The sequence below is a fragment of the Cyanistes caeruleus genome, chromosome 1 (genome assembly GCF_971803275.1).
Source record: "Cyanistes caeruleus chromosome 1, bCyaCae1.hap1.1, whole genome shotgun sequence".
NCBI classification, from domain to species: Eukaryota; Metazoa; Chordata; class Aves; order Passeriformes; family Paridae; genus Cyanistes; species Cyanistes caeruleus.
In genome coordinates, this window is record NC_141701.1 from 148,729,426 (window position 1) to 148,873,604 (window position 144,179).

At 44.0% G+C, this 144,179-nt stretch overlaps 1 protein-coding gene and 3 long non-coding RNA genes across 17 annotated transcripts; 2 read left to right on the plus strand and 2 right to left on the minus strand.

The window, feature by feature from the left end:
• Positions 1-859: 859 nt before the first annotated feature.
• CTDSPL (CTD small phosphatase like) lies at positions 860-78,388 on the minus strand. 10 transcript variants are annotated; one of them, XM_023921999.2, is made up of 9 exons: positions 77,863-78,388; positions 32,543-32,697; positions 25,974-26,006; positions 22,392-22,445; positions 19,216-19,317; positions 14,078-14,134; positions 6,875-6,967; positions 5,066-5,251; positions 860-3,150 (listed from the first exon to the last, which is right to left on the minus strand). In XM_023921999.2, the coding sequence occupies exons 1-9, from the start codon at positions 77,936-77,938 to the stop codon at positions 3,025-3,027; spliced, it is 882 nt and encodes a 293-aa protein (XP_023777767.1). In that variant the 5' UTR covers positions 77,939-78,388; the 3' UTR covers positions 860-3,024. The 10 variants fall into 10 exon arrangements, with proteins under 10 accessions (XP_023777767.1, XP_023777768.1, XP_023777770.1 ...); XM_023922000.2 differs by lacking the exon at positions 77,863-78,388 and adding an exon at positions 77,109-77,233; XM_023922002.2 differs by lacking the exon at positions 77,863-78,388 and adding an exon at positions 49,766-53,926.
• A 2,617-nt stretch (positions 78,389-81,005) lies between these two features.
• Positions 81,006-83,998, plus strand: LOC111925538 (uncharacterized). The gene is made up of 2 exons (XR_002862281.2): positions 81,006-83,033; positions 83,690-83,998. It is a non-coding gene; the product is annotated as an uncharacterized LOC111925538 (long non-coding RNA).
• Positions 83,999-92,090: 8,092 nt separating this feature from the next.
• Positions 92,091-97,979, minus strand: LOC111925539 (uncharacterized). Of its 2 annotated transcripts, XR_002862282.2 has the most exons (3): positions 97,785-97,979; positions 93,417-93,590; positions 92,091-92,270 (listed from the first exon to the last, which is right to left on the minus strand). It is a non-coding gene; the product is annotated as an uncharacterized LOC111925539 (long non-coding RNA). The 2 variants fall into 2 exon arrangements; XR_015280016.1 differs by having other exon boundaries at positions 92,091-93,590.
• An 86-nt stretch (positions 97,980-98,065) lies between these two features.
• On the plus strand, positions 98,066-113,100 carry LOC111925540 (uncharacterized). Of its 4 annotated transcripts, XR_015280014.1 has the most exons (5): positions 98,066-98,315; positions 98,404-98,554; positions 98,890-99,083; positions 102,180-102,409; positions 112,845-113,100. It is a non-coding gene; the product is annotated as an uncharacterized LOC111925540 (long non-coding RNA). The 4 variants fall into 4 exon arrangements; XR_002862285.2 differs by lacking the exon at positions 102,180-102,409 and having other exon boundaries at positions 98,401-98,554; positions 112,845-113,094; XR_002862283.2 differs by lacking the exon at positions 102,180-102,409 and having other exon boundaries at positions 112,845-113,093.
• The last annotated feature ends 31,079 nt before the right edge of the window (positions 113,101-144,179 follow it).

Here is a 144,179-nt window from a genome sequence, read left to right on the forward strand (position 1 = left end):
AGTGTCAAAATAAACAACTGTGACAGTTTGATCCCTTTGGCCAAATCTGAATACCCAGGGGAGTCCAAACCTGATTCGCAGAGCACTCTTGAGTTTTACTTCCATACAAGTTGGGTGGGTTAAAAAAATAGAACTGATCAGAACTTATAGAAAATACTCTTAATACTAACAGAGATCAAAGCTGTGCTAAGTTTTTTTTTGTCTTTGTATTGTCATTTTAATGCTGTACTAAGTTACAGTAAGTTGGGCTTTTTAAAATTTGGGGGGTTTAAGAGCCAAAATAATACAGTACAAGTGTGTTTGTACAGAACAATCAGAAAGCAAACATCAGAACCGTTCCTCCAGAGGCTGGTGCAGAAGTTCAGTTGCCCATTCTATGTGGATTTGAAAACAATACAAGACACTTTAATAATATAATCAACATTCATTCACAGACTTAAGGCAACTGGTTCATGAAATCGCTGCTTCCAGAGATGCAAACGGGTGACATGGTTTGTCTCACGTCCAACAGGTCACAACTGTCACATGGCCCTGTCTCGTGGGTAATTTACTCATTGTCTGATTGTTTGGTCTAATGCTAACGAGAAAAAGTCTTTGAATTTCTTCAGCCATTCCTCTCATACCTGCAAGACTAACTACAACCTGAATACTTCCCTGCAAACTGCACTGGGGCCCAGGGGCCACAGGCACAGTTGAAAATACTGCTCAGAGAACAACTTTTTTTATTTTTTTTTTTTTTTTTTTTTGGCAGCTTACAGTTTCGTTACTCTGGAGTCAAATACAAAATTAAACCATCTTAAACTGAAAGTAAACGTTAATGGACTAACCAGAATCCATACGTCCTTTTTTTTTTGTTTGGTTTGTTTTTTTGTTATATTTTTAAACAAAGTAGGCTTTGTTTATGTTGTTTTTTTTTTTAAAATTTTTAAACTCGACAGTTTTATCTTTTTGTTGTGGCACAGATTTATACAGTACTAAGGTGATGCCAGCTGGTTAAGAAACAAAAGGGTGCTGCCCTACAGACTCACGGGTGTGACGGGACTGCCTCCAGCACCCCCTGGGCCCAGCCACAGCTGGAGCACAGCTGGAGCACAGCTGGAGCACAGCTGCACTGCAGGGGGGGCTCAGGTTGACCCTGCACCCACCACCACCCACTCGCTGCCTGTGCAGACTGGCCTGCCCCTCTGGGATGGATTTGTTAAGCTGCTTCACCAACGCTCTTGAGACAAGGATCACAAGCCCCAAGTCCATCGCTAAGGAATTTTGGTTCTTTCCCCAAGTCATCGGGACTTTTCGAGGAAAAGAGAAAAGGCAAAGGGGGTCTACAATTCAGAATTTAGCACGAGGCTAATTAGAAGCACCAAATAGTCCATTTAGTCTTCTCTGATGACAGCCAAATGCAGCTGCACTTTTTATGTTTGCAGATTTCTGCTGTGGACTGAAATAACTGAAAGGTGACACTGGAAAGCAGGGGGGGAAAAAAATGTGTGCCTTGTTCTCTAAAGGCATAAAGTATTTAAAAATCATCTGAAAAGGTACCTATGGCACTGCAGAAGATGTTAAGCAGGCTCTCAGATTCAGAGATGAGTCTAACTCAACTCCAAAGCCAGAGGACCAATTTTAGTCTAGGCTAGTAACTTCTGCCCTTCCAGCAAGACTTGATACAGCTCCTAATCTGCACCTTGCACCTTGGGGAAAAAGAAACACAAATCAAAGGTGTGGGCAAAATACTTCCTGCATTTTCACGTATCAAAGAAAGGAGAGGGCTTCATCTTAATTAAAAAAAAAAAATAAAATTCCTTTACAGGTCACCTTTAACTGGGTTCTCTGGTATATCAGATACCAGTGGATTAATCCAGGGGGGTGGGTTATGAAGCCTGCATTTTATTTATTGCCCAAGTTTGCAGCTTACAGAAAATGTCTCATAGCACAGGCACAGTGGCAAAAACAGTATAACAGCCGATGGTCAACTCCATTTGGTGAGTATACAGTAGCAGCAATTTAAAGAAAAAAGTACTCCAAACAGCTCAATATAGATCCAGCTTACCCAGTTGGGTTGTTTTGAGAAAAGAATGTTAAACTAATAAATAGATCTCCTCGCCGTTCTCCCAAGATAAAGGTTTTCCAAAAAAGAAGAGGCATGGCAGTTGTGCGTAAGCAGAGACAGCAGAACTTCATCTGTCTGGAATTAAAGGTGTTTTAGGTCTATCAGCCACCTCGTTTCCTCAACTCCATCACTCCCCTAAATACTCAAACAACTGCAGATATGTTTTAAAACTGTGCCCAAAATCCTCATCATCAGTGAAACACGTTAGTGACCCCAATTCACCTCTCCCACGAACGCCTGAACCTTCTGAGCATGACAAAGTGTAACACAACTCAATGTCATCGTGGAGACAGGAACCCAGCATCTTGGTTTCAACTTTTTCCTTTGTTATATATTACAGTGCTCTATAAATTTTTTTTTTCCTTTTTCCTTTTAAAGCATTTAGACAATACAAGACTAAAAGATGTCTGGAAATACGTCTTATACAAAAATGAATTTTTATCTTAAAATAACATTCAAAAAGGCACTTCATTCTGTAAGAAAAAATTCAGAGTCAGGTCAACTGCTCTAAGCAGGGGGGTAAAATTGTCTGCATAGTGGGAGGGGAAGAAAGGGAGAGAAATTCAACTGCTGAAATACAAGCTTCTTTTTTTGGCATGTTTTAAGAAAAGCTGATCCAGTAAAAGATGTCCATTTATGAAATTAATTAAAAGAGTCCCATTTAAAATAGCTTCTTTTTTTTTTTTTTTTTTTTCCTTTAAAAAAGTAGTCTGAACACATGACCTTAGGAGTCAGGCTTCTGAAGGCTTAATAGCATCACTCATGATTGTCCTTCGTGTCCAATGTAACAGGAAGATCAAGAGTAGCACTTCTGACAGGGGTGACCTCCCCAAAGCTTACACTTGAAAGAGCTGAAAGAGATGGAGACAGCCTCTAGCAACTGCAATCTAGGAGCAGGAGTCAGTCAGAGTTAAGGGCTACCTGTTGCAGAGTTTATGAAGCATACTGTAAACTTCTTCCTCTTTGCTTAGTCCTTCAAAGAAAGGAATAAGATCTAGCAGCTCTGTGTCTGTCATGTCATCAAACCAGGACTGCACAGGCACCTGAAACAAAGCAACCAACAAACACTGAGAGGCCTTCACGATGGAAAAGACACTTGAGTTTTGTCTGGGTAGGTGTTCTGTAGCCATCATCACCATGCTGTAATCATCATGGCAATTAGCTGCTCATCACCATTCAGGTGGAGCAGCAGGTCCAAGCCCAAGCAGGACAGCTGACCTTCACCTGCATGTCCAGGAGACCCACACAACCCCACACTGGGCAGCTCTCCTTGCTTTGCCTGCTTGGTATCCAGAACAGACTGGAAGGCAGACACAGGTTATGAAGCTGCACTGACACTTTATTTACAGGCAATTTTTTTTTTTTCCTTAAATTTTTTTTTCTCTAAGAATTACCAGGGTGAGTCACAAGGCACAGGCAGGCAGCAACAACCCCTTCCAGCACGGGGTTTGGAGTTTGGTTGTTAAGTGCAAGAGCAGAACATTGTTCAGGTTCAAATGTTAGATCTAGTGAGTGGGTTCAGCAAACAACACATATAATAACCCTTGTGAAATATGTAGGCTGGATTTGGGGAAGGTGCTCTGTGTATCTTCACTATGGGAGCACACTGAGGTCTTTTCAAGACTATCCTGGATCTTGTTACAAGCTCTGGTTTCTGCAGAGACTCGAGTATCAGCCAGCCAGCAGCACTTTTCTATACATGATTAAACTACTCTGACAAGGCCCTTCATTTCATCTCCCAAATTTCTACAGCTCATTATTTTCTTGGCACTGATTTCCGAGATACCAAATGATGATCTTGGATTGGGTTTTTAATTTTAACCATGAACATAAATTAGAGCTACAGGTCCTGATTATTATAAATGGCAGCTTTAAGCCATGTGTGGCACCAACCAGAAAAATGTTTTCACCACATCACTTAGGGCATCACAATATTAGGATCTGAACTTGAAAGCTGACTGCTGGAAGATAAATAGCTCATGTTACAAAAAAAAACCCAAAAAACCCCAAAAAACCCAAAAACAAACAAAAAAAAACAAAATAAAAAGAAAAAGCTATTCTGGAGAGGCAGGACTATGCAAAGCAGTGCTCTTAATAAAAGATTTTAGCAGTTCACAAAGAAGGCAGCCTAAAAACATCAAAGCAAACAGTTCACAGCCTGGTTGTCTAAAAGTCAGCAGATCTGAGAGTTCCAGCTCCTCGTCTGGCAGCTAAAGCAGATGTGAGCAGCTGCAGTGGCTGCAGCCATGGATGGAGCACCCCAGAGCTCCTGGAGCCGACACAAACACACAGGGAAATGCACACTGCTCCTCATTGCCCTCCCCCACAGAACTGCTGCCTGCCCTTTATCCTTACTCCTAAACCTTGATGAACTTGTTGACTAACAGTTCTAAATATGGAATTATGACAAAAACAATTGAGAGAGGAACCTTAACAACACAACAGGATTCAGATTTTTTTTTCTTTCCCTTACCCACAAATGCAGATCTCAGTAGCAACCAGTAAAGCATTAATTACCTTGCCTAATAAAATATTATTCACACAATAAAAAAAGATGGGAGCACCTAAAGAAGCTCAGGCAAGCCATTCTTTCTGTAATCACTACTCCCAATAACTGAATCTGTGCTGCAGGGCAGCTTTGTTTCTCAGAGCTAGGTTGGTTTTTCAGGCTCCACACCACTTGGTGGTTCTCAGAACTGCTGGACCTGGAGCCCGCAGCCACAGCTCCGCGCACACGAGCGCTCACGGCTGTGACACACTGTCAGGATCAGTTTGTCCTTTTGGCAGTGAACCCCAGAACCCACCTGCAGCCTTAGAAAACACCGAATCTGACACAAACCAGCGCTCTGAAAAGTCTATTTTCTGAAAAAAAAAGTCTATTTTTGTGATTTTCTTAATCACAAAAGCTGGGCAAGGGCCAGGGAGATGCAGTCACGCCCGAGTGCTCTGGATACTTACTGCATTTTCAGGATGGAAGATGTAAGATGCAGGAGAATTATCTACTATAATAACTTTACTCAGCTCACGGCCCAGTCGACTCAGATCCTTCACGTAATTCCCTCGGTGGAAAACACAGGATTCTCTAAAGAGCCTTGCCCTGAACACACCCCAGCGATCCAGTAAGTCAGCTACTGGGTCTGCATACTTAAAAACAGAAGTCAGAAACATCGAGTTAGCAACGTGCAGGTGAGGCTGATTCACAGAGCCAAAGAAGAGACATGAAATAATTTCAGATAAAATGCCCTTTTTCTCCATTTTCTTTCCTGCTCCTTGTTAATTAACTCACTTGCCTGCAAACCTGAAGTGATTAATAAAGAGATAAAGCAGAAGTAGGACAATTACCTTTCTAGAGAAGGACAACTTGCACTCTAAATGTTTTCTGTGATTTATTGATTAGATTTTATTCTCGGGGCCAACAGAGTTACCCTGAGAGTTCTCCAGAAGTTGATGGATCCAGAGATCTCACCTACCATTACCATAAAACCAGCCAATGCTAATAGAAAATCAATATGAAGCTTTTCCCCAGCTGATTTGTTTCCATGTGCCTCTGAAGATAAACTGCACTGAACAAATCTGAGCCTGACGTGGCTCTGCCAAATGATGCCCTTGGAGCAACTGGGTCAGCAAGACTCTTAAGTTTACCAAAATGCATAATTAGGGCCAAAAAATATCAGCTAAAGATGTTATTAATAAAAATACTCATGTACAATACCAGGGAAATTCTTATTTTTTACATAAGATGATACTTTAAGTGAGGCACAGCTTAGAATCCAACAATTTACATAAACTGACCAAGAAGAAGTATCCAAATGAACTCAAACATGAATAACCACATACTTGAAAATGGTAGTTATATCTTATTATTGCACAACAGGAGTTACCATTTTCCTGTATTTTAAACCGAGAAAAAAACTGATGTTGAAATCAATCATCTTTCGATTATGAAATAAAGCACATAATTTCAGTATGAAATTGGGGCAGTATCTAGGATTTTTTCAACATGACTGAACAGTAAAGTGGTAAAGAGAATGCAGGGAAAAAGGCTTTATAGAAATCAGGGTCCTGTCCCCTTCCACCATCTCTACACTTTTGCTGGAGCAAAAGCTTGCCATTCTAGAGCATTATTTAGAAATCACCAATATCATTTTACAAACAAGACACCACAAATACAATACACTGAAGGAACTGAAGAATTCCAGATCAGTCTACTACTGTAACATCTACCACAAAATCTACCTACGAGCCACTACTGCTACTGCAGAACCAGAGGGCACAAAATATTCCTGGGGACGTTTCAAGCTTTGCAAAAAGGCCTCATTTTCTAACTCCAGGTTGCAATTGCACCTCGACAGAACAAGAACCCAATGGTTCCCAATTTCCAGTGAGTTTCTGAGTCACTGGTTGATGGTGTGGACAGGGTTTAATTCGGTGCTTTATTTCATGCCCAGCTTTAATGTGCTGCTTCACTCGCACGCTATTTGTTCTAATTTCTCACTATAACCATGGTAACTTGTGAGCCTTTCATATTGGCATCATGAGCAATGCATGGAGGCTACATTATGAGACAAGCCCATATGTGATGGTGTTACCATGGAAACACTTACCCACACACTAGCAGACAAAGTACACACTGTCAGACAAAGAAGCAGAAAAGAAGGGGAAAAATTAAGATAGTACCAACTGTGGAAATAATTATCCATAGAAAACCCAACCAAAAGTCCACTGACCAGCACCAGAAGGGTTAAAGAGATGAAGGCAGGAACAAACCTTGGCTAGACTGGCTGTGAAGAGTACACATTCAAAGAGCTCTCCCATCCTCTGAAGAAACTCATCCACATGTGGTCGTTTCAATACATAAACCTGGAATGATAACAGCATTTAGGTCAGATGGTGCTCAAGGAAAGAAAAGAAAAAAACCCAAAACCACTCCTGCAATCCCAGCACTTGAAACAAAAGTTAACAGGGAAGCAGCTCAAATGAAATGCTGGGGAAAAAGAAAAGTATGCAAGATAAAAGTAGAGATCCCATAATGAGAGATTGGCAGGCACGGGCTGCCAAGCCCCTGCTGATTCTGCATCTGCAAACACCGAGCATCAGCAGGAGCGGTGCGCCTCGAAAAATCTCACTGGAGCCACAGGGAGACAGGAGGGCTTCTCAAGAAGTGAGGATTCAGATCTCTCCACCAAACCCATTCTGCTGCTGGAAAGCTGCAGAACTCCACAGAAGGAATAAATCTGATGAAGCCTCTTATGACAGCAGGAATTGCACAACAGGGACCTGTTTTCCTTCTGTGGCTGACTTTTTCACTCCTGAAATCCCAGGTGCCAAGAGCCATAACTCATTATGGAGAGTGATCAAGCCCTCCAGCTCTACACAGAACTTTCCTCACCAAAAATCTTCACAGCACCATGCACAATGTCCAAAAACGCTGGGTTTGAAATTTGCTGACCAAGTTCTACAGCATCTTCTAAAGAGGGACCTTGCCAAAAGATGGCAAATTCCCAGGATTTCTCTGCTCTTCAGCATCCTGCCTTCAGCAGCACTCTGCTGCCCTTTAGCACAGGCTTGGCTGACTGCTGTCAACAACCTGATTAGCAGATATTAAAACATCCCTGCCTTCTCCTTCCAGAGCACACAAGGTGATTTTGTGCTCACAGAAGATACCAAAACAAGCAAACTGCTGCTCAGAAAGCTTGGAAACAGCTCACAAGATACTGGGAAGCTGAAGAGGGGAGTCTGCTTGAAAAATATTTATCTGTCTTATTTGCAGTTAGATTAAAAGTTTGAGAGAAAACATTGGCAGCATTTTATCTTCTTTTGTTTGGCAAATAATCCCTAATACTGGAAATTTCAAGTGGAGAAGTCTGGCATAGAGCTGAATTCAGGAGGAACTGCAAGACTGATGCTATTTCAGGAATTTCATTCTTTGATATGTAAAACTAGATTAATTGTATGTATTTTACTAGATTCCTATTAATAAGAGGTAAAAAAAAAAAAAATTAAAAAATCAAGGTACCCAAAGAAAAAGCCTGAAGGAGAAAAATATGGAAAGAGCAGCTTGAACTCAAGTGTAACAATTAAAGCCTTCAGCAAGAGAAGAAAAAAAGAAACTGTGTAATTGAAATTGAAAACCTAATTTTGAAAGCAAAGGGTTTTTTAAAACACATATGATGGAGCTGTACCTTAATGACTAAAGCAGAAATGTTAATTTTCCCCTTTATGCAGCATACAGATCATACCATGAAGTCTTTATCTCTTTTAAGTTATTTCTATGAAATTTATCTAAACTATTTCTGGCCACAGAAATATTACATTCGAACTTTGATACAGATAACAATTTATAACCCAGATTTTTTTTTTTAAACAACTATAGCAGCACCTAACCCATCAAACAATTGTGACATTTTATGGATTAAAGACAGTTAACAGATGTACTTCAACAGCAATCTCTTTCCAGATAATTACAGCAATGTTTCCTGTATTTCACCAGGCATAAACCAAGTAATTTCCTCTCCTATAACAATGCAATTAATTTTTCATTTAATTCTTTCTACATGAAGTTGTGCTGTAGTATTTCCTCTCCAAATTCTACCTCTGAAATTTTTTTTTAAGACAGAAAGACAGCTGCAGTCCCTCTGCATCTGGGTATCCAGAGAGTATCCAACTTCCCAGATGTGAGAGGAAAGACAGCAGGATCCAAGTTAATAATTAAGTTCTCAATTCTTTAGCCTGAAGTTTTATTCCTACACTTTTTTTGAGGGCACAAAAGGGGAACCTCAGAGTCTTAACGTCATTCTTGGAGAGCAAGTCCTGGAATTTAATATAAATTTCCCATTTAAAGCCCAGTGCTTCCAGCCTCAGCAGAAGAAGTCTCCTCTTTGCTTCCCATCCCTATCTCTGCCCCTGTCAGTGAAGTATTTCCACTTGGAATGTAATTACAAACTCCCTGCCAAGGATCTGAACTTTGCTGCTTGCAACACAACCCACCTCCTGCATCAGGAGCACGCAGTAAATCAACCCAGAGCTGCAGCCCCAGAGCTCTGAGCCACAGCCTGGCCTGCATCTGCCAGTCCTTGCAATAAACACTCTTTTGGCTGTTTTTAGGGCTCCTAATGCTGCACCTAATTCAGGATTAGCTGTGAATACACAGCATTTTCAGTTGGATGGTCTCCCTTCTGCAGTTTAGGGCTCCTGATCCACCACAGAGCACTCACAGCCTCCTCTACTTGGGTTTCTCCTGCTGCTTTGCCTTAAATCTTTCCCTACTGGGATCTGGCCAAAAGATTTGCTTCTTGTGTTAAATGCCTAATTAATAATAAACGTCATCTCTTAAGATGAAGTCTCACCAAATTTTCCCCTTAATTATTTCCCTCTGTTAAAAGCCCCAGTTCCTTGGTCTTGTTTATTTTTTTGTTGGTTTTTTTTTTACACTAATTTTTTTTTTTTTTTTATTTTGGCAGAACAACATATCTTAATACTCTGGATAGTTATTCTCCTTGAAGTTTTCTTTGAGAAGTCCTACTTAGAGTCTGGAAGCAACTCCAAAATGTACTGGTATCCTGGGCTACAAAATCTCTTTGGTTTACTTCACATAAAAAGCTTTCTTCAGCTGACAGTGCAGCTCTTTTCTCCTCTTCCTTCTCATTTGGAAATTTTTCCCCTTTACTTTGTTAGTGGCTGGACTTGAATCTCAATGCTGCATGGTTATTTGTGGCTTGGCTTTTTCCTCCACTGCCTGATGTCTTCAGTTGAAATCTCTAGACTAACTGGCTCCTGGCATTTTTCTGGGATTTATATACTGTCTTCAGGGCATTAAAAAAAAAAATCCATCATTTTTTGTATTGTATGCTCACTAATTTTTTTCCTTATCACAGCAAGAATTTAGAGGAATATAGTCTTTTTTATTATTATTATTTAAAATGAACCCTACTCAACATTTTAAGTACAAATCAGGCACTAGGCATGCTTCCACAGGATTCTTACAGCTGCTAATGGCAGAACACAAGCAATTATCTTTAATTGTTTTCAAGCATTTCATACTTCCACATGAATTTTCTATACCTCAAAGCAGCCTCAGCCTACAGAGACTCAGTATTTGTGAAACCCAAAGGCAAACCCAGCTCATTTTCAATCAATTTAACAGGACACATGGAACTGCCTTTCAAAACTAGCTTCACAATGAGGAAATCTGCAAGTAATGACCAAAACATCTGCCCATGACAACTCCAACTCCTGTGATCTCCTGTTTCATGTCTCTTCTGAGCAGCGAGCAGAAAATCCCACGTGTCCCTCGTGGGTCACACAGTTGTGGCCGTGTCCCAGTGCAAGTAACCAAGAATAGGCCAGTTAGAATGGATACAGCCTATCCTGGATTACTTGAACCAGGCCACAGCCTTCTGCAAGAAAATTCGTGAATTCTGTGCTTTACAGGAAGGAAATTTATTATTCAAACAGCCTTCCCCCCCACCACCATTAAAAAAAAAAACCACAACAAATTTTGCATATTGTCTTCAAAGTATACATGCCAAATGTTCCTTCAGCTTTCAACAATTAAAAATAAGCAATTAATTGAATTAACTCCCCCCTCGCCCCAGGCAGTCACTTAAAAATTAGTTTTACTCAATAAACAAATTATATTTAAAAATTCAATTCAAAGGTACACCAAATCAAACTCTTCCTGGCTGCCCTCATTATTCTTGGGGCAACAATAAAAAAGGCACAAAGCCACTGGAATTCAATTTGGATGGAAGATGAAGGACAGGCATTCCCTAAAAAAACCTTCCCCCACTGGGGATTAAAAGTGTATTTGATGCAGTTTCTGGTTTGGGGGCTGTGGTCACTCTGCTCTTGGTCAGTGGGTAGCAGTGTCCAGAGGAGAGGATTGTTCCTGCAGTTAAATCGAGGTGCCAAAGGGGTTGGACATCTCCCTCCAGCCACCACTCCCACCCTCACCGAGCCTCCTCGCAGCTCCAGCACATTCCACTGGATTTCCCACAGCTTCTCCCCTGGAATTTGGAAGAGGAGGAGATCAGCTCTGATTTCCTTTCACCCAGAGTGGAAGGAGAGAAGTGGCCAGAAGGGTCAGCAGAACCCCTCTCCTGTAGCTGGGCTTCACCCCCAGCACAAGGCGTGGTGTTCTCCCCCAAAACTCTGCTGGCATCCAGAGACCCACAGCAGAAAGAGAGGGAGGTTCCTTCACACCTGATTTATTTCCTCCTTAAAATAAAATGACAAATCCTTTCAAAACATAAGGTAATTCAGGCAGGAGAAAGATGGGAAAGGGAGAAGGGATGTTAAGAAAAGCTGTTTTTTAATCTAGTGAAGCTGGTTTACCCAAGCACCCTTTAAAGATGATGAATTGTCCTCCCTATAAAAAAACCCCAAGAGTCTTTCTGACCTTTGGATTATAAATTATATAAGGGAAAACAAATTCCCCAAACTGAAGACATTATTTAATATCTCTGTTGAACTGCAAAAAAACCCAAAACCCAACTAGCATTTACCATGAAAAAACTTGTTAGATAAGTCAATCTCAAAACTCTTTCAAGGAGTACAGCAATTCAATTTGCCCACAACTTGTATTTTTTTGGTATATGAGATCTGAACAATCTCATACAATTTCAAGTTTCTCTATGAATGGGCACCTCTGAAATGGTATTTCTCAGTTTGTTTCCACTGGGGTTCTGCCTAAGGCAGAGTTCAAGGACAATAAAAATCTGTCAACCTCCTGCCTGAGAAGGTACCAGGCTCCCTGGTAAAACAGGGATATGCACTATGGACAGTGTGGTTCCCTACACTTCTAACATTTCCCATATCCTGTTTTGCTCAGGTGGAAATGTTTCTCAATGTCAGTGAAATCCTGGAGTTTATAAACTGCTTAAGAAAATGGACATGCATTACACAGATGACAAATCCTGATAAATGACAGAAACTGTTCAGACCAGTTCATTCATGCTCTAAGTGACTACAGAATTACAGGTTTGAAGTGGGAACAGGTTGTCAGAACTCTATAGCCTGTGTTCATGCACATCAGACTCATACAGAATATCCATTTCTGCCCTTTATCACAGTGTAAAACAAAAAAGAAAAGATTCCTGAATGTCAGCAATATTACAAGAGGTATTACACACACAGGCTTTGTCTATTCTGTGTGCCACACAAATCACCTTTATTTCAAGGATCACAAATTCCTTACAATTACCTTCATTTTCACCATCCAAACATGCCTGAGGTATTTACCTATTTTAGAGGTTAACAACTTGAAATACAAAGAGTAAAGCAATTTCCTTGAAAATTATGCAGGGAGTTTCCAGAAAAGCACGAAAACCAATTTCACTTGACCACCTCTGTCAAAGGAGAAGATGCACAAATCCACTCCCTTTGGACCCAGTTGTGGGGTTTTTGTTTGTTTGGAGGGTTTTTTTGTTGTTGTTTTCTCTTTTCCCCCACATGGAGCCATCTCCAAGTGCCAAACTGCATCATTTTTGGTGAACAATCTGAGAGTTTGCAGCAGGGAATGGAAAAGCAACAGGTTTTTGAAATGTTTGACTATGAGGCCCAAGCCTTTTACTGGGATTTGTTTCCAAATGTAAACATGTCATCCTGACAAGCTAAGTGATCACAACTCTAAGTCATTAAAAAATTCACTTTCAAAAGCATTCTGCAAAGTTTTAGGAGAAAGAATTTGTCTGTTCCACAGCACCAAACGCAACTACAGCCCACATCAAATCAGGGCTGAAAATCACAAATCCCCCAAAACATCACTTAAATGTTGTAAACATCAGCTCTGGTGAACATTACAGGTGGAAGTACCCTAGATATTGATTTTTTTCTACATAAAACAGGCACAGTGTAAAAACTGTCAAAACAACTATTACTTTAAAGCACATTTCAATCTACTGACTGATATTCAGTAGTCATTTAAAGAGTGACAAATACATGGAGAGATTCCATCACAGGGAATCAGACAAAATTGTGAACTAACTTTATGATCCACCAATTAGTACAGGATTAAAATACACAAACTTCTTTGTCTATGTAGAAATAATCCATGAAGAGAACATATAAACAACATTTCAGAATTTAAAGTACTTAAAATTTCTGTTAAACCACACCTAGGAAAGGTTTGCTCCTCACTAACTGTAATATCCAACACCCAACAGAAGATGCTTCACACAATTTACAGAGTTCATGTATCAGAAAGGCTCAACTTCACATTAACCTGTTTAATTCATCTCCAGCAAGAACTTCAATGTCTGCCTGAAGAGGGAAAGTAACAGCACTATAATTTATTTTATTCAACCCTTCAGAAATGATTACTGATTAAAGACACCAATCCAAGATACATGGAGGGGAGTGATTTTCAAATTATGGGCATTTTGCTTTTACTCAACACCATTCCCTGGAGCCTTATGTGAAGTTCTTAAAGAATAAGACATAGAAATCAGTCTCTTCATGGTTTTGTCCACACCTTCCAAATATGCTGAAGTATATAATAAACTCCTATCAGAGGAACTTGAATTACTTACAGGAATAAAAGGGGAAAGAAATTGAACATACACTGCCAGAAAAATTGAATAAATGTCTATTCTTCCTTTATATTTCCATAAAATATAAAGGACCTTTAGCATATGAGCTACCAACAGATATTAAAGCCAACTTATGCCCTATTTATGTTGGATTGAATGAAAAATTCAGGGTTCAAGCAGCTTTTTCTGGGCCCAGCAATGTTTGAAACCCCATCCATACATCATTTCCTGTTTGAAAATGTTTTAAAATTGACAAAGAGTCAAGTATTGAAGTCCTGAGAGAGAGAATCCACCCGACCACACAGGGATGCCTGTCTGCATTCCAGAATACACAGCTTCCATGTTTACCAAAAGGAGAAATTATTGAATATAAAGCAGCAAATGGAGGAAGAGAACGTTCTGGGACACAGGACACAATGCTGAAGGGAAAAACAGCACTTACCTGATGTATGGTTCCATCAATTTCAACAGGAACGATGAAATCAGCATTGCTAATTGGCTAGAAAGAATGACAAGGAAATAATCAGCATTAAAAGTAAGATGGTTAGAGGGAAAATTTCAGAGGCATAAAAGGGAAGAGTACCTAATTGTGAGGAATAAGTTAATAATCATTATTGACTACACATATCCACTCTGTGTGTGCTCTTACACAAGTCAGAAGCTCACAGTTGTAATTCCAAATGCTGCACTTCCCTCTTCTCTCCTATTTTTAAGATTCATAAAATCTAGCATGCTTCACTGCTTGAATAACCCCACTACCACTGAGTGTGTTCATCAGGAAAACATCTCTTTGGATGAACTCTTCCATCCAGTCTTTGTGGATAAATGACCATCAAGAAAATCAACTGTGTACTGCACACATTCTGCTCGAGGTCATCAACTGGTGACTAAATTAGAAATAAAGACAGTGGTAAAAGTAACACCTAATGAATGAATCAGCAGCTGCAACAAGACTGAAGTTGTATAGCTAAAGGATTCTAAACATGCCAATACCAATCAACCTAATCATGTAAAATTGCATTTTAATTCCAAAGGGAAGAGCAGGCTCACTCTGCCCAAATCCTTGAATCTGTTTTTCCAGACTGTCGAACACAACTTAATTCTCAAGACTTACTGTGAAAAGCTGCTGGTCAAGTAAAATTGCCTTGGAAAGCAGGAAAGCAGCCTTGTAGTCAGCTCAGGAGTACAAAATCTAATCTTGGCTAGACAGCAGGGGTAGCTGGGAACAGGCTGCTGCCAATGTTTACTGGTTCAAGGGGACACACACTTAGGCAGAGCTCATGCACTATGTCCATTCTGAAAAAACAGTCATGAAAACACGCCTGGCTGAAGCCTGGAGCTCATTCCATCACCTGCAGCCTGGAAATGGCTGAGACAGAGCTGCCAAGCACAGCTTTAACATGACTGGTGATCAGCCAGCATCTTTCATGGATGCTGCCCAGTCTGTAACTGGTATTAGCAAGCTGAGGCTGGAAAACATCTTCACTCAGCCCTGGGAGATTTGTACAGATGTTCCCACCTGGTTTTCTGGATCAGTCAACAGGCTGATCTCGGGAAACACCAAGAAGATGGCCCTGAAGTATCTGTGGGACTGGAAACAGATTTTAAACTCATGTAGAGGGGCAAATGTGTGCCAAGAAAGCAGAGAAGCAGCTGAGGTAAAGTGACTCAAGAAGCAGATCACAAACTGGGGAGTCTGAACAGGTGCTCTGTGAAAAAATGGTGGGAAAAGAGGATCCTGCAGTATTAACCTGCCAGCAGCACTTTGATCCCACTCCCTGGATAAACCAGATCCTAATTCCACTGTCAAACAACCTTCCTGCCAGGAGAGCAAAATGACCACAAGAATTTGTGTGAGGGAAACACCCTTTCTCAGGAGCAAAGAAATAAAGAAGAAGGTTTGATCTGACACCTGCAAGTGCTGGGTCTGAGGGTACAGGAGAGGCTACACATGGAATCCTCTCATCCTGACCAGCCAGGATTGGCAACCAGACCTCCAGAGCAGCTGCTGATGGAGAATTCCATCCTCTTGCTGACCCCTGTGCTGGTGTGATCTGAAAAATTCCTCCAATACACACAGATCAATCTAGATTTTTCTCATCTGACACTGAGCAATTTCCCCTTTCTGCTCTGGAAAAAGACAGAGGGGAGGTCCCCATCTGTTCCTTGCATGAAGCCCCTCAGATATGGAAGAGATCTAACAGCCACAGAACAGCTACACAGAAGTTCTGATGCTTCACCTTAAAAAGAAACCCAAATTATTGTCAAGAAGCCCCAGCCACCAGTTTTCTAGTGGGTGCCAGCTCCCTGCAGACTTTGAAGAGGCTTGCACGCACTTGAAGGATTTATATATGCATGACTCCCTTCAGCAAGAGAAATACTCTGCAGCAGCAGCAGAAAAAGAATAGGTCAAGCTGCTGAGGTTTTGAAATCCACTGATAAAACTACAGCTTTTACAGAATTTAATCCCAACAGGAGCAACATCAACCAGATCCAGAGAAAACCACACTCAGTGCGAGCAAATTTGTTTTTTTCTAACAAATAAAACTCGCCCTCAGACTTTGTAACCAAACTATTCCCAGCTACACATTTGTTTCCCCCACCTGTACTTCAGGTATGGTGTTGCTCTCTTGTTGGCACTGGTGGTAAGGAAAGGAGCATGGACTGGAGCTCTGTGCTCCTCAGGGAGGGAAAAGAGGAGAAAAGTCTGCAGCACTTTGCTGGGTAAAGCTTTGTGGTGCTGTGCACATGAAGCACATCCGTGCCTCCAGTGGGAACCACCTGGAAAAAGGCAATGCTTTTCCACTGAAAATCTTCACCTCAGTTAGAACCTTTTTTAAAAAAAATACAACTAAACTTTCAGCACTTTTAATGTTCTAAAGGTGTTTCACTGCCAGTTTTGAATAGGACTACATTCCAGGCTTGCATGTGGTTTGATGCATTTTATACAAAACCATGTTTACATCTCCTTGATTTAAGAATTTATTATTTTTTTCTATTATTGTTTTATGATGGGAATGATAACTATCCTGTCTATCTCTTCCTTTTTTACTCTTGCCAAAGAACTCCAAACTTTATTCCTTTAATATGCACCTAACATGAAAGACTAGTACCTCCTTAAAGCTTCACAAATATGCAAGGGCATAAAAAGATGAGAATTACCCTCCCTCAGATGTTGCTGCTTTCATAAAGAGCACTTTAAATATTCTGCCTCTCTGGTTGTGTCAAAAAAACATGTAATCTGCATTTGAAATATGAAGCCTATTTCATAACAGAATTACGAATTCTGAAGTATCAGGTGTTTTAAATAAAGCCTTTTGTACTAAAACTCTCAAATTTATATATACTTTTCCAGCTTTTAAGTGGGGACCTACATGGTTAGAGCAGGTTTTAATGGAAGAAAAATCCCCAAAATACCCCCAAAACCCTTACAAACTAAAAATTTACAGAAGTAATTTGACTATCCAGGCAGAGCAGGGTGCACAGAGGTGTTCAAAGCCCTGCTCTGCTGCACTGTATTGTTATTTCTGATGACAATTAATAGTCTTAATTCAGCTGAAGAATTTCCCTTCATGAAACAAAACCCAAAGAGCACCACTGGGCAGTGCCAGCCACTAAACAACCAAATTCATTTCCTCCAGCACTTGGTTTTGTCTTACACACCCCCAAAATCACAGGGTTTCATGTTGAAATAACATCCATTGTAACCCCTAAGACTCAAACACTGCACGAACTCCAACATCTGCTCAACTCTATGACCTCAAACAGAAAGAACCAGTTTTCTTTCCCTCACACAAAACGTTATTCAGTGCTCATCATCAAGCAGAAAAATATTTTGTTTTTTTCTTAAACATCTACTGAACATCATTTAAATACCCATTAAATATTATTTGAATGAATGGGAGGACTAAAAGGAATCTGCTAAGAAACACTCTGCAAACCTCAGTCCTACCAGAGAGATTTGCAACTGTGTCAACCATTAAACATGCATTTCTTTAAAATGGTTAAAAAGGTAATAACCACCTAAACTGAATCTCATTTTGTTTCAAAACCAGAAAAAAACTACCCACAGCACTCAGAAAGCAAGCCTGTATTTTCACCTTTCAGGTAACAATAAGCCTAATGCTTCATTTTTATTGTACATAATTAGACTTTAAAATTCAGCTTTCCCTTCTTATTTTTGACTCTTGTTTAAATAAGAAGGCATGGCTCCTCCTTTTCCAATCCAGATGTGGTTTTTATCTCCCTGTAAAGCTCTCTAGAGCAAGCTCAGTCTGGGTACAGAAGACAAATCTGGCACTGAGGCTGGGAGGTTCCTGCACACCACCATGAATTGTTCTGCACCATCAGGCACAGTAAAGACAGAGAAAAAAAAAAAAAATCTTCATTTTGGTTTGAGGCACAGGAATATTTGTTCTAATATTTCCATATAAGGTTTTCTTTAAGTCAGTAAAGAGAGGCTGCTGCCAAATTCTAACCACAACATGAATTACAAATTTGCATTTTAAATACTGGCAACTAACACGTGAAGGATTAAAAAGTGGAGTTGATGGTTCCAGTGAAAAATGGGGTGCAAGCACCTAGAAGACTGTAAGGGTGGTTAATCTGGTTTGGTAGTAGTAAGGTAACATTTTTAATTCTTACAAATTCTCCACTGTATAAAACCAGCAGATACTTTATCTGTATTAGGTGTACTAATCAGAAATGCTACCCTAAGGCAATTTAGACTCGTTGTATTTCTGAAGTGTCCTAATTTCATCCCTAGTTAAACAACAGAAAAAATACCAGTACTGTCACCACATACTGAACTCTGAAGGGTTACAGGAGTTGCTTCTTGAAGATGACTGACTCACCAGCAACACCCAAATGGTATTTGCTTTTCTGCTCTGAAAACTAAATGTCTAAAAACAATTACTGTGATCAGGACAGAAAACAACATCCTCCAGCAAGAGAGAAGAGCCACCACTGGTGCCCAAAATCTCCTGGTTTAAGGTTACACCTAACCCAGCATAAAGCTGTGCTGAGTCTCCTACACTAACTATGGCATCATTTAAACAGCAAAAACAAAACCCTATCTTCAAAGCAACAAATCTTGGACCTGTCCAAAACACAGGTCTTTGCTGGAATACTTAAAGCCATGGAGTCAATACCTATTCCAGGCCTTGTTGTAGTCAGTGTGATTGTCTCAAAAAAATAAGAGATAAAAATAAATAAAAAATAAAAATTAAAAAGAAAATAAAATAATTTAAAAAAATTTAAAAATGAAATAAAAAATGGAATAAAAATAAAAAATAAAAATTAAAAAATAATTTAAAAAATATATAAAAGTAAAATAATATAGCAATCTCACTTGTTACTACCCTGAGAGCTAATTAGGATTATTAATGATCCTTAGGATCATTAATCATATGATTATTGATGAATAATCAATTATTAATTAGGATGAATAATCACAGGAGAGGCAATGAGGACTCCCAGGCAGAGGATGTAAGAAGAGTTCAAGTGTTAAAAGGTTTAACAGTTCCTGCAGCATTCACTGACAGATTCAAGCTGCAAGAGATCCCTTTTGAATTTACTTACCTTAAATGAACTGTGCACTAAAGTTTCATCTAAATCAATGACCACACACTTCTTCCCATAGTCTGATGCTGTCAGTTCTGGCAGGAGGTATTTAGCTGGTGGCTATAAATAAAAAGAAAAGAGGAAGACAACAAAAAAAAGTAAAACCTCTATGGAAGGGGCACCCTTTTGTCAACATTGCTATTCAAATAATTACTGGGAGTTGGAATACATGACTTGAAATCAAATGCTTTTCTGGGCTCATCCCAAGTACATGTATGGATATTAATGGCTCATGCAATTGCAATATCCATACAGACTTTTCTTTTTTAAATTAGAGACTTATTTCGAATGACCTCTAAAGCACTGGAAATTAAAATGGTAAAACACTACCACTATCTAAAAAAAAATAAAATAAAATCATAGAAACAGGATATCTGATACAACATCTTTTTCCAGTGGCTCCTTTCCCAATGCCTGGTTTTGGTTGCTGCTGTTATCCTATTTGCAGTCAATGCCATTTGCAGCCAGATCAGGCTGATGGACATTTACACAAATCATTACTTCTGTTTGCCATGAAAAATGCTGAAATTGAGGAATCCATCCTGATGGAAGACAGCACTACTTATTTAATCTTCCAGTACATGTCTTCACTCTTGTTTTTACCACTTATGAGGGTGGTGATCAACTTCCATGTGAATTATGCTCCCAGTCAAGGCATTAAAACTGCAGTGAAGAACCTAAACTGGGCTCTTCCAACAGCACACTGCCCTTACTAAAAACAGCACCAATCCCATGAATTGACAATTTTTTCTGAAAGCACTGCAGACAGCCTCATATTCTTTGGGTCATTTCCCACTTCAACACCCCAGTTTGCTATAAAAATATGTTGCTTTAGATTTTGGTACTGGATACTTTCTGAAATCACAGAAATGGGACAGAACGCTTCCATTTGGAGCTGAAACACTGCTGCCACTCAGATTCTTTTTTTTATGAAGGAAAAGGATTAGCTGTTTAGAAAAGCATCTATAGGGAGAAATTCAAGACTGAGAGGAAATTAAATTAATTTAGACTTGGATACACAACTCTAACTCCATTCTTTTCCTATTTTTTTATCTGTTCACTGTCACTCTGGTAAGGATTCATCATTTATCTTTCCTGTGGCCCTTTGCAGAGGTGCTGGCAGAGATCTGAGGCCATCCCTGTGCAGGCAGGGGTGACAAGGTGAGGCAGACACCTCTGGACACCCTCCAGCAGCCAGGACAGATTATCAACCACTGCCTGAATTCAAATGTCACCCTGACAGATATGGCCAGATCTTGATAGATACTGGCCAATGAGGCCTAATGAGCTCTTTAAATAAAGCACCTAACAGATCAGATTCTGGATTTAAATTAGGTGTTAAGAAAGGAGGTTTTTTGGGATTTTTAGGAGTGTTCACTGAAGTTGATGTAGTTCCTTACAATTAACATTGACAAGAGTTCCCACCCAGCTGGAAGCTGCCCTGCCTACCACCCCCTTGTCTCAGTGCATTTCCTCTCAGCACACATCTGACAGTTAATTAATTAAAACAGCTCCTGCCCAAAGCCTAATCCACCCACCACAGACACCTGACCAGGCTGAAATTTATACAGCACCCTGGCTAGGGTATGGACAGCCCCACAGCTGCTTCAGCTCCACCTCTGCTTGTTGGCAGCTAGAAACAGAGGTAAAGAATTTCTGTTTCTCCCTCCTATTCAAAGCCTAAAAGGTATTTAGCACCCCACCTCAGTCCTTCAGCTTAAGAAGGATCCAAACTTACAACCTAAATAAATGAAAAGCTTGTTGAAATAAAAATCCAACCCATTTAAAAACAATGATCTTCAGAACCCATGTTCTAATACTTCTTGTCTTCGAAGATGAAAAAAAGGCAGGAACATCCCAAGAAATCTTAAATATTCTGTTTTAAAAAAATTAATAGTTCAGTTTATTGTTGTACTCAAACCTTATCTCCTCTGAATTTTTGACCACATTAATCTGCACAAGCAGTTCAAAGCCAGAAATTCCTTCTGTAATGTGAATTCCTTATCAAACTGAAAATACCTATATCTATGGAAATATATATTCTTCCATATAAAAATACACATATGAAAAATATCAGCACTGTCTTACCACAGGTATCTTAATTTTTTAGCTGGAAACTGTTGCAAGGAAAGAATGGACTCACAAAATGCAGGATCTTTCATCTCTGAGAGCCCAAATTCCCTGAATGCACAGTAAGGAGACCCATGACTGTTCTTTTCACCTCTTCTGTCTCAAAAGCAGTGGCTGGGAAAGGCACAGTTTACCTGTGGTACCTGCACAGGGATTCTGGTTACTGCTGGAGCTCCTCTCCCTTCTCAGCACTTTAGGAGATCGTGTGCAATTACTGACCTAACTTCATCTAGCAAGGGCACAACCAACTCTCCCACAAGCTTTGGCATCCCGAGTTCAATCTGATCCTCTTTCCTTCAATTCACACCTTCTGAAGGTCAGAAGAAACAAATTTTCCATTTCACAAATTGCAATGCTGTCGCCCTCAACTGTGAGAGAATTCACCCTCTGATAATGGGGATAAGGAAATTATTCTGAAGCTGAAGTCACTACAAGTTGTGAGGCTGCTAAATAGCTGGTGAAGGACTTGGGAGCAAGGGTGGCGTTTTTGAGGCTTTTAGGAACTTGAAAGGATTTGTATGCAAAGTACCAGCCCATTTGTTTTGTTGTTCCAGCTTTCTGATCTAAAGCAATTTCCACCTGTCAAGGGTAGCAAAGCTTTTAGGCAGAAACAAGCATTACTCAACATTGTGTTTTAATTTTCTCACTAATGGAGACATCCCCACAAAGAGTTCTAAATACCAGATTTCCATCACAGTTAACAGTGAATAGCTGTGGAAGTTTAATAATGTGGAAGTTTGATAATGCCTTCTATATTTTTTTAACACACACCAGTTTAAAGACACCTGAGATGATTAAGAATATTTAATTGTGGCTAACAGCAACTCATATTTACTATGCAACACTCCCCCAAAAAGGCTGGAGACTTCCACAGAACTCAGCAGAAAAATTACACGTGGTATCTCACTGGTTTGCTCTTCAATTCCAACAAGACACAAACTGCACACAAGTTAAACTAGTCACTGTTTGGGATTTATGCATTTCTGCTGATCAGCTCAACAGACCTTGTAGTGAAACGACTGCTGCACTGCTTCAGTCCCGTGGAAATAGTATATTCCCTAAGAAAACAAAACAAAAAAAAAGGGGATGGTGGCGGCAAGAGAACAGGACTTCTGGTTGAAGCATAAACAGCTGGTCAACACAAATCTTGCAGAAATTCACTGTATAGAACAATCATCAGCTTTCCTCCCTGTAGGCCTGTACTTCCCACAGAGATAGGTATCAGAATTAATAAGCCTTTTTTTTTTTTTTTTTTTTGCCTCTCTGTCCTGGCAGTGCTGTCAAGCCCAAGTGCAGCACATTAATTCAGTGTTTGTGTCCTCCTCACGCTCTGGGCTGCACTCTGCAGGGCTAACAGCTTCTCCCAGCAGTTATGTGCAGAAATATACTCTTACAGAAGGTAAATTATTCCTACTTAAAACACAGCTGCCAGAAGATGCCAGCTCCTCCTGTGGAACAGGCAGTTCCCAAAATTTCTTCTAGAAAAAAGTTATAATAAGGATTTAGCTAATGTAGGTGAGGACAAGTGGAAAAAAACCCCAATATCCCTGTGCTGAGATTTAACTTCTGCAGGGATTCTGAGGGATAATTTTGATACCACTGGTTAACAGTGGAATTTTAAGCTGAACAAAGGAAGTGGACACTCCAACTCATTTAAGAGTGGTTTAGGAGAAGTTTGACAACATCTCATTTAAGATGTTGCATGAGCGTAGCTTTGTACTTCCATCAACTTCTTAATTCAAAATAATATAAAATAGTGAAGCTGCTATGGGTCTGCTTTGATTTGGGGGTTGGGATGAGATAATATTTTAAAGTTCCTTCCAACCCAAACCATTGTATGATTTTATGATTTCTCTACCATACTCCTTTTCCAAACAAATCTGAATAAAATCCATGAAAACTTGGGCATCCTGAGCTACATTTAACAGATTTTTAATGAGGTCTATCAATATACATCAGCTGGGAATGTTTTGGGTTTGGCTTTTTAAAATTTTGTGGTTATTTCAGCCCTCAAAATAATAAATTTTGCAGTATTAAGAAAATAATCAGTTTTGCTGCTGTTTAACCTATGCCTTATCTGGAAACAGTTTCAAAATATGAACTACAAACATGGTAAAGTTCATATTTAAAAAAACTCAAAGTAATGCTGTTTCTATTTTCTGAAAAACCTAACTAGAAGCTGGAATATTTCTTGTTTAGCTGTCGTCTTTATCAATAACCAAGAGAAAATTCATATTAAGTCAAGCTTTTAAATTCAGTGCAATTAATACAGGACAAATCTGATCGAGCAGAAGATCCATTTCACTGAACTGCACACACAAATGCAAATAAAAGCAATGCAAAATGCACATAAAGCAATGGAAGCTTTCAAACAGGTGACCTCAGCACACTGCCAGGTTTCACACACGATAAAAAAAGCACAATAAAGCTCCAGAAATCCTTGTATTTTGACTGGAGGCTTCAATTTGAAAGTGGGGAGTGGGCAGAGCTCTTTTTAGAGTCACTCAGGAAATCTCTAAACACTTGAACTGATGGCATTTGCAACAAGTCCACTTAATTGTGTCCAAGCTCTGTCTCTTTGGAAGATTTTTCTCCTGGTCTGTACAGGACACTGCAGTTCACACAGCCCAGTTCTCATCCCTAGGTAGCAGAGAATCAAGAATTTCTGCCTTAATGGGTCTGAAACACAAAATCAGAGTTGTCTTGGAGCAAACCAATGCTCAGGACCAACACCCCTCCTAAGACCAGCAGAGCAACACTTTAATTTCAGGTGTTTTTCCTAACATTTCCTGCATTTTTCCTTCCCAGCACTTCCTGCATGTGCAGCTCCCTCGTGTCTTTATTTAGATGATGATTCTGGTTCCAGAGAGCCAGCAGCACTTTGATACTGGGGAGGAAATGTCACACCAGTGCCCAAGGGCCACAGCTGCCCAGCCACTCTCCCCTGTCCTGCTGCCAGGAGAAGCATCAGATGGCACTGGACAAGGGGATGGAGTGTTTAAAGTCACCTGCTCCCTCAGAACTCTACATCATGACTGCAGGGATATGTTAATTTTACTGCCTTGTTAATGCTGGGAATGGATGTTTGCAAAATTACAGCTGAGCTTAAAAAAAAAAAAGGAGGAAAAAAAAATAGATATCCCTTCTTGAATCATTAATTTTTCCTACCACTGCCCAAATCTAACAGAGCACTGCTTTAACATTGCAAAGACAGTGCTCTAACAAAGCACCTGATTTAATTTCTGTACCTGTCAAAGTTCTAGTCATTTATCCTTCCAAAATTTTGTTCTGTTTGAATTCTTACTCTGTTGGTAGCTACAGTCACTCATGGGAAAGGTTTTCATTCCAGGCCAGAGCACAGCCAGAACATGTTTCATGTTCCAACAATTCCTAGTGGAGCAACTACAGTCACCTAACAGAATTTGGCAGGTATGTAAAAAAGAAAAGTAGTTTGAAAAATCAGTATTTTCTGATTTACATTTGAGGTTTTCTATTCCTAGACTCGCAGGAATACAAATCCCATGCATGTCCATGCCTGTCTGCATACACACCATGCAGGAGCCATGTCAGAAACAACAGGGAAGCAATGAAGAGGAATTTCCAACAGGTCTCAAATCCAAGAAAAACTGCTGGGAGAGGGAAGATGTGCAGTCACAGGGATCTCCTGGCACTGCTGCACAGACAGGGGGGCTTCTTACAGCAGGTTTTGGAATGCTGGGCTACATGAGAAGGAAGGGAAAGAAGAAAAAGAATGGCATCTTGGGGAATATCCAGGTCTTTAAAGGCTACCAAATATCTCAGACAAGAGGGCTGGGTCATTATCTCCACACATCAGCACTGCTATTTTCTGGGAAACTCTGCAATGATGAAGTATTGTAAACAGCAAAGGAGCTCAAAAAAAAAAAAAAAAATCCTTTCAGCTTTACAAAGCCTTCATCCTTGTAAAAAACAAGAGCAGCTTTTTGACCAAAAAAGGTTAAAACTAATTAAATTAAAAGCTTCACTTTGAAGGACTTGGGTTTTTTTCTTCCTTTTATTTAGCTTTGAAAAATAATTCAGATGCCAAACAGCATTCCAGGTTTAATCCAGGGAAGATAAACAGAAATATTAAGGCCCATAAAGCAGCAGCTGATACCAAGAGCATCATCTCAAACAAGTGCAGTAATGAGCAATAGTCAGTGTGCTCTGTTTTCTTAACGTGACTTATTTCAAATAAATTATGCAGTTTCCAACTCTTCTTTTCAACTGGAATATAGGGGAAAATGAAAGGAAAAGGTCTTTGTGTCTCACATAGTGATGATGAGTCACCTTTTGCCTCTATTAAAATAAATAACTTTCAGACTACTTCATGTGTTTTCAAAATGCTAAAAACTCAGATGAAACCCAGCTAAAACCCAAACTCTTCTTTCAGTCCCTGTAGAAGACATGCAGCTCAGTTCACCTCTGGGGATACAACAATACAGACAGAACACAAAATCCTTTTTGTTAACATGCAACACAAAACAGACCTGTTAGACTGCAACATAAAATGAATCAAAGCAAAAGTCATGAAAATTATTAAAAGAAAAAGGGATAAAAATACATACACTTGGTATAGGCATGACCTGCATCTGGTCACCCTGGGGAAAAAGAAAAAAAAAAATCACTGTAAAGGTAATGGCTTTTAAAGGGTAGAACAAAGGTCTGGAGCAGTAAATGTAGCACTCAAAACATTTTTAAACCAAAAGTTCAAAGTATTCAAGAAACCAGGGTAAAAAAAAAAAAAAAATAAAAACAGGATTTTGCATTTTAGTTGCTGAAATGATCTGTTAGTATACTGGCATTTATGATTTTTAGGAGACTGGACTGATAAAACCCATGCTATGATTAAGAAGAGATGGCAAAAAGAAAGTACCTGTATTTACTGGAACTTTTTCAGCTTTAAGATCTGCTGATGGGTATATTTGTCAATTTTCACTGCAGCAGCAAGAGACTGAGCCAGAGCCTGGCAGCAGGGCAGAACTCCACTCCTTGAACTCAACTTCATTTGAAAAAACAGCATTTTCACTTAGGAAACAGCAAAATGTCTGAGAAGGACACGATGGTGTCCTGAGCCGAGGAATCCCACTTTCCTCATCCAGCAGTACCTGTGCTGTTCCTGTGGCCTCACTTTTGCACTACACTTGGGAGAAGGCAGGAAATTCTTGGCCAACCTGACCTTTCCTTCTCATCCTCGGACATCCAGAAACAAGGACAGCTCCAAAATGCACAAAGTCTGGCTGGAATGTGTAACTCTCACTCAAACTCTCACTCAAATGTGTAATTTTTGAAGCTGGAGCTCTATTTTCAAATCTCTCTAATCCTTCAAAACCAACTTTGTTTTCTGGTGGGCACAGCACATAAAAAAAAAAAAAAAAAAAAGGGAAGCTGATCCTTCTAGCATAGATGTTGCTTGGGTAGATGATTTTATTCTTTGCTATTTGGACAACACAGGCTCTGATCTCCAGCAGAGGAACTATTGAAAGGGCTGTTTTCAACACTGGAACAGCCTCTTCCAGCTGAAGGAGCCTCCTGCTTGTTTGTTTTCAAGTCTACCAGTGTTGACACATCACTGACAAACAGAAATAATTCTGTATTATTTTTAAAGTGCTGCTCAGCAGAAATTTTTACTGAAGTTTGCCCCAAATCCTGAGAAGCTGAAAGAGCAACTAGAAAGCAGCAACTGCCATGAACTATCAAAAACTTGGCACTAGTAAAAAGTACCTGATTTCTAGAAAAACAAAAGTTGGTAAGAATCCAAGTTTTCCTCAGGGTAATAGCAATAAGAATAGAAAAAAAATGTAATTCAGTATGTTAATGTCGCTTGGACATTAGTGGAACTGACTTTCATGGGAACTTAAAACCAAAGTTGCTAAAGGACTTGCATTATTGTTTGCCTAATTTTTCTCACAGAATTTCTTAAATTAAATTTAAAAAAAAAAGGGGAAACAAGCTAATTTCTTACAAGGAACCCTAGAAATACCTATGCAAAGATCAAAACAGCAGTAAGAGTGATGAGAACAGGAAAAACAAGCAGAAAGAAGTGCAAGAGTCTGCTGGGAAAGCAAAAGTGTTCAGGAACAGGCAAATGCTTCTTAAAAACAAGCCTGCTCTGGGAAACTTCTTACAAGTGTCCTGCCTCATTTCCTAAAGCCTTGGAACAGGAAGGGAAATGGGTCAAACAGCATCATTTGAAAGAGATGACGGATGACCGCATTTGTTGAAGGCTTTCCACGAGCTCCTGATGTTGGTAACAGAACAAAGCTGTTCCTAGAATGCCAAAATTTCCCTATTGTATCCCTAAGACAACCCAGGAACTGATTTGTCCCCAGCTATTGAAATCAGGTTTTTTTTTTTTTCCCCCACAGGTTTTATTTTTTCCATGCTATATACAGATGGAATGATAAATCCTAGCTTTTCCTTTAGCTGCATAATTGTTAGTTTGAAACAACAATTTCCAGCACTGTGTTCCTCACTAACACTGTCTATGGTCATGTGTGGCCTCAATGAACACCAAGTGACAGGCCACACTATTTTGCTTTTGTTCACAACAGTCTGTACTCAAAGATAAAAATAAAGAGCTGTTTCACTTTAGAGAAGAAGCTGACCAAAATAACAGATTTATCCTATTAGTTTCTTTAGTACCAAGCTTGCTCTAGACCATGACAGGTTCTTTAAAAGCAGTAGTACAGTTATTATTTGACACTTGAGTGATTTGACAAACTCTCAAGCTGTCTCTTAATAAAGAAGACTTTTTGGGAGGCAGAGAGGGTCAGAAGGAGTGGGCAAAGAGAGGAACCAAGCACAGGTGTGGAGAGGAGATCTTGTTTTCTAAGCACACCTTCCACACCACACCTTGATGGTGACCAACAAAGCCAAACCCGTGGAATTTTCCTGCTCCAATCAGCAAAGGTTAAGCAGGAGAAAAAGCACAATGTTTTACATCAATCTCAACTGTCTTCCTCCACACTGGAGAGTGATTTCCATGTCTGCTCAGAAAGCCTGTCATTAATGATGTCCTCATCCCAGAGCCCACACTCCTGCTGCACCTCCAGGTCTCCAGCATGAAGCAGACTCCTCTTTGTCCTCAAGAACTGCTCCCTACAAGCTGTTCTCCTCATTTTGCTGGGCCATATTCATGTGGGACAGAGAGAAGATCCCTTTCCCTGTGCTGTGGTATAAACAGAGATCCCTGAAGCAGAGAAGAGCGCTGGAGACACAGCCACAGGGCATCTGCACAGCTTGCCAGCATCACCTGGGACATGATGGCATCATGCACAGGGAGGAGGAACCCCAGCTTCTGGAGTGAGGTGGAAATTCAGTGACAGGAAAAGCAGAGGGAGCAGCTGCTGCCCCCAGAAAAACCCTCCTCCTAATTCTGTCTTCTTGTCTGTTAACTGGGGATCAAGAGCTTCTCCTCTAACCCAACAAGTATGAGAATCCTTTTCCTCATTCATGCTTCATCTCATCATCTGGAGCCATCTGCCTGGTCTGGATCTCGCTGTGAAACAAAAGCCAGGATGACTCCAGTGGAAGTGGGTTAGGAGTGAAATGGCAAAGTGCCCACAGACTTGTCAGGGCTCCCTCACCCAGCACAACTGAAAGCAAAGGGAAAAAAGAGTTTGTACCTTGCTTTTCTCACCTTTATCTGGATGCCCCTTCATGCCTGAATGAATCAAATCTGTATCCACAAACACCTCAAAAGTCAGGTAACAAACTTACCCAGAAGAAAAAACTTACATCCAGAAAATACAAAAATTGGGTCAAGTTGCTAACTGAAGAATGAAAATTGAGATCTGAATTTATCTTGAAGAAAACAAAATACAATTCTCTCTCCCAACACTCTAAAGAAAAGAAAAAAAAGTGGCTGGAAGGTGTTGGGGAGCTGCCTGCTGCTGAGAAGGCAGGAAAAAATTATGAAGGAGTTCATGAGGCTGAATATTTTGTGCTCCCAGTGGCACATCTGGCTCAGCATCCGAGCTGCAGGCAGGCTGATATACCCATTGTCACAGATATCACATCTTACAATGCATCTTCTGCTGTGCTGAATAGCTGCTGCATTTGAAGGAAAACAAATATGCCACAGTTTCAGTAAATACAAGTTATTATTGAAAAAAATGTTGTATTGGAACTTTAAGAGACAGAATGGACCATTCATTACCAGTATTAGAGTCACACTTGGACAAGCAGCTGCTCTGTGAGTAGAAGGTTTAAAAGTGAACTCAATACTTCAAAGAAGTTTTTGGGCTTTTTTTCTCCCCCCCACTTACAGAATAGAATTCAGCACTGAAAATAACTGTTTAATCAAAACCACGCTCAGTTTGGTGTTTCTTCCAATCCCATGAAGAAGTGACAGAGCACTTGATGTGTCAAGCACCATCAAGTCACATCATGAAGCACTGATTAATCTGAAGCACTGATTTCATTTTTTTTCTACTAAAGCCAAACAGTGGTAACAATAAGAATTGTCTCACACATCACAATTACTCTGAATTTCAGTGCTGTGTTTTCAACTACTTCATAAAATACCCTCCCCCGCTTTCCCTCCTTTTGAACAGGTCAGCATTTACAAAAATCAAGATTCCTAATTAGAAGGAAGTTGGCTTATCACATCAGCTTCAGAATGTGCCAGAAGCAACACAAAACACTGAATTCCAGTGAAGCCAGCAGAAGCTTCCCTCATTCCTTTCCTTCCTCTGAAGTCTTTATCACCAGTTTTCATGTACTGACTCCACTGAACAGCAAAGACATAAGGGAAGTACATCCAAGCCATTTTATACTCATTTCTAGTGGTAACTGCTTGACATTATTGTGCAATTTTCCCTGTCCATTTTTAAGGAAAGGGTCACAACACATGAACTGACTGGGCCCAGCCAGAAGTGAACTGTGCTGTGAAAAATAATTAGTAAAGCATAAAAGAGAGAGCAGATTTAACTAAGTGACAATCTGAGCAGCAGCTTAACAGAATTGAAGCAATTCCTACCTGGCAGTGAAACTAATGCAAAAAAAGAGCTTTAATGAAACAGCAGAGGAATTTAAGCAGTGGGTTGTCAGGTTTTATTTTCTTTCCTGGGAGGCAATTTTGTCATTCCTGGACATTTTATTTCACCAATTTAGAATCCAAGGCCCACTGTTGTTTCCCCCACCTTACTTATTTCTGAATCTAGACAAGATGCTCAATGTAAACTCCACCAAATTCAAGCAGCCTCCACAGCTCTGAAACAGCTCTCCTGATAAAAACCACCAGTCTGACAGTGTAACAATATTCAAACATATTCAACTCTTCAATGCTGGTTTTATTTCCTTAGAAGATTTTTCTACTTATACTGTGTTAGCACTCAAAATAAAAACAGTATAAACACATATAGAGCTTATTAATCTTTAACACTGCATTTAAAATAGCAATGTCACAGACCTTTTTAACCTCAAGAACCACCTAAAAGTTTAGATATATTGAATTCTTCTAAAAATATATGAATAACTGAGTGCTTTTCATTCAGTTGAAGAGCACACTCTTTAATTAGATTCTCTTCAATGTATTTTTGAATTTTTTTAAATCTTGCAAGTTTTGATCTGGTAGTTTTAGGAATGCTGTGATTAATGTCCTGGTCTTGTGTACAAGTACTGCACAACCCCAGAACTGCTCACTGAGGCAGCACAGAGTGAGGATGAGAACTTGTGTGGACACACATGCAATCTCTCAAGGCATAAGATATATTTAGAAAGAAATTGCTTTGTAAAATGCAATCTGGACATTACTGACTCCAGACCATTGTAACTCACGTTTTTCTACAGAAAAAACAAACCTGGTTTTATGTTTCAGTTTGTACTGAAGTCCCATTTTCTGTCAGCTGTAATTTTGCCAGTAGCCTCACTTCTGCCTCCTTTCCATTCCCCAGCATAATGGAAAGGAAATTTTAGTAGCTTCCCATCCCGTTTTTTCCTTAGATGAATGTGTGCATACATGCTACACACTCCTCAGCTTTCCCTTCAGCACATCCAGGCTAGATTTCCCTCCTTTCACTCCAAATGTACCTTGGCTAGCAGAAGAAGCCTAAAAATACATGTACAATCCCTCCTCTTGGCAGGATTTTCAGTGCATTTTACCTCTGTGAGAGCAGTTTCAGCAGGAACTGTTACAGCTCAGACTTCACCTCCACACCTACTCGAAATCTCCCATCACTTTCATCTGCTCTCCTTCCCTCTCTCCCATCAAACAGTTCCTTGCTCTTTCTCCTGAGCTTTTCAGAATTCAAACACAGCCAGCAAAATTCAAACCAGAATAAAATGGACTGGAGGAGGGAAGAAAGGAATCAGCTGCATCAGACATGAAAAATTGTGTGGAAAGCAGAAGGATAAAAAAACCCATGGAGACATTTCCATTTCTGCCATTATTCTCCACCTTGGGTTAACCTGTATTTGCAATCTCAGAGTCCTGGAAACTGTGTGGAAAATTTGGCATTCCTATGTTTGCCATATTGAACTGAAATTCTTCAGTTCATAACACAAATGCTCTCAGTGTTATCTTTATAAAGAACATACAAATTTGTTGCACTGATTGTATTCTATCTGTATTTGCATCTAACATCTACATCCATTTGATTCATTAAGCCAAACTTAATAATCTGGAAAAATGGCCAAAAGCTGTTATCCCTGGACTCAGCATGTATTAAATGTAAGTGAACTGCTTAAAAAAAAAAAAGTCTAAATAATATTTTTTTTTTAATTTGTTTTTATATCACTGAAAACCCTTTGAAGTCATGCTCAGAAGGTTCCACCATGCTCCAGTGGGACACATTTTAACCTTCCTGGAACCAGGAAAGGGAACCAAAGCTGTGGACAACTCAGCAGCTGAAATTTTATGAGAAGTCTCCATTTTTTTTTAGTGTCTTAGTCAGGTTTTAAATGTTGGTTGCTTATGAAATGTAGAGTGCCAACACCCATAACAGAAATATTAATTTTATATTACAGATGAATAGTCAGTATTAGCAATCCACCATCAAACCAGTAAATTTTTTTTCCTGTAACTCACAGCTGTTCCCCACGCGGAAAATTTGTAAGGACAAACCTTTGGAAGCAGAATTAAGCCTTGCTTACAAAACACCCACATGACAGCAAAATAAGACAAAATCCTGACCTTCTGAAGTCCTCCATTCTCCTCCACCAAAGGAGGCAGAGCACTGGTGCTGTTGGTAGATGGTGGCTCGACATTGTAGTCACGAAAGCAGCAGAATAAGGTGCTAAAGATACTTCGACTCCTCTGCTTCTTCAAGCTGATATTACATTGGGACACTGGGGAAAAAAAACAACAAACACAGCAAAAAAATAAATTCATGTGCTACAGATCTGGGTTTCCAGATTACAACAACTGAATTGAAGGTGTAGGGTTTTTATATCCAGAAATCTTTATCAAGTCTTAAGATTACTGAGATTTTCCAGCATACTGAGACCCCTTTTCTTCTTTTTTAACACATTTTTTCCCTTGCCAGACTCATGCAGTGACATCCTGGAACTGCATAATCACACTGAGACAACACACAGAGCTTTCCCAGTATCATCCAAGGTGGATACTGTAATTACACAAAATAACTGGCTGCTAAAATTTGTGTCTGGACCGAGGAAGCTGAAGAGATTTAAAAACCAGAGACACACTAAATGCCTACTGTAGTGTTTCTGCACATCTACACAACCCTGTGTGGAACATTCAGAAGTCCTGTAAGGGTCAAGGAAAGCTGTGAGATGTTTCTGAGTTTCCTCAATTGCTGTTTGTTCTATTTGCTGGAGCACAGAAGACACAACACAGAGGCTGCAGGAATATACTATTTATGCTACTAAAGAAACAGGAGCCCTGGCCTTGACTTTCTTACTGGTCTACCAGGATAAAAAAAACCCCCAAAACCTAAAGTGGTAAAAAAAATTACATACAGCTGAATGAAAGCAAGTGTAGCATTTTTAAAGAATGGAAACTGTAATTACAAGCAACAGTTTAGAGAAAAGAAATGCATGTAAAACATCTAGGGGCTCCCCTAAGGAAAAAACTCCTGAACACACATTAAAGTAAAAAAGAATAAAATAAAAGAGCTGGAGAAAAGTTTTAGAATGTTTTAAGTAATGCTTCATTTGTTCACCAAATACTTTAATCATCTATTATCATACTTGTAGATAATATTTATTTAGAAGTATTTCTTTCCTACTTGGGATAGGAAATTATACCCCAATCATTTCAAAGTCAGAGGGTAAGTGAAATTCTTAGGAAGTCCCATCATTTCCATATTTACCAAAATACTTTTTCACTTTAAGGCAGTAAGCACTGCCCAGGTTCAGTTACTAATTGCTATTAAGAGCAAAGTGTACCAATATCAAAAACTAAACGGGTTTTATAGACTTTCACCGATTTAAAAAGCGCTCCAATAACAGGATAAAGTCAGAAGTGTGCAGAGATTTGTGTGCTTAAGGAAGTGTTTCATTACTTTAAAAGACATCTGCAAACTGAAACCGATCCAGCACCACTTATCAATACTCCAGTTAAACAGAAAACACATGAGGAACTCTGGCCACCACTGCTACAAGTTACAGTAAAAGACCTAATTCTCAAAATGTCATATTCTGTTTGCAACAACACAGCTTTAGAAATCCCCAAAGCATTCCTGGGCAGTTGGGAAGGACATTTTCAAAGCACTCAGAAGAAATGATATTGCAACCACAAGCAAGTTAGTTGCAATATAATCCTGGCAAGGAGAACGCCTTTCCGACATTAAAAATTGAAATATGCTGAAATTAGAACGGGAAGAACAATGCTGCGTGTCCTGCTGCCTACAGCCACTGCCAAAGAAACCTTGCTAATCATTTCTGGTTTGTTTTCAGCCTCTACTTAAAAATATGAGGGCAAATGATCTCATTTGAATGCAGGTTTCAATTACAGCAGGGTGCTTAAATTCCTAACTCACAGCCTCAGCTGCACAACAGATCAATGGGAACACCAAAACCACTCCAGAACTAATACTTGTATGGTTTCTACTTACTACAGAAAGAGAGAGTAAGTTGTCTAAATAAACATTCAAAAATCTCTAGACAAAAGATACCAATTAGTCCAAACCTTCTAAGAATACTTGGATCCAACCATACATTTGAAATCTGGCCACTCCCTTTCACTTATTGAAACATTTTACTCAGAAAAATAATCCTTCATGTTGGTTTTTAGTCTTGACAATTCTGCCATTCATAACACACTGCTCTTTTAAACAGGTCTTTCCACTAATTTAGATGTCATTTTAACAGGATTTTCTGTAATAAACTATTACAGAGGCTTTACAGTGACTTAATAAACGATAATTTTGGATGCAGTACAGAACAAATTCTCAGGTGGCTTTATGTGCAGTACTACGTTAAAATACAAGTACTGCACACACAGAAAATGTTTGCAGCCATATCTCATTTTTTAGCAACTCTGACAGTGCTGTGCATCATGGAAAATAGTTCCTCCTTCCTTTAGTTACCCTGAGCCACCTGCAGTCCATGTGCTGTCTGCTGGATTTGCTCTCCTTGGAGCAGTGACAGCACAAATATAACAACTACAGAGGTGCAAAGGAGCATTGATGTTGAATTACCAACACAAATTTAGGCATTCTGGATGGCAGCAAATTTTTAAGGGAAAAAAAAACTACTGAGGACAAAACCTGGCATTCCTTCAAAGCTCATAGGTGAGACTAGGTACTAACAATAATGGAAGGGGAAACGGAGTTATCCAAACTGCAAGTCTGAGCAGCACCCAGCATATGGAATTAAAAAAAAATTTTAAAAAAAATTAAGATTTTCTTTTCTCCTCCCTCCATCTGTTAGAAGTTACAACCTCAGTTTCTGGAGCTGATTTCCTACACCCTCCCCAGACACACTCAGTGCCGAGGACACTTCAGTGACGTTTCACATCTCAAACCCTGCACATGGAACACGTCGACACTGTGTCCCAAAAAAGCCCAGGCAGAACAACCCCACAACGTGAAAATATGTTATCTGTGAGAGCAGAGAAGCCTGAGAGCAGCAGGTGTCTGCAGGAGGGTTGAGGAAAGGATCAGGGTGAGGCTGGAGAGATGCTTTCCCCTCCCACCACTCCAGGTTCATTCCAAGTGCAGTTTAAGGACCTCCTCACCTGAACACACCAAATGTGTTTGTGCAATAATCCTCAAATTCCTCCTCCATGGCTTTGCCCCATCACTTTTTGATCCTAGAGCAACTCTTAGAGCCCAAAGTATCATATGGCAGGAAGACCCACAGCTCAGCCAAGAGTTCAGCTGCTTCAGATCTCTGAGCATCCTTGTTTCATACCTTTCTGCAGTCCCTGATTTGTATTTTTGAAGCAGGAAGAGAGGGACTGGAAGCACACACAATATCCAGGATAAAAGGAAGAAATTCCACCATGACTTTATACAGCCACGCAATGCTCTGTTCTCTTGCTTTTCTAATAATTCCTAATATCTTACTTGAGGTTTACAACAAGTGAGCATTGGGCTAGTGTGATTTTTCAGATCTGATTATAACACCAAGATCTCTTCATTAGTAGGGATTTCAGGCATCACTGCAAATATAAATCAAGAATTCTTATATCTTCCCATGCAGAAAATGTCACATGTATCTACATTTAATTCCATCTGCTATTTTAAAGGCCAGTCATTCAAAGTCATGCTGCCTTCCTACAACTTTTCACAGTTAAGTTTTAAATCTATATACAGATGCACATACATCTATTTACATGCACCAACAAATACATCACCTCTTCCCTCACTAATTTTGATCACTTTATTTTCTTTTCCAGAGGTTTACTTCCTTTTCCACATGGTTTAGGGCCACACTGAAGAGCAGAGTTCACCAGGGGTCTCCTGGTGGGCTGCAGGAGCCTTCAGTGAAGCACTTTTTCAAATTACCTGAATTTATAAAACACTGTTTGCAGCTCAGGGTCAGAAACAGGAGCACAGCTCTTGCTATCTAGAAGGGAAGTAACTCTGGTGCAGACTGCCCCCAGTTTAGGGTCTCACCTGTAATTTCCAGCTGCCATCTCTAAGGACAAGCCTCAGTGCCCATGACCCCTGTGCCACCCACTGTCTGAGGGTGTGTTAATCCCTGAATTGTCTGGAATCCAAAGTCCCAGAGCTGTGCTTAAGGAAGTCTTCTGGCAAGTCTTAACAAACCCACAGAACTGCTGAGGCTGGGGAGGGGCTCAAGGAAAGATAAAGGCAAGTTTTAAAATAAATTACTGCAATCACATAAGCTTAAATGGGAGGTATGGAGCTATACTGGGTGGTTTACAAGAGAACAGGGGAAAAAAGGCCATAACAAGCAACAAGTATTAACACACACAGATATAATAACTCAAATGTTATAACAGAAATTAATACAAGAGGTGCTAATAGAAGTAATTTACAGCATCTTCTCCAGGGTCCTTTCACACCAAGGAAAGAGGAGGCAGAAGGGGCTGTGGAGAGAGGGTTCTGGAGGCAGAAGGGTTGTGCTGCTCTCCCCCCAGGACACTTCCAGCAGCAGCACAAGTCACACAGCCAAGAAAAAGATTTTCCTCCTGTGCACTGTACTCTACAAAAGTTTAGTTGAGGGCTTCCCCCATCAGATTTTGCTGTAGTGGTGAGAAATTACAAAAGCAGATTCTTGTGCAGCCACCTCGGGTGACTGGAAGGCTCCAATCCCACCCCTCTGCAGCCAGGAGTGAGCTAATTAACGCTGAACTTTTCCTAATTAAATGAAAGCAATATCCAGCTCTCCCAAATAACATCAGCTGGGGAATGAGGAGACTTCCCTGCTAACAGATGAACTCGGTTAAATGCAATAAAATGAACATGTGGGTATGGTGAGCTCTCAGCATAAGTTTGTTTATAACACAGGATGGGAAGAGGAGAGTCAGAATTAAGTGATATTAAACAAAGCCTTTCTTCAAAGGAAGCAGTTTTATAATCCATACACGATCAGAAATGTCTCATTTCTCCAACTTCTTAAGACGTTGTATCTGATCTTCTCAGAAAAATGAAATATTATATCCCACACACCTCAAGACAGAAACAGTTAAGTAGAATATCATCAACTTGCTGACACAGCTCCTCTTTTTGTGATGTGACCAGGACAGAAATTGTTTTACAACACTTGGTGCCAAATCTGCATGTGATGATCTTGTAACTTTTGGTTTTAAAATGCCATTTGCAGTTTATCATTAAAAGGTTTCAACTCCTGTGTAAACTTTGCAGCAAATCCAGCAATAAAAGCACTGTCACATACCTGGAACAACCACCCACAACTGGTTTAACCTTCAAGCATGTATAGCCCAAGCTAAATCAGCTAAATGCTTAAATTCAATGTTATACCCCAGAATTACCTTAATTTCAACTGAAACTGGCAATCTTTCTCCCCCCAGCAGCACAGTTAAGTAAAAGTAAGGTTTTGGGTTTTCCACTGAAATGATTACTTTGAAGGGAGGGAACCCAGACTAGTTTAGTGAAATAAAAATCTCTCCAAAACATTTGACTCTTCCTCTCCACCAACCTATTTCCCAAGCATTCCATTAGTAGTTTGCTTTGGATGGAGCTGATTAATTATGGACAAGAAAAAATGCTTGAATACATAAGGCAGGTGGGGACATGAGGGAAAAATAACTCATTTTTATTTTTGAAATAATTTCTTTAGGTCAGTGCACTTGGATCTGAAAAAAAAGTCAACACGATTTAGGAGCTTTTAGGGAATTTTAGGAAAAAACTGAGCATTACTCTTAGTAAATTATTCCATGATGCTCTGGAGAACAAATTTTCGAGTTGCACCTGTATGCTAGGATGAAATAGCTACACAAGAACTGCTTTTCCTGTAATTTATCCTTCTACCTACTTATTCTAACAGAAGCTATCCAGTGGGTATCAGAGCACTACAGTTTCACTTCCATAGCTCCCAAAGTCCTCTAGAAATACTACTTCACATAGTACCTAGGACAAAAATCATCAGGATGGATGTTAATTCATCCACCAATTCATCTAAAGCTGTATGAAGGAAAAAGAACTCTACCAAAGCAAACAAAGCTTTGGAAATGTTTCTGTTGCAGCAGCTTAAAGCTAAAACCACCACCCCCCTCTTATTTCACCCTGTATAAATTATTTATCAGTCCTCAAATCTGGGTAGATTAAATATCTGCTGTTGGCTATTGGATGCTCATATTTTAAGGATCAAAGGTAGTGAAATTCCAAAGTCACTTTTAAAAGACACGACTGAGAACTCCACTTCTGTCTCTGTAAGGGCTGTGATGCTTCATGAAACGTAGCCAGCAAATGTTAAAAACACCAACTGCACACAGAATCCTCTTAAATGACAAGGAGGGATTAGAAACCATGAAAAAGCTCAAAACAGCACAAGAACCTGATGGATCTCAAGGCAAATTCCAAAACCTTAAAGCTGTTGCTGTACTTCAGCCTTCACACTGTGGTTGGCTGGACACATATATATATGATGGTATAACCTTCATATATGTGTCAGCTTCTCATTTAAGCCATGATTTAAACATCTTCTGCAGTATTCCACAAGTGAGGAGAGCTGCTAGTAGGCAAGATCATGTAAAAATAAATTCATCTGTCAGAGCAACTCTGGCATTTATTCAGCCCTAAGACTGAAGGCAGATCCACAGCTTCAGGGGCATCCACATTTCAGAGCGAAGCTGAAAAGTTAAATACTGCTTTAAGAACCCAATTAACCTGCTGAACCATGTTCTGAGCAAAATACCTTCAAGCTCAAATTAAACAGAGCAGACTTTGGCCGCCTCCTCCCCTGCTCCAGTGCCTGACAAGCTGACAGGGCTACACCAAGACCACTTCCAATTCCAAGAAGCAGCACGTGTAGATCTGTATCTCCAAAGGACTGAAAAGTAGGGCTCCTGTAATCCAGGAAGGAACTAATTAACAAGCAGCACTTTCATTCTTGTGCCTGCATTGCTTGCCACTGAAAGAGTTGCTGGGACAGAGGATGGATGAGAACACAAAGGAGAAGTTAGGAGATGCTCACCTCCAGGAGCTCCCCCAGCTGAGGAGCCAGGGAGCTGTCAAACCTTTGCCTTTGACATAAATACCTGGACTTAGCTCTTAAAGAAGAGCTGAATGTGCCCATCCAGCCGTGCCTGTGCTCTCCTTGGAGCAACCAGGATGGATGTGCCCCAATCTTCAAGGTTTACCTGTGCACACCTCCTTTTCACACAGGGCTGAAAAATTACTGAACACACTAAAAGAGGCACTACAAGGATAGACAGCAATTTTTAATGCACAGCTCACAGTAAAATCTTTTCCTAGTATTTGCTTTTTTTTTTGTAGCACTTCGTAGGTTCCAGAGCAGCCTGTGAACACACATGCTCAAAATATACATCTGCTTAAAAAAAAAAGAAAAAGTAAATGATTAAATGAAATAAGTAAGTAGCCACACCCCACAATCACCCTTCCATCAGCTGATAGTCTGAAACATGTACAAAGGACCAGAATCACTTCAGGGGATTAAAAAAAAAAAAGATGAAAAATTAAAAGAAATAACACACTCATCTGACACTACACTACGCTCGTTTCACACTACACTCAAGGCCAGGTTTGCAGCACTGGCAAAAGTGATTCAGCTCCAAGCTTTTTGCCTTGAAATCTTTCACTCCTCGAGTGAAATTCATGCAGTGCAAAAGCGATGCTTCAAACCAGTTTAAGGGCAAAGTAAAATCCAGCAAATAATGAGAAAGTAGATGCAGTGCCATGGGATTGCCATGGTTTGTAGCTGGGTGGTAAAACCAAGCTAACTGAAGTATGCAAGCAATGCTATGGGGCTGTATTGTGACACAAAATAAACAGAACTTTCTGCAGTGGCATTATGGAGCCATCTCCTGTAGCAATTCAAGGGTTTTGTCTTAGCTCAATAACTGATAAATATTACAGAGGAACAGCCCCAGACTGATACATTTACAGCACCGGCGCACCATGATGGTTCACTTTAGAAATGGTTATTTTTTTTTTGGTGAAAAACAAAGCATTTTGGACTCTGCAGTGTTTCTTTGCTGTTTGAGCAAGGTTGGAGCTGCTGGATCTGGATATTTTCCCAGCGCCGAGGTTTGGAGCGGCAGTTGAACAGGAAATACTGCGCAGTCTGTGCATGCATTACATTCCTGTCCCGCCCCGAGCAGCCGCCAACAAACAAACCTTTCTTCTAGTAAAAGAGAGAGAGAGAGAAAAAAAACACACTGCACAAAGTTCACCAGCAGATGTGGCCTGTGAATGCAACCCAGCCTTTTCTGCTGATAAAAAGAATTTGATGTATTTGCAGTGTTGGTGTAACGTCACGGTTTGGTGAAGCTGGATCAGCAAAGATCCAGCAGTTTAAAGCTGCAAAATCTGCAGTGCTGAGGCTCTGTGAGCTGCTGCACCCATGGCAGAGGGTTTCTCTTGAGGAGGGTTTGCCAAATATTAGCAGCAGCTTACAACAAAAAAGATTGTTTTATTTCCATTTTCCTCAGCTTGTTTCCCACTATCAGTAACACACAGCAACCGGATCAGATGTCTGTGGATCTCAATTTCCAATCGCTCCAAGGTCGGCCTCTTTGAAAAAAAAAAAATCAAAAAAAAAATATCTGGAAAATATTTAATAATGATTTGTTAAACACTTGGGAAGGAAGACCAAGGAGAAACAAACAAATGGGAGCAGGAGCAGCACACGGGGTCAAAGTGGCCGGATCTCGGCGTTTGTCAGTCGGGGCATCGGGAGAGGATCCGAGTCGGAGCGGCAGGGAAGCGAATGTAAACAAGCACGTGTTTGTAGAGCAGAAATATGTCCAGCATCCGCTCTGCTCCGGCCTCTGCTGACGTGGGACATGGTGGGAAAGGCAGGGAAGAACAACTTGCTCCATCCCCAGCAGCTCAAACTCGGGGAAAAAGCAGGAACAGGCGAGCAATGGGCAGCACCTGGAGCTGTCACACAGCCCAGGCAGTAACTGCTACCCCCACACACTAATTAACTCACAGCTGGCATAACAGCAATAATAATAATAGTAATAATAATGATTAAAGTCTTGGAACTAATGCTGATTTTACAAGAAGGAGGAATAAACAAGCTAAAGAAAAGCCCTTTGGGAGAATGTTTTCTTATTGCACAGGGTATGAGCAGACAGAAGGACGGACACTCGCATGTGGCATGGACACACACAGCCTCTGCAGCCCCAGGCCACATTTTCCTGAAGAATTTATGTCATGAAATTAGTATGAAGTTACTGAAGAGCTGTAAAAACCTCTTTTTCTGTGCTCCACAGGCATCACACAGTGTCTAAAACACCAAGCTACCCACCCTGACACACAGCTTTTACCCAATCATTGACTTTTCAAGACAGATCCAAACCTAAAGAATATTGCTGGACATGGTACCCCTAATCAGCTCCTTATCTCATCAAATCTGTTCAATTTAATACACTGATCTTTACAAGGATTTTATTAGGGTTTTCTTTTCCCCCAGTGACCAAATTCAGAGCTTGAGCTTGTGAAATTAAGCAGAGCTTCTTCCTGCCTCCTGCCACAGACAGGTTGACTCAAATTTAAGTGACAATTTTAGTTCTTTTTTTTGACTTGAAAAGTGGAAGACAAGTGGTTCACCAAACACAAAGGTCAAAGAAATTCCTCTACTTTCACCCCTCAAAAATACCACTACACCTCCAACCAAAGCCTTATCAAAACCTTGCTCATCTGAGGAGAATAAGCTCGATTTAATTTTCCTAAATATAGCCCAAAAATGTTCCCATAGAGACAGCAACATTCTCTATGGTACTTTCTGCAGCAAATACTTCAGCAAGACATCAAATCCAAAGCATTAGTCTATTTTTGCAAGCTTTCTTCTCTTTTTCCTAGGAACAGCTCCTCTCTAACAAATTCATCTTGCAAAAATATGTTAAAGGGTGCTCCTCTGCAAAGAAAAGTTTTGTTTCTCCATTTTGCCTTATGAATTTTTCATTCCCTCCCTGGGGATATTTTTGGGACAGGCTACAAGTCTAATTCCTGCCAGGGAAATTCACTCATCCAAAGTTTGCTCCCCAAAAGATACATCTCTAATAGCAAAAAATAAAACTGGGACATCTTTTCTGCAGTTCCTTTGATTTCTCTTTCTAAACCCCATTTATTTCTCCCAGCCCACTGGTATTTTGTGGATATTGAGTGCAGATCTCATAAAACATTCACCCTGTGAGAAAATACACATCTAAAAAGATGCTGCTTCTGGTGTCATGTTCTACAGAACCAAAGCCATTTACATCATGTAAGTTCTGGGAAAGATTCTTAATGGAGCAGGGAACAATGTGTGACCATGTATGAAATATTTACCTTGTTTCTTTGGAAGAAAAATAGAGGTGGCTTAGCTTCAAAAAGACACTGACTTAAAGAGAGATGTGGATTTATTTGGTGTGCTGACTGTTTCCCCCATCCCTCCATGCCCTCTTTAAATTTCTCTATATTATTAAACCCAGATATAAAGGAATAAAGAAGAATCCCACTCATTTGGAAGAGGAGACTTTCTCTGAACCACTGTATTATCTGTGCTTCAGTCATTAGTAACAGCTGTTTCTAACAACAAAAAATGCTCTTAAAATCAATTTCAGGCATCATACAGCAAGTATCACTTAGCAGGTTATTCAAATCCAGCCCTTCTGGGAGCAAAATAATAACATCAGGTTTTGATTATAAACTTATTTGTTGCAGGGATTTCTCAGGAAAAGGTCTGGGTTTCACTGGAGTGTATCTGCTGGGACAGAATCTCACTTGGAGAAACTGTTGCCAAGGTAATTTCTTCTCCAGCTTCAGCTTTCATGAAGCAGATTTTACCTTATCTTGCATTACTCTTCATAAATTCTTTTTTAAAGATAATTACAATATTTATAGACATGCAATACAAATGCCTATTACAGAGAGAAAAATGGAATTTTATTTGCTGTCTTCTTCTTCAAGCTGTTGAATCCACCCTCACCAGTTAAGCTGGAAAGAATTTTGATCAATTTACGTTTTCAGTAAGACCTACACATCTTCTGTAACTATTTTAGATCTAAAGTAATTGCAATATCAACTACTGTGGGTTTTCAGTTCAATTGAAGTGTCACCTGCAGAACAGCAGCTCTGCCAGGTATCTCTGACAAAAAATTGAAGCTGTAACAGAGCATCTATTGTTACACACTTAGTAAAGAAGTAAGGAAAAATCCCCCACAGAAGCACATTGCAAAGTCTCATTAATAATTTGCTAAAATATCTCACATTGCGCTGGTGCTGCATCTCTCCTTCCCTTTTCAAACTCCTTTTTTTTTTTCTTATCAACTGTGTTTTCAACTGATCCCAAGAAATAAGCTGGAAAATATTCAATCCTAGCTCTTCTGACCTTGTACTTTGGAGTCATGAGTATTTTATCCATTCAGCATTCCCAGACCATTAAAAGCAGCACATTCCCACCTGGAAATATGATATTTAGAAAGCTAAAACTAGATTAGGAATGAAACAAAAGATACAGGAAACTGCAAGCTTTGTATGATAAAGTGACTACAGTTTTGACAAAAAATAAAAGCAGTGAAACTTGATGAACTTCCAGCAATTCCTTCCTAGAACAAAGCCACAGTTTACTGCCTGTTGAGAAATTCAGCTAATAAGAAAAAATATTTTTAAAAAAGATTTTTAAGAGGAGGGGATTTTTTTAAAAAGCATTTTGGTGTCTTAAACAAGCTCCCAGATGCCTCCACCACACTGACAATTCAGCTGCAGGTTGGAACAGCTGCAGACACATTTAATTGCCTCTCCAAATACTCACAACGTGGAGTACTTTTGACCTATCTGAAATATCCTAAACTTTGTACTAAAGGAATGCACAAGATTTAATGCCCTTGCTTCCACTCCTGACAATCCTGTGGCACGGAGAGCAGCCCACTTGCTATTTCACAGAGGAGGCATGAGAAAGCATGAATAACTGAGTGCTGTGTAACGGGATATTAAATAACCAGTGTCTTCAGAACTACAAGTTTAGAAACATTAAAAATAAACTGTTTCCTTAATTATATTAGGGGGAAAAAAGCCCAACAAAACCAGTACAGTAATTTTTTGCTGCTTACTGGAGCAAAAATGATGGTAATTGTAACTATGTGGATTTATCCTCCAAACCCCACTCCTGTTATCCCCAAACAAAAGCCACACACAGTGGCAGACTAAAAGGAGTAGAAGAATTGCACCTGACCCCATTAAGAAGGCTGAAACTCTTCCATAGCTTACTTCTTCAGCATGTGCCTTTGTGCTAATTTTAAGAGAGAATCCAGGCGTGAGGCAAGAGAAATTATTCTAATTCTGCATCTTGCCCAAGCCCCAGCCTCTCTTAGCCTACATTCCTGCCCAAGCTGTTTATGCAGAACACTTCAGATCAGCTGGTCTCTGCCCAATCTGGCAAAAAAACCCTGCTGTTTTCCTCCAGCACTGATGCAGAGGCAAGGGTGAGCTGTGTATTTAGTACATAATCATGCAGTGCTATCCCCACTGCTCTGCATCCTTTTCTCTCTTGGCGTGGAAGAGCCAGATTTTCACCATTTACATTAAACAGATCACTGAAGCCTAGAATGGTGTGGGTTGGAAGGGGCCTTAAGGATCAGCTGACTCCATCCCTTTCACTATCCCAATGCACCAAGACACTCCCAGGGATGGGGTGAGAGACCTTACAGCCCTGCTGGTAAAGGAAGCCAAGTCTTTCAGAGCACATTTAATCCCCCAGGGAGGCAGGAGCCTCAGCACCAGCACCTGGAATAGCAGAGGTCCCACTTTGGCTCAGGGCACAGAAGCAGCGATGAGCTCAGGCAGGAGCCCCGAGCAATGACGGATCCAGCCCATTTACTGCACTCAGCTCAGATGGGAAACCCCAGGCACGAGGATACATAAATGCTAGATCACATTAAGTCTACACTTACAGACATACCCCAGCACTTAGAGAGCCTCCTGAGTTCCTGCTGCTGCTCCTCTCCCAGCAGATAACAAGCTCCAAGCCGAGGGAGCCTTGCTGACACCCAGCATCCCTCCTCTCCAGCTGCCTCCTGCTCCCAAAACTGCTCTCACCACCTCAGCCTGTGCCCCTCTGCACTTCAGGGGTCTGCACAGACCCCACACAACAGCCCCCTGCCACCTGGGTTGTAACTTGCACTGCAGGAAAGAGGGACACAAAAACAACAATTTCTAACCAAAAACCCTCTGGGTGCCTCCTGGACCCCCCTCAGCTGTGTGCACTGAGAAAAGCAGCGCCTAAGACAGTCACACCTGCACAGCTGGGTGTGTTGTTTATCCTGATAGCTTTAAAAATCCCTTTTGGCACAAACAGTAAGTATTATGTTCTGTACTGTACCACGGCACAAGCAATTTGAAAAGCCTTTTTCTCTCTCCTGGCTGAGCGCTATCAGTTTGGGCCGAGCCCATTTGGCTCCTTCTGCCCAGCCCCAGCACATTCAATGAATTACTCAAATCTAAACAGACTCTGCATTTGAATTGCTCTCCCCAAGCTCTACAGAGCTGCAGCAGGAAAGCTCTGTAAGCGCTGGCAGCCCTGCTGCAAAGTAAGATAAATATCTGGCACCTCTCCCACTGCTACATAACCAAAACGAGGACAAATAGCTGCATTATTGGCTTCATTAGGGCCTGTCTTAGATCTTATTTCTTCTGATGACACAGCACATGTGACAAGGGAGACACTGCAAAGGGCTGCCCAAAGAAACAGTGACTGTCCCATCCCTGGAAGTGCCCAAGGCCCTGGAAGTGCTGGATGGGGTCTGGAGCTACCTGCTCTTGTGCAAGGTGGCCCTGCACGCATGGGAGGTGGAACTGGATGATCTTTAAGGTCCCTTCCAACCCAAACCATTCTGGGATTCTGTGAAATCCATGACCCAACAGGATTTTCCCAGACCAAAATCTAACGAATAGCAAGAGTACAGATCCAGGTGTAACTCTTGCAGCACTGCAGGGATTATTCTCCTTTCTGCTGAAGAACTGCACTCCAGTGCCACAGGAGCAGAAATCAAGGCCTGAGTCCCCTCCCACGGGTCCCCACACACAGACGCAATTCCAGCCCTACAAAATAAACAAAGTAAGGTCCAGTGTGTTTGAGACATTCACTGCCAAAAACCTCCTGCCAAGACCCAGCCAGCTTCTGGGGGGAAGTCTCTGGGTAGTAATGGGTCCCAACAGTGAAAAAAAGTGGTTTGTTTTCTTGTTTTAGCTACATCTTTATAGCTTCCAAGCAGTTTCTGTGAATATTCTCCTCATCCTCCAGGCAGCTCGGCCACCAGCCCAGCTGACCACAGCAGAGCTCACAAAGTCAAGCTGATAAGCACTTGCAGGACACAATGCATCTGATTTGTCTACACCAGAACCCACCCTGAAAATGCCAATATAGCTTTTCTTCTCTCCCCTGGGAACCCCTGATGAACAGCTCAGCTGTTTATACTGCAAACATTTACAGTTAAGGGAAAGATCACCACCCCCTACACCACTGCTTCAGTCCTTCCTGTAAGTCACTGGAGCTGGCCAAGGCCAGGAACAGCCCAGCAAAACTTGCTTATCCTAAAAATGCTGTAAAAGAACCCCTTCATTTCATCCTTCTGCTTCTGTGCCCAGTGCTACTATTTCCTCACTGCTCCACACTGCTGACCTGCACATCCCAAAACACAAATGCAACACGTTGTTCATGAGGAAAACAAAACACAGGACTAGGGCTTAAGGTGAGGTTCTTCAGCAGGGCTGAGCAGGGAACTCTGGGCACACAGCACAGTTTGCTGCACCTCTCAGGTGCTGCTTCCAGGATTCCTGAGGAATCCTGGCAGTTCTCCATGAGGTGCTGAGAGAAAAATGCCACCACACAGAAAATTCTGATGGCAGAACGCTTAATGGAAGATTGTTTGCTTCAAGTATTTTGTGTAGCAGCTGAAAGAACACAACACGATTCCCAAGGGAAAGAGCTTACACAAAGCTTCTGGATGGGCTTTCACAGCAGTTTTTTTTTTAACACTCTTCCTTCCTCCTTTCGCCCAGAGGTGAAAGTGGAAAGTTTTCTCAGGCAGAGGATGCCTTGGACACTGAGCACTTAAGCAAACACATTATCTGAAAATTTGGGGTTTTTTTCCTCTCTCATTTTAGGAAATTCAATTGTTGAAAGGCCTTATTTAATCAGCTGGTGCACACCTACAGCTGAGCCCAAGCACTGAGGAGGCTGTTTCAGCCCAGCCTTTAATGAAGGATGAGCACAATTTCCAAACACCTGTGACAAGCCACATGTCAAAACTTGCTTCCACCACCACCTGATAACAGCACCAGGTGATTACAACACTCTGGGATGTTTGTACCTGCTCTCTGGCCACAGGTTTTAAGTTTCCCACCGCTATCTTACATCTTCTCTTCAATCCCAAAGATTATTGTATTCAGGGTTAATATTAATAAATCACAATTTCTATAAATCTGAGACATTCCTCCTGTTCTTTTGCTTATAGTACTCCTGTATTAGTTTGTAATTTATGTCACTGAAAGTTTCACAACAAATATTAAGGAATGTGCTCCAAGTATGTATCAAACAGGTATTTTCTCTTGCAACCCCAAGTTTTAGACACTCCCATCAAAAGGAAAGACAATTCAAAAGTTCCAAGTAATGCCAGAAGGTATTAACTGTTCCAAGTGACAGCTGGGAAAGTAGAGTTGATGCTTCGTAAACTCTGGATCAAGTGGCAAAAAGACAACACTGCATTGTACTTCTTCATAAGATGTATGTCCTGCAAAGCACAGGGAATAAGGTCAGCCCCACCCATGAAAACCAGTTCAAATATAAAGTGAGCCTGATCCACTTTTCTGCTCCACTCCAAATCTCCATTTTTTCCACAAGCAGCTTCCAAGTTTTTGTGCAACAGTTCCTTGTCCATAATTTTTTAAACCCAGTGTAAAAACCAACTACAGAACGTTCTCTGCTTCAGTTTTATTCTCAGGTAAGGCACAGACACAGCCTTTCAGCAGGACCTTGGGGCTGAATATATATTAAAAATTGAGAGATGCTCATAAAATTTAATAGCAGGTTCTAGAGAAGTATTTAGCTTGTTACATCCTAACTTTATTCCCTTACTACACAGAGCAAATATTCCTGCTTTGTCCAATGTCTAGAAATGACATTAACCATGTCTAGGAAATCCTGCTACATGAGGTCTTAGAATTTAAGTAACAATTTAAGTTCTGCCTTCCATAAGATATAATTGTGGTCTTTGGATATTACTAATTACTGATATTATTCTTTTCCAAAAACTAATTGTTGTGTAAGATTCTAGAAAGGCAATGGAAAATATATCTCTAGAGCTGCTTAAACATGGAACTTATTTTGTTTTTTTTTTTCCTGGAGTCATCTCAGGCAACTAAACCAAGCATGATCTAGGAATGAGAAAGTACAAAGGAAAAAGAACACAAAAAATAATGTCACTTGGCTTACACTTCTTGTTTATAGTTATACCACAGCAGGAAATATAATTACAAGCATCAGTTTGCACTGGGTATAAAATATTCCATACTGAAAAGATGCAGTGTATTACATAATACTTTAGAGTTTCTCCAAATTCCAAAGCTCACACACGTTTCTGCTGCCTTAACAACCCAAAAAGTACACACAGATCTACAGGAATACATGGTGTGCACATACACACAGTATCTGCCAAAGCCAGCTCGAAAGTGGCATGAGTAACAAAAAATGCAGCCCAGCCCTGTATCCAAACCAGAGGCAATAATTCTTAGACATAGAGTTTAAAGCAACTTCAATAAACAATCACTCCATCATTCTAAAAAGCACATTCTAACTGGAATTACCCTGACTTATTTTAGGAATTGAATTCCAGCAATGTTGTATGAATTACTCGATGATCCTATCAGCTTATTTTCAACCAAATTTTGTTTTCTTTTCCCTGAGGAAATTCCAGCAGTACTTGCATGCACCACACCAATATTAGCAAGAGCTAGAATCCTTTACATTTTTTCCTTTTTCTATACAGATAATGTATTCTTCAAGCTCATTTCCACCGAGGGGAAGAAAAAAAGCTTTCAGCTTGGCTTTCCTCATGAATAATACATTAAAAATTTAATATTAGAGCACAAATCTTCTTTTTAAGCCTCCAGAAACAGTACTATATTTGCCCTATTACTTTGAAAAGATTCATGTACATATTTAAATAAGGGTAAACCATAAGCTCCTGTTCTCCATAATTAAGCTGCAACAAAATATTTCACCATTTATCAGCCCAATTCTGAAACAATTCTGTAAAGCTTTGTAAGTGTCATTAAAAAAGATAATCCCTTACCGTATCCACAATAAGGAGTGTAAGACATTTTGTTCCGTAACTCAGTGTTACAATCTGAAGTGGGGCAGATTTTTTTCAGCCATTCACAAATGAATTGTTTTGGTTTCTTTTACACAGAAGAGAATCCCGATTTCAAGGAGGCATCTACAGTCCACGTTACTAACGGAAGATGTAAATAAAACCCAAACCCACAAGAAAAAAACAGCTGCAAAAATGATGTAAGGGAGGAGAGGGAGGGAAACAAGCGCCTGTTGAAAGGATGCAAACTTCTAGGAAGAGCAGAGTCCTTCTAAGAACAGCAGCCGCATCGATCCCGTGCCACTTGTTCCAGGCCTCACTCCGCAGGCCGAGGGCTCTGAGGCCTCAGGCTCCCGAGCTCGTACAAAAATAAACAAACTGTGCATCACAGCAAACATTCCAGATGTTTCAGGAATCAGAAAGCATGAGTCCCACTGTGCAGCTACGGGAGAAGTGTTTTTAAGTGTTGGCGTCTGGCGCGGCAGCACCACCGGGGCTCAGCTCCCTGGAGGCCTCCAGCAGCTCCTCCAGGAAGCCAGCAGCAAGTTCACGGCACTCGGAGGAACTGGACAAGGTGTCCTCTGAGAAAGAGCACACGGGCTACAATCTGCAGCACAAAGGACAAATATAACCAGCACCAACTTTGCTCTCACCGTGTAGGGCTGGGCCACCGGGGCAGCCTCAGCACAGAGCGGGACTAATGGCTGGGTTCAATGCTCTAAGAGGTTTTTTCCAGCCTGAATGATTCTAGGATTTGCATGCACTGCCTGGTGGAAGGATGAGCCAAATGGGAGAGAAGAAATGGCAAAAGAGTTATTTTTGTAACTACAAATTTCAGCCAACCATCACCCTCACCATACCCTTTCAAAATAAATTCTGGTTTCTCATTAAGGTACCATGCTCCACATGAGTTGGGATACTCTGCTCATTACTACAGCAAAACAGTAGGAAACAAAGTTTTCTTCTTCACCTAATTTATCACAGTTTTTAGAATTAAGTAATCTTCATTCAAAGATTTCACTCTGGGTTGGACTTCTAGGAGGCTCTTTGTGTTCTCCAAAGAAAAGGAGATTTAAGGTGCAAGACAGGGGAATCAGAGACATTCTCTCATGCCTGTTCTGCAGAGAATCATCTACAAACACAGTTTGCTGATCTGTTCCCAGATCACAGATTGTGGAAATACCCCGTCACAAACACATTTCTAACCCAGCTTTCAAAGGGAAGTGAATTCCAAGCAAGGTTTGGAATCAGCACTGTGAAGCTGCTCCGTTTTGCAGTGTCTAGGAAAAAGCTCCTACAAACCTGTGGTGTCTTCCACTAAAGACCCGTGAATTTCCTGCGTTACTTTTTTCCCCACAAACTTCTGTTTTCCTCCTTCTCTGCCACAGTCTTAAATACAAAAATCCATAAGGAGCTCTTGCACCTAAACCCTCTCAGAAATAAACTCCTTTTGAGGTGCTAAACCCATGAGGAGCTCCCTCAGCCAGCTCAGCCTGGCTCTGACAGTGACTGTCCCAAAGGCCCCCGTGTCCCAGAGCAGGACATCCCCCCCAGGAGCAGCTGCCCTGATCCACACAGCCTGTGTTTGTCCATTACCCTTTTCCTTTTGGCTGCTGCCTCAGCTTCGTGAGCTCCTCTCCCCTTACACAGGAAGCTGGGGCCTCAAACTTAATCCTGCACATTCAGTTCTCTACTCCTCCAGCTACCACTACAAATGTACTCTTCCAGAAAACAAAAAAAAAAAGGGCACAGAAAGCTCTCGCAATCCAATCTTTGCTAAACTTCTCCACTGTGAGATTATTATTTTTTTTTTTTTTTCTGGGAGAAAACTGAAGGAAAGATTAACAAATTCTTGCAGCTGAACAAACACACTGAACATTATTCATCAAGACAGAGAGCAGATAATCCAAATCTAAAAGGTACAAACAAACTTTGCAACACCGCTACGGCCAGAAAATCTGGAATGTCCCAAGATCTTTAGTCACAGGTTTCAAGGTTACTCATCAGGCACTTTCACTCCTGTGGAGCTGGGAAGAAGCAGCAACAGCACTTGTGGGAGATGGGGAAGAAGATGGAGAAGATGTGGTTGAAAGAAGATTGAGCTTGGCCACAGCAGCGTGGGAACCCAGAGCATCAGATCAAGGAAGCCAAACGTGGAAGGAGTCATCTCCAACTCTAATTCATCTCCTTTTTCTCTGAAAGCTGCTGAGTTTCTCTGTCTGCTCGCTCCATGCCAGCCTCTGGACTGCACCATCAGCCCCTTCCATCCTCAGTCTCCTTCTCAACCTAAAAGCATCAACCTTCTTCTCCCGTCTCTTGGCCATTACAACATTGAAAGGCTTACCTCAATATGTTGCAGGGGAAAAAAACCCAACCAAACAACCATAAATTTAAACACAGTGTTTTGTAATGTTATTTGTGTGTGTGTCCCCTCCCAGCAGCTTCCTCAATTCCTTCTTCCTGAACCTCACAGCCTAAAATAGAGTAAAAAAGCCTTCCTGTCATCCTTTCCAGTTATTCTGGCGCTTCCTCAATTACTGACTGTGGGTAAAACTCCTACACCACACACAAAGATATCTGCAATTTGTTTAAATGCATCCATGGCACTTTGGCAGGGCAGGATTTGCCTGGATCCCAGACTCACCGTTTCTTCATCTGGGATCAGCACAGATCCACCACAACTTTTACAGGGTTTACACTAAATAACTTTACAACATCTTAAGATGCACAGCAGCAAATTGCTGTACTGCTGTATCAAGAGCCTCATCCAAAGGAGCTGATGCCTCTAATGCCTGAGCTTGGCTGAGGAACAGCAGCTACTCATGGAAATACCAGGGGATGTGTAAAGGGCACCACAAATCAAGGGTGCTTTAAGGCACCTCCTTAAAATATTCTGCCAAAAGCATTTTAATATGATTAAGAGAAAAGGTGGTTTCTGAAAAGGGAGTGAAGAGTGGGCACTGCTTAAAGCACCAGCTGAAGTGGTTTATTTCAGGTTGTCTGAACTGCTGATTCAAGGTGCTTCCTATGGTATGAATGAACCTGATGCTTTTAAACCCTCAGTCTTTGTGTTCAGCTACAAATGTAATGGTTAATAATGGAATAGGAACAAGAGGTGTGAAGAAGGGAAAAGAAGTGACTATATGTGGACTACTTGCAGAGTTAACCACACCAACACACCTTCTCTACATGAAAATCTGCACCAGTATCAGCACTGCTGTGATTTCTACTGGCAAACTCACTGGTAAAATGCTGTGGTCACATCAGCCACAGAAACCAGGGGCAGATATGTAAATAAATAAAAATCAGGATACCCCTCCCCCAGGATAAAAAGAAATTCTCCATTTGTTCAGCCTTTTATTGCAGGTCAGATTTTCTACTCTGTTCTCTCCCAGCTCCTTGGAAAGCTCTCAACTCCAAACCCAGAGGACAAAGCTTTACACACAGCAGCGCAGAGAAGGAGAAATCTTTCCAAAACAGGGTACAGCAGGACGACTTCACCATTCCTAGAAATCAGCTGTCACGTTGGAATGTGTAAACAGACATGTATCTCTTTTTTTTTCCTTATTGCTACATGTCAGATCTGACTACTACAAATACCTCAGGATTTTCTAAGGTCTAGCATCGCTTCCAGCTGTCTTCTTGTTCTCAGTTTTTGCAGCGATTTATTCCACAAAAACTTGAAATAATCTGATTAAGTAATATGAAAACCACACGATTTATGTTTTTTTAATTTATTTTATATTTTATGTTCATAATACTAAATACATTTTATGTTCATTATATTTTATTTGTTATTTTTATTGCATATTTTATGTTCAACCAGTCCCTTTCTATTTTTAGTGTAAACACCCAGCATGGCTCCTTTTTCAGTACCTGCAGATTCAGAGTCTGCTCCACTTCATCACCCAGGTCATCAATGACTGACCAGACCTGGACACTCCCTCCTGCCACATCCCTCTAAAGGCCCTGACTATTGATACATCAGCAAAGATTTCTGCACCCATTTCACAGCAGCTTATATACAAAACCAACATTTTTCTAGTTTATTCTTAAAAAGCTTCTTTTCAGCTCGTGGAAATCTACTCCTCTTTCCTCTCCATGTTACCACGTTACAGAATTAAGTTCGGTCTCTGTGGCATGGTTTATTTTTGAAAAGAAAAATCTGCTGGATATTATTGGCTTCCTTGGTTTCTTGCAATATTTCTCAAGTTTCTGTGCTCCTTTCTGAAAACTGAAATTGGAAATTATGAATAAGGCAGCCTAAGCACTATTTTAGTTCTTAGGGGTTTTTTTTTAGAAGCTTATTTACTCTTCCCAAGGTGTCAAAGGTAACAGCTCACAGTTCTGAAGTTGTACAGTTTCACACCAGCCACCAGGCACCCAGTGATTTAATTTACCATCTGCTCCCAATTAAAGTCATAGCCAAAGACTGATACAAGCTTCCCTGCCCCAAATTTAATACAATATTTTAGCATCAGAAGTTGGTGACTTCCCTTTTCCTGCTCTAAGCACCAAACCAAATCTCCTTTGTCTTCCTTTCATTACTAAAGTATTTTGCCAATGATTTGCCTTCTCCACAGCCACTGCCAGATGCATGTTCTGGCAAGCACAAGACAGGGAACATAAAAAATTAATTAAGAAAAAATTTAAAAACAACATCCAAAAATATCAGGGAAGCAAAAATATTCTTGCTCAAACTATCCCTATTGGAAACTAGGGCAGACTTTTTGCAGGCTTCCTTCCTTCCTCTTGTGCTGGAAAAAGTTATCAAGTTAGTGAACTACTATATTTTCTGTGCCTCATTTGAGCTGGCACAGCCTGTGCCCGTCTTCACAATAAAAAAACTCTGTTAAACTGCTACATCATCTTAAATCCTATTTTTCTTTCAGATTTGCATCTGAAGGAACTGAGTCATGTCTCCAGCTTCTCAGAGCTTACTGAAGTTTGCCACCCTGCAGCTCACTATTTTAATGTTTTTGCTGTTTCTCTCTCCAAACCTCTGATAAATGTCCCAAATTTCAGCCACCCTTTCTGAGCCATCTCCCACTTTTGTCCCGTGTGCTGTGATGCCTTTAGGGATCTCTCTCAGCTGCCCTTCCTGCATCAAAGCCTGCTGGAATATGAGAAGGATGTGCTGCACATCACAGGCTGCTGTGTCTATTGCCAAAAAATCCCTTCCCCAGCACCTTTTGTGGCTGGAATCCCTGCAGCACTCACCCAACACGGGGTAAATGCTAAGGGCAGGTACTCCAGTGAAGGCACAGGGAGGATGTGTAAGGTTTTCCAAGGAAAACTCACACTGCAGTGTGGCTGTGCTGACCCCAGCTGTGCTCATTTTACAGCCAGCTCTGCTGGGACACACGAGCTTTAATGAAACCTGCCCGCTGCAGCAGCTTTCAGGTGCTGCAGACATTCAAACCATTTATTTGTCAGTTTTGTTACTTCTAACATTTAATCTCAATCTTGATAACCCCAGAAATTAAACTCAAATATTAATTACAGTGTCACAGAGACCCTTCACAGGGCTGCTGGGTGCCCCAGCACACAACAAGAACATGATCCTGAGGGTGAGCAGAATTAGGGTACATTGTTTTATGTCCCACAGCCCAGGGCAGCAGCATTCAAACAGTAAATGCCAATGTCACTGATGTGCCCTGGATCCTCATCACTGCTCCTCTCCACACCTCAGTCCACTCTTCAACACGTGCATGAGTCTGAACACAGACCATGGACCGTCTCCTCCAGCATTTCCAAAGCTCTCCTGGGGTTTTAACAACAGCCACAACATAAGAAGGGCAAGGACCGGCTGGAATCAGAGTCCAGAGGAGGCCACAAAGATGCTCCAAAGGGCTGGAGCCTCTCTGCTCAGAGCCAGGCTGAAAGAGCTGGGGGTGCTCACCTGGAGAGGAGAAGCTCCAGGGAGAGCTCAGAGCCCCTTCCAGGGCCTGAAGGGGATCCAGGAGAGCTGGAGAGGGACTGGGGACAAGGGATGGAGGGACAGGACAAGGGGAAATGGATTAAAACTGGAAGAGGGCAGGGTTAGATGGGATCTTAGGAAGAAATTCTTCCCTGTGAGGGTGGTAAGACCTCAGCACAGGGTGCCCAGAGAAGCTGTGGCTGCTCCTGGATCCCTGGAAATGTCCAAGGCCAGGCTGGATGGAGCTTGGAGCAGCCTGGGATAGTGGAACCACGGCAAAAGGTGGAGCTGGATGGGCTTCAAGGCCCTTTCCAACTCGAAGCATTTTGTGAGTCTGTGATTAAAGAGGTGCCACCTGCCACAGGTGAAGGACTGTCCACACCAAAATCCCCTCCCCTATGACAGACCCTGCATTTTCCTGCCTGTGGAGGATCCCCTCCTTTCACAATCACAGCTTTTACCAACCACATCTCCCATAGCCTGTGGCTCACACCAATCCTTTCTCACCAATGCACAACTCAGATATTTAAAAACCTGAGTGCTGTAACAAATCTTCACATCCAGATGAAATATGGAAGTCATTTTGAGAGGGGCATATTAATCCATAGGGGATGAATCTTACTTTCCTACCAAGACAATTTCAGGTTATATTGTTCAGAGTTTAAAAATCGCCAGAGAAGGAAAGCAGCACACAGAAGTGATCTGGAATTCAGCTCAGGTCCCCACAAAAGCACCTCCTGACAGGGTACATGTCCCCTCTAATCCAACATTGGCCAGTTCTGCCCAGCTGCTTCTAAGAAAGCTGTCACTGGGACCAAAGCTCCCCTTCTGGAATTAACCACACCAAATCCAACTATTTTTGTTTGGTGAATGTTTTTTAAATTTTTTTTTTCTCTCTTGGTTAAGCATTTTTTAAAATTAATTATAAAATTAAATGTCTGTGAAAGAGGATTAAAAACAACAATCAACATTTGTGCAATTTTGTAGTGTTTTTAAATGAACTTTTAAGGACAGTGTGGTGCACATTGGTATAATACACATATACACAACACCTATGCATTTCCTTGCAGTTTTCCTTACAGGTAGGATATTAACTGGCAACCAACACTTTAATCACTATTAAACATCCTTAGAAGAAAAGATAAAAATTGTTTCATAATTGTTCCAGGCTGATTTTTTTTTTTTTAAACACACTATTTCTGAACATTACTTTGTATGCTCAGCTGTTTATAACATTAAAAAATTGAGACCTGAAGAGTTCAAGGAGCGCAAAAAAAAAAGAAGAAACAGAATGTTCCAGGCCAATAATGACAACTCAGAGGGACACCAATGGGTTCCCATCACGTCTCAAGCAGTAACCACTGTCACCACACAACAGAGCTGACAGAGGAGGTCCCCAAACTTAAAACAGGCTCTTGTAACAACAAATGTTTCTACCACCACTATCTACACTATCACTCGACACAGGAATGCTCAAATCTGTTCTGCATAAATATCCATGCCAAGCAGACGAAGAGAATCACATTTGTAGTGATGAATGAAATGACTGGAGGCACATTTGTCGTGTTCTGTGTCGCTGGTGACATGTTCATCTATCAGGTTTTCAACATAAGCAATCACCTTTCCATCACGAGATGTCTTATTTCAGACCCCAGCTAAAGCAACCACAACAATGAACAGCCTGTTTGGCACATTGGTCTCTACAAGTGGGTCATGAAGTCAAAAAGAGAGTGGGGTGGATGAATCCTAAGGAAAACCAGTGGCACTTGTGAAGGTGGTGGTGAGAGGTCAGACCTGAGAAACTTCCAACCTGATGATCCTTTTTTTAAGCAACGTGGCTGTAACCCCTCTTAAGGAAGGCCTAAGTGCACATTAGGAACCCAGTTTTTTGTGGACAGTGGTGTAAAAATAACTATTAATCGCACTCCCAACACACCATTTGTTTTAGGAAATGAGAAGCCACCAACTATCAGTGGCAGACAAGAATGGACAGCTACCAGGACTGCACCACGAGGCTCCACGCTGAAAAAAGAACCCCACGTGTGTCAAGAACTTCTGAAGCAGCTTTTCTGAAACACTTCAGAGCACAGGATTTCTAAATGCTTTTCCTCATTGAACTTTAAGTGGAGCACTGCTAGTAGATAGCCCAGTGTCCTACATTTTTTGGTACTAGTCAATACAGGAACTGAAGAGAATATGCCACTCATGAAAACCCAGAAGAGGAGCAACCACCATCTGTTCCATGTGGAAACACGTTTTAAAGGCAAAGTTCTACAAAGCATGAAATAAAAAAGAAAGGTTGTGTGGTTTCAGTTTGCCTTTGCCTAATACAACTCCTGTTTAAACTTAGGTTATAAAGGGAGCCAAACTCATGAAGGAACAGATGAGGCTGCAGCAGGTCATCACATCACAGAATCACTGAACCACAGAATCATTTAGGTTGGAAAAAACCTCCAACATCAACGAGTCCAACCATTAACCCAGCACTAAACCCTGTCCCAAGGGCCACATCTACATGTCCTTTAAAATCCTCCACTGACCAAGGCAACCTATTCAACGCCTGATAACCTTTCTGGTGAAGAAATTTTTCCTAATATCCAGTTTAAACCCTCCCTGATGCAACTTGAGGTCATTTCTTTTGGTCCTGTCACTCAATCCCTGGGAGAACAGGTTGAACCTTGCTACACCCTCCTTTCAGGCAGTCATAAAGAAGGTCTCCCCCAAGCCTCCTTTTCTCCAGGCTGAGCCCCCAAGCTCCTCCAGAGCCATTCCCAGCTCCATTCCCTTTTCTGGACACACTCCAGCCCCTCCAAGTCTTTCTTGTATCAAGGGACCCACAGCTGAACACAGGATTTGAGGTGCACCATCCCACTAAAAAGAGGTTTTTTTGCATATGCAATTCTCTGTTCCATTTAATTGAAGTGCTTAACTCCACGGATACAACACACATGGATGAGCTGCTGGGGTTTTTTGGCTTCATGAGGCTTTCATTGACAGCAGTTTTGCTGAAATGAGCCCCACAACAAATGCTGGAAATAGCAGCAGAGCGAGCACAGAATGATTTCCAGTAACACGTCAAAAAATACTGTCAAAGATTAACTTCTCATCTCCAAAAGCAAAGATTCTTTAACTGCTAATCTCCCAAACTGCAGTTATTAGAGAGACCTCGATTAATCCATACCAGAGACACAGAACACAATCTATTATAAAATATACCAAATAGTGCTTATAAATCAGAGAATACCTTTCCCCACATCATGCAAAACCTGGCTGCATGGATTAATTTGGTACTAAAAGTCCGTGTTTTGGAACATTTGGCGAAAATAGACAAATAATCCACTTCCACAAACATGAGTTTTACTGTAAATTCTTCAGTTTGGGCCTTGCTATCCCAAAACACAGAGCCCCAAGTCACTGATTAATTTACTTTGAGATTTTTTTTGTTTTTTTTTTTTAACTTCTCTTGACTAAACTGCAAGACTATGCCTTGCCTTCCCCTGCCATTTTACTGCACAAGAATAAAGACTGTGTCTTATTATGCAGCTTAATGATATGTTAATCTTAAAGCAAAACACTGAAGGGAAACACTAATACTCTCCCCAAACAAACAAACAATCAGAAAATGTGCTATTGAGTGTAACAGAGCTGTCTGCCCAAATAATGTGAGAAACCCAAGCAGTAATTAACACAAATTGTTTTATTTGAGAGAATTAACAGAGTATAAGCAACCTGCCATCATGATGCAGCTTGGACTTGGCTTCTTATGGACTAGATGCTGTTAGAGCAATGAAACAAAGGGCACTGCAAAATGTAAAGCTGAAGCTAAAAAAAGATGTCAGAATTTTATTGGGAGATACAAAGAGAATTTTATATTTATTTTTTTTTCTTTGAAGACAGGATTCACAGGGATTTGTAAAATGAGGTGCAGATTTTCTACAGGGATACCTAGTATCTAATTATTCTGAATCTTGTGCATTGAAAAATAATATTCATAGTATTCTGATTAAAGGCTAAAATAATAATTATTATTAAAATTCTTCTTGAGGCTGTGAGAACTGCAAACTGTATGAAGCATTAAGTTATTTTACCTCTGCAGATCCTGTGGTAAAATAAGACCACAGGGTCTTATAGGCAAAAAGCAGTACCTAGAATATTGTTTTCCTATGTGTCCTAGGCAAGTCAAGCAGCAGGAAAATTATCCTACCCACAAAAGCTAAAACAAAACAAACAAAAAAAGGCTCCCAGAACTATTGTCACAAAAAAATTCCCTACTTAGTCTCCCCAGCTATTTTCTGTAACCTCAGAAGGAAGATGTGAGTGGCAGATTCAGCAAGTAAGAACAGACAGAAGGGAAGAAGGGTTGAAAATGTCCCCCAAACCCAAAGCACCAAGGTCTTCTTTGCTGCCATTCCCTCAAAACCCAACCTTCTCTACATGAAGCCCCCACAGACACCACCTTACAGCATGACCTCAAATTCTATTTTAAATTTATACGTTAATGAAAAAAAAACAACCAACCAACCACCATTAAAAAAAAAAAGGAAAAAGTTGTGAGATCTAAATTTATTTAGAAGTAACCCCTCATTTAAGCTTCTTGCTCTGGAACACTGAGCTGTTTATGGACCATCATCTCATTTCTGGAGGAGGCCATAATCACTTTGTACCATTAAAGTCCCCACTCTAATTTTCTGTAGAGCAGGAACACTTCTGCCCAAAGCTTCTTCACATTCACTCTACACTATATAAGAGGCACTCTCATACTTGCTGAAATTATAAAGACTCAGATTCTGTGTGTTTTACAGAAAATGTATCAAAGTGCCACGCAAAATTGCTGGGGGATATTAAGAACTGATGAATTTTAAAGCAGAGGAAGTAGAATTTCAGAGGTAAAGAATGTCATCTAAATTTTGAATCCAAACTTCAGCTGAAATCAAGACTGAGGATGAATATATACTGTTCATACTAAAATAATTTTTCTATGTCATTGGGCAAATACAAAAGTTGATAGTTGAACAGTTTGGATTTTTCTGAAATACTCAGTAACTTGGGTAGAGTGTCTCAAGAACCAGCACGGTAAATCTTTATCAAAAGACTGCTGGAAAAGATGGACACCCCTTCCAAATGAAGTGACTTAACAATTCTGAGGGGGTTTTGACACGTAGTATGACTTAGTTGAAAGTGGGATTTTTATTTACTCTAAAAAATCTTAAAAGCTGTGCATACACAATAGGGCAGCTACTTCCAACAGATGATTATACTAAACCAAAAAATGGCTTAGATGAGAGCATGACAAAATTGTTATTGTTTTTTAAGGAGGAATCTATAGCCACAGAATCTTCAGGAAATAAATGCAGCCAAGGCCAAGTGTGAGGATAGAATGAAGCGCTGGCTTTAAATTGAAAATCACCACAAACACTGTGGAAGAGAAGGATCTTTGCAGATGAATGATATTTAAGTAAACACAGAACTGCCTGAGAGGGAAACACTGGACAAAGAAGCATTTTATTACCTCTTTGCACATCTAGGTCAACATTTTAAGCAGATACAGATACTGAGGTTACAGAGAACACAGACTGAGGTTCCTGGTGGTACAGAAGGAACAGTAGAAGAGGCAATGGATCCAAGCTGCAGCAAGATAAATTCCTCCTAAATATTAGGAATTACTGTGGTCAAACACTCAAATAGGGTTTCAGACAGGCTGTGAAATCTCCATCCTTGGAGATACTCCAAATTTGACTGGAGAATGCTCAGAGCATCCTTAGGCCTGCTTTGAACAAGGACCTCCAGAAGTCCCTTCCAACCTGAATTCCAGAACAGTGCCATGAGCCTGGAACCTCCTCTCACAGTACCTAACCCAAAGGTAGGCAACAGGTATTTACCTACAGTTGTTCCACGTGTATACAGGAGCACAAAGTAACCCTCAGCTATTTAGAGAATTATACACAAGTATTTACCATGGCTGAAATAACATTAATGGGTTAAAAACCCCACTGCTTTGTAAAAAAAAAAAAAAAAATCCCTAACATTAGTCTGCCAGTCTTGTATGAACAATAAGCCTTTTCTTTTAAATTCTTTTCCACAGCAGAAAATTAAATCTTAGTATTTTTATCTAGAAAACCTATACTGCCAAGGAAAAAAAAAAAAAACCTAAAAAGGGCTTGTGTGACACCTGAAAGGTGATTTCCTTTTTTTTAAACTGACATTTACATCACATTGAATTCCTTAAAAGCTTTCCTCCATCTTTCCTCCAGTTTTCTGTTAGTTACCTTGCTCTCCTTTTTCTCAGTTTTCTATTTACTGTAGAAATACTGGCCTGTCTTCTTTTTCTAGATCCCAACTATTCAGGCACCCTCATTCCCTTAAATGACTTCTTGGGACAGTAACAGTAGAGGCAGAGCAAGCAATCTCATATTCTGCCAGTGGAAATAAAATACCACCTTGCCAATCATTGATCACAGAAAAAGGGTGAACAGTGTTAGAGTTCCACTAACTGCTAAATGCCCCGTAAATATTTCCCAAATTGCAAACTTTGATCATGAATCTTACCCTGCCAAGCTCCAGCAGTGAGCTAGATTTTATCCTTAGTGCCACAGACCAGCCCCACTAAAATCACACCGAGCTCACAGCTGAGTCTGCAGAATGATTTAATCTGGTCCTAAGGGAGAATTTCAGGGCAGGGGTTTCAAGTTGGCTGTAAATTCAACTCCCTCCCAACCCAAAACACAAATACCTGTGTTAATGCCTCCTCTTGAACCAGAGCTAAGCTCACACAAAGTCCTGTACAGGGGCCAAGGCACAAATACCTGCAGGATGAGTCAAGATTCCAAAATATCACAGCTCTAAGTTCACAAGAGGAGAAGGATGGGTATGAGGAATGCAAGCCAAGGCTTCCCCACTGCTGCATCTTTCTCTCCACTGACAAGAGCACCCTGAAGACAAAAATCACTGAAAGTCCAATGAAATTCATTAAAAACAATAAAAAGTCTTAGTTCTAAACAGCTATGAAAATTTCATTTTACTCTGAGTGCAGCAAATTTATGCTTCCTGAATACATTAAAAGAGAAATACAGCACAGAATAGGGCAGTATAGAATTCTTCTAGTGGGATGCAAGCTTTTGATTTTTTTTTTCCCCATTAGCAGTCCCCTGGACTATCAAAATTTATAGAAGATACATCCAGTCAGAATCCAGTGTTCATGTGATCTCTTCCCTCACTTCACAGCCTCCCATTTCCCTCTACAGCCAGTGTTAAGTCATTATCTCTGATGAATCCCCCTCCCTTTTCAGAACTGAGTATTGATTTCCCTTAAATGCACAGGAAAAAGAGCAGGAAATGCTCTTCCTTCAAAAAAGCAGGAAATTAAAAATTTCTTACAAAGACCTTTCCTGAATAATCATGCAAAGCATCCCGATCTTGTAAAAACAATTTAATTCAGAAACAGGCAATTAAGACAAGATTTTGTGGCGTTGCCGAAGGATAAACATAAAAAAAAGTTGGTGGTACTCACTCAGGAAGGCAGCTGACAAAATCCATCAGAGAAAGAATTAGGAGAGGTGATTTTTTTATCGAATTCACTCGCAGCTTTTTGCAATGGGCGATTTGCTAACATCCTATAGAAACCGTGAAAACCATCCAAAAGGCCCCTGGAATAATGCAGCCTTTCCATAACCCTCTATATTGTTCTCCTGGCTGCGTAACAGACACAAGAAGTTTCTCTACAGTGGCAAAACAACGAGTCCCTGCTGATGCTGAGATCAGGTTTGCTTCTATGGAGTAGAACGACGGGACTTCGGTGTGACATGAAACTTCCACAAACCGCAATTTAAATACCCTGCCTCCAGCTCATGCGTGAGCAAAACACACAGTTCTTGCCTGCAACGGGGAGAGCTTTTAAATCTCTTCCATTTTTACTGAATTACTGATTGAATTCACCCAGGTGTTGGGGGTTTGGCAGCACTGATGGACTTCCAGCAGGCTGAAGCACCACGTTACCTAACGCCGCTCCCAACACGGGGTTTCAAAATCTGAAAGCTCATTTTTAACAACCACCCCCAAGGCTGCTAAACTTAGAGAAGCAGAACACCACCACCAACCACTGAATTTCTCCTGCCAAGCTTTCCTCTCTTCTTCTCCCTCTCCTGTGAAGAGGAGCTAAATGGTGGCACTCTGCAAGTCCGTATCCCTGGTTACACTGCGACGGAGCCAAACCCCAGTGCTGACACACAGCCTGACAAAGCTGGTGACAAAGCTGTCAAATTAAGATTTTGAACTCCATTTAACTTATCTTTGCACAGAAGTCAGTGAAAATCTGTACAGGCTTCTTCACTCTTAATGGTGTGCCCAAGATTCATGTCATCCTACAGCAGACAAGTGCAACAGTGGGATCAGCTGCGTCCAACAGCACCTGTGTTTCCTCCACCAAATTTTAAGACAAACCCACTTTATTTACATGCACATGGGACAAAGACACCCTTAAACTTTTATTATCACAGAATCACTAGGTTGGAAGTGACCTTCAAGCATTATTTTATAAAAAAAAACTGCACCAAACTCAAAAACTATTCAAACATCTGAAATAAAATGGAAGATGCCCTCACCTCAAACTTTATCAACCAAAAAAAAGGAAAATTCTCCTGTTCCTGAGCAGCTAGTAAGGAAAAGGCACAGCAATATTTCCTTTTTCAGATATGGAAATGGTTCCAGCAACAGTTGGAATACTTGACTGAAAAAGTCTTACCAGATTTTTAAGTACTGCATTATTTAGGACCCCTCCAAGAAAACCAAATGACTGCACTGAAAATACCAGTGATGGCAGAAAGCCTTGTCTGGAAGACAATTACTGCCAAATTGGGAGGATCAGAGATGAGCACTGCCTCTTTCAGTCACACATCCACAGCTGAGAGACAACAGAACATCTGGCTCAGCTTCTCCTGAGAAAGGCTGAAATGGATACACAGTGGTGTTTGTGAACAAACACAGGAAAAAACCCAAACCAAACCCCCAGCCAGTGGAGAGGGCAGCTAGTGATGGGCAGGGAGAGCCCTGGGGCATCTCCTGGCACCTCCTGGCTCCACACAGGGCAGGAATAACGAGATGTGGCCACCCCAGCAATCAAGAAAAGTGGCATATTTGGCCACTTGGACCAAAAGGCAGCTCATGGTCTAGAGGCACGTTGGTATTATTTTCTGTGACTGTTCCAAGGGCTGCATTTATCCTCTGGGAAGTGCTATAAATAGATGGGATGTTCTCCAGAGGGAAGGGTGTTAGTGGTCACTTTTACCCAAACATTGCCAAAGAAGTATCTTTAGGTCCAGCATCCAAGCCCCCCCTTCAGCTACAGGTTTTAATTGTTTCTAGAAGAATTAAAAAGTGACCCCTCTAGCAAATACTTGATGGGCCCTTTCACTAAAACACAAATCAAGACTTTAACGTGTTCATATTCATTTCTCCTGTTCAATATATTTTTTGCTATTATTTACCATGCAACACAACTATTTCAGAGAAATTAATCCATGCAGACTTTGCATGGAAAGAAAACAACAATTTACAGGTGTTTTAGTTGCTCAGTAAACAAATTTGGTGGGTTTTTTAAACATGTTTTTTGGAAACTGGGTGCAAACAGCTACTTTATCACCTGAGGAGAATACTCAGTATTTATTTTGTTACAGCACAAGACTATCAAACCTCAATCAATGTCTGATTGCTTTGAATGAATAAACAGAAAGCAAAACCGAAAGGGTTTTCCAAGACATCTGCCCACTGGACTTGCCAGTCATTTCCACAACTGCAACATTTTATCAGCCATTTGAAAATACAGGATGCAGCTTCCCAGACAATCACAGTTGCTGTACACATATGGTCCTAATTAAAGCAAGAAAACCAGTTTATTCCTGCAAAACACTTCCTAGCAGCAGCAGCTGCCAATCACCTGAGAACTCTGAACGTGTTTTCCACTCTGCATTCTGGTGCCTTTGAAACTTCTTGTTATTATTATCCAAAAGAGAAACCTTTACTGACCTTATTAGCAGAAGAGAAGGTAAAGCCATTTGTTACTTGAAGGCTTTCATATAAAGACCACCTACAGTGGGACTTAAGAAATCATCTTCATAACAAAAATTGCAGAGTATTTTTTTTAAAGGGCAGCATGAATTGGGCTGAAAATTACTGGAAAACAGTTTAAAAACAGCACCATAAAATTTTGTTTTCCCATCTGACTCCACCTGGTATTTTAAGTGGCCAGTGGAAACATTTTACTTCAGCCTTTCACCACCAGCAATAGAAAAAAAGTAAGTTGTTTTGTGCTTTTTTTTTTTGTTAATTACTATGTGCATTGTTTGCTGAAAAAATGAATTTTTACCTATGAATTTCTAAAATTATTTCAAGTGAATTCCAACACCCCTTATCCACAGCACAAGGATAAACAAAGCCTAAACGAAACAGGTATTAACCTTAACAGGAATTCAGGATTATCTCAGCACATTCTGCAATGAGTCAGCCCAGACTTATTTTACTCTTATCTGTCCTTTAGTGTCCACTGAAGGCATTTCCAAAATAAAACCAGAGTTACTTCTGTGTTTTAGTACAAACATTACTCAGAAAAAAAAATAAAAATCACACCCTTGTACACCAGCATCCCCCTTTCTCAAGGGGCTGGAGAATGGTTTGTACAGGCTGAGTGCCAGGTCACCTTGCTAAAAACTACTTCTATGTCCTCCTGGTCACCACCACAAGGTCACCTTCGACATTTCCAGGAGTAGTTTCACACTCACAAGCTTATATCCCTGCTAGTACTGCTGGGAATTCTTTCTGTGCTTTATTTTGGTTTGCTTCATTTTATTCTTGGGTGGTGTTTGTGTTGGTTTTTTTTGGTTTGTTTTTTTGGATTTAGGAGCACAGGTAATTATTTTTTATGTTGCAAAGCTCCAGTCAATACTTTTAGATTTACAATTTAACAAGATTGCAAGTGTTATTTGGGGAGACTTTGGTGAAACAAATAATTTTAGGTGACAAGGGAAAGAACCAGAACAATCTGGGGCACCAGAAATTCACCACTGTGAAAACTGTGTTTGAACAGAACCACAACTGCACAAGGTCAACATTAAGTTTTGTACTTCAGAACTTAATCCAGCATATTACACAAAATGAAATGGCAGAGTTCTGCTCTATTTAGGACTTTTCCTGAAAGGACAATTAAAAAAATATAAAGCAAAACCTCCTTCTGATCTCTTCTTTTTAGTTACTAAATGTTACTCTGCATCCCATGGAAATGGCACCTGAGTGAGGGATCCAGGGACACCTGGTCCTCAGGAATCTGCTGAGATTGTTTCCTGCATCTGGGGCAGCTTTGGTCTGAAAGCTCATTTTTCTCCTTTTAATAGTATTACAGTTTTGTATCATGAGATAGTAACAGTATTTAGCTCTTATGTTTAAGATAAACAACTGACTGATTTAAAGGCACTGGAAAGAATCCATCACTGCCACAAGTGACATTTTTAAAAACATTCTGCTCTCAGAGCTCCCTTGCCTGCCAGAACGATGCTAAACAGGTAATTTATAATGATGTGCAGCAGCAACAGCGCAAGTAAATACAGGCATGAGACCCGAACAGATTCCTCTTTCAAAACTGTCAAGTTTGATTTCTAGTTTTGTTCAAATTTTTGTCTTTTCCCCATCATGACATGTTTACCAAAGGGAAAGTGGAGGCAACTGTAGGGTAACATGTTAGGCACCAACAAGTATGAAAGATTTGAAGAAAAAAAACCCCAAACTATCATAATACTAAAACTGAATGCTCTTTGTAGCAATACTAGTTACCATGTAATTAGTGCATAAAATTGCTTATTAGCAACCTTCCCAATAGAGACAGCAAGAATTTGCTGGAGTGTTTCAGATTTCTTAGAGGGCAGGAGGAAAAAAAAAAGGAAAAAAAAGGCATTTGAATTTCAGGGCCAAGTTTGCATTAAGCTGTCAGTTTTATCATGGTAATCTGGAGCCAGAAACATTCATGTATTCAATCCACTCTAAAATTCAGAAGGACACTTCCTGGTTTTTCTTAGATTTCACTTTCAATCTCCATTAAACTTGAAGATACATCCTTCTTTGACATATTTAATCTCAGCATAAGAGGGAATCTTCCAGAAAGACAGGAGATCCTGCAATGTGAGGAAAAAGGAAGCCCTTAACTATGCACTCACGATAAACCCGATTAAATAAATCCAGTTAAAATCTCATTCCTTTGTGGATAAGCACAGACCTCTACACAGATGCAAATTGTTTTCCAGTTATGCTGTAAACCCCCTCCTTCTGGGACTTTCCAATTTATGTCAATGTGTAATTAGCAAATGAATTGCTCTGCAGATTGCATTCAGTATTCTTTTCTTTTCTTAATTCCCCAACTAACATAACCTTCCCCCCTTCTTCACTTCCAAAACTCTCAAAATAATTTCTAACTTGCGGATTCTCAACAAAATCACCTTCACATCATAAAAAGTAATGAGACCTGGCAGCTGGCCACCAATTGACTTGGCAAAGGTTATCATCTTCCAGCACCCATAACCCAGCACAGGAAAACTGCCCCTGAGTTCAGGACAAATACAAGCACAAACACTTGAAGTGCTCGCTTGGTCACTATGTAATGAGATTTTACCCTTCCTTCCTCTACTGCCCCATCCCTAGAAGTGTCCAAGGCCAGGCTGGATGTGGCTTGGAGCAACCTGGTCTAGTGGAAGGTGTCCCTGTCCATGGCAGGGGGTTGGAACTGGGTGATCTTTAATGTCCCTTACAATCCAAACCATTCCATGACCGATTCAAATGCTGAAACACAATCAGTACCTTTATAATACTGCTTTTCAGTACCTTTCTAAGGTTGCATCAGTTATAACAAATGCAAATTGCTGCCAGTTAATCCTGTTTAGGAACTCCCAGATAAGCAGTTTTGGAAACCATTTCTTCACGGGTAACGCAGGTCACCCATATGAGTGCAAGAGCAAAAACTTCCTTTAACCCAAATGGGACATTCTGCCTCTCACTCTGAAGCCATGCTGTACCCTGGGAAAAGCCCTGGAGTATTTACTCTATTATTCTGGTTATTTTTCATGCATCTCCTCCCTTTAAAACCAGCACAACATCCACTGGAGGTGATAAAAGACCTTTACCTTTCTAAATTTCAACACACAGAACATCTCTCCTTGTAAAACAGCTCCTACACCACCCTGGCCAACTTCCCAGGAGACAATCTGTCCAGGGTTCCACCTCACTGCACCACCTCAGCCCCAAACATCCACTGCAGCTTCTCACAGAATCACAATGCTTGGAAAAGGTCTCGGAGATGGAGTCCAACCATTAACCCAGCAGTGACACACCAGAACCACCCCTGGACACCACCACCAAACACCTCAGCCCCTCCAGCTTCAGCAGCACCAGAGCACTAAGAGGCAGCTGTTGCAGTCCAGATCTTCTGATGAGAAGATAAAAAAGGCAAGAAAAGAAAAACAAGGCAAAAGAGAATTTAAAAAAACCCCAAAAGGTCAAAGATTAATTACAAAAATCCCTGTGAAATACATACCTGAAGCATTTTCCCTGAAATGCTTCACTTTACACTGCATTCATCAAATTTTTAATGTGTATCTTTAACCAATTTTAGTTGAAAGAAGTCCCATAAGCCCATTTTAAAAATTTTTTAAGGGTTTTGGGAAGGTGTAATGAGATACTTTATAATTGTACCTTTCTCTCCAGGTTGTAAATGTTAGACCTTTCTTTGTGCTTGGCTGAAGCAAGTACATAAATGATTAAATATTTTCTAGGAATGTGTCACTATTGACCTCTCCTCTGCAGAATGCCTTTATCTCACTATCAGTAGGAAAAAGCAGTAAACCTCATAATGCAAACCAACTTCAAAATCTACACCCACCATTCTGAGCTTTACCAAGGTGGACCTGCTGCAGAAACACCAGGAGGCCACGAAAAAGCTCAGAGAGGTGGAGAACCTCAGGCATGGAGACAAACAAAGGGTTGGGGGTGCTATCCCAGAGAACAGAAGGGTCTAGAAGACCTCAGAGCCCCTTCCAGTGCCTGAAGGAGATCCAGGAGAGCTGGAGAGGGATTGGAAACCAGGGACTGGAGTGACAGGACAAGGGGGAATGGCTTAAAAATGAAAGAGGGCAGGGTCAGATGGGATATTAGGAAGAAATTCTTCCCTGTGAGGGTGGTGAGACACCAGCACAGGGTGCCCAGAGAAGCTGTGGCTGCTCCTGGATCCCTAGAATTGTCCAAGGCCAGTCTGGATGGGGCTTGGAGCAGCCTGGGATAGCAGAAGGTGTCCCTGCATGTGGCAAGAGGTGGAACTGGACGGGCTTTAAGGTTCCTTCCAACCCAAAGCATTCTGTGATCCTGTGAAAGCTTTCCTGTAATCAGATCCCTGGTAACCACATGTACGTGCACTCGTGGGTAACGAATGCAAGTATGTAAATATTCAGGCATGAAAATACAAGACAGCTTTTGTGGACAGAAATAAAGCAGCACTGTCTGCCAACTGTTAAATGCATGCTCAGGATGACTTTGTATAATACATGTATCTTTTAAAAAAAACCGCTTTACTAACATTGCTTAAAAAAAATACACCTGGATTCTTCTACAGGCATCCACTGTAACAGCAACTTTGTGGCAGAATTTCTTTATGGTGATTATGAGCATAGAAACTGATTTATCTGCCCCAAAGTGTTCCCAAAGGCAGGAGTCCATCCTCAAGAGCTGGAAGCACAACCCTCCCTCTGGCTCCTGAAGGCCAGGGGAGGAGTCCCACACACCAAGGGAACGGCCAAGCTTTGCAAATCATCAAATAAACAAGAAAGTTTCAAATTTTACTGCAGATTACAGCAGGCCAGGAAACAGCGAGATTCGTTTTACTGCCAATTCCGCTGGGAATCCTGGAGGACAAGTCAGGAAGCAGAGAGCTGCGGGGGTGGGGGAGAGCATGGCAGGGAATAAAAATCAATACTTCTCTTTGCTACCAGGAAAATAAGGTTTGCAACAGTGGCAGCAAACAACTGGCCAGTCACTCAGCAGACAGGACTTGACTCTAACCAGTATCATCAATATGCAAACTGCAACTGCAGGCTGAGGTTCATGAAGTATTTGCCTCCTACAAACCCGTCCTGATATTTTAGAAACCTTTTAAAAGTTACATACTGCCCCAACCCCCAACACATACACATTAGATTTTGACAGATCAGGCATCCATTACTTGGGGCTGCTCCTCTGTACAAAGTAGGTCCTGCAGAGTCTTATTTTCCCATCTGTCAGGCTTTAAATATATTAATAAACATTCAGAAGAGACTAACAGGTTCTTGAAAAAAATAAATAAATAAATAAAAATCTCATTTCAAACCCCCTGACACCTTCAGAATCCAAGTCTATCATATATTTATTCAGCTTTAACTTGCCATGAATTTTCTAGATAATAGAATTCTTGTTTCTAGTGCAGCCAATCACTTCTAATAATTGGGTTCTTTTTTTTACAAATCATACTTTATTATCTTGTACAAAGAAAACAAGAAGTGGCACTTTGCAAGTGATCATTTTGGTAACAGGCTGAATAAAGCCTACAAGCTTTAGAACAGGACTTTCGCTGCTCATTTGGTTAAAGTTGATATTTTTACTGCTTGTATCTGTGTTACACAGTAGCAGCTGGCACTGAAAGGGCTGGACTGTATAAGACTTGGATATTTTTTTTCTTGTCTTACAGCAAACATTCCAGAAATACAAAAAAAAAAAGGCCAAAATTACACCACAGCAGATCACGTGGCACGTGTTTCCATTCACATCTATTTAGATGCTACTTATGCTTTCCATATTCATCCCATCCATGTCCGTTTTACGCCTCAACCTCTCCAAGTAAAAATAAACCAAGCTCCCCTCAAACTCCAGCAGAAGCAGAATTTATAGATTAGCATTTCCAATGTGAAACCCTTGAAAGTGTCTGTGATGATATTAAAGCACAAAAGGCTTCTTTGCTCTGAGCCTGCCCACAGCTCTCAGCAAACAATTTAAACCCAGTGAGATGTCACCCTGTTGGAGCTGAGCACTGGAAATACAGCTTAGATCTGGAGCAGCCACCAGAAACAACTCATGGAGACTTAGGAGATGTTGCTGAATGTTTCTGGGAGATTCTTCCAGCCAGGTTTCCCCTGCTGAGAGGCATGGGATGGTTTACAATCCTCCCCAGCAATCCAGATGTGATCTTTATAAACATCTAAATGGGCTTGGCCCGTTGTAGTTTCATCAGCCCTTCTTTTGTTTCAGCTTGGAAGAGTCCATCCCTTTCTGGAAATAATTCTGAGCTGGGATAAGGGGACACACAGAGACCCTCAGAGTTCATCAGGGGAGCACCCACGGCCAGGAGTGGTCAGGGCAGGTTGGGAGCCCATCTCAAACACCAAAAGTATTCCCTGTCCCATCAGCAGCCTCAGCCTGGGCTCCACAGCCCCAAAAGGCAGAATTTCATCCTCTGCTCCTTCCTGGTCCTACACACATCCACATTCCTCACTGCTCTCCCTGCAAGATATATCCCCCAGGCAGGGAGGAGAAACAGAGATGAGCCACATTTTCCCTTACTGATTCATAGAGTGGGCAAAACCCAAGGAAGAACGTAGGTAATTAGACCTGACTTTGTTTTCCCTATTCTTTTTCTTTTTTTTTTAAATCAAATGTTAGCTCCTGTGGAGAGAAAAACTTCAAATACAATTGTCTAATTCTCTGTTGGCTGGGCATGAGTAATGGACAAATTCAACCCTTAAGTTTTCATTTCCATATCCAGGATTGCCTGAAACTGGATTTTTAATTGAAAATGTAATCCTGAATCCCAACCATGGTGGTCATTGCCAACAACTCAGAATTCAGTAGATAACAAAACTGCACTTGCTTACAGTGGGAATAGCTTTGACTATTTTTAAATAAAAAGATTTGACAAATATACATAAAAATTGTGGGATAGAGATAATTTGCAACCATTTTCACATCAGAACAGTAACTTTTACATGACAGTCAAACTCATAAATTAAGTTTTCCAGGAGGTGAAAGCAATCTCCCCACAGCCAAACCTATCTATGAGGGCAACAGAACGTCCTTCACAACCACGACCAAGTCAGGGAGTTTCATTTCTCTTGGCCTTTTGCCTTCTCATCCTTTCAGTTTTTACCCCTTTAAAAAAAAAAACCAAAAATGGACCCGTTATCCAGAGGCTTATTTGGAATGTTTGGCTTAAACTCTGAAAGCTGAAGCGTGGCATCGATCACGCCACATTTTACTGATTATGTCAGAAAATGCTATTCGCATTTCTGAACACCGAATTAACAAAATGTAGGTCAACTTTGTTGGGTTTCCTTCTCTTTTTAAAGGCACTTAAACTTCTGAACACTTTAGTTAAATCACCTCATTGAAACCAGTATGAATGTGAGGTGACGACAAGCACTGTGAAGAAATGATCACACTGCAGGTTACAGACTGACCGAATATTTGATATTCAGGCAAACTATCATTCCCATCTGCCAGTGCACTTCTGCTCTTAACTGCGACCCTAAATCAAATCTTGGGTTACTACAGGTTACTACAGTCTCCCTGGAACATAAAACCTACTGTATGGCTACTCTGGTTTCATATAACAGCTATGTCACTAGTTAATGATTTAAAATTTTACCCTCTGTAAGCAACTCACATTCCAGTGGATTCTTTTTTTTTTCCTTTCTCTCCTTTAAATGCTACTTTAGCGTTAAAATTCTGAAGTCAATATTATAAAAATCTGTTGAGACAATGTCTTGGGATCATTAACATATGTTCAAGTGTTTGAGTACTCTGAATCCTGGTGATGTAATGGCAAAAAAGTACATTCAAAGTATTTCCAGCTATATTCAAAACTGTTTTTTTATTGAAGACACAATTACAGACACTTATTTTGGCTTTTAACTTGAGCTCTTCAAAACTCCTTATTTAAAATTATAATGAGTATTGCTCTCATTGCTGGTTTTTTCCAACTCTGTTTTAAAGAAAAGGATGCAAAAAAGTTTGTGAAAATATCCTCAAGAACTCACAATGCGATTTAAAAAAAAAACTGTGAACCTTTTTAATGTAATTTATTGCAGAAGACAATTCACATCTACAGAAACACTAAAATATTCTGTTACTCTGAATAACTGAAAATAGACACTCAGCTGACAGGCAAATTTTACAGAAGTCAAAAAAGATGTATTTGAAGACAGAAAACAAAATCCCACAGCCTGAAGGAGGTACCTAAGGGACTGGACTATTTTTCTCTACTATTTAACTTGGCACTTGGAACCAGCCAGGAATTTGCATCATTTATGAGGATCAAATTAATGCAGGCAGGTAAAAAAAGGGAAATTGATTTCTTTGGACTGAATGCCTGTTGCCCATCCATGACCACACTCTCAACGTGACACTCTGAGCAGCTCTGTCAGCAATGCTCAGTTCCCTGTACATTTAACCATACAGATCTCACATTAGAGGTCTACATGTAATAGGAGTTTATAAAAAAATAAAATAACCAGTTGATTTTATCTGTACTGATTTGTAGCAATCCAGACTTTCAGTTTTAATTTGTACTTTTTTATTTTTATTTTTCTTAGCTGCTCACATTTACCCCTGACAAAACAAACCTCTTTTCACGTACTTAGGTCTCTGTTTTAGCTTCAAGTTTGTTAATGTTCCCAATTTCCAGAAGTGTCAGATGACCACAACACAAAATATTTTGGCAGAGAACTACTACTTCTGATACTTAAAAAACTAACAGGGAATAGAATTCTCCATGAATTTAGTGTTCAATGTATCTCCAGGCACCTAAGTATCACTTCCAGTTGGGGAACCTAAGCTTCTATTTCCCAGAACTAACTTAACAACACAGATGGGGACAAAAATCCCCTGGCAGCACTGACACCATACTCATTTGAGAACATTACAATAATAATAATAATAAAAAAATATGATTGTAGCAAACCTTCCATGCTCAGCTTTCATTTTGACAGACAGCTAAATCCAGTGCACCACCATGTGGCAACAAATTAGGGAATGGTTCACATACCAAGACCTGTTTTTTTTCCACCTTCAAATTTTTTTGCTATTTCTTAAAAAATAAATGTTAGCAAATTCCTCTTAGCGTACCTTAACAAACTACCACAGCTTCTTAAAAAGCTATTTTTTAATACACCTGGACTAGCAAGAAAATGCTTGTGCATTTTTATTTGTAAAACACAGTATTTACCTAAAAATATAAATGCCCCAGGACCGGAGAACCAGCTCTGTTTCTTGCCAACCTCACTCCCTTGCACAGAAGTCTGGCAAAAGCCTCTACTGCACACTGAATTCCTCTTAAAACATAAATACATTTTGAAAAACTCAGCCAAGCTAAATGACGGTCTCATATCTGATTAAAAGCTTTAAAAAAAAAATCTTGTGCGAAAAATCAAAACTTTGGAGGTATACACATGCATTATTTAGCAGCTGCTCAGTAACTCTGGAACTGCCTCTCTCCAGCTTAACAACGAGAAAAAAATTGGGTTTTTTTTCCACAAGATCTCAACAACCCCAAGAAAACCCTGATTCCCAAAGCCACCACATGCCACTTAGTACTCTGGAATTTACTTCTGCAGCCAAATGCTAAACTCAGAGGAAAAAAAACCCCAGCTTTTCATTAAACTGGACAGCCTTGGCTCACACAGCACAGTGCTGCTGGATTTCACCACATCACAAAATTCCAGAATTCGGGCTCAGCTGATCCTGGATTTCATTAAACAAGGAGTTAATTCATTAATGCCTTAACATATTTGTGAGCCATTTTGTACCAACACACTGAGCTCAACCTGAATTAGCAGCAAAGACTCACTCAGCACCAGCCTCCTGCAAGGAGCCTTATCTGGATTCCCCGTCTCCGCTCGCTCTCTCTCGCAGCTCTCCGGACCTAAAGGCTCCACTAAAACTGGAATTTCTGCCCCAAATCGGACAGAAAATTGGGTGAGGCGATGTGCAGCCACGCCAGGGAGAGCAATGGGTTCCCACAAGCTCCGTACCTCGAGCGCTGGGAAAACCTGTAGTGGAGGAGGTTGGAGCAAGCAGCGCTCTCCTTCCAGAGCTCAGGACGGACAGACCCGCAGTTCTCCCGCTGCAAAAGTTGCTCTGGAGTGATTTGAAAGTCTTACCACACAGCTCATCGTCAATCCAACGCATGCACTGCGACCACAGTGTAAGAAAAACCCCCAAAAAACCCAAAAAAAACTCACCCCAAAAAGCCAAATAAGAAGATAATTCACCTCCTGCTTGAAGATGACGCTGGAGTTTCCTCATCCCCAACTCCAGCTCCCCTCCTTCCCCTCTCCCCCAGCCCAGCCCTAACACGAAGCCTGAAAAGCTCCTTCTCTGCAGCGAAGACCATCATGATCTTCTACCAAAGACAAACCAATAGCAAGAACACAATGCACATTATGCAAGTTACTGCAGAGTTATGCAAGTTAGATGCATATTTTCACTCGCTCTGCCGAGGACTCCAAAGCCACTTGTTTGATGTGGATGCCTACTCTTATTCCGAGCTGTCAAATCTTCCTCTGCTTGTCTCAATTGGCTTTTTTACACTAAAATTTCAGGCAGCTGCTATGGATATTAACAAAACCCTTCCATTGCATACAATAATACAGGCCATTAAAACCACAGCACCTGAGCACAGCATCACATATGTGCACCCCAAACCAGGCCTTAAGAGACATGGTGGGCAGAGCACAGCACCTTATTTACTGTAGATATCCCACGATCTACATTGCCAAAACAGAGGAAAGCATCAGAAATCTCCTGAGCCAAACCAGGCCTCGTGGTGGAAGTACCACCTCACAAGCAAAAGGAATTAAAGAGTTACATAAACACTCCTATGCTGAAAATAAATAATTTTTTGTTCAAGCACCCCCCGAAACGTGACGGCTTTTTTTAATTTTTTTAAAATCTACCTCTGTACTTCTGCAGTCAGCACTGTGAAGCAAGAAGACAGAATTCATGTATGGCCTTACAGTCCAAAGTAACTGGGAGAAACTTCTTCAACAATACAGGAGCTCTCACTATTTCCAAGATGAGCCACACAAAAATGCAAGCTTTTTGGGCACTAAATCTGTCAATCTCGGGAGGAAATCTATCAATCTACCATTTCAGACGACCACTTAGAGATCGGACTGTACCTACCAAGGAACACGGACATAACTTTTTATTTCCAATTTCTGCCCTTTCTCCTCTATTTACCAGCTTTGCCTGTAACAAAACATAAAAGTGACACCCAAATAACTTCCCAAAGCCCTGAACAAGCCCCCAGAGCTCGAACCCTCCTGCTCACCCACCAGACACAAGGACACAACCACTTACAGCCCCAAGCTGCTCCAAGCTTCCGAAAGCAAACAAGGTTAAGGGCGCTCGTCAACATCCAGACTTTTGAGGGAAGCAGCTCCTTTGGCTGGATTCATCTCATCTGGGAGTAAAACCCAGTCCAAGTGTGATGCCTTACGCAAGCAACAACTATTTATTTAAGGAGTAAATAGAGCCTGTTTTTACAAGCAGCCTGTGTCTCGTTCTGAGAAGCACAAGTAACCTCCAACAAACCTGAAAGCTGCACAGATTCTGAAATGGGAGGCAGGGAGGAATATAGGAAAGAAATCCGATTTAAAAGAAAAAAAAAAAAAAAAAAAAGGAGAGGGAAAAAGAATTTAAAATCTTTACAGACTGTATTTCAAAACCTTCCAACACACCCTGCACAGGTATCCCTTCCCTGGAGCAGGGCACTAACTACAGTGACCACCTTATAAAGTTACCTCCCCAAACCTCAGAGAATAAGAGTGTTTTTTTAAATGACTGACGAAATTCGGTATTTAAACACTTTTAACAAGTTCTCAGCTGTATCCAGCAAGCAGTTTCAGAGACTCTTCACACAAATACCTTCATCCCACAGCAAAAACCAACAAAAACCAGCCCAAACCCAACAAGCCCTCCTCTATTCCCAGCAGCCTGGAGAGGATTATACGGTCACTAAAGAATGCGAGTTGTTACTACGTGCAAATTTAAACAGAGAGGGGGGGAAAAGAAATAAATAAAAAATCATGGCGAAAACCAGAAAGCAACTCACCTTTATCCTGAGTGCAGGACAGGATCTCCTCCTCTTTGGGGTTAGTCACCTGGGTGATAATGGACGGGTTGTCCATGGAAACAGAGTGAGATTCCACCTGGCTATTTCCCTCTCAGAGGCAGGCTTGTGTGCGGGGGGGGTGGGGGGGGAGCGGGTTGGTTTGTTTGTTTAAAAAAACAAAAAAAATCAAGACTCTGGCTTGTATTTGGAAAAAAAAAAAAAAAATTAAAAAAAAAAAAACAAAAACAAAACAATCTAAACCTCAACAAGCAACTCCTCCAGGAGCGAAACCGAGGGGAAGGGGGTGGGAAGGACGCCAAACGCGATGCCACCGCGGCCTCTTGCCGGCGCCAATTCTGCACGGCCAAGGGGGGGGAAGGAGCGCAAAACCCCCCCCCCTTAAAAAAAAGAGAATTAATCCAATTCACCCTTCCGGGAAGCCCGCCGAGCGCTTCCCCCCGAGCCCCCGCCGCCGCCTCCCGAGGCGGGGGAAGAGCCCCCGTCCCTCCGCTCCGCGCCTCCCCCCGCGGCCTCACGCCGCCCCCCGCATCCACCTGAGCCGCCCCTACATCCCCCCCCCGCCGCCCGCCCCCGCGCTTATCTCATCCCCGCGCCCCCTTCCTCCCGCGGGCAGCGCTCGGCGGAGCGACGCCGGGCCGCCCCCTCCACCTCCACCGCCTCCTCCTCCTCCCCCCGTTCCCCGGTCGCGGGCGAGGAGGGAAGCGCGGCGCGAGGGGAGGAAGGGAGGGGAAAGGGGCCGAGCCGCTCCCCGCGCTGCGCCACAACCCGCCCGCCGCCGCCGCCGCCGCGCCCCGAGCCGTGAGCCGTGAGCGCGCCCGGCCCGCCCCGCGCCGGGTCCGGAGCGAGGGGCGGGAGCGGCAGCGCCCGGCGGTGCGCGGTAAACAACGGGGCGGGGCGGGGCGGGGCGGGGCGGGGCGGGGCGGGGCGGGGCGGGGCGGGGCGGGGCGGGGCGGGGCGGGGCGGGGCGGGGCGGGGCGGGGCGGGGCGGGGCGGGGCGGGGCGGGCAGCGCCACACCGCTGTGGGGGCGTGTCAGGGGGCGGGACTTAGAGCGGAGGGCGGGGCCAAGGAGCCGTGGGGGCGTGGGGCGGGCCCGGCCGCCATTTCCCGCCTCGGGCTGCGCGGGAAAAAATAAATCACGGAGTCGGAGTTGTTTGGGTGGGAAAAGAGCTGTGGGATCAGCGAGTTCCACCCGTGGGCCGGCGCCACTGTGTCAGCCACTGGGTGCCACGTGCGGGATTTCCTTAAACACCCTCAGGGATGGTGATTCCATCACCTTACTGGGGCGTGTTATTTCTGATCTCTAATGTCTAATCAACTTTTCTCTGAAGGAATTCTTCCTGATGTCCAACCTAAACCTGCCCTGGCCCGGCCTGAGGCCGTTCCCTCTCCTCCTGTCCCTGTTCCCTGGGAGCAGAGCCCGATCCCCCCCCCGGCTGTCCCCTCCTGTCAGGGAGTTGTGCAGAGCCAGAAATTCCCCTTGAACCCTAACCTTTTCCAGCTCCCTCAGCTGCTCCTGGGGCTCCAGAGCCACCTTCTCTGGACCTGGATATTAATGGTTTCATGAACAGGTATAAACCATCTGAAGGAAGATGTGTGAAGTATTTTTACAGGTGACTGTAAGGTGTTTTTGTCAGAGGCAAGTGCATAGCTCAGATCTCAGACTCACTCCATTTGGATGTGACCACATTGGGTCATTGGTCCCACGTCCCTGCTCCGGCAGGGCCATCCCGAGCACACGGCACAGGATTGTGTCCAGGTGGCTGTGGAATATCCCCAGGGAGGGGGACTCCACACCCTCTCTGGGCAACCTCTTCAGGGCTCACTCACTGCACAGGTTCTTCCTCCAGAGAAGGAGGAATTTCCTGGGATCCAGGGGGAATTTCCTGGGATCAGTTCCTGCCCGTTCCTCTGGTGGCACTGCTGGATCCCACAGAGCAGGGTCTGTGCTCTCAGCCCATCCCCAGCAGGTGCTGACAGACAATGATGAGGTCCCCTCTCAGTGTATCCTCTCAAGGCTGAACAGCCCCAGCTCTTTCAGCTTCTCCCCATAAGAGAGATGCCCCAGTCCATTAATCTTCCTTGTAGCCTCTGCTGGACCAACCCCAGGAGCTCCATGTCCCTCTTGTACTGCAAAGGTACCGATGGCAGGCCTGGCTGCTTCTCTCAGAGCTAATACCCTCTGTCCTTTTCCTAAAAGGCATGTCTGGCTCTCCAGGAATTCCCAGTGCTGCTGTTTGCTGGTGCATGAGGATATAAACTGTGGCGTACCTGTCCTGCTCCCACCCTCCTTGGTACCTGCCAAAGGCCTTGGGCTGGATGGTGGGGAAAGTACATGGGGAAACCCACCCCAAATAATGGCTCTTGTGGGACTGCCAGAGTGTAAAACTGTAATAAAGAATTGGATGAATAAAAATTCGAAAGAAAAGGTTTAAATAAAGTATATGTGATTGTAAATGATAAAAATATGGAATGAGAAATCCTCCTCCAAGTCGAGGCAGGATTTCTCTTCCAAAGCAACAGATTGCAGCCAAGCACCCAGATAACAATCGCAAGCAGGCACATCAGCCCAGAAAGAATGGGCAGGACACGGGCCATCGAACAAACAAAAGAACGGGCCCGGACGAGATATCGCCGAACCGAGCATCTCCGCCCTGACCACCTGTGCTAGAGAAATGGAGAAACTAGACAAAGGAAGAGGAGCCAGCCGAGATAGCCATCGGCTCCAGGATGGGTGCCACCACTCCACCCTAAAGGCCCGGACCAAAATGATATCAAAAAGACATCCTGGACCTCTTTACATATGAGGAGCCTCTGCCCAACGTCTATTGACTCTATTCTCCAGTGCCAGGAAATCTATTCTTCGAACAATCAAGAACCTCTTAGCAAAGGGTGCCTGCTTGGAATTTGGCCTCGGGACACAAACTTCCTATAAAAACCCAGGCCAAAGGACTCTCAGGCGTGGATTTGGGAGCATCTATACCTTGCGTATAGACCCTGTCCACCCAGCGCTGCGCTGCTTATTTTATTGTGGTTTTTTCTCTTTGTTCGAATTTATTATTGTTTGATAATAAATTTTCTCTTTTATATAACCCGAAATTGCCTTTGCATTTATAACAAAACCAAGAGAAAACCTTTAAAAAAGCATGGTGCTGTATTTAACATAAATAAGGAATTGTAACCTCCTTTGCCTCCTAGAAAAAAAAATAAAAATTTAATGTCTATTCAAGACTCTATTGTAACCTTGCTGCACTAAAGATAGGTATTTTAAAATTAATAAATAGGGAAAATCCTTCTGTAGCCAGCATAGACCCAGGCAACATGAATTTTAGTAATATTGGTTACAACTACCTTCTTTTTGCACTAAAAGAGGAAACCACTGACCATTTGCATTAACAAAATATTTATAAATTTATCTATGAACAGTTTTACCTAACAATAACAAAACCCTGCCATTGACTCTCCGTCCCTGGAAGTGTCCAAGGCCAGCTGGATGGGGCTTGGAGTAACCTGGGATAGTGGAAGGTGTCCCTGCCCATGGCAGGGGGTTGGAACCTCATGATCTGTAAGGTGCCTTCCAACCCCAGCCACTCTGGGATTCTGCAATTCCTTTCCAGGCTGGTTTGTAGAAATGACCAATGTGTTTAATTCCAGCAATTCAAGCATCTGTTTTTGTCACAGCTCTTCCTCGCTCTGGAAGAAGGCTGTGGGCCCAGCCTCGAGGAATTTCTGTTCTGCAGCAGTGCCACATCCAGTTTCTGGAGAAAATGACTTAAGAGCTCACGGGCCTTGTTTCATTCCTGCAGTCAACAGATTTAAACATTTTGCTGTGAGCCTTCAAATCACTGCGTTTTTTCCAGCGTAGAAAAAGTCATTCCAAATCTACCTGTGCTTTCTGCCTCCAAAACTAACACTCCCTACAGAGCAGCACAGGCAGAGATACCTGTATTGCAGGTTTCTGGGACTCGTATTTTAGGTTTTCCTGTCCTACTCTTATGACAAACACTTGCACGGGGAGTGAGCGCGATGCCACTGCTTGCATTGTATCCAACCGTGCAAGTTCCAACCTGCTCCTTGGCTTTGGCTTCTCCAGACAAGTCCTGCAGTTACAAACAATCCCTCACAGGCTGGATCGGGCACAGAGGAGCAGGAGTTGGTACATGTTGGCTGCTGGAATTAGCCCTGCTGCCTGTGAAGGCTGGGAGCTGCTGCTTCTGAGCTATTATGCGGCTTTATCGCAGCGCTGGTTATGTTGTAACCCTGCAAGTGCTTGATCTTTTACCCGCCCAGGCACTGCAGGCATTTTTAATTATCTGAGGGTTAATTTGCACAGGAGCTTTTGCTGAAACAATAAATTCATACCTCTGTTATTATCTGGTATGAGTTTCTGTATCAATATTTATATTTGGGTAAAACCAAAGAAGCTTCCTGCTAACATTAAGACAAAAGAATTGCTTCAGAGCAGGTTCAGGAGTCAGCCAGCACTAAGAACACCTTCCACTTCTTTGCAGGGAAAGGGAAATTGTGATGTGTGGTTGGAGAACTCGCATTCCAATGCCTCTTTTCTACGCAGGGATGAGGAGACAGAAACAACTTGTCAGATGAAAAGCACGTTTTGCAAGGCTTGACAAATACAGTGTTCACCTGGAGCCAATGTGGTCTGTGTGATTTCGATGCTGGTAGGATTGTTTCTGTAACTCATGTTGTAAAACTCTGGTCCAACAGCTCACTCACTCACTGTGTGTTCATCTTCATCAGGAATTTGGTAATTGCTTCAGTTTAGAGGGGGAACTGCTGTGGTGATACATAAGAGGGAAGTAGGGTGAGAGGATGTGCCAGGAGGGGCTGTCTCTCCCCATGCTTGTCCCTTCGCTGCTGCCATGCAGCTTCCTACCCCTCCAGCCTAAGGTGGAGAGCAAAGAAGCAGGATACTGGCAGCACTCGAGGATCTGTAGAAAGTCCATATTCTTGCAGGGCAGTGGGAAGCAGAAGGAAGCTGAGGAAGCACAGCTGTTCTTGTCCTGGCAGCACTGCTGTAACCTCAGAAAGGGGTCCCTTCCCCTGGGCATGGGATCAGCCTCTCCCACCCCACCACTCCCATTTCTGTGCCTGTTATGAGATGGATGTTACAGAATCAAGAGCAGTCCATGTTGTATCCTTTCTGTTTTTACTTTAGGAGCACTCTGAAGTGTGTACAGTATCTTCTATCTATGTTTCTTTGTGTGCTACATGAGCTAAATCCTAAATAATCCCATGGAACGAGGGAATGGTTTCATCTCCCTGCCACAGTTCAGAGGTGGAGGTACAGACAAAACAATACTTAGCAGGGAATTGCAGCACCAGCTAATAGGAGATCCAGGTTTTCATCATGACTTCTGACATTTGTCCTTGCTACTAAAATGTGCCCCTTTCTCAATGCCACAGGATGTTTTATAATGGGGGGGGGGGGAGGAGAGGGATGTTTTTAGCAGAACTGTTCTACATTAAAAGGAAGCATTTATTTTCATTGGTATCAGCTCTGTGAAGTCTTGACCCTGGGCCCACAATGGGAGTTTTATCCTTGACTTTAATGGGAGAACAATCAAGGTCTCATGATATTACATCCTAAAGAAAGGAAAATACTGCAGTTTGTATCAATAAGATAAATGTCTCATACTTAGTGTAAGCGGCTATATTCTTGCAATAAATGGTTTATTAGATTGATTAAATGTCTTAACTTCACCTCGACTATTAATCACTTTTGGCAGCTGTTTACTGCTTTGTATACTTTGAAGTAATGGACATTATTCCTTAATTATCTCATTGCAGCTCAGTCATTGTTTCCTAAATAGTGCCATTAGAATGGTAAATTGCAACAGTAAAACAATGTCAATAGGAAGTTATGAAGTTCCCATTTTATGATGCATTCATAAAGTTAACTCAATCTACTAAAATGTGGCTGTGATTTCCACACAGTGACCTATTTGCTATGGCAGAAGAGATTCTGATGAGAAAACAGTTGAGCTTTAAGTGTGCTGGGACTCTGCTTTTACCCGAGTAAAACTCAGCATATCCCCTGTTGCAATATGTGTTGGAATCTGCATATCAGAATTTATTAAACCAGTGCTTGTTTGATCACTTTTGGTTTCACTGAGTGCTGTGAATCCCAAGGATTTCATGCCTTTGAATACAATGCGTTTATTCCCATGGAAAAAAATGAGAAAACTCCAAGCAGTGCTATGATTTAGATGTTACTATTGTCATTTCACAGAAGGATAAGAGAGAACCAAATCAATCAGAAGAAATGGCTGCTTTTAGTTTTATCTCCAGATCTGGCAGCAAGTCATAACTTAGAAGTTGTACAACAATTTCCATGCTGAGTCCCTTTTTCAGTCAACTGTAACTGTCCTGAACTTTAACATTATGAGTTGTCTGTTTCAGGCTGAGTTGTTTGGGTGGAATCAGTATTACTGTCAATCTGAGAAAGAGTCATGAAACTGGCTTTCAAGTACTGTAACAGAAATTGTCTCTCTTCTTTCTCCCTAATAAAGGTTTTTAGGGAAAAATAATGTTGGAAATTATGAGTTCTCATGAGTTTTTTATTCTCCTGGGATTTTTACTGTGCACATGATAGAAAATGTAGTTCCTTACCTTGGGCTAAATTAGTGCTGAAGACAAGGTGAATGAGTCTTTTACTAACATTAACAATTTATGTTTAATCCCAAATTTCTGCAGACTCCTAATCCAGAAACTTTGATTAAGGAACTCAGCCAAGATGAAGCCTGACTGTGCCAGATGTCAGACACCCCCAGGAGAAGCAATGCCTGGAAATTGTTCTACCCAGAGGGAAGCAAACGTATAATTAAAATGCCTGGCTGTAATTTCGGTTCTGGGTTGAATTCAGCTGGTGACCCACAGCTGGAAGGCTCTGAGGGCTCATCACCAGGTGACCTGCAAGTGACACATCCAGTTCTACCTAACTGCAAATGCTACACCTCTGCAAGTCAGCCTGCTCTTTTTTATTTATTTATTTATATTTTTTTTTTTTTTGGCAAGCAAACCAAATAATGTTCCTGCCTTGTCAAAAGTCTGGTGAAGTGTCCTATTCCTGTTCTCACTGCATCTTGTACTTCATCTGGTCAAGCTTAAATAGTCTCCTGCTGCCCTAAGGTGCTCTCCTCAGCCTCTTAGAGCTGGAGGGGAGTTGCTGCTGGGAATCAGCTGGCAGAAACATTTGTAACAAAGCTCTCTCTCAGTCAAACCCAGGTGACTGAAGGAAACAGGTTGAGTTCTTTAGCCCAAAGAATTCATCCTAGATGAGATCAGGGTTTACTCTGAATCTTTCAAACTCCAGAAACAATAGCACAGGGCCAAAACACAACCATTTGGGAGGCATAAACAATTTCAAGTAGTGCAACTACCTGTTTGTCTGCAGCCTTAGACCATATTCATGCTACACAGAGGTGGTGGATGCCCCATCCCTGGAAACATTTAAGGTCAGATTGGATGGGGCTCTGAGAAACCTGATCTGGTTGAAGATACTCCTGTGCATGGCAGGGGGGCTGGACTAGGTGACTTTTAAAGATCCCTTCCAGCCTGAACCATTCCATGATTCTGCAACCTTTTGATGTTGGTGAGTGATGAGAGGTGGGACATGTCAACAGTAGCAGGGCTTCACTTCTGATTGTTCTGCTGTTTCACTTGAGCACAAGAGTGGAACAGGATAAAAGGTGGCTTTGCCCTTATCTGGTTACCCATTGTGAGCACTCTGTTCTCCAGTATCCTGCTGCAGCATTCCTGCCAATACTGTAGAGGCTTGGTTTCCATTTCAGTTTCACTGGTTGTCAGAGAGTTTATCTGTGAAACAGATATACCAACAGCTAATCTCGTGTTATGGTTCCGTGGCTGTTTATAACTCCTATTAATAGCAGCCATGGAAAGCCTGAGAGTAGATTTTATAGGGCACTGGGGTAACCAGTTACTGCACATTCCCCTGAGGCTACGTAGCATCAAGTGTAGCAGCTTGTCCTTTCCAGACTAGGTCATGATCATAGCTCTGGCATTCCCTATCTTTTGGGGATTTCACTCTGTGCATGCTCTTGGTAATTCTTTCTGAGACATGATTCGGAAGCAATTGATTTTGCTCTATGATTTATGCTTACATAGTTGCCAGCTGATTTGCAAGAGGCTCCATAATTAAGCTCTACCCTGTGCACCATCTCCAGTGAGGATTTCACAGCACTTTAAAGGGATTGGCTGGACTTCCACTGGAGGGAAATAGGATGGGTCCATGATGCTTTGATAAATCTTAGAGGTTCATATTTTTAAATGCTTCCAAATGTTCAGCGTTCTCATTGCAACTGCTGGTACCCATTTTTAAAAGCTTGTGTTTTATCTCCCAAATGTGGGAAATGTTCATGTAATACCTGATTCAGTGAGGCATTTACCATTGTCACATATAAAACAGGACAAAAAATACCTTCTTAGTGATAGGTCCATGATGGGGTTGCTGAGTTAATAAGAGCAATGGTCCATACATGCCACGTTAGTGACACAGGTGTGGTTTCTCATGAGGCACAGCAAACTTGGGAAGGTATTTGCCAATTCTGAGGGAACCAGCTGATGAGCTGTGAGAAAGTCCTGGCTTTGTGGAGGATGAAACAGGATAAGAAAGTCCTGACGAAGGCCTGAAACAGCCCTCGGCAAGGTCTTCAGGTCATCTTGGCACACGGGAGCAGTAATTTATTCCAGGAGTCACTGCTGAAATCATTAGTGTGAGCTATGGAAAAAAGGCAATAGTATGAATAAAGGCAGTAGAATCTGGCCTAATTGAGAAACAGAAAAGAAGGAGTGAGGAACACGAAAGGTCTTGTAAGTGCAATGTACTGTCATCTGAGTCAACTGATAGTCATGGTAAGTAGCCATCTAATTTATTTTTTAAAGGACTCCTCACAGGAGAAACCTGCTGACTGTTGGGAAAATAAAGTCAAAACGATTAAGAATTGCAATGAGAAATTCTAGTCACTGCCTAATTCCGTGCCTTTCATTTCAAATTGCATAAATGGTAACTTGGCTTTTGGTCTCATGCCTAGAGAAGCACCTGAGAACACCTCATTGCATCATCATCGAGAGTCTACTGACCATTTTTAATTATGGGCTGGCTGTGGAAAGTGAAGTGGCTTGGTTGGTTAAGGCTGATACTAGACCCTACTAGCAGTGAGTGACTACCACAAAAAATGCTGGCATGGAAACCACAGGCACTCTTTGAAGCCTTTGGAGCTATGATGCTTCCACTCGCACCATTTGTCTAATTGAAATTTCATTCACGTGGCTGCTAGTGGAACCTGAGAGTGTCAGGAATGTGAAAGAGCATTTTTCATGATGTGGTGTGGTCTGTGTGGCTGGAAGTGGAGAAATCAGAGTCAAAGTGGGGAGGTTTGAGTGAAGGAAAGAGGACAGATTTATGAAAGGCATCTGTGAATTCTGTACACAAGCTATGAGGGAAAAGTGTAAATGGAGGAGATGGTAAGGCAGAGGAAAGGAAAATGGACTACAGAAAGAGGAGGAAATAGGAAATCCTTGAAAGAAAAGCTACTAACAACTCTTGACATTTCAATCCTAGTGTCTTTCCCCTCAGAATTTCAAGTGTAGGGTAGTCTTCAGCACCCAGTTGCTGGAGAGCTGCAAAGAAACCTGGTGACCATTGTTGGGAAAAGGTGTTTTAAATATTGGAAAAACAGAGATTATTTAAATTAGTTCTGTGGCTGTCCTTAGAAATAGTATTTTTGACTTCTACAGTTGTTTCTTTTGCTGCCTGTGTAATAAAAAAGAATCCAGTTTTGAATGCACCAGGGGCTCCATATAACTTTGCTTTCCTGAATATGTAAAGCAACACAGGTGCTGCTGCTTGTCTCGTTTCTGGTGATTCCCAAAGCCAGAGGCACTGGCCATCCACCGATAGTTTGGAGCTATATCCTCCACTTTTCACTGTAGGATTTCTATTCCAGTAAAAAGGCCATGAAAAATGTTCCCTGATAAATATCTGCAAATAACAGAAGTGTCTAAGCATCAGAAAGAAGCACTGATGTGGGATGACCAGGATGAAATCGAGCTTAATAAAAATATTTTATTGTGAGATCAAGATAATTCAGTAATCCTGTCAAAACTAGCTTCATTGTGCTGAGTTCTGTACAAAAAGTAGTAGGAAGTGACCCACAGCATAAAAATCTACAGTTTTAAGTGTCAAAGGAAATATAATTTCCTGTGGAAAACTGAAGCATAGAAAGAGTAATTTGACTGCAATTACACAGGCAATTTCTGGCAGGGTTGGGACTACCCAGTCTGCTTCCCCTCCCGTCTGAGGCTAAAGCTACCCTTTAAGGGCTTGAAAATCAACTTGGTAAAGGCACAGGAAGGTCTGTAGTGTGACAGGTTGTGTACCCCTCCTGGCTGACAGGCAGTGTCCATAACTCCTGGTGCTATCCCCTAGGCAGGAGGAAGAGAAGCCCGGTGTGGATCAGAGGGATGCGGGAGCTCAGCGCTGTGAGCAGACACAAAGGGCTCACGGAGCGTGCACGATCGCCTCATGCAACCACACAGCAATCGTTTGTTAGAAAGGTGCCAAGTGTGAAAACATAACCAATGCTGGGTCAGTGGGTCAGTGGGAAGCCTCTGCTTGTTTATTTTTGGATTTGCCATCCCAGCAGGATCCCGCTGAACTGAGATTCTCGCAGAAGCCATTCCCAACCTAAAGCCTGTCCCAAGCCACCAACTTAATGAGTGCCAGGGCTGTCATGCACAGCAAAGACGTGGCTGGAGTGGAGGCAAAGAGGTGCAGCACTCTCAGATGAAGATGTGTGGGCAGCAGGCCTGTCACGGAAACAGTGCTGAGTGCTCCAGAGACTGATATGCCCTGTTAATTCAATTAATTGCTTCTTCAGCTTGGTTGAGAGATCAGCCTGTGAAGTACAAATATCTCAAGCCAAACAATTTTTTCCCTTGTCTGCTGTGGGTAAAGTGTTCCACACGTGGCTGTCTGTCAAGTGTTCAGCTGCAGCACCTGCATTTTGATGTTCCCAGGTGATTTTCTCCAGGCTTCACAGGACAGCCATCCTACATTTCACTTCCCCTTGGGTCAGTAAACAAAATATTTTCCTTGCATACTTGTGTTGTGTTCAGTTAGGGATATATTTTTGTCTGGGTACAAGTCAGACTGGTATTTGGAGGCTGTGATAAAGCTGGAAAACAGCATGGCAGTGTGTTGGTCCAAGCATCCCTTGCAATGTTTTGTCCCAGGCCAGTCATCCCTCAGCTCCATGAAGAAGGAACATTCTCCATCCCATTTACATGCAGGGGAGACTTTGAACAGAGTGAATCTTCCCCTTGGCTGAAGGCCCTGTGCAAGATCCACACACTGTTCAGGTTCTTTATGCATTAGCTTTTACCAGAATAGTTAAATAATTAAGACAGTCCGTTGGCCAATATGCTGATAAATGAATTACTTGGGCTTCCATTGGCTGCTATTTTTGTGACCATGTGGGCTGTTGTTTGCAAGTATTTAAACAGCTCCAGCTACAAGTGGGACTGGTAGAGTCATGGAGGGATGGTACTTCTTGGGAGAGTTGGGTTTTGACCTGGTGGGGAGCCCCGAGCTCTCACCCTGAGGAGGGATTTGTGGTTCAAGGGTTGGGTTGTATTTGCAAGGTCCCTGGGACTGAGACAAAACCAACAGGCAGCTCTTAGGACACCTGCTTGACCTATACTGCTTTGATTTAAGGAAATTAAACTCTACCCCATAGAGAAAGAGCTGAAATCCTGCTGCTTTTGGGAATGTTATTTCAATGTACTTGTTCAGTGAGTTGGCCTGGTAGTTTACAATTCAGAAACCCCGGAGCACTTGTGAATTGTGAGGGAAGTACACTATTCATTATCTGCTGTCAGGCATTCATCATGCCAGCGAAAGCTTCAATCCTCTCATCAGGATGCAGAACATTACTTATGACCAGTCACAGGCCATGAATAATGGCTTAACGAAATGAACAGTTCTCCAGCAATTCAGACCCAGGTTTGTTAATCAAAACTATTCAGAGCCAGATTCTGGCACCCCCTCAAACACTCTGAATAACACCTACCCCCAGTGCACCGTCTTTGGTTTTAATTGCATTTATAGTTTAGCAAACTTTTTTTTTTTTTTTTTTTTTTTTTTTTTTAATCTGGCTGACCTCACCCAACAGGCTCACAGAAAATGCTGAAGTTTGCCTGCACCAAAATAAGTAGTTCTTCTCTCATTTTGCATTAACACTTGCTGTAGAAAACCACTTTGGCAGTGATGACAAATCTACATGTCTTTTCCATGCTGGTCAACAGCTAAATGCTGCCTAAAGCTAAGCACTGATTTAAACTTATCTTTTTTTAATTTATGTGGGGAAAGTAAGTCAAGTGACATATTCTTTATAGGACCTCATGCACAACAGTAAATTGGCATGGCCATATTCATCCATGAGTAGGATTAGGCCCTGTTCTGGTTGGTGTTTCACACCAGCAGCAGTTCTCTCTTGTATATTGCTAAACACACTCCAGGCTGCTGGAAAGTGAATAGCAGTGTATTTGCAACCCAGTGCCCAAGTATTCCTCTACAAATGTTCAAGGCAGCTGGCAGCTCAAACTCTCTTCCCCACTTGTAGGAGGCGTCTTAATTTTTTTGGTGTTCTGAACTGTGCCAGAGAAGCTGGTACTTCATTTCCAGAACCAGGGATTGATTAAGTTGGAACATTTTTCACATGTGCAGATAGTGATGGGGCAAGGGGAAGTGGTTTTAAACTCAAAGAGAGCAGGTTTAGATTAAATATCAGGAAGAAATTCTCCCCTGTGAGGGTGGTGAGGCCCTGGCACAGGTTGCCCAGAGTTGTGGACTCCCCATCACTCCCCCATCAGTATTTGAGGCCAGGTTGGACTGGTCTCATTTAAGGTGTCCCTGCCTATGGCAGGGGGTTGGAATAAGATGGTCATTAAGATCCCTTCCCACCCAAACCACTCTATGATTCTATAACTCTATGATTTCATTAATGGAGAGCTTTCTGGGCAGTTGATGTAAGGTAAAGCCATGTGTCGTAGTGCAGCTAAAAATCTTGGTATATCCCAAGGGTAAAACTCACCCTCAGTCTATGTAATGTTAGGCCCTACCTGAAAACCTTTTCCCTTTCCCCTGTCCCATTAGCTGTAACTTCCCTGTGTCCCCTGATCACCCCTGCCCCCTAGTATAAGAGATAAGACCCAGGATGATTCTATAACTCTATGATTTCATTAATGGAGAGTTTTCTGGGCAGTTGATGTAAGGTAAAGCCATGGAAATATTTAAGTGAGTCTTGTATCTCCACTAATCTCTTGGCATTGTGAATCACAGCCTTGGCTGTCACTGCCACTGTCAGGTTAAGACCCCCAGGAGTGGTTCCCCACTGCTGTTTTGGGGTATGGGATCCATCCAGCAGATGTGGAATGATATGTCCAGGATGCTCAATACACTCCTCTAATATCCTTGGGATGAAACTCCCCATGAGACTCTCAGGGATGTAGTTACCAACTTGCATTGTGGTCAGACTCCTCTATGTGTTTGAACAGAGCTCTTTATTTTATTTTACATATTCATTTTTTAAAATGGTTTTCAGGGCATAATCTTCCATAACCAGTTCTTCTTCCTTGGGATCATATTTTGGGAAACAGCCCCACTGGTTTCACCCATGGAATGTATTTCCCCATATGATTAAATGTTGGTCCCTTTGTGTGGGTGAATTAGGGTTCAAAATGAGGAAGAAAAAACCCTCCGGATCCATGTCAGAGGATCTCTCCATCAGCAACGTCTGCTGCAGGGGAGGCAGAGCTTGCTCTGGGTTTTTTTCCACCAGATTACATTTTGATGCACTAGCTGCAAGGAGTGGGAAGGGAAGAAGCAGGGAAAAGAGAGAGAAAAAAGAAAAGGCTCTCATCCAGAGAAAAACCAGGAGTGCTTATCTCTCTCTCCCTCCTCTGCCTTGCATTCACTGCGTCAGGTCTTCATCATCTCTTTCTGCCCTCAGGGGTATAAATGTAGGCATCTGTGGGGGAATAACCCAATACAGAGTTTCTCCTCCTCTTGGAAGTTTTTCAGCAAATTTTCATTTTGGCCATTTCTTTTCTTCAGGCATTGTATGTTCTTTATTTGAGAAAACAGAGGAAAAATGCAACCCAAACAACATTTCAGTTTCTCCAGAAAAAGTTTCTATTTTGATTTATTGAAAACTTGTCCAACCAGTTATTTATATTTTATCTGTGAAAGACTCAAAAAATTTCATCCGAAACAGATATTTCCATGGAAACGTCCATCTTTGATGAGATGTCATTCCTCAGATGTTTCAGCTGAAGAATTTTGTCAGTTCTGGCAGAAAAAAAAAAGGAGTGGGGGACAGAACAAAGACCAAGCTCCCAGGAAAACATGCAATGCTTCAAGTTAATGGGCTAAAATGTCAGCTGGTAAACTGCCATAAAGCCAGAGAAGTCAGCCGGTCGACCCGAGTCAATGGAGCTATGCTAATTTACACAGAGGATCTGGCCTTAGATTTTAATAGAACCAGCCTAGCAAGCTGTTTCTCCGCTTACCCATCCTCCTCCCTTTTTAATAAGCTCTCAGTCATACTTGGCCTATCCTTTAATAATTCACCCTTCTCTCTTCACGATCCCTCTTTCCTCTCTGGAGATAATGGGATGGGATTTTCTGCTTGCAGCCCTCACAGAAATATCGTAGACAGGTTAAACTCAGCACAGCTGGCTACTGGCTTCTAACATATCCCTCGTGCCTCTTCCTGGACTCTGATAAACATCTTTTCTTTGGTCTTTGCTTAGCCAGTGCCAGCTGACTTCGGTGCAGTTTGCCGTACGTTCCGGCGCAGCGCGTTGTGCTGTAATCTATAGATCCCGGGATACTGAAGTATTAAGCTCACAGAGCAATCAATTACTTTAATGGGAGTTGTGTGCGTCTGGCCGCAATTCTGGAAAACAGATCTATGAGATAGCTCCAGGACACAGCCCAGCCTCTGGACCAAGAGGCTCCTCGACTGCAGAAGTTCTTCTAACTCGGGGCCAAACGCAATTGGCAAGACGCGTGTTATGGTTTTTTTGTTGTTCTGTGTAACTGTAATTTAAATGACCGCGTGAAACTGCTCAGTCCTATGTAGCATGGAGCTGTATTAAACAAATACTCGATGATAACCAGTTACAGAGTTGCAAGTTTCTTACCCTGTTTCCTTAAATTTTTTAAGACCCTCTAGACTACTGTTCTTAATCTAGTTCTAGTTTCCTGGTGACCATGTTCTTCCCTCTTTACTGCTTTGGTTAAACACAGCAGAGAAATGTTGATGCAGAAAGACTCCCTTGCAGACCTTAAAAGGCTCGAGTATCTTGGAAGATCTCACTGAAAAAGGAGTGACACCTGATTGTCTCCTGTAGAAGCAGATAGTTCAGAGTCCCCAGAGAATATGAGCCCTTATTTTCAGTGAAATATTTCAAATACTTCAGTTATTTGTACCTGCTCTTGTTCACACAGAGGAGTGAAGATACCATGCAGCGTGTGAGATGTGTCCTGTGCTGATTTCTCAGACACCCAGAGCATGGAGCAGACCTTGCACACCTTTTCTCCAAGCAGCTGAGATGACTTTTAATTGTTCCAGGTACAGAGCTGGCAGCTGCATCTTCCAGAGAACTAAAAAGTAATGTGTGAGAATGGTTCCCTTACTGAAACCCTGTGGACTTTGCATTGATTAAATCAGCATTTTGGAAAAACAGAAGTGTAATTGATGTCATTTGGATTTCAGCTCAGCATTTTGATTGGCATTTTTGTGTAATGACTTTTCCTTATTTGTTGAATTTAATTGATGGTTGTTGCATTTATTTCTAAAGAACGTTGCTTTAATTAAAAAAAAAAATAAATCTCTGCTCTACAGAAATTAATATTCCCCATCTATATGGCACAAAAGGGTGTGTGGTGAACATAGAGGATAATTAGTAGCTGTAGGAGGAGAACTTATGAGAAGATGACTATGAATATGTAATAGAGGAAATAGACTACAAGGAAATTAAACCAATAAATTTATGAGTGAATAATTGACCTCTGAGTAAATATGAGCATTCTCTCAACAGCCACTTGACGTGTTGTTAACCACTCAGTATGTCAGAACATTAACCACCCTTTTAACCAACCAGTTCTTTGCTGCTGGCAACGACTCGCTCTCCGGAGTCGCCTTCCTGTCTTGCAGGGTGACTGCTTGCTGTGTGCACAATGCCATAAACACACGTGGTGCCAAGGCTTTGGGAGGGAGTTCATGATCTGTTACACAGGTGTAAACCTACCCTTATCCAAAGGACACGTTTGCAGGGAATAATTAAATCTACTGCTGCAAAATTACACTGTTGGAAATGAGAGCAAAATTTTATCGACTGCCGCCAAATGAAGTCTTTCTACTGTTTAGGGCGTCAGCCCAAAGCTGAGATTTTTCAGAACGGATGGTGAAGTTTCTAAAGTTGATTTTCAAAATTTTCAAGATTTCCGTTTTCCCTTAGATGTGACAAATTAGGAATTGTGACTTCAAAGAGTGTAGGCTAGAGGTGTCATCTTGTTCCCAAGAAAGTCCCAATATCCCCCAAATGAGAGGCCTGACAGATGTGAGCAGATGCATTTGCCAGAAAAAATGGACCTGATGATGTCTGAATTTTAGAGGAAGTTCCCAAGAAACACAGAGCATCCATGAGTAAGGGCTAGACCTTAAACATGAGTTGTGAGATGTGGTAAGTGCTGTCACAACTCTCTGAAGAAAGACTAGCTTTGAGGATTCAGAAATCACAATGATAAAAGATAAGACGGTGGCATTTGTTTATTGAGAAATTTTTGTATTAGAATGGTCCCTGGGAATGAGGTATAATGGATGTATATTGAGAATAAAGACTTTTCATTCCAGAGAGACAAGCTATTCCATCTGGTTAGGAACCAAATAAATTGTGAAATTACTGCCAGTTTTACACCAAATAAATTGATAACAAAGATGTGATATCAGTGGAGCTTTGCATTTCCTCCTCCTTCCCATTAGCTGGTTAGTGCACCAAACATTTTTTATGTCCTAGAATAGAAGGCAAGTTGTTATCTAAAAAATTTAATGATCAACTACAATATGTGACTGATTGAATCAGAAGGGTAGTGTGAAAGATGAGGTTCACTTGCTGGCCTTGGCCTCTTTGTTTGGCAAAGAGAGATAAGAAGACAAAGCTCAATTTTATCAGAAGTTAACAAATGACTAAGTAGATGAAAATCTCAAATCAGCTCTTTATTTTCTGTGAGCCAAAGTAATTAATGGACTTGTGTTGGGATGTGGTAAAAGACCAAACATAATAAATTGGTTATCACCCCATTCATCTTTGCAGGAACGTGGAGTGGTGTTGGGAGGTGCTGTCTGTATCAGGGAAGAACAAAGTGGAGCCTTTGTGTTGGAAGGGAGGTGGGCACTGAGTTCTTTCTCCTTCTTGGAAAGTCCTCATCTCCAAAGCTGTAATCTACGTGAGCCCACACTCACAGTCCCAAGTCCCACCCTTGTCTGTCCTGCTGAAAGTCAGCAAGTCTGGGGAGTTGAGTTTATGAGCTGTAAGAATGAAATCATAGTCTTATCCCAAAGGAAAGAGGTGGATGTGCTCCTCTGCAGCACAGCCTTCAACAGCAGTAAACACTTCTCTTTTTTCTGGGGAAAGGAGAACAACTCATAAGATAAAAAGTAAGTAATCCAGGAAAAAAAAAAGAGATCCAGTATGGTTTTCCATTATGTACAGATGGTTTTAAAGCATACATCTACAACAGTGAAATAATTATGAGCCCCTAAAATTTGCTTTCTTTTGTTAGAATTATCCCTGGGACAACCTAGACCTGTCCCAAACAGTATCCAGCTGGTGTTTAGAAGTTCACATGGTTGAGGGATCTTTCCCCATAGGCAGTCGGGATGGAGTCACCCTCTTCTGGAGGCTGGAGGACTCTGACACATCTGGACCATGGCAATTGACTTCTGGACCATAAAATGTCCCCTGGTCAAATTTACTCCACTCCAAGAGGAAACCAAAACAGACATAAAGGGGAGATCTCTCCTCAGTTTCCTCTTCAGCTAAGAGCAGCTGGGATAAGATTTAAGAGGGAGAGGGAAAGTGGGAGATTTCTTACACAAATCATCCACATTAAAAATGACAAGACTGTTTGGAATACCTGGCATCACTTGAGTTGAAAGTTTAGTTCTTTCTGGAGCATTCTGATTTTTTTGGAGTGTTTGTGGAAAATACAAGGCATGATAGAGAGTTGGGATAGAGGAATTGAGGGTATATTTTGAGCCTTTGTGGTTGTGCCCTGTTTCAAAACAAACAAACAGCAGCAAAGGCTTAAAGGTCAAGTTCAGGCTAGGGGCTGAGATGAAAAAGGAGGGAGCAGCAGTGCAGATTCCAAGAAAACATGCTTCTGCAACTCTTCTAACAGGTAAACACTTATTGGTCTGGCTAGATGAAAAAGCTCTGTAGAGATGAGGACAGGGCTGTGCAGAACTAGAAATGTGATGTTGGATGAGTTTGATTCTGAAGCTCCTGAGAAGGGACTTCTACCAAGGTGAACCTGGCTGTATGGGCAGGGGAAGTTAGAAACTAAGTGGGTGCACAAATCAAAAGATGCAAAGAGATTATCCATAGGAGGAGACTGGAAGAAGTACAGGTAAGCCTTTTTGAACCAAGATTAACAATTTCTAAGTTAGATACTGGCTTAAATGTTCTGCATCCTCAAGCAGTGTTAAACACAGTGGGCCCATTTCATTTTTACTGACACAAATGAGAAATAAACCTCTCCACTCACTTGAGCTTCTACTGCATGCAAGATCAAAATCAGAGCCAGAGGCATTTGGAGTCTGAAAGAAATGTTTTTGTTTTTGATGTCTATTTTTGCTGCCTCTATTTAGAGCAAACATAGCCAGGGCTGCAAGTGAATACAGTGTCTCTAAAGAGGTGAGTTATTCCCAGCCAATCTGTAGTGGCAGAATGTGGTACCTTATGGGTTTGAAGTAGACCATCCTCATTAACTACATGTTGGGCCAAACCCGGTTAATTTCTACAACCCCTCAGGGCTGAATTTAGCCCATTAGAACTAAGTGATAATATCATTGGAAGCTATTTTTGTGCCCTGGGCTGCAAGTTGGATACTATGATACAGCATAAACTAGCTAAAGCCAAGATGTTTTAGGCTTTGGGGCATTAAGTAGTTTCTTAGTATTTATCCATGCTTTTCTCAAGGGTTTCAAATGGTACTAATTAGTGTACATAAATGATGGCTGAAATTCAGGGAGAATTTCAGCAGCAGGTGTGTTGGGGGTACTTGCAGTGTCTTCAGAGCCAGGTCCTAAATGGCTTTGAATTGAGCTGTGTGATGTGGTGGGATGTGGGGCAGTGATCAGTGGGACTTCCTGCGTGGTGGGTGTGGGAGGCCAGTGATATGGTGTGCAGCAAAACTAGGCAGGACTCCAGGCAGGATTCCTACTAAAGTCATCATCATGGACCACCTAGGGCTGTCATGGTGTGTGCTGACCCATGCCTGCTTTAAATCACAACAGGAGATTTAAGTAAGATGTTAGGAAGAAATTCTTCACTGTGAGGGTGATGGGGTCCTGGCACAGAGCAGTTGTGAATTCCCCCATCCCAGGAAGTGCTTTAGGCCAGGTTGGATGGGGCTTTGAGCAATTTGGCCTAATGGAAGTTGTCCCTGCCCGTGGCAGGCATGTTGGAATTAGATGGTCTTTAAGGTCCCCTCTAGCCCAAAGCATTCTGTGATTCTCAAACAGGTGGTCCTTCCCACAAGGGGCACTGGGTAGCTTGGAAGCAGTTGACAAACCTGGTCTATGTGCTACTTCTCAAGCCCTACCCTCAATCTGTCATTCCATTGATCGCTTATCATGTGGCGTTTAACCATCACACGTCTCATGAGCTCAGGAGAACCAGTCACTGCTGGGGTTTAGCAACACAAATAGAACTCATCAAACTTGTCCCAGCAGTCCCCAGAGCTCCCAGCTCACTGTCCCATCCTCCTGCTGAGGTGGAGCAGGTGAAGGTGACATGTGACAGTTTGTTGTTACGTGATGCTCTTCCCCTGTGTTGTTATCCCCGTGGCAACAGCAGTGATGATTTGCCAGCTCATGGTGCCTGACGCACGGCCGAGCCGTGCTGTGCTGGCGTTAGCTGGCTTTACACCTGCTGCATAATTGCGCTCTCGCTCGCTTCAAGATGGGGCATGTGAGCTTCAGGCTGGGAACAGCTCCACTGGAGCAAAAAATCCGGTTAAAGGGAGAAGCAGAGCGGGCGGTGAGCTGCTGAGTCACTCCCCAGCCCTCCTCGGGTAGCCTGACACCAAGGCAGAGGATCAAAGGTGAGGTGACCTCGTGCATCGGAGGTGAGGGGCTGGAATGTGCATTAGCTCTGGAATGCAGACAGGCAAACACTGCCTCTGTTAGCAGCTTTAGGCCGGGGTCTAAGATCGTCTGTCCAAGGGGAAAAAGCTCCACGTGTGTCCAAAGCCTAGAGAAGTCAGTGGAAATACTCCCATCCACTGTGACTCAGGTGCTCAGAGAAAACATTCTTGGATCTCTTCTTCTGATCAGAGCTGAGGTTAGTCTGCGCGATGCTTTTTGTCCACTCTGTTTTGAAGCTGGGTGAAGCTCTCGGAAAGCCTCAAAACCTCTCTTTAATTTGCTAAATAGGAAACTTTCATCTCATCCTGTAATTCCAAAGTTCTCATTATGATCTCCAAAGAAACATTAAAATGGGTTGTGTTTCAAAGATCATTGTTTTTCATCCCATCTCCAGCCCACTCTATTTATTCCAGTGGACTAAATATCGAGGTTGTTATTTCTGGGTGTGAATCTCTGGTTCTGCCCTTGCTGATTTCTATACCCCCTTCTGGCCTTGGTAATTAAACTAAGCAAGCTGTTGTCTACTTTTAGAGGATTTTCTGGCAAGGCCTGTTTCACTGCCTTTTCACCTGGATCCAGGGCAACAAAGAGACCAGTGCTGTTTGCCACCTCCATTTCTCTGAAAGGTGTAAGACAGAGAACACAAAGGTGTTGGCCAAGATGAAAGAAGGACTCCTGTTGTTGGATCCCTTGTTTATTTTTGGGCTCGCAGGTGCTGCTACATGGTAAGATTCACCTCTCCTAACCTCAGACATCTGCAATGTGGACATTTTATTTCTGAACAGTCATCCTGGACTGCCTTTACAGTCCAGCAATGTACCTCATCCCGAAGTAGACATTTGCAATGCTTGCCCTATTGGGTTGTGCCCTAAAACTCCTGGTTGTCTTCCTGGACTCTAGTGGGGTCTATCAAACAAGCTCAGAGACACACATCTACAGCTGAGGTATTCACAGTTGGTTCGAGAGCTCCAGGTTCAGAGTCTAGTTTTTACTGGATCTCAGACTCTAAAACAAACCTCTGTTCAGTCTGACTTCCCTTCAGTAAGTCACCTTTGGAGATGGATTTGCCCTCTTTCGAGGAGATGATGTGAACTCAGTCCTTAAAAGTTTGCCCTTTTCAGAAGCCATGCTTTCACAGGTTTCTTGCCCTGGGGCATCCCTGTCTTCCCAACCATCCTCTATGGTGAATTTTTAACAGAGGAATATAAAAAGGATGATTGTGCTTCTTTCCATCATTTCTCGGGACACCACCACTGACCAGCACATCCATAAACAACGAAGCCACCGGGGCAGAAAGCCCATATGGGCTTCCACAGTCCCCAAAGGTACCCAGTAAGAGGGACTTTTGACCAGGGCATGTAGTGTAGGACAAGAGGGAATAAGCCTAAATGGGAAGAGGTCAAGTTTAGATGAGGTATTAGGAAGAAATTCTTTGCTGTAAGGGTAGAGAGGCCCTGGCAGAGGTTGCCCAGAGAAGCTGTGGGTGTCCCGTCCCTGCAAGTGTCCAAGGCCAGGTTGGATGGGACTCTGAGCAACCTGGGATAATGAAGGTGTCCCTACATAAGGCAGGGGATTGGAATGAGATAATCTTTAATGTCCCTTCCAACTCAAACCATTTCATGATTCTGGGATGTCCTCATGCATGAATATGTTTGCAGAACAGGAGGGCAGCGTCTGGATCATGGTTCATTACACACTGAGGGATCCTTAGGATGAAAGAAGCTGCATAAACATGAACTATCTCCATTGATTATAAATGACAGGGAAAGGGAAATGCATGATTTAAAGCAGTGCCAGCTCTGGTTTAGCAGCAGATAAGCAGCACTGGGGCTGTTGGTCAAACAGCGCTGCTCACTCTTCACTGCTCACATTCAGATGAAATGCAGGAGGATATTTTTTTCTATCAATGCCACAGAGCTCTGAGTGTTCCTGTATGTCTTTCCTACAGAGATAAAGATATAGACACTGCTGACATGTTACATTCCCCTTATCTGGAGTGATTGTGCAATCCCACTGGTGTAAATCTCCCGCTTCCTAGCGTGATGCAAGCAAGCTCTGCCTCTGCAAAGATTGGGGGCAGTTTGGCATGGCCCTGCCCCCCACAAGGCAAGAGGTGTGACTTGTCAGCAGTAAAATCATGAAAGCATTTCTGCAGGAGGTGACAAAAGGCTGGAAGTTAATGCAGGACTTTCCAAGAAAGCCCCATGCCGTCTCCACAGCAATTCCTCCTCTTGCCGTGTGTCTTGTGTAAGGGAACAAGAGACTGACTTGCTCAGCTGGGCCATCTCCCGAAATTCTGGGCAGGGCTGTCACGCTGCAGGCTGCTGCTACGTGATCCATCTTTGGAAATAGAGGCCCATCAGGAGCACTTCCAGATGGTGTATTTCCATGTCCTGCTGACCTGGGGACTTTGGGAATGATTTTTACCTCATGCAACTTCAGGGGAATAAATCAGTGACCAAGTGCTGCTTTGGGTGCCCCATGTTAGCAGGGACACGAGGCTGGCAGGTTTGAGATGGGACCTGTGTGACACCCCTGTCCTTCTAGAAGCAACCAGAAGCCAGGTGAGATACACCAGGGCATCCCAAAGGGCTTGAAATGCCTGTATTTAGGCACCTGTCTTCCTTCCTGCACATCCACACCCTCTGTCTCCATCAGAGCTGGGCTGTTTCTGCAGCAGTGACTTAAGTTCTTTCAAGGTGAGGTTTAGCCAAACTGTTCTAGACACCTACTTTAGTGAGTTGTTCCCTAAACACCACGGGCTGTCATAACTAGACCTCTGTGACCGTGAAGGGATCTCAAATTTAGACATTTACATGCAATCAGCCAAACTCCATCCCAGATCTGCTCTGTCTCACACTGACATTAACTTAATACCAAGAAAACAGCAATCCACAGACCTGATTTTGCTTGTAATTACAGCAGTGTTGATGAGATTAGATACAGAACCACCACTTGGCAGTTGTCCCTCAAAGTAAGCTCTGACAGATCTTCATTATGGTAATGTTTTCATGGCTCCTTTTGTAAAAACAAGAGTTTCAGTTAAGAGTTATTTGTTTGGATTCGAGCCAATTGCGAGCGGCTTCAGTTTTAACAGGGTGTCCCACGATGCTTTCAATTACAACGAGGTGAGTAAGAGATGTTTTGGTTTGCTGGCGATGCTGAAAGATAATTGCACACGTCTAAATTGTTCCTGATCTAATAAAAAAGTTTCACTCCATCCCAGAGAAAACATTTCAGCTCACTCTTTAAGGATTCTTCACGTTAAGAAGAAAAACAGAGTGAAAGGAAATCTCTGAACAAAGACACATTTCATAGTGAAATCCATCTCAAGCAACTTATGTTTTTTAACTCTAAATGAATTCACTTGGCAAAACTGACAGAAATTCACAGTGTTGCTGCTTTCTTTCACCAGAAAAAGTGTTTATCCCCCCCAAAACACGCCCACACTGTTGCAGCTGCAGTGCTCTAAAATCCACAGGGCTTTGGACCCTTGCTGGCAGGGCTGGGGGGCCTGGGGTGATCCCTGAAGGTTTTTGACAGCAGGCTGACAAAGGGCCCTTGGATGCCTTCCCTCCATGGTGCTTCCACAAGGTAAATGTTCCCGGTATTATTTGCAACACAGTCATATGTCACAGCAAATGCCAGGTACAATAAGACCCAGACAGCAAAACAGTATAAATAGATGAGGGAATTCCTGGCATTAGTTCTGGAGCAGTTTGGGACTGGAACAAGTGAAAAAATGCAATTTTTCATAAAGGGAACTTTCTTGTAAGGAAAAAGAAAATCTCCCCCCTTTCTCCCCTCCCTTCTTTCTCCAGATTGTGCTTTTTCACCAGGGAGAATCCCACTGCTCCAAGTGAGTTGAACCAGAATTTCATTTTGCTGAACTGGCCTGATTTGGGATGCAAACCACCTCTGAAAGGCTGAGATTTCCCATGGGAGCGGAAATTTTCCGAATTTTGCTCATCTCTGGTTACTGCTTGCACAGAAATGGCCTAAAGCAAACAAACAGCCCTCTCCTGGAGCAGCCAGCAGAGCAGCCTGGAAAGTAGGTTAATTTGGATGGGGTTCCCGGGTGGCAGCTCCTCGTCCTCTCTCCTGCCTGGGGAAACCTGTGCAGTGATCAGCTCTGCAGACAGGGCAGTGACAAGCCTCCCTTCAAGGCAAAAATAAACTTGCAGGTTTATAAACTCAGAGATCCTTCCCTACAGGAATCATTCCCACCCCAGGGCAGGCTCGTGTGGCTCGACACAGCTCTGCTGGCCTCAACAGAGCACCCCAGCAAAACGATCACCTCATTCTAGATGTGAAAATATTCCATTTTAGAACAAAGCCAAGTCCTCAGAGGATTTTTTTTGGTAGGCTCTACAAAGCAGCTGATAGCCCAGATGGGAATTCATAGCTGTGGCTGGTTGCTGAGAGCCTGCCAGCTGGTGATGCATCCCCGTTGGTGAGGTATCAGTATGTTATTGGTGAGGATCAGCAAACGTGCCAAGGCTGGGAGCCTGGGGGGATGAGAGATGGACACATGTGAGAGGCTCTGGATGGAGACAGCTGGTTCCTTCTCACTGCCTCATAACACAACTGCGAGGAGACATCAGCCTCCAGAGCTGCTGAGAGGCTGGGGCTGGGCAGCTTGGGGCAGCTGGTGGGAAGAGCTGGACCCCAGGTGCAGTGCTGGAAGGTTTCTATCCATATCCACAGGGCATGGCATGTAGGGTCAAGCTGTTGCCTTTCCTTGCAGCAAAGACAGATGTGCCCTCTGAGCACTGCACTCTGGTCATGAAGTGCTCCTGGCCTGCCCAACCTTCAGCCTTCCTGCAGCCTTTACTTCAGTTCTCATCTGGGGAGAGAAGAGTGCCCTGCAAACAATTAACACTCCAAATCCCCCAGTGAACTAGGGAAGAATTATCTCCTCATTTTTACCTGTCTGGAAAATGACACAGAAATTAATTGACTTCTTCAAGGTCACACAAAGAGTCAGTGGGAGATTTGAAAATGGGACCCAGGAGTCCTGACTGCTGGTCTTTTCTAACCACTAGATACCTAACTTCAATTTCTAGAGAACCTGCTCTTAGGATTTACAATTTTGATTAAATATTCAAAAAATATTGAAGCTTTAAAGGAAAAATAATTCACTACAACTTTACCAAGTGATGTGTGGCTGGGCACAGCCCCTCTGGGAACACAGGCACTGTTTCAGAAGAGCTGCTCAGCTCGATGCTCTGCATACACATGAGGTCCCAGGCTCAATGCCAACAGACACAGGCACAGGTCTGGCTCCTGCCACCACAGGCAGCTCAGGAGGCTGCCAGGGCTCTGCTCGTCCATGTCCAGAAGATGAGGTCCTGAACTGAAGCAGCAGCAAGCTGTGGGTCTACACCTCATGCTGGGCTTTGGTTGTGTTATGTGTTCAAAAGTGCTTTAGCTGCTAAAGGTGAGCAACCAGGGCTTTGAGAGTAAAACATGGAGCTCAGTGGGTGCATCTCCTGCTCTGAGTGCAGAAGCAGAGCAGTGAGTTGGCTCCTGGCTTAAAATCATCCTGTGAGGGCAGAAACACCTTCCACCAGGCTCCTCATCCCCTTCCCTGGGCTCCCATCCCATGGCCCAGCTCCCAATGCTCAGCAACCCATGTCTGATGTTGCCTCATTTCTTCATTTCTTTTCCCACCAGTGCACAGAGACCCCCTCCCAGCACCCCTATGGCTCTGTCCTTGGGGCAGCCCAGCCCCACAGGTGCCCCATATCAAGGACAATGAGGGGAGTGCAACCAACCCCTTCATTTTCTCTTGCCTGCTCTGACCTCCCTGGAATCACCACCTCCAGCCATCACCATCAGCATGACCTATCCCAACAGCTGGCCCAGCAGCCTGACTCACTGTTACCCTCTAGTGCTGGACCAGCTGGGAGACAGCATCTCCCTGGAGAGCTCAGTGCTCCAGGCAGCACTGGCTTGTCCTCTTCACTGCCAGACACCCAAAATTCAAGTCCTGGCCTCAGTGACTCATTGTAGGATGCTGACTTTCAGCCCCTGCATGGTTTGCTGAGCCACTTTCTCTGCTCTTGCATCCCAGACAGGCAGATTTGTCACCCAGCTGTTGGTAGCTTGGACCAGCCCTTCGGTTTACTTGATTATGTGCCTGCTGCAGGTTTTGCTCTTCCTTCCTTTTTATTTAAAGAACTCCCTGTCATCTTGAGTTTTGCTCTCCAGACCTCATTTGCTGTGGTTTTGGTGGAGGGACCAGTATCAGGTTTGCCCAAGGAGAGGCTGATGGTGAAACACCTGACAGGAACAATTAGGGAAAACTTGTTCTGTTGGAAACTCCTATTTTTATAGGGAAAGCACAGTTGGTGAGAGGGACCAGAGTTTGCTCCCAGTCTGCACCAGTAAGAGCTCAGACTCAGGAAGATGGTGAAAACATTAAAGCCCTCTTGATTTTTCCCAGTGGTCTCTGACAACATTGACACTGGTTTTCAAGGAATCATTTTCCCTCTCAATTGGGAAAAGAGGGGTTGAACATTGTTAGAGAAGCCTTTGTGGACAAGGCTGAGGACGGCCTGTGGGGCTGAGAACAGAATGCTGAGATCTGGCCAGGGTGGAGTGAGGAGCTTGAGAGGGGGACAGCTTTCCTGGGGAGAGTGATGAAAAAGGATCCCTTGCAGCAACAGCAGACTTCTAACCCTCCTCCCTCTCAGCTTCCAGGGGAAGAGGGTTTGCATTTTTCCCTAGCAGGATTTACCAGTGTTGGGCACCCAAATTAGAAGCCTTCTTGCCCTAACCAGGCCACAGCCCTGAATGCCAATGATTCACCACTGGAAATACTGGTAAAGCTACTTTCCTTTTCACGGTTTTCCGTTTCTTTTCTTTCTTAATGAGTGCCGCCAATTCCTTATTTCACACATGCCAACATGGATTATAACTTGCTCCTCTGAAAAGAGGCCAACAGCCACATTGGCCACGGGCTTGACGCTGTGCAATCAAGAGCTTTCTCTGGCTCCTGACACATTTGGACCTGTTTTTCTGATAAGCTGAGCTTGTTTATGGCCATGCATGAAATGCAGCTTGTGGTTTTCTGTCCTAGTGCATCTTGTTTGACTGTATTTTAACTTCACTGAGTGCTCCCGTTGATAGAATAAACATTGGTATTCATATAAATCGTTTACCCTTTCAGATCCTGTGATAAAGCACAGGAAAAGTGTCTTGCCTGCACTAATGAGCTGAGCAAAGCAAACATCCTGGACGATAGGTAAGGATCATTTGGAAATTTTATGGCCAGAAACAAAGGTTTTGAGTCTGTGCATTTGTGTACACACACACAGACGCACACCACAAAAACTCACCCCTGTATTTGTGCAATGTATCCAGCAATGCATTCTTGAGTAATGCGTGTGTTCCTGGAAAACATACTGTTCACTTGTCTAAATGGAGGTGTATAGGGGTTCTTTTGGGATGCTGTGAGAATCCACACAAATCTGGCAGGAAATGGTGCAGGCCTACAGGCTCCCTCCCTCTTGGAGCAGCTGCTGAAAGCTGGGGAGGACAGCCCCAAGACCCTCCAGGGGTGTGAGATAGCGAGGTGTTGTCAGCAGAACTGAGCTCCCTGCATGGTATGAAGGGTAGAGTTCAGGGATGGAGACACAGCTGGATCAGAGTCTGCAGGATGGTGTCCAGTGAGCAATGGGTGCCTGTCCATGGAGCCCAGGGAGGGATTCCTTTGACCACAAGAACAGCGCTGTTGGCTGCATTAGGAGGGACTCAGCTTTCTGAGCACTGGCATATTTTGATCTGTGAGATGCTCCAGCCTGTCCCAGTCAGCACATTCCATGGATTCCTCTGGCATCTGCAGTGGCAGACATGACAAAGGAGGCCCAAGTCTGGATGACATCAAATTCCAGAGAGATGAAGGTCTCCATAGGTCCTGTATCATGTCAGCTGGCAGGCATCTGTGCAGGTACCCAATACATCCAAAAAACACTGGGCACTCCCTTTGGAAACGGACCTGAGCATCAAAATTTGAGTTCATTTCTCCTAACTAGACATTTATAATGTAGTTATATCTAACGTGGCCGCTCCCAGCTCCTTTTACCATAGGTGGGAAGAAATGTGCACTCCAAGGGCATGATTCATCTGCCCAGGTCTAGAAGTGTCCTCTAGAGAGATAAGAATAACCCCTTGGTTCTCCTGAGAACATAGACTAGAACTCTCTGGGGTCTTAATGAGCACATCAAGACAGAGTTAGTGTTGGGTTTTCCCTGTGGATACAGGCATTAATCAGAAGAATTGCATCTTTAAGACATATACAGTCCACCACTTCCTTTGATAGATATTCTCTGTGACTGGTAATTGTCTCATCTGAATTTGCCTGGCTCAGTTTATGTCCTGCTTCTCTTCTGCAGATTGAAGGATCCTTCAATATTGCAGTGAGTCACATATTCTGATCTTCCCATTGATAAAATGAAGAGCTAGAGCTTCTCAAGGCTTTGACAGATGGCTTAAAATCCTTGAGAACTGAGATAAGATATGGTTGAGCACATTGTTTCCGTCAATGAGGACAAATGGAGCAAATTATTAAGTAATTCCGTGTTATGAGATAACTGCCTTAATAGCATCATCGTGGTACAGCCATCTATGACAAATCAGAGCAAAGCTATGTCCAAGCAGCTCGTGGGTGGGAGAGTTTAACAGTATATCGAAGTGTGTGTGTCCAAAGAGAGCCAGAAGGACCAGAAAAATGTAGGGAGAATATCCAATGGATGTAGTCACAGGAATGCTCTTAGGACTTGCTGAGAACATAGAGAGAAGGGGAGCAATAATTCGTTTTATTTTCATGTCTTGAGTTATCTGGAAAATTGATTTGAGCTGTGAATCCAGAAACAACCTTCAGTTCTTTTTCATCTTTTCTAGAGGAAGAAAAAGGACAGGATTGCTCTGTAGAGGTCTTGATCCTACTGAAAGTCGTCCTGGAGCTGGAACATGGAGTGGCTGTGCCTCAGTTTCTCCATCTGCACAGTGGAGCTGTAGTATGCTTTTGAGCATCTCCTCAGCTGTGGGGGATCTGCCTGGTCTAACTCAGATCTCTGATGGTGTAAATCAATTCCTGTGGTACTTACTGACAAGGATTCTGGCCTGCAGCTTGCAAAGCAGCCACATTCCCATGCAACGTGAATCCCACCCCTGGGGTAAAACCCACTGCCAAATCTGTGAGCAGGAGAGGGACTTCTTGCTGGAAACATCACAATGTTACCCTGGAGGGTGGAAAAGAAGAGAAGACCATGTACTGCCCTGTTTCCAGGCAGAGTTTAGTGGAATTTTAAACAGCCTCATTCTAACCTCCCCCCGTGACAGCAAATGTCACTTGTAAAGTGTGTAATTTGTGCCTGCAGCCCTGTGCCACTCAGGTCACATGCAGACGTGTACTCCCTGCTGTTCCCTTCTCTGCTCTGACTCCCACAGATCTCTCCATGGCAAGGGTGGGATGATGTGCCTTGGGGAGGTCCCAGTGCTGCACCCATGGTGAGCCCAAACGTCCCCACTGCACCCACAGTGACCTCTGTGCATGCCCGGCTCACCTGCTGGCACCAGGTGTCTGCATCGTCCATGTCACCGGCTGTTGCGGCCTGGGAGCCTGCAGGGTCTGCTGTGGGAGAGAATTCCTGCTTTTCCTGGGCAGATATCCCTTCTTTTGGCCTTGGGCTCGTGTTCTCCCTGGCTGACAGACCGTTCCTCGCTCCCCCGGCATCGCCGCGCTGGCAGCACAGACGGTGCTCGCAGCACCCTCATTCCCAGCCTGGCCTTGCAGCCATCTCTTCCTGAACTAGAAAGACAACACTGCTGGTTGTTCTGCCTGTACAAACCCCACCTGTGCTGGGAGGGAGCTGTGAGACCCGTGGCAAGCCCTTGGCACCTCATGTTGTGACCTATCACAATGGGAGACCCTTGGCAGGTCCTCAATGCGGCACGATGACAGTGTTGGGGTGCTCAGCTGTGGTGCTCACTGTGCTGCACACTCCTGGGCCTGCCCTGGTTCATCTCAGCATTGGGAAAGAGCTTCTTCTGTTGGAATTATTTAAATATCAAAGAAAAGCCCTAGTCCTCAGCCATTTGGTCTTTTCTCATGGTGAAACCTCGGCAGAGTTGAATAACTTCATGGCTCCATCCAACTAAAGCAGTGTTAAACAAGTGTTTCATCATTTTGGGAAGCGAAACTTGAGCTTCTGCCACGAGCCAGCCCAGCAGATGCCTTCTGAAGCCTGTTTGGAACCTTAGCAGGCACATGGCTCTGCTGGAGGTCAGGGAGATGTCTGTGAGTGCGCCCTGATGAATGAGAGTCAGCAGCCACCGGTGGGTGATCCTGTGAGACAACTCAGTTGCTGACTGAATTTCAAAGACCACATGAATGAAAGGCTCTGTGGCAGTCTCTAGAAACTCCTGCCTGGGCTAAGGCCCCATTTACCAACCAGGAATAATGAAAGTGTACACCTTTTAGAAGGCACATCAAGATCTGTTTGTTCTAAGTGTCTTAGAAAAGCCAAACAGTGCTATTATTATTTATTCCAATGTCAGAAACGTGTCCACACCTCGTAGCCACCACAGGGACCTGACAATTCCATCAGCCAAATGATGGAGTGTCCATGGAGTGAAAAGGAGTATCCATGCCTCCCTAGCTGTGCAGTGTGCATCTGAGTGAGGCTGAGTGACTCACTCAAGGCTACCCAGCAATATATGGATGAAGCAGGACTGATTTCAGTGCCACAGCTGTTGATGGTCTGCCTGCACTGAAGATCAGGTTAGCAGAGCAAAGCAACCCTTGCAGAGAAGGTCCTGGTCCTTTCTTGTCTCCATGCAGAGCTGTGGTCATGCTGGGCAGTGAGCCTGTGGCCAGTGACCTTCCTTCTGTAGCCCCCATAACAATATTTTTTTCTTTTCCCAGCTCAGTCTAAGCTTCTGCATCCCTGCTGGAACCCAGCCCATGCATGTAAATATCTGTGACAGAGGAAAAAACTTCCCTCTAAAATATTTTCAGGATCTAAAGTATTTTTATAGGTTCTTCTACACCCTCTTCTTTTAGGTGAAACATAGACTTTGAACTTCCATTGGGAAAGGAAAAAACCTTTCCATTTGAAAGCCTGAAATTGGGTGAGGGACACCTGGCTTGCCCAGCCCCATGGTGTGTGAACAGGGAAAGAGCAGGGTCCTCATCAGATCTAACGCCTGTCATTAATTAGACACGCTTTAATTGGTGGTGATTGAGTAAATGAGAGCTCAGTGGGAAGAGGGAAGGTGCTCACACCGTGGTGAGTCACGTCCCTGGTGGCTCCAGTGGTGCCAACCCGAGGGCAGGAGGTGAGGATGCTCCTGCGTGCAGGCCTGAGCTGACAGGGCAGGCTGGAAAAGCTGGTCCTGTTGGGGCTTTGGTCAGACATCAAGAGAGGGCTTCAATTTTCAGGCACGTCAACCTCATGCTTTCCATGAGGGGCAATGAAAAGGAGTTTTGTGTTCCAGGGCTGTGCTCTGCTGGCCCATCACTGGACTCAGGTTCACCAAACCTTGCAAACCCCCTGATGGATCTGCTCCTGCTCCCACTGAAAACATTTGACACCAGATCAGCTGAGATCAGATCTAGATCTGTAGAGGGAAACCAAGACGGGTTTTTTTGTTTGAGGAAATATTTTTGCTACAGACAGTTTATTTCATGCACTTTGCATTTTGTTATTGCATTGCTGAATCCCTTCCTTAAAAACCAATAAGATGAGCAGGGACCCTCTTTGCGAGGCTTTTTTTCTATTCCACTCTGCCATAGATCTGCTCTTCAGTGGGTGCCACTCATCAATAAATCCTCCCTTTGTCCTCTCCTCCTTTAAGCCAACCCAAGGGAACTAGATAGCATTTCAGCAAGCCATTATTAAAGTGATGGTAAATACAAACCCTTGATGGAGAGCTGTGGCGTAGGAACAGATTGCCCAATTTTCTTAGAGCGATGGAGATGTGCATGTCATTAATAAAACATCTTGTTGTATGGTTTTTAATTATTTTTCCCATCTCAGTGGAGATCGTTACCTCTGCTCACATGGAAGAGCAGATAACTTGATGAAGGTTCTTGTAATAAGCATTGTTGGAGCCATCATCTGCCAGAGCATCTTGGTAATTAATGGTTTGTTTAAATTCCAGTGCATAATTGTCTTTGTGTTCCTGACTGTGGCTGGATCCTAATGGGACATCTGTAGGGAAAACAGGAGGGCACTGGGGGTTTAATTCAGCACAAATGCTCATCAGCCAGGTGAGCTTCAGCAGTGTCACATCCCAGAGGTGCCACCTGGAGAAGGCTGGCGTTGCTCAAGGAAACAGGAGCTCTTTGCTGGGCTGGGATCTTCCAGCAATTTACAGCACCGTGGATTTAGGAATAGGACTGAACATCTTCCGAGCTAAGATCAATGGGTTTTTTTTTATCTGGTGGCTTCTGCAAACACTAAACCATCCTGTGTGACAGCACAAGGTGCCTGTACAGGCAGGACCAGGAGATCTGATTCTACTAAATAATTTCTGGACCAGCTCTTTCAGTCCTCAGTCCAGCTAGGACTGGGCCCCAAATCACTGAACTCACTGGGCTCTTTCATGCTTTTCAGCATGAGAAGACCTTTGTCCCTTATCCTTGCTGCAGCCCTGCAAATTATTTGCACCCTGTTTCACCTGATTTTACTGTGAGACCTGAAATACTCAGTCCTGTGTTCCCCACTCCCAACTCTGATGCTTGGTGAAGTAAAGAAGTGTAGACATAAAAAAGGGCTTCTGAGCCTTGTAAATATGGAAGAGATTTTGAAAACATGATCCATGCACAGCCTGAAATTCTTAGAATGTGAAAAAGAAGTACCCTGCTAAAGCAAAAAATAAAAAATGACAGTGACATACATCTCAGGAGATGGAAATCCTGAGGAGAGGAAAGGGACCAACGTGTCTGCTCACACTGCTTTGAGGCCAAAGGGTCATGGCATTAGCTGTGTCAGGACTGTCACTTTGCAGCCAGTAAAGCATTTAGTACAATTTCAACTTGACAAATCCTGAAGTGCAGAGCTAATTTCAGTAAATGACAATTGCAAGCTGGGTGCACATCCTCACTGAAGAGGTTAACACTGTTAGCTGAGCGATAAAAGCATTGCTGAAAACCTCAGCCTCTCTGTGCATAGAGAGTAAACAGTGAGAAATTCCTCTTTGGAAGGTTTCTGTGCCACAGGAGGCAATGGCTAGAGTCGGGATCTCAAACAGTAAATAGAGGTTTTTATACCTCAGTGACTTAACAACCCATTAGAGCTTTCCTGGCTCTCTGCTGTCACCAGTTCTCATGCTTTAGGACAGAAATTATCCTGGTGTCAGGAAGGGATCTCTCCTCCACTGCCACAGGTCCCCACAGGTGACCAAGGAAAAGGTGCCTCATGTAAAACTCCCCTCTGAAACACCCACCACCAATTCCTGCCAGGTATTTAATTTCTCAGCCAAAATGTTGAGTAGGTGCTAATTCCAAGATGACAAGGGAGCTGCTCGGAATTGCATTGTTTATTTTTTTTTAGGAAGCCCTCTGTTACTGTGGTGACAGCCTAGAAGGAGTGAGTTTGCTATCTTAAATGCCTTTGGGCACTTCTGTGTGTGAAAACGTGCTGTGTTCCCAGCTCCCCTGGCATCCAGCTCTGTTCCTGAGCCAGTGGAGCAGCACAAAATGATTCCAAGTGATGACTGGGAAGAGGGTGAGCATCACCAGTGGTGACTGTGGGTGAGCATCTCGCCTCGCAGGATAGAGGTGTACAAAATATCCAGCTTGTCAGAGATGCTTCCATCACCTTTTTGGGGATGTTCCCAGGGAAATTTGAGCTATGGACATGTTGGGATGGTGGGAACTCAAAGAGGCCTTTCTTCCCAAGGTCCTGTCCTTTGAGAAGAGGCATCAAGCAAGAATCCCTTTGCGAGTTACCATGGGGGAGTCAGCTTGCAGAACAAGGCCTAAATTTAGCTGCTTTTGAATCACAGAATCCTAGAACAATTTAGGTTTGAAGGAACCTTAAAGATCATGTCATTCCAACCCCCCTGCCATGGGCAGGGACACCTTCCAGCAGACCAGGCTGCTCAGAGCCCCGTCTAGCCTGGCCTTGGACATTTTCAGGGATGGCAAAGAACAGCAGCATCTCTTCCCTCTCAGGCACCAGTGACTTCTCTCTTGTGTTAACTGTCATCCTCCTCCTGCTTCTGCAAACACTGTAATTCGAAAATAGAAAAAGGAGAAGAATGAAACAAAATAACTGCTTAAAAAGCCCTGTAAAAAAAAAAAAAAAAAAAAAAAAAAGAGGAACCTAAGATATAATTATGCCTCTTGGATGATATTTTCCTCTGGAAAAGTACTAAACATGTTCATGTGACGTTCTGGTGTACAAGTATCTGCAGCACGTCTCCCTCTTGCTCTTTCTTCCTTCCTCCCTCTCTCTTGCTCTGTGTTCCAGGAGCTGCCAGCACGTTCTGCAGACAGACCCAGAGACAGCTCAGATGTGAACCTGCAGCTGGGCTCGGATTTAGGGATCTCTCCACAAACATCACGAAACCCACGGGATGTGCTCACAGCATTTTAAAAAAAATTACGCTCTGAACCCTCTTTCCACCCTGATTTCTGGCTCATTTCTGAGAAGCTTTGGTGGAGCAGAGGCACTGAGGGGCTCGGAGGTGCTGAGCCACCCCTGATCCCTCTCCCTGAAGGTGGACAAGCCCCAGGAGCTCGCAGAGCGAGACAGGAGCAATTCCTTGCAGGATGCTGGATGGATGCAGGATGCTGGATGGATGCAGGATGCTGGATGGATGCAGGCCCAGGGGATGGATTTGCAGGACAGAGCAGCACGGTTTAAGGGAGGTCTGAGAGAATACAGGCAACAGAAGCTTCTGCAGCTCAGTGGCACATGAGCCAACAAACAAAATCCCCCCTGATCCTGCTCGCATTCCCTGCCGGATCAAGCCCGCTGCTAATTGTGCTGTCAAAGCTCTGCGGGATTCCCTCCGCCGTCAAACAGAGGTGTCTCCGACACTCCTGGGGTTAAATGATCCCAGAATTCATTTATTCACTGTTCTCAAACCCAGGACCTGTGCTTTCCCTTTCACTTCCCCCCTGAGAGACGTTTGCAGTAGCTGAAATTCAAACCCTGCAGCAAATCACCATGTTTTGCACTAATTTAACATGAAGTTTCAGGTACTTAAACATTTCTCCAGTCTTTGAGCACAAAAGTGGCCTTTTTTCCCCCTTCACCACCATCCCCTCTGTTAGTCAAACCCCATTCCAAAAAAATTTGAGGAATGAGCCATGTTGTTTACTCCTTTCTGGCACATTTCATGTTTTAAGAGCAGTTTTTCCACCACATTGCAGAAAAAGACTCATCACTGGGCACAGTCCTTAGCAAGCTCTTGAGAGCCCAAGCTGGGTTTAAGGCTGGAGAGAACACCTGAAAGAAGATTTGTGTCCCAAAAACCCAGAGTTTAAGTGTGGGATGTTTGCACATCTCAGTTTTGGGGACCTGATCACGGCTCTGATGCTGCCCTGTTGGGGTGAAACCTCAGTACAGGAGGTTTGAGTCCTCCACAAAGGTGAGATGACCCCATAAGGATGCAGCCTTTGTATAAAGCTCTTTTTTTTCTGTTAAAAACTGAAGCCTCATATCTATCACAACACTTCTGAGGCACCATTTTCTTTTAGGTAACAACCTGTCAGAAAAAGAGATGAAAAAAGAGCAGACCTTTCCCCAAATAGGGTGTAGCTTAGTGGAAAGTCAGAGCTGAAAAAAATGGAGATGCCAATAAAAAATAGGAAAAGGAATGTTTTCATCTTTTTAGAAGTATTTTTTTTTACCTGTTATTTTGCTTAAAAATCAACCAAAGGCTCTTCCTTCCAGCTGCAAAGGTGTCGTCCTAAATTAAAGCTCCCATGAAAATTCAAGCTGCCTTGTCCTCATCAGGGTTTTAAATTGAATTAGTCAACTGAATTAGGAATGCTCTTTGCTTTTCTGTGTTTGGTAGTGGCTGATAAGCCTGCAGCCACAGAGAAGGCTGGGTTTGATCCCAGCTGCTGCCTGGACCTGTGTGTGGAATTGGTTAACCATGTGCAGGAGAGCCCTTCTGAGCCAGGCCCATATTTCCTCCATAAATGATACTTGTGACAAATACCTGGTGTCATTGATATTCCATTAGTTTCCTTCAGTGAAAGATCAGACAGCTTTAAAAAGCCAATAAATTCCCACAGATTGTCTCTGAAAAGGAGAGAAAAAAGATTCCTTGGCAGGCCACACACCATTAAGCCCAAGCAGTGAGCAGTGTTTTATGGTTAGCAGGGCTGAGGTCACTGCTTCTGGATGGGTGCAATTAAGATTCACTGAAGCTACCAAAACCCCAGGATTCTTCAGGTGCTGGGGCAAAGACACCTTGCTCAGACAGCAGCAGCCTCAGCTTGGAGGAGGGATGTTCTGCACTGCTGCAGCTCCAGGCTCTGCTGGCCTTGGCAGCACCTCCCAGTGCTTAGAGGTACAAACCAGCACAGATCCCACTTAAAAAAACCCCAAACCTTCATGAAGGTGCAGGGAAATGCCTTTGAAGGCAGAGATTCTGCTTGCCTTGCAGACCAGAAGCCATTTTTAAAAGAGGTTTTGGAGTGTTGTTAAAACTCTGCAGCTGACAATGTGCCCACCTTGTGGTCAGCACATCTCTGTCACTCCAGAAAATGTCTCAAAGCCACGTGGTTTTCTTTTTTTGTATGCAGACAATCCGAATGTGAGGTATGAAATGGCAGCAGCTTCCTCCTTGCCCAGCGTGCTCAGGAAATCTGGATATTGTCAGGTTTTGGGTGCCATTTCCTGACATTTGTGTGTCCTTCCATCCATCTGTCTGTTGAGATGATTTCCCCAGATCTTGCTCTAGCTGCAATCCTTCAGCAAGTCCTTTGTTTCTGCTATTCTGCTTATGCCTGAAAAATTATCTTATTCATGCCCAAAAATATCTTTCAGCCATTTGCACCCAGACTTTGAATTTCAAGAGCTATTGATTAGGCTTTGGGGGGGGGTTGTTGATTTTTTTTGGTTTTGTTTTTTAAATATAATTTTCTACAGGTAAACCAAATCTTTTTAGCTAAATACCAGAATAAATGAATATGCAGATTTTTTTTTTTCTCCAAACGCATGCTTTGATGAATGACTCATTGCCTTTGTTACAGGAGAATTGTTGAAGCTCTGGTGTTTTCAGGCACTGAGCAAGGCAAGGTTGGGAGGAGGAGTTATTGTCTTTTATTAGACTAGATGATATAGTTGGAAAAAAATCAGGGAGGATTTCAGGCATGTGATCCTTTCCTTCAGGTTTGGAGCTGCTTTTGCTGCCTTCAAGCTGCAAGTTAAAAACAATTGTTGCAGTATTTGGCTGGGTTGAGCCAAAGTCACTGCAGTTGTCCTCAGCTTTTCCTCCTGACCTGGGAAAAGAGTCCTGGAGTTCTGTGCCAGCATCACTTCATGCTAAAGCTCCTTATCATTTCACCCCCTTTTGAACATATTCACCCACATGTCTGCTTGGCTTCCTCTTGCTCCCTTATACCTGATAAATAAAATCAATTGGAGCTAATGGGTGGCATTTCTGCCTTCTTCCTCCTGACATTTGGATGGAAACCCAACCTTCAGGTAATTCCAGTCCCATACAACATTTGTACAGGAGGAAAAGGAGGGAGGGGCAGATGCTGTAATTTAAAACTTCTGAAATAATTTAGGAGGGGAAAAAAAATCTCCAAGTTGACAAACCTCTGAGTTAACCTATTGAGGAGTCTCTCTCTCAGAGTGGATCCTGGGGCTGGAACACTTTGCCATCTGGGGAAGGACCAGCACGATGAGGAGACACCCTCAGGTCAGGGCTGGGGTAGGCTGTGGCTGGGTGAGTGGAAGCCAAGCGCTTTGCACATCCCTGGCTGCCAGGAGGAAAACTTCCAGCCCCCAGGCAAGATGCTGCCCAATGGATTTTGGGGGAGATAACCCAGCAGACCCCCAAAACCCTTAGGGTTTGCACAGGCACTGGTGTTTCTCAGGCGAGGTGTCTGCTCTGGGCCAAGCCAGGCGCTGCCTGTTTGTTTCAGCCTGGCTGGGTGTGGGAACGCTTTCCTCCCCCTCTCCCACTGCATCTGACTCAGAAAATGTTTGAAAATCCCAGGTTTCTGCTGTCTCCTGCCTCTCCCACTCTGGGTAACAGGAGGCTGAAGGAGAAGCAAACAAAGGCGTCCTTATGCTCTGGAGAGCTGATGGGTCATGAAGCAGCAACTCCTCCTCTTCTCCTGCTGCCCTCCCGGGAATCTGGCCTCCCCATTGTCCAGACATGTTAAAGGCCTCCTTGGCGTGGCTGTCACATCCAAGCCTGGGCTGGGGCTGAGAGAGGGCTGTTTTTATCGATTATCCAAGCTGCAGAACATGTCTGAGCCCTTTGCTGTGCCCGTGGTCCGTGCGTTCGCTGCTGGGCTTTGATGGGTGAAGAGCTTACAAAGCCAGGGGAAACGGCACAGCAGGCATCTTGTTACCCTGCTCATCTGCACTTGTGTGCTCACTCCAGCCTTAAAATCATCTTGCAAGTTTTGTTGGGGGCAGAGTTTCCCTTTTTTTAATGTTTGTGTAGCAGCAGGTGCTGCAGGACCCTGCTCCGTGTGCAGGAAGCATCATTTGACCTGAAACCGCCACTGTGAGTCAAGGGACAGAGAATGGCAGGTGGTTTATTTCCAAAATCCACAGCAAAATCAGGGACCAGATCTGAACTCATCATGGTCTGCAGCTTCCTCATGAGGAGAAGAGGAGGGGCAGGCACAGATCTCTGACCAGTGACAGGACCTAGGGGAATGGCCTGAAGCTGGATGGAGCGAGCTTTAGGTTGGATATCAGGAAAAGGTTCTCCCCCAGGGGGTGGCAGGGCATGAAAAGGCTCCCCAGGGAAATGGTCACAGCACCAAGCCTGATGAAAATGTATTTAAATAAAGGGAAAGACACCTGAGGCCTACACAAGGCAGAGAAAATCTCAGACTCCTTTTCTCTGCCTCCCAGGACTCCCATCTGCAGACAGGGATCAATCCCTTGCTATTTTGCTTTTTTTTTTTTAGTTCAAATAGAGGCTCAGATGCACGAAGAGCTACATCAAGCCCCTGCTGCAGCACTAGAGTATCATAAAAACAGAGGGAAAAAATCACAGGCTCTAGGTAGGGTCCCTGTGCGTGTTCAGGTTGGCACCTGGGAGAGATGAGGAGAAACATTTCCAAGAGATCTGCTGGGGAGGTTTTTGAAAGCATTTTCAAGCCCATGACCTTGTCAGCAGAGCTTCTGAACCCTGTGATGGCCAACAAACCTCCATCCCTGTGCAGTGTCCTCATCTTCTTTATATAAACTCGAGCCCCAGGCCAGGGCAGTCGGCCAAGCAAACACACACAAATTCCTTCCTTCCCCGCTTCCACCCTGCTCTGCTCAGTGCTCGGGCCCAACATGGGGCCTTGGACAGAAAGGTCAGGACCATTTGGTGTCCTCTTACTTTGGCTAGTGAAAGGGTGTCTCTGGCTGTGCAGCCTTCTAAAAATAAGCCAGGCTTGCAGCGAGGTTTTGCTCTCCACCACGCACAGGAATAAAAGGATAGGAGAGGCAGGAAAGGTGTCGGGCGAGGGAGGTGTCCGAAATCTGCCGCGCTGCTTCCCTCCAAGCCACACATATGCTTCCTCCTTTGTGTGAGCATCCTGCATGCTGAGAGAGGGCAGAGAGGGAAGGAGAGGCCTCAGAAAGCCTCTCTTGCCACTGGCATGGAATGCAGACCCGCTGGAGGGGCCACAAAGAGAGCCCTGCCCTGGTGAGCGGGCTGGCAGCAGGGGCTGGGGACAGGGGCAGCATGGCCATGAGTGGACAGGGTGCCACCACGGCTGCAGTGGGGACACAGAGCAGAGCCAGTGTGCTGAGAGGGGCTGCTGGGAGGGGCTTTGAGTGGCCATGGTTTGAGGGAGAGCTCCTGTGAGAGAACCATGGGCTGGTCAGAGCTGTAGCAGCTCCTGCACAGGGGAGCTGCTGGGTCGGGATGGATATGGGGAAGACACGGCGTGTAATCCTTTGGGAACAGCCCCTAGCACAGGTCACCGAGGGAGATTTTAGTGCTTTAACTCCTTCAGGACTTTGAGGGGTCCAACAGCACAGAGCAGGTTGCAGAGGTGGCTGTAACACTGATATTTCAGGTCCTGGTGAGGATCTCCCACCACCAGAACTGACCAGTGTAAACCAGTTCACTTCAGTGCTCATCTTCATCACTTTTTTTTCCCCTTTGGCTTACCATGCAAATATGTCCTGTGACAGCACTTCTCCTGTGATTTCAAATACTGAATCCAGCTTGATGTTCTATGAAAGGCATTTCTCACTTGACTTTTCCCAGGCAGTCCTGCCTCGACCAATTAATTGCTCATCTAAGCCAGCCCACAAAGTGTGACAAAGTCAGCAAAGATAGTGGGGAAAATGTGCCAGAAAACTGTGAGTTTACCCTGGCTTTCAAAATCAAGAGAGTGTTTTCATCATGTTTATGGTGAGCTTGGAAGTCTTCATCCTGAATGCTGCATGTGGGTCCCCTGGATAGAAGGAGGGGGATTTCAACCCAAAGGATTGTGAAGAAGGTCAGAGGAAGGGAGAGCCAACCCTAGGAGAAGGGACTAAATCCTCCTGGTGTTGTAGATGGATTTTAGTCATTATATGAGCAGTATTATATTTTATGGCTGCCTGAAACAGCTGATTGTGGGATTTGAGAAATCACTGGCCATATATTCTACACTGTAATCAGGAATTAATCTGGCCAGCTGCCCACAGCTCTGTGATTGCATCTCTCCAAAGAGCCTTATAGTATTCCTTGAGGTCTGGGTGGATGGCAAACACTGGGAGCAGTCATCAGTCTCTGACAAAGCAGAGCAAGAGATGGTGACAATAAATAAGGTGGAGGTCAATCCAATTTCCTGTGATGGGCCATTTGTGAGAGGGAAGGGGTTTGTCTGTGTGAGAACCACCTGACACTGTCCAGGCAGCCACCCTGTTAACCATCCCCTCCTTCAACAGGTAAGGGTGTAAATGTGCCTATCCAAATCCAGCTGGGATTTTACATCCACAACACAAGTCTAGCTCAGGAGCTGTGGAAGTGAATGTCAGGAACACGTAGTGACTGGATGTGTGTAAGCCAAAACCTGGGGGAAAATGGTTTATGGGAGAGGAAATGAAGAGTTCTTCACTCAGTTCCTTCTGGGTAACTGCTGTGCTGTAGATCAGAGCTGCCCCACAGCACAGCAGCACTGGTGCTTACACTGGAGGACAGTTCATCCAGCCTGGCTGAGCTGAAGAGTAATAAAAATAAAAGCCATGGTGATAATCTGGGAAGGTTGCTGTTTCCCCAGGAAAACAAAGGATTTTGCTAAAAACCTTCTTGTCCCCCTGTTTTTGACACTAATCACCAGGAAAGGCACGGTGCTGGACTGTGATTGCAGCTCTCATCCCAGCTCTGAGCTTGGGCCTCTCATTCTGCCTTTCACTGTCCCTTCTCTGTAAGATGGGGAGATTCATTAATGGCTTTAAGCTGAAAGATTTAAATTGGATGTGAGAAAGAATCTCTCTCTGTGAGGGTGGTGATGCCCTGGCACAGGGTGCCCAGAGAAGATGTGGATGTGCCATCCTTAGAACTGTCCAAGGCAAGGTTGGACGGGGCTTGGAGCAACCTGGGCTAGTGGAAGGTGTCCCTGCCCCTGGCAGGGGGTGGAACTGGATGATCTTTAAGGTCCTTTCCAACCCAAACCATTCCATGATTCTATGGTTCTATGAATCATACTTACAAAACATTGCAGGGTTCTTCAACAAGCATTTGGCAACCACAAAATGATCCTGTTAAATGTGAGTGTTGGGTTGATTTGGATGATGTCCTAACCAACATTCATCTCCCAAACAAAACTGAGGCGAGCCAACTACTCTTCAGGCTATAAACAATAGCTGTGGTGGGCAGGGGATAATGCAGGTAACACTTCCAATTCTCAGCTCAGCCATCACTTAGGAAACAACTTTGGTCACAAACAAACAGCTCCCAAAAGCTGATTTGATTTCTCTTTGCTCCTCTGCCCCTGGGTGCTGCAGGGACCCCGTTTGTGCTGTTCTCTGCAGAGAGGGGGGAAAGGCAGCCAAGGGAAGCAGTACAAAACCTACCCCTGGAGGTTCATTTCACAGGGACCTGCAGGGACTTTCACACACGTTTAGAAACTTATTAACAATAAACAGAGTCGTCTGGAACATTCCTACATCCCGGGTAGGGGTTCGTGCTTCCGAGTCAGGGAAATCTCGCAGATGAGCATAGAGAGACTGCGAGGATAAACGGGAATATTGGCGTAGGGCTGTACCCAGAGGCTCCAATCTCTGGAGGAGGGGATGGGGAATTGCCTGCCCCCAGTTCAGGAGAGCCAGCACAGAGATCAGAGCCAACAAAGGCTGTTATTGCTGGCAGGAGCAATGAAATTAAAGAGATGTTTCGCTATCCATCATCAGGTGTGTCAGTTTTCAACACTTAACAGCTGCAAGTTAAAGCCTTTCTCTGCTGCATTTCCAGTCATTGGCTTTTAATTTCGGGCACAAAGGAGGGAACTACATTGGAAGTAGGGCAGGTGAGATTTCCTCCCTCCTGCCACACATTTCCGCGGCAATGCATCAGTAATGAGACTTCATGGGCAGCATCTTCCTTGCCAAAGCAGAATAATTAATTCAGTTCTTTACCTGGTTGCTTGTCCAAAACCGCTCTGGGCTAATGGGATAGAGACTATGCCAGTCCTTTCCTCTGGTATGTGACAGCCAAATGCCACACACTGGATCTCCTCACCCCCTCCTTGCAGAGCTGGGGTGTCTGAGGGGCAGGGCACCGCGCTGAGATCTCACCAGGAGCCTGTGGCTTGTGCTCAGCCCCTCCAGGTGTGGTCCCAGGCTTTCCTTCGGCATCCCAGGCTGAGGCTCATGCATCCTTGGGCACGTGTCAGCTCAGCTCACTCCAAGTGGTGTTGAAGAAACCCTGCTGCAGCCTCTGCCGGAGTGAAGGAACAGAACCACACAGAGAGCGAGAGCAGCAGCGTATGGAGCTTGGGAGGACTGAAGAAAAGAGCCCCTTCACTTTCTGACACAGAATGTGTGTCAGAGAGAGATACAGGCTCCTTTTTTGCCATTTGCCAGACAACAGCAGTTTTTCAAGGCAGCATCATATGGGTTTTCCTTTTATAACCATCTCTCTCATGGAAATCCCCACTGGTCCCTGCTATTCCAGCACAGGAGAGTGTCTAATTCAGCTCATTTTCCCCCAGGAAGATCCAGCTGATTATGCAATAGCAATGTGTACCAGCACGTTAATGGCGCTTGGCACCTTCCTGGGCTGCACGGGAGGCAGGGGATATTGCTGTCATTATGGAATTAGTCATGCTGGAAACACCGCGGGGTTTGTTTAATCCAAGGAGAAAAGAAAAAGAATTGGTGGGGTGGGGTGAACAGAGGCAACAACAGCAGCTTTCTGAGCCAGACAGAGAGGGAGCCAGGGCAGGACCTGGCACCTTTGCCAAGCAGGGGGTGTCCCAGCAGCTCCCCGTGTTCCGGATGCCTGGGGGTGTCCGTGGGCTTCAACCAGCTGCAGGCTGCAGTTTGGGGGTTTTTCACCATGCAGGGCCCCTGTGGATGGTCTGGATGGATTTCAGCAGGTATAAAACAGTCAGGGCACTGCAGACCCCTGTGGGAGGAGTGGTCTGGAGGGAAGGACCCTGCCTTGCCTCTGCTGACCGAGGGGACACACAGAGGTTTCTGGAGAACCAGTGGTCACACGCTGGGGATGCTCTTCTGCTGGTGAGGAGAGGAGGGTCCAAGCCAGTGCTCCCTGCTCTGCTGCTCTCCCTCTTTCACTGCTGCACAGTCTGACACTCTGCAGGTCCCCTCTGCCTCCTCAGGCCTTTCTGGGGTCAGGCACCATTGACACACACTTCTCCTCACATCCTCCCTCTGGGAATAAGGGCACACACAGCTTGAGGTGATCAGCCCAGTGACCTGGGTGTGAGCCCTGCATCCTGACACCTCCTGGCCCAAAGAAGAGCTGTGTTGGCTGCAGGTGCCCCATGAGGAGCATCCAGCTCCTCCTGACCATTCAGGAGACATCTCTGCAGGTAAGCTTGCAGCAGCTGAGACCCAAGCTGAGACCCACTCTTGCTCTGCTGGCTCTTCACCCCTCCTGGGCTTCAGGCACCTCTGTTTCACAGCTGCACTTGTGTGCAAGCCCTCCCCATGCCACTGGCTGTGTGCTCGGTGCCAAGGCACAGCTGGGATCGTGCCAGCTGGAGACTGCCTCAAATCTCCTCCTCCCAAGCCAAGATTTAATGGTTTTGCAGCAATCTCAGTGGCTGCTTGTCCCCCACCTGTGCCTGCCTGAGTGCTGCTTAGATTTCACACGCTGCCAAGGGCCTTCAGATGCTGCCAGCCGAGCTGGCCCTCACAGGGCCAGGAGAGGATTGGTCTGCACTAAATTAATGCACAGACAGGTCCCTAAAGCTGCTGTGAGCCACTCAGCCCTCAGGAAACACTGCCACGTGAAATGCCACAGGGAAGCAGGCCAGAAGACTTGGCCTAAGGAGAAGGGATGTCTGTTCCTCCTTCAGCTGCTGCCCACAGCCTATCCCCTGCCACCTCCTGGGTGCAAGGTCCTGACAAGGGACATTTTCTACCAGTTGCTTCTGGTGCCACAAGAAAATGTCTGCAGCAAGTCTGGCTGTGTGGGGGAACATATCTCCCTCTCATTTCTGAGGGATGTGGAGCAGAGCTCCCATCAGCTCTCTCCGTCCCTCACTCGCGGCGAGGGGGAAGCAAGACGTGGTGGGGATGTGGTCTCCCTGCTGGGTACTGCTAATTAACATAAGAAACAGTACCAGAGGCTATGAGGCATCGAACCAGAGTGTAATTAGCTACATGGGATTTGCTAAGTGTCTCAGCAGTCTGAACAACAAGCAGGGAACCTCAGGGCCAGCCTGTGTCAAGGAGCTGCTGTGTGACAGCAGAGCCCCCCCAGGGCAGCTCAGTGCTGCCCTGGGTCAGTCTGTGCCTGGTCCAAGGCTGTGTTGGGTTGTGTGGAACGGCCAAGTCCCTGCTCCTTGCCCCAGGTTGCCAACATCACAGACATCTCTCTCCTCCTCGCTGCAGCTTATTTAATATTTATGCACCCAAGTGCTCAGGAATATCCTAACACTTTGTATGCTCAAAAGTCCAGAGCTTTGCTGAGATGTTTTGCTGCCTGTGTTTCCTTTCCCTCCTTTTCTCCTTTGCACTGGGCTCTGCAAAGATGCTGTCACTGGGTCAGTCAGTTCTGCTGCCTTGGGGATGGGAGCAGGCTCCCCAGCTGGTGTCGGGGTGTCTCCTTGCCACCTCCATCTGCTTCTCCCAGACACAGCAGGAGGGATGCCCTGGTGGGATTTCATCATCTCAACTCCCTCTGCCAGGCCATGGAGATCTAGTGAAGGCCAAGAAGAGGGTGTCCAAAAGATGCCAGGTGAATCACACCTCCAGAAGGACCTGACCTTGCCCACTGAGCACCCAGTGACATCCACAGGTGTCCTCAGTCAGACCCAGACAGGTTGTCACACCCCTGAGGACATGGGGATTTTAGGGACTGTGAGCCCAAGGTACAAAATATTTTATGTTGCTTCTGGTCTTTATGGTCACCTTGTGATGGGCTGGATTTAAATGTGTCTGGTTTAATCTATCATTTTCTGGGATAATAAACCCACCCACTCGAGTCTCTAAAGGCTTTGGAAGGCACACACAAAGGGATCTATCCTCAAGAGGCTAAACCAGAGGCAGTAGGACACCTCCTCTTTTGGATTAGCCAAAAGAGGACAAAAATAGCCTCAATCCCACCGGAAGCCTGAACCTGGGTTGTGATTCATGCCCTGGCTGGCTGCCCACGAGGTTTGCACAGGAATTTGTGAGGGAAGCTGTCGGGTTTCTGGCCCCAGCTACCCTGAGTGCCTGCAGGAAGGATGAACCCTTCCCAAAACATGCCAAGGCTTGGAAAGGAGCATCACGTCACGCCTGGCAGGAGGAACCTGCTCCAAACATAATGCAGCTTCTGTTCAAGGCTCTCTTTTCTATTTTTACATGTGTGGAGTGGTGTAAAATGTGCTTTTTTATTTTGCTTTTAATGAAACCCTGCATGCAATGAAACAGAGCAAAAGGACGGGAGCCATGCTGGAAAAGGGGTAATGGGGAGAGAGAAAACAAGGCAGCAACCAAAAATCTGTCATCTGCTGGTGATGTTAGAGATGTTTGGTCCTATTGCTGCTCTCCTGCTTCCAGCCTGGCAGCCCTTGCCTGTTCTCCAGGAAAAAAGGAGTCAAAAAATGACTCACAGGAGTAATGCTGACCCATTGAGCAACACCAGGGGCTTCATGGTGAGGATCTGGCCTGTGACAGCTTTGGCACTGAAATAATTCTCTTTCCCAGGGCTTTTTGTACTGATTTTAGACATCTTCCCTACCCTAATGGAGGAGAAACAGATCAGTATGGCCAGAGATCAAAAAAAGCCCAAATGAGGGGGAAAAAATTGTATTCACTTGCTTAATATTTGATAAAATCCAGTTCTGTCTGAGCCCAGGGTGATTTGGTTTAACCAAAGTGCACAGGGGAGATTTTTTTTACATGACTTTGCAGACGGAGGCTGAGTCTCTTGGGTCATGCTGTTATCTCATGAGCAGTCACTCTTGTCCATGCTGGGGTAAATGAGAAAAAGTTTGGGATGAGGGAAGGGGCTCCAGGTGCAAAGGAAACCCCAGGGATGGTTTTGAATGGCAGCTGATTGCCTGCATTGAGATTTGCCCAGAGGGTGAGACGTGAGTGCTCTTCTCCTTTGTACACAGGCTGGGAGATGCTTTAATCGTCCACCTCACATCCCCAAAAAATTAATACAAAAATTTCCATGGGTAGGAAAGCTTCATCTTTCTCCATTCCCTGTGTTTGCAGTAAATAAAAGCTGCTCCCTGCTGCTCCTCTTGCCTCCCTGATCTCTGGTGTTTCTCAGCCCAGCTGGGGCTTTCTGCAGGACAGATGCCACAGGGAAAAACAGCACATGTGGCTGGGGTGGGACTCCCTTTCCAGCACTGGGGCCCCTGTGTGGGCTCTCATCTCTCAAACCCTCTTTGCTTCTTCTCTTTTTGGGATTGAGGAGCTTCCACCTCCCTCTGGAGGGTGAGATCTCACCTGAGGTGAAAGTTACCCAGATGTGGGCAGGACTGTGTCTCAGTGTTTTGGCAATTAATGGACTGGGTGACTGCAAATCCAGTCAGTTCTAACCTCAGCGTGGGTCTCTGCTCTGCCCTTGGCACTGGGAGCTGAGGAACAGGAACTGGGAGCTGAGGAGCAGGAACTGGGAGCTGAGGAGCAGGAATTGGGAGCTGAGGAGCAGGAATTGGGAGCTGAGGAGCAGGAACTGGGAGCTGAGGAGCAGGAATTGGGAGCTGAGGAGCAGGAATTGGGAGCTGAGGAACAGTTACAGCTCCATTTTGCTGAGGATGGTGCTGTAGCTCACTGCGTTGGTCTAACACCAGGAAGGTCCTGGAAGAGCCTTTTAATCTTGGCTTTTAAGGGCTTTTGTCTCTGTCTTAAAAGCACATCTGCTGTGTCTGTGTCACCTAACCAAGATCAGGGCTGCAGCCTGGGCTCCTGTGATCATCCATGGCCTGATCCACAGCATGTATGCTGTCCCAGAACATTCATTCTCAGTTCATTCCCCCCAGGAGGTGCCCAGTGTCCCTCCCAAAGTGTAGGCAGGACACTGCAGCCCTGTTTGGGACAGCAGGAAGGTCAGTCAGGTAAAAATGTTGGGTACAGACTCACCTCTACGTGGGAAAACAGCATTGTCCCCAAAGTGAGCCAAGGACAGTCCCCCTGCAGAACTGCCTGGGCTTTGAGAGTAGATGGATGTTTTGGGAAGTATGATCCAAAGCAAAAAATAAGCTGGAAAAAACAACCTGGGAGCCAAGCCCAGTGGAGTTCCTTAGTGCCTCATTAGCCTCCCGAATGCTGTGTCCAATCTGCCCAGAAACACAGAAAATTTCTCCTCTGGATTCAGCACCAGCCATAAAACTCCTGGCAAGGACCTGGCCACCAAGGCTGGCTTTGTCTCCACCACCATGTCCTAAGTCACTGGTACTGAGCTCCACTCTCACACCCCCTGAATCAGCTTTATTTTTTAGTGTAAAAACCCAAACAAGAATTGGAATAAACTGATTTGGGCCCAGGTTGGGTTGTTGCAGTGGGATGGGCAGAGCGTAGGCATCTCTGCTGGGGCACTGTGGGCAAGGGGTTCATCCCACCATCCCCTCCCATGGCTGGTGTGAGGCTGGGTGAGACCCTGCAGCTCACAGGCTGCTCACAGCCCCTGCTCATCCCCTGAACCTTCTCTAAGGGGGTATTTCTGAAGAGCACTGGGGGGAAAGTTCTCTTTGTTTGTTTGTTTGTTGCTTCCTCCCATCTCTGGAAAGAGAGAGAGAGAGGGTTTTTGGGAGTCAGTCCAACTCCCTCATTGCCTTGCCTGATACATTTCTCTCCATCCTCACTTTGAGGAGCTCAGACAAGTGCCTGATGCTAAACCCTGGCACGTGGAGGGAGGCACACTGGGAGCAGGAAAGTGATGCTCAGAGAGTGCAATGCCACTCCTACAGCTCTTCCCACTGGGAGACACCAGCACCAGAGGCAGGGATGGGAAGAAGGTGCCCTGAGGAGTGCAGGCACCGGTTCTGGGGATCTGTTCCCCCAGGGTGCTCACAGAGTCCCCTCACCTGGGCTCATTCCAAGGGGCTCCATCAGCAGCTCCCCACAGCTGGAAAGGGCAGAGGATTGTTTAAGGAGGCTTTGCCTTGCCGGAGGTTTGCCTGATGTGAGCAGTGCCCTTCACCCTCCCTGCAGCCAGGGCTGCCCTCTCCCCCCTCCCTGGCTCACTCAGCACATGGAGGTGGGGACCCAACAGGTTTTTGGGGATAAAATTGTGGATTGATCACTGCCATGGCCCACTTGAGGATGGAGGATCCCTACAGGAAGGCAGGGCCTGGCACAGGGAAGGGTAGCACAGCCTCCAGCCTCACCCTGCAGAAGTTTTGTTCTCCACATCCTCCAGGGCACTGCCTGCCACCCACTGGGCTCTGACCTCCTTCCTCCCACTGAGCAGCAAGGCTGGGATTTTGGAAAGCTCCTTCCCCCCACTCCTTCCAAGGGCCCAGGATATGATTCAGCCCATCCCAAAGCAGGGCAGGTGATTCACATCCTCTGAGCACCTGTGTCTCCTCACCATCTCCAATGGGAGCCTGGGATGGAAGCTGAAACATCTTTGGGTGCTGGATCAGACCCTTCATACTCTGGAAAACTGAGCAGCACCCTGGTCTTGCAGGAACTGGAGCTACTGGGATAGAGGGTGATTTTCCAAAGTGCAGCACGTGGTGGAAAACCACCAGTTCTGCTGGATTTGGGGCTGCTCTGTGCCCTGACTGCCTCATCCATTAATCCATGCAGCCTGACAGGATATACCCTGTTTAAATCTGCTACCCAGCTTTAATTTTTCATGTTTCTTATGCTGCAAATTTTTTTTTTCCCTGAGAAATTATTTAGGCAGATGGCTGAGCTTGATATTAATACACTTATTTCAACATTTGCATAGAGCATCTGTTAGGGGAAAAAAAACCAAAAAAACCCTAAGTTTTGCAGGTTTAAAAAAAAATATTTTTTTCATCTTCAACTTGAATTCCAAGAATCTCAGAAGACGACCACCCCTTCTAAGAATGCTGAAAAGCTTCATTTATATGCCAGTAAGATGGCACTCCACTGAAATGTCAGTCACTAGCAGATGATTTGGAAGAGGAGAGGGAAATGAATGTGTGTGTTACAGAACTGATCAAGTCTAGACAAAAAAAAAAAAAAAAAAAGGGAAACTTTGAAAAGCAAGATCCTCAAAGGGTGGCCTAGACGAAGCTGCTGAGAAATTACATTTTGTCTCTTAGAGAAGATCTGACAGTTTGTCTAAATCCCACATACCTCTTTCTTCCCTGGTAAAATAACCTCCTACAATAATTTCAGATTATTAATTTTTGGGCTAGCCACAATAAAAATAAAACCTCATGCTGTGGTTCATCACTGCATGTGAAGAAGGAGCCATTCCCTTCTATCCAAACCCTCTGGGTCACCTCCCTCTTAAACCCCCAGTGCCAAAGCTCTGCTTCCAGCCAAAGGGCTGTCCCCATGCTGAGTTATTTTATTTCTCCCTTTTATGACAGAGGGAGCAAAGTCAAATACTAAATATCTTTCTGATGTTTTCAGCTGGCCTCCACAGCACAGGGTCTGTCCTGATGAGCTTTAATAACAATGCCTGTCCATCCCTGAGAGCTGTAGGTCAGGCTCAGCTCTCAACCCAGATGTGCATTTGTGTAATTGCCTCTGCAAAAGGCTTTCTCTCTGCTTGAATACCACATGGGTTTAAGAAGGTGGCTGTTTGTGCCTTTGGTTTTTATGCTGTCTTCCTCATTATTCCCACTCAAGCAGCACAGAAGGTGCAGTCAGGCAACCAAGCCCCACTTTTTCACTTGTGGTGGAGATTGATCTCAGCAGGTCTCAGCTGGAGTCACCCAAACTACAGCCAGGTTGATTCTGGGCAGTATCTCTGATTTGGGGTCTCTCTGGATTTGGAGCTTTGCAAGGGCAAGAAGAGCTTTTGAGCTGTACCTCTGACAGGTTTTCCCTTGGTTTGATACATCCCCGTATCCAGCATCACTCTGGTCTGGGGTATTACAGCGAGAGGCAGTGTTATAAATCACAGCATATACATTCCTTAATTATTTTGTCAGAATGATTTATAAGCTGTAACTTACTGGAAAGTACCAGCCTGTACTCATGGACCAGCCTTTTCTGGTCCTTACCTGTGTTAACTCTGCTCAGCACCTCTTCCTCCCCCATCCCTGCTCAGGGGATGGAGCTTCCCTGAGTTTGGCAGTGCCTTACCTTGGAAACAACTGTGGGAACAGACCTGGCACTGCAGAGATGTTTTCCAGCTTGAGCCAATGTGCCACATGCATCCCCCCCTCCACATTCCCACCCTGGGGTCACTCGGTTTATCCCATAACAAACTTTTCTGGCAGGGTGTCAGCTCAGCCAGAGTAATAAAGATTTACAGCCATGGCTGAGGTGATGCCAAGAATACCTGGCATAGCAGGCTGCATCCCAGAGCACAGGTAAGGGGGCTGTGATTTACCTCCCTTGCACTGAGAGAGGAGAGAGCTGAAGGGGTGCTGCTTTTTGAATGTTTTCCCAGTGTTTTTTGCTTTTTAATGACCTGCTTAACCCGTGGCTGAAGGCTGTAATTTATGGCTCCGAAATATAACCAGGGGGTTCACGGCCTTCATGCTTTGGCTCCCTCTGCTTTATCACCCGCTTCATTCCTCACAGTTTTGCATGACAGCACAAGGGCTGAGAGCCATGAATGGTATGCAGATAAAAACAGGGGGGAAAGGCTTTCCCTCAAAGCCCAGCCCTGGTGGCAGAGTGAAGGGGAGGGGGGCGGAGGGGAATGTGCTGGGGGAGGCTCTGGAGAAGCTGTGAGACGCCTCTGGAGCAGGCAGTGGGAGATACAGAGTGGTGGTGGAAACCAAGAGCTGGATGCAGCCCCACGGACACTGAGGGACAGGAAAATCACTTTGGCACTGGGAATGTGGGGCAGAGGCAGCAGTGGCCACACAGGGGGGCCCCATTTTCCAGCCTCTCTGTGCAGCCACAGGGGTTTGCTCTGGGTTTGTTTTGGCCTGCCCTGCTCCAGCCTCAGCCCCTGCAAAGTGAAGAGACCCTGCAGGAAAGCTGAATGCTGTGCAGGGAAAGGCAAGGAGACATCCCTACACCTTCCCTCATGGCAGAGTTGGGAGGGTCATGAGTCCCTTTCCCTCATCCTTTGGTGGGGGAACTCTGCCTTCCCTGCTCTGCCTCTCCCTGCTGAGCTGCCTGCCCTGCAATTCCAGCACCACATTTAGATGAGAGGTAACATGAGGGACTGCTGACGTGCCAGAGGACTTGTTTCCTCCTGGCATTTCCAGTCAGGAGCAGAGCAGCAAAGCCTTGGGACCGGTTATCTCCCTGCAGACGGACCCAGAGGAGGCTCCTGCTCGTGTCTGGGGGCTGGAGCTGAGCTCCTGCACCTCCTCAGCTTTCCAACCTGCTGGGAGCCAGGTTTGTCAGCAACAGTGGGGCCAGAGCTTACAGCTGCTCTGAGCTGAAGGATAAGCTTATTTCTATACTTCTGTATTTTTCACCCCAGCTCCACCACACAGTTTTACACCACTGAAAACATTGAGTGGTGGATTGTCCTTATGCCCATGGAAAATCTGTGAGGAAGGCCCAGGCCAGGCTGTGGATAGTCATCCATGCCCAGTCCTCTCCCTGATCTCCACATATCCACTCAGAAAATAAAATCACGCCACTTTGCTTCCCTCATGCTTTTCGTGGGAGTCCGTACCCAGAAATGTGCTCCCTTGCTCTGTCCATTTCCATAATTAAAGCAATAAGCAGTGGATGTGATTTAAATCAAGCCTGAGCTCTTGAAAAGCCACCTGTGGTGTTAAAAGCAAGTCAAAAAGTGTGTTAATAGAAGCAATAACATTTCAGCCATGCACAGACAGCGTTAATTATAACATTCCCCATCAAGCAGGGCGTTTCAGTGTCCCTCAGTGAACAGGCAGTGGTGATGGGTTTGGGTCTGAGTGCTGGGCTCAGCAGCAGCACAGGTCAGGAGGGGAACAATGCCAAGATGGGCAGGCAGAAAGCATGGGAGGGGTGGTCTGATTTGCCAGTTAGACCCCCTAAGCCCCTATATAAATAAAATATCCCACCCTGGGTCCTAGAGCCACTGGCTACCTGCAGGATAAATGGGATTTAAACATACCTTTGGCACATTGAAATCATCCCAGGACAAGAGAGTGGACTAAAGCATCCTTTAGGGCATCAGTACCAGCACCCTGGGGAGAAATTCCTGCAGGCTGGTTGCAGCCTTTGCCATATCTCCCTCAGGTTGTCTGTCCTGCTCTAGGGCCCCAGAGATCTCCTCTGGCACAGCCATGCAGCTGGTCCTTGGCTCATGAGCTTGAGTCCAAGTTATTAATTCCATTTATATCCTCTCTGCCAGGCAGGAATCATTAAAGGTCTGGGAAAGGGTATTCCAGCAGTGAAATGAGCACAGGCCCCTCTGCCATCAGTCACTGCTGTTCCAGGGATGGTCTTTTGGGGTACTTGAGAACAATTTGGCCCCATCCTGGCCCCAGAAGAAGTGCAGATGTGAGAGGATGTGTCGTGCCCAGCTCTCCCCTGGGCTGTTGCAAACACCTTTACCCATTTACAGCTTTCCTTTGCCCAAGGACTGGAGAGTTCAGTCCACGAGCAGCTTGACATTGATACTGCTCCAAGTGGAAAGCAGAGGAAAATAAAAACCAGGAGAAGTTTACATTCACCAGTGCCAAAATGTTCAAACCAAATAAATTTGTCCTGAGTTTACTGTCTGGAAAAGCATTTCAAAATGGTTTGCTTTTCCAGCCTGCTCACATGTGCACAGGGACAGGCTCCAAGGAGAAACAATAACACCAGGACCTTCTCAGAAAAAAACCCAATTAAAAGGATACTTGGGACTTGCTTAAGATTAAGCATGTGCTTAAATCTATCCCCCAAGAGCACAAGCCTCAAACATAGTAGGGAATCCATCCTGGAGCCAGCCAGTAACTGATTCTCCAGAGCCATCAGCTGGGACTTAAAGCATGTCCTCAAGTGCTCTGCAAGGCAGGGGCCAAAGTCCCACTGAGTCAGCTGAGTCTCTGTCTCTCCATTTTCAATTAAATTCCATTTTTAAAGTAGGGGAAAAAGTGCTCACAAGCAGTTGATTAGAGCTTTTTCAGGTCTTTTGATCAGCATGGGACAGAGGACATGTTCAGTCTGTTATTAAACATCCTCTGATGACTTCTAGAAGTCACATATTTGTCTTAAAAATGTGCTACATTAGAGTTCTCTTTCTTCCATGCTTGCTGCTTCATGATTTCAGCTTCTCCAAGTAAACCCTTGGTGTGTTTGGAGGTCAGAGAAGAATTTCTGCTTGCTCTGCCCCACAAAGTCTGTGTTCTACACAGCACAGATCCTGTTTCTGCAGAGTTTTAGGGAGGTGGCATCCTCACCCTCACTGTACACACACAAAATGGGGTGAAGAATAGTCCAAGGGGATGTAAAAGCTGGCAGCACTGCTGGAAATTGTGATACTTTGACAGCAAAGCCCACTGCTTGCTCCTCCCTCATAAGACTCTGCTGTCTGCCTGTCTCCATCCCTCACCTTCATCCAGCACCTTAAATTACTGACTTTTCTTGCAGGGAAGGTCTGGTAGGATGTGGAGAGCCTGGTACTCTGACTCTTTCTTTGGTATTGCTTTACCATGACTGATTAAAGCCCTTGATAAGCCCTCCCCTGCCACTCAGCACAGAGGCAAACTTGCTGTTTCCATCCTGGCTGCTTTTGCCTGTGCTCAGACTCTCCAGGCATCTCCCCATTTGGCGTTCATCACTTCCAGACCATTTATTTTTCACACTAAGATCGAAAAAACTTCAGTTTCTTGACTGCTGTCCCCTTGGCCTGCCACTAAATATTCTTCATCTTGGGCTGTGCTCTTGAAAAGCACATAGATTCAAGTGCTGCCTCTCAGGGCTGCCGTTTAGCTGAGATCTATGTGTTATTATTCATCTCGCCGTCTCTCCGCCAGTCCCGCTCAGCAGCGTGGCTGGATTCCCCTGTTACACATAACACCTGCCTTTTCCCTGGATGCAGGTGTTATTTATTGCCTCTTGCTTGGCTACAGTGAGGATAAAACCATCCCAGCAGTTTCCAGGCTGCTCTGAGAGGTGCAGAGTTCCCTGGGACTCCGGCGCAAGCTGCAGCTGCCGGCGAACACCGACGGCGGAGATGAGCTGTGAGCACAAACCATGCCAGGCTCACCAGCTTTTCCCAGACCCACCAGGCTTTCCCAGACTCACCAGGCTTTCCCAGACCCATCAGGAAACCATGAATCACCCTGAGGGTGAGGCAAGTGCTGCTGGTGGTGAAGGGATGGGCAGCAGCACCAGAGGAAACTTCTGCCATGGCCACTGACCATGAAGAGGGTGAGTGCTCACTCCTGTTCAGCAGTGCTTTGAATTTCACTGATGTCAGCCATAAATTCACTCAATCCAGCTCAATTAATAAATTTCTGGGACCCCTGAATGCACACAACAGAGTGTGCAAGATGTGTGGACCAAGCATCGTGACCAGAAGATGAACCCACCTCCCTTTGTCTCCCGCTTGGTCCAGTTGTCTCCTTGGTACTTCCACCTACAGCAGGGGAAATATCAGCCAGGCTGTGACTCCCCAAGGACTCTGCTCCATGGGGCAGGGACCTTTCATTGCAGGAGTAGGCAGAGCAACAACCCCTGTCCAATTTAAGCATCCCCAGCCTCACCAGAGGCCAATTCACAGGCTTCTTGCTGCTTTGCTACTCCCAGAAGCCTTGAACCACCCCAAAATTTTAAGTCAGATTTTACAGCATCTTGAGGAAACAACACCTCCATCAAATTTTACTTTTAAAAAACAAGATACATGGGGTACTTTTCCTGGCTGGCTGCTCTATGTGGGGCTGGGCTGTGTGGTGCTGTGGTGCTTTTTGCTTTTTCATTGTTCCTTGCAGGGATGAGAGACTCATAAAATCATCTCAAAAACCAAAATGATGTGTCACACACAGTTTTCAGCTTCAGGATCCGTGGGCTCATTTAAATAAAAAGCCAAACAGATTGGGGGAGCTGGGAAACATGACTGGGGAAGCTGGAAAAGCAGACTCCAAGTTGTACACACGTTTGTTATCAAATGTTACCACCCCTAAAAAAGACCAAGAGAAGGAAAACCCAGGGAGAGTTAAATCCCTCTGCAGAGCTGAGAAATCCAAGGCTGCAGAGCTCGTTGTTTCCCCTAGCATGTCGATTTGGGATGAATACTTGGAGATACAGTCATTTTCCTGAGCAGGACATCAGCTGCTTAATGCCTGTTAGTGCTAATGAAAATCAAACAGCCCGAGTTGTGCTCCAGCCAGGAATTCCTCTGAGCGCTGCCATCTTCACTGTCATCTCGGGGAAGCTGCAGGAGCAGAGCCTGAAATATTGAACTTTAAATCAGTGCCAGCTTTAAACAAAGCAAAGCCATTGCAGAGGATGCAGAGAGGTTTACTGGGTTGCCCTTGAATTTTATCCGGCTGGGTAGGGCAGGCCACAGTCACCTGCCTTTATGATGGTCCTAATAAAAATAAAAGTGCAGAATTCTCCACCAGATTCCTAAGAAAACTCTGGGGTGCCTGCAGGGAGGGAGCTCTCATCCTGCCATGTGCTCATGGGCTCCTGGTCCCCCCAGCTCATGCAGGGATGGTGACACACCAGCCCTGTTCTGGTCTCTGCAGGGAACAGTAAAGCTGGTGGAATCTCCCCCTTAAAATCATGACTCAAACCTTTATCCTTTCTTATCTGCCATGGGCAAGAAGCCAGGTTAAGGATTTGTTGGTCAGGGGTGTCCAGACCACAAAGATCACACATTTCCTCTGTGATCTCAGCCAGCCTATTCACCTCTCAGCCTTTGCTTCCTTACTTTTAAAGTCTAGGCAGTAACAGCCTCTTGGAGGAAGGAAGTGTGAGGATTTGTGTGTTAATATTTGTAAGACACTCGAGGGATAAGTTGAGGAGCTCCATAAAAATGTCTAGCAGTGATGAGTGATGACTTTTCTGAGCGTATCTTGAATCCAGCCCAGGCTGCTATTGTTCCCAGAGCACCTGTGGGCACCAAGCGTGGGGAGCACATTCCTCAGCTGCATGAAGATGGGGAAAATGGGAGTCAAAAGGAAAATCTCACATTGCTCCAGTGGGTAAAGCCTTCACTCACAACTGTGTATACCAAACCTGCACTAAAATCTGCGTTAATACCGAAGATTTTTCCATTTTTGCTCTATTTCTTCAGTGTTTCCTTTGGTGACCATGCTGGTAGCTGGCTGGATCTGATGTTTTCCCTCACTTGTTCCATGATTAGTGATCTCTGAAGTGTTGTGGCTCTCCTGACAGGTCTCAGCCACAGCTCTCATTTCATGCAGGCGTGGGGCTGAGAGTCCCTGCCTGGTCCAGTTGCTCTGTTGGAAACACAGGCTGAGCAGCAAAGGTGTCGAGGGAGAGAAACCTGAACTTCCCATTCACGTAGCTGGGAAGGGAATTTATTCCAAAACAGGCTATTTTAAGCCTTATTTCTGCACTCAAAGAATAAGACCACTGTGAAAATAGAAAAAGCTTTCACGGAAAAGTGGCTGCCTGTTGGTGGGCAGTAGAAGGTGATCCATGACTTTACTAATGAATAGGGTGGTGCTCAGGAAACAAAATTTGAAAGTGTTTTCCATCCTAGGAAAGCACTGGAAAAGCCTGGCTCTTGCAATAAGACATTACTTCACTTGCTTTGCTGGGGTGATCTATTGCTTTGCAGAGCCGTGCAGCCTTGCCTGTGGATGCAGCCACAAGGACAGAGTTGGGAGGAACTCCTCTGCTTGTCCTTCTGGATGAGTTGCCTTTTCATGCACTGATTAAATATGTAGCACTGTGGAAAGCCTGATTTTCTGCATGGCAGCCTGGAAGTGTTCAGCCTAGGGAATAAAAAGATCATTTATCAATGACACCTCTCGTACCCAGAGTCCTGGTGGAGGGATCAGCTCCTGGGTGTGATTGTGAGAGTTCAGGAGAAGCTGCAGAAGTGCAGCAGGGCCAAAAGCAAAGCACAGGACCTTGGGATTTTGTCCATCTGCGAGGAGAAACCCTGCTTGAGCAGCAAGGAATGGAGAGGCTGTCGCTGCAGATGGCTTGCACAGGCACCTTTGCACTCCCTACCTCCCTGATGGGCACGGGGATGCCAACAACCACACAGTCATCTGTTCCTCTGCTGCCAGGGTGGCTTCAAACTGGTGTGAGAGCCCAGCCCTGGCGTGGTGACAGGGGCAGCAAAGCAACGGTGACACCATCCTCGAAAGAGAGAGCTGCTGAGGACATGGGAGCTGCTATAAATAACCTGGTGTTCACTGTCAGCTCTGCAGCCTCCACGCAGATGGGCAGAAATTTGCCTCGGGCCGGCATCCTGAGACTCAGGGTTGCTCAGGCTTACCTCTTACAGAGCCAGGAGGCAGAGGAGAGCAGGATTAGGCCAGAATGTTGATTTTTAAGGCTTGTGAAAGGTAGCTGTCAGGCCTTCCGTGTACATATTTGCACGATGCAGAGGCAAACACCAAACCAGCTGAAGGCCAGGGCAGCCCAGTCAGGAGTCCTGGAGGGTACAAGACAAGGTCTTCTTGCACTTCAAGGAGACAGCTTGTGGAAACAGATCTGCTCTGGCAGAGGCTGGTTTCTGTAGCTGGGAAAAGAGTGTGAATCCCAAAGCAGAGGGCCCTCGATGAAGCGCAGCTTGCTGCCAAGGATTCCTCCTCCTCCCCCTCTCCCTCCTCTGAGGCTCTGACACTGGAAATGGTCCTGCTGATTAGACAGTGTCAGAGCTGCTGAGCCCGAAGCTGGAACATGGAGTACTGTTCTGATGCCCACGTTTTCAGAAGGAAGTTGAAAAATTGGGGAAGGTGCCAAAAACAGCCACAAAAAATGATACACGGGCTGAAAGAAATGGCTTATGCGAGACTTGCACAGCTCGAGCTGTTTAGCTGATCAGGAAGAAGATGGAGAGGACATTGTAGCTCATAAGTACCTTCTCTTGAACAAAACCAGGTATTAAGTATGTCTTTAATCTATCAGAGAAGCCATAGCAAGAAGTGGTACTGGAGTGCACGGCCAAACACCAGCCAGGGAAAAGGATCTGTGTATTCCCCTTAACTGTGAGAGTTACAACCACTCTGGGGAGGGGAGCATGCTCCATCTCCTGGGATGCAGGCAGAGCATTTTCTGATCATGCCACCAGTTTCTGGGTGCTGGACCTCAGACAGATGGGGTCTGCTGGGTCCTGGAGCTTGGAGGAGAGAATACAATAATCCCTTCTGGCTTGAGGCTTTCTCATCCTTCCCAGCAAGGCAAGAAAAAAGGAGACCAGCTGTTCAGTGGCCACAACCCACGCCACAGATTTACCACTCAAAGCAGGCTTGTATCCTCTGACCAAAAATACCAGCCAAAGGCCTGATCAGCAGCTGCAGACCCTGATGTTCAAAGGGCTGGTGCCCAAATGTGGTGACTTTGGGTGTTTTTCTCCTTTGTGCAATGAGAGACTGAAAATCAGGTGAGTCTTGGTCCTGCTGTGGGCAATCTCAGAACAGACAGGCCCTTGACCCACCAGTGGTGACTTTCTCTGGTGGGACTTCCAAGCTGGTGCCCCCACAAGAGCCTGTGCATGGAGAGCTGTTTGCTTTTGCTCTGTGGCCAAAGCTGGGTTGAAAATAACTCCAGGCTTTGTGTGATGCAAACTCAGCAGCAGCCCCCAGAAATAGGCAGGACCCAGTGGCGTGGCTGCACATACCTCTGTGGGGCAGGGCTGGCCTAAAATAAGGGCTGACCAGAACAAGAAAATGACCTACTGGAAACAGCCTGGCCCTGCTCTGCACAGGCCCCATTTCCACCTGTGTAACGAGGTGTAAAACATTCCCCAGTCGAAACATTAACTTGTTTATATGCTGTCTCTGACTAGGTGTAAATACTTACTCAAGGCACGGACAAGGAAAAAAAAAAAAAAATAATAATAAAAAAGCTTTAAATGCTTTAACATTCAAGAAAAGTACTGTGTGTACCAGGAGTTTCAGTGATCACTCTGGGAGAGCCAAGTGCCTGAGCAAATTAGCCTTGGATCTGAAAAACCCTGCAAACGGCTGTCTGAGAGTGAGCAAATACCATGTTATTAAAGACAAATGAAAGTAGCAATTCAACTGAAGAAGACAAAGAGTTTTGCTCATGTAGATGCTTAATAATTTTTTCCTGTGAGTGCTTCTGCGATCAAAGCTGATAAGAGCCAAGCCTCTTTATACTCATCGGCCCTCGAACGATTGTTTAGTGAAGGTCTGATGCAAATTGCACGTGTCACAGTCCCCACCACTATCTGGAGCCTGTGATTCATTTCAGCCTGAAGATTATGGTGCAGTGTTAGGCTTATTTGTTCAAGAAATGCTCCTGCTCTAACCTTCTCGGAGGGCTCCATTAAACACAGCGCTTCCCACTTCGTCAAGAATGTGTCTCCTATTTCCAATAAACAGCAAATTAGTTAGGGAGAGGGACTCAAAGAAAACAAACATGCTTGGAACAGAGACTGGAATTTCTTTAGCCTTTGAAATTCAGGGGAGTTTTTGCAGCTGGGGAACACAACACCAGGCAAGGACCATCTCACATCATTGGGCTGGCCACCTGTGAAAGCCAAGGCCAAGGTGCTCTGTCAAGGCAGAATTACTCCCTCCATGAGCCCAGATTTCTCTGGACATAGCCAGAATCCTGTGAAAACTTGTGTAGATGTGTTCCATAGGGCTTTAGACCCCTCTGGTGTATGATATAATTTTTTTTTTTCCACAAGATAATAAAGAGGCAACACGCTGCCTACTTCCCTTCCATGTGTTTTCTCCCTGAACCTACTGCCAAGGGAATTATTTCTGTCCAGCTGAGTCCTAAAGCCTTCCTACATCAGCACAGATAGGGTCTGGCTGTCCTTACACAGAGCATCACCCCTAAAGCATTGAGCAGGAGTCAAAGAGGCCATGACCAGGCTGGTGTGGAACAGGCCATCCCCATCCCTGTGTGCTCCCAGGAAAGCTGTGCAGTCCTGGCTCCCAGGTGGGCTGCCAGGAAAGCCAGATGTGCCTGACACAAGCTGGGGTTGAGGGCAGCACAATGTGTTGAGGTCCCTGGGGGACCCTGGAGCAGCAGGGGATAGGGAGCTCAGCTCCATGTGTGGAGGCCTGAGGGACACCAGCTGTGGCCAGGCAAGTTCTCTCCTCTGCTGCTGCTGCCATGCACGGAGCCAGGCTGCTCTGCACGGGCTCTGTGCTCTGTGGCGTGGCCTTGGGGCAGTTCCCCAAGGCTCTTGGGTGGCTGTTCCCCTTCGAGGCTCCTCCTGCCTGACTCCTGTGCGGATTGGCATCACGGCACTGGGTCTTGCCATGGGGTGTGTGGGAGCTGCAGGAACATGGGCTGCATGCTTCACTGATGCTGCTCCTCTGGTGCCACTGCTCAGAGCCTGCCTCCTCCACATGGATCTGGTGCTGAGCCCTCACTCCCATCAGCCCTAAATTTCCAGTTGAAGCAATCTCTGCATGGAGCCTGCTGTGCTCTGGCTCTCCAGATAGCTAATCTTGCCCGGGACTCCTCCTAGCAACAAATATGTTTGTGCCCAATGTGATAGTAAACACGAGAGGTGGAGTGAGAAGCAGAGAATGCAGAGCCAGGAGAGCTGGAGGCAGGGGCTCCCTATCTTGAGCAGAGTAGCTGGTTTGGCTTCTCTTCTTTTAAGCCTGGGCTGATTTCATGGGGAGAACAAGGCATCAGATATTTCCCTTTCCTTGTCTAAGTGCGTCAGATCTTTAAGTCTCCATGGGCTCTGCCAGAGACAGCAGTGGCTGCCATGGCCAAGTGGGGAGTGTGGTGCATGCAGCAAACACACAAAACCCTTTTCACCACTTTGCACACGGTCAGGATCCTGCACCTGTATTCAATCAATCCTAATTCTGCAGCTTTTTTAAAGTGGAGGGGCCAGAAGCTGGAGCCACTCCTTTTTTATGTACCCTGGTCTGAGTATATGGCAATAATTGTTATATATTTTACTTATTACGTATATAGAGATGTGAACATCTGAAGTTCAAAGCTGTGATTTATGTTTCCAGCACGGCTGGATCTGAAAAACAGAGAATGCAGCACATGGTGTCAAACCCTGGCTCCTCAAGTCCAACCTCAGAGCTCTGTGTTGATGAAGTTGTGGCCAATCCATCAAGATTAAAGGGGTCAAGGTCAGATTTACACGCACTGGGTGCAATCAATACTCAACTAAGAACATCGATTTCATGGCTGCTCAGCAGAGTGGGGTCTCAGTGGCGTTGGAGTGGGCAGGTTCTCTCTTGCACTCACTGCTCCAAGTGACTCAGGGATCTGGATCTTTATGGCAAAGCTGCTTTTCTTCAGCTCTTTAGGAATTGCATCCCAGGTGTCCCTGCCATGGCAGGGGGTTGGAGCTAGGTGGTCTTCAAGGTCCCTTCCAGCCGAAACCATTTAGTGATTCTGTGAGGAAATATAAAGCAGCCTCCAACAAGATGAACCCACAGGCTCTGTGGCCTCCACCCAGCTTCTCCCCTGCCTGCCCTGCAATGATGACAGCAGCAAAATCTCCATGAGGTTTTGTGGGCACCTGGTCCTCTTCCACTGCTCACAGCAGAAAGCCCAACCCAGATACTTTCTTCAAGGTTTGGCTGAGCCAGTTCGACTCATGACATTGGAAAAAATCCTATTCCTGTGGATTTTCCTGGCAAAGTTAGTTTTCTCCCTGAAGCCACTCACAGTGGAGTCCAGCAGCCACAAGGGAAGAGGGAGGAGAGCGGAGCTGGGAGTGAGGGAGAGGAGAGCAGGAGGGATGGGAGGAGAAGCAAGACCTTTGTCTCCTCCCTGGGTCCCAGGTACTTGCAAGTAATTTCTATTTGTGTTCTACATGTGATTACTCACTCCACGCTACTTTACCTCTTCAGGTTCTGTGGAGTAGAGTTATTCTCTTGCCCTATTAATAAGAATCTCCATTGGCTGCTGCCATGCTGGCTCTGCTCCTTGGGGCCAGCTGCTCTTGTCCCAACACAGAGCTGGCCCTGGCATTGCCCCAGGTCTCAGCCATCACATTTCCCATGTGAGAGGACAGATATTCGTCCCCAACTCTGCCTCTGCCTGCTTTGAACCACAGTGGCGTGTGTGGGTGCTGGGTGATGGTGAGAAAAGAAAGGCACAGCCTCCAACCAAGCAAGGAAAACCCTCTAACCAGCTCCAGGCTGCCTCCCATTTCCAACTGGAAAATCTCTTCACTGTACCTTCTCCTCTTTGATCGTTAGACCCCAAGCTCCCATGACTTGTGGTTCAGACTCTGGTAATTCAGTCACAGTTCCCCCCACCCCACCCAAGTGCCTCCTCCTCTGGATGTTCTGTCATTAAAAATCTTTCTAACTTTTGTCTAATTGGCAGAGGTTATGTGCATGCTTCAGAAAAGGAGTAAATCATTATAACCTCATGCCTCTGTAGTCAATTATAGATTGTTTTCCCAGCTCAGCTGATTTGGCAGGCAGTGGCGTTGCAGTAAAAAATGAAAGCCTTGAGCCAGCATGCCTGACGTCTTTGCTCAAGAGCAGCTCAAACCAGAACCCTGCACCTCAGCCCTCACCCCAGTCTGGGGAGGGATGAGTTTGGATGTGAGCCTGTCCCAGGACTGTGCAGATTGGGCAACTCTCTTATTCAGTGATTTGTTCCCTTTTGCCCAGGTCAGAGATGCAGCTTCTCCAATGCCACCAGGCTGTTTGGCTCCTTCAAACCATCTCTGCAGGAGGGAATCTTCAGGGGCATCCTCACCACTGCTCTGCTCCCATTCCTCTCCTTGGCCCTTGGTCTCTGGTGCAGAGGGGACATTCCCTCCCACCTGGACTCCACATTGACCTTTGTGTCCAAAAAGAAATGTCTGAGGAACACCTGGGATTTGTGTTCAGGAAGACTCTTGTTATCTCACATACTCCAGGAATTATTTTACCAGAGCACTGCAATTTCTCAGCTAGACACCTCCAGTGACTGTACAGGGGTGCAAAACCCAGAGAAGCAACAATGAGCTCAAGTGTCTGGGTGTCCCTTTGGCCAGTGCCACTAAACAGAATCTGAACTATTTCTTTACTCTTTAGAAACTCGAGATAAACAAGGTATTTGTCCAAAAGGCTGGGCTCTGGAGCACGTGCCAGGACATCACTAGGCAATGTCCAAGTGCTCTGTTTACCAGCCCACCACCTGCCAGGGCAGTGCTGATTGTGCAGCCGGTCAGGGAATGACAGAGGGAAGCACTTTGGGAGGCTGCTCAAACCCAGGGCAGCCAGACAGCGCCTTCCCAACCATCTGCTCTGGAACTGAGTCTGGTGCAGCACAGAACTGCAGCTGCCCCTGTGGTGGTTCGGGATAAACCAGGATTTCCAGCCTGTTTTGCTCCATGCCAGCTTTCACAAGTCAGTTTTTGCTTTCACATCATATCCTGAGAGCTGTCTGTACCCACCTCGCTTTTCCCCTCAGAGCCCCATGGAAAGGCTGGGTCACATTTTGGGACACTCCTGGGACATGTCACCAGGGCAGTGCTGGATCACCAGGTTGTCTCGCTGCCTCAGAAGAAGTTTCTGGGTGGGCTGGTCCTGAGGCTGCGTGGTGCAGGTCTCTGCAGGTCCCAGAGGTTTCTCTGATTGGCATCTTCCAGTTAAAATGGAAAAGCTGGAAAATGGTTCCTAACCCGGGATCTCCTGCTGCTTTTGCTGATCTTATAAATAAAAACCTGAATTTTCTGCTTGACTGTGGAAAAGGCATATGTCCTTCTCTCTACTTGGGGTTCCAGATTTTCATGGCCATAGAAGACCCAAGGACTCCAGCCTTTTGGCAGAGTGCTAAAAGTGCCTCTAGCCCCTGGAAAAGGACCAAACTCAGGCCTCTGAGGCTGAGCTGCCATTTGCTCCATCGTAGGAGCAAAGAATTAAGTAGTCTGGTCCACTTGGCTCATCCAACAGAAAATTACAAGACATTGAATATCTTACTATTGATATATCTGTCAGTATCTGTGATGGGAACAGATTTTGGAGGACAGGTAGCCCTTTCTGGGCAGAGGGTGAGAAGCAGGGCCAGAAAAAAGCAGAAATTAAATACAATTTTTAACAGGACGAGTGATTAACCAGTGAAAGTGCTTCCTTGCAACTGCACACAAAGCCCTTAAATCACATCTGGATGTTTTTCTGGCTGATAGACTGTAACTCATCCAGAGGTGATGAGCCTTCTGAAGCATTCCCAGGTAAAAGGCCCTGAGCAGGAAGAAGTGAGGGGATGCAAAGGGCAGCTCCTGGTCCCAAACACAGAGAGGAGCAGAACACCCCACGTTGCCTCCACAGTCAACGAGCCCAGCATGGGTTTCTTCTCATAAATCTATCACATAACTTAGGGCAGAAAATCCTCATCTGAGAAGGGTTTATTTTTCTTCATTAATCATAGAGTGAGTCTGGGGCCAAGGGATCCGAGGCACACGGCGGCTCGAGGGTACCTGAAGTTAAGGGAGGCGCATCCTGTCTGTGGCAGGGGCATGTGGCTCTGCCACAAGATGGGTTTTGTCCTCTCCTCCCCCTCAATTCCAGCCTTTCTCTGAGGTTTTCAATCCCCCCTTCTGAAGGGCTTTGAAGAGAGTCTTTGCAAAGGCACTCAGTGAGGCCCTGAGCTCAGTTTGGGATTTTTCCTGTAGGACAGCAATGTCCTAATAATATCCTCAGCACAAAGCACAGGGACACTTCAGGAGGAAAGGAACACAAGGTTCTGCTCTCTCTTATTCAAACACTTCTAAACTGCAGTGACAGTTTTTTTACCAAACCGTTTTTAGAGAGAAAAAGGAAATTCAGATATCCAGAAATGCCGTGCAGATTTGTGTCAGCTTTTGTTGAATTGTCTAAAATAACTTTCCTTTCTTTT

What these genes read in the sequence shown, in the direction of transcription:
- CTDSPL (XM_023921999.2), bottom strand. Translation starts at nt 77,938, where the DNA reads ATGGACAACCCGTCCATTATCACCCAGGTGACTAACCCCAAAGAGGAG. An exon ending in AGAATGGAGGACTTCAGAAG is followed by an intron (nt 26,007 to 32,542) that starts GTCAGGATTTTG and finishes CTTTTTCCCCAG; the next exon opens with GGTGACCAGATGCAGGTCAT. An exon ending in TTGATGGAACCATACATCAG is followed by an intron (nt 6,968 to 14,077) that starts GTAAGTGCTGTT and finishes TTATCATTCCAG; the next exon opens with GTTTATGTATTGAAACGACC.